At 40.7% G+C, this 127,624-nt stretch overlaps 1 protein-coding gene and 1 long non-coding RNA gene across 2 annotated transcripts; one reads left to right on the top strand and one right to left on the bottom strand.

The window, feature by feature from the left end:
• Positions 1-37,509: 37,509 nt before the first annotated feature.
• On the bottom strand, positions 37,510-94,935 carry LOC137046778 (5-hydroxytryptamine receptor 3A-like). The gene is made up of 9 exons (XM_067424179.1): positions 94,692-94,935; positions 74,796-74,995; positions 71,708-71,752; positions 71,500-71,609; positions 66,350-66,522; positions 66,074-66,234; positions 58,852-59,062; positions 39,486-39,617; positions 37,510-38,034 (listed from the first exon to the last, which is right to left on the bottom strand). Exons 1-9 carry the CDS (start codon positions 94,729-94,731, stop codon positions 37,817-37,819), a joined length of 1,290 nt encoding a protein of 429 aa, XP_067280280.1. The 5' UTR covers positions 94,732-94,935; the 3' UTR covers positions 37,510-37,816.
• A 25,975-nt stretch (positions 94,936-120,910) lies between these two features.
• LOC137055377 (uncharacterized) lies at positions 120,911-122,548 on the top strand. Its single transcript, XR_010899995.1, has 3 exons — positions 120,911-121,528; positions 121,660-121,814; positions 121,924-122,548. It is a non-coding gene; the product is annotated as an uncharacterized lncRNA (long non-coding RNA).
• Positions 122,549-127,624: the final 5,076 nt, after the last annotated feature.

Here is a 127,624-nt window from a genome sequence, read left to right as displayed (position 1 = left end):
GATAACAAGATAATGTGGAAGAACTGTTGCTGCATAAGCTACCTTTGAATCCTAATATTACGATTTTTTTTATATGTAGGCTAATAGTAGTCCTGGGGCTGTGTGTTTTCCAGACGGGCAACCAAAACATAGAAACAATATTTTTTTGATCTGGCTGTGTGTGTGTTTACGCTTATATCCACAGATTATGTGCGGGCCACAGAAATAATATTCCAATCAATCGCGGGTGGATGAGAAATAAATAATTGTGGTTGTTCGATACAGACGTTTAAAGGGGGGGGTGAAACACTCAGTTTCAGTCAATCTCATGTCAATCTTGAATACCTATAGAGTAGTATTGCATCCTTCATATCTCCGAAAAGTCTTTCGTTTTATCATATTTCTAAAAGAAATATGGGCTGTACCGAGTCTTTCCGGGAAAAAACGAGCGCCTGGAGGCGTATCGTGTGGGCGGAGCTAAAGAATGACTAGTGCGCAAAACCCATGGCTATCTCAGCTAATAGATATATGAATCATTCGGAGGCTGAAATAAATTGAACAGGAGAAACAACAACAGCAGGACGTCCGTCTCTGTGGTATGGACTGTATTTAGTGGCCTGTCAACATTTGTGTGTCTTTACTCGCAGTTTATGAGGACATGATTCGGTTTATGGACTATTGTATGCGACTAAACCTTAGCAGTAGCAAGCAAAACGGTTTTGCACGTCAGACTAGTGTAACGTTATACAAACAATGGAGTCCGTTAGCGCATTTGAATGACGAAGCACGCGATCGTGTCGTTTACTGATGTTTACTCACGCGACGAGCCAACAGTATAGGCACTTGAAGCAGTTTTACTTACCGGCTGCTTCCAAAGCAGGACCGAACCTTTATCACTGGGACCGCTCTGTCAAAAACACACTTCTTTGGTATGATTTGGTGAAGTCCTATGACAGCAGTGAACGGTGGAGATCCACTTTTGCAACGTGACTGAAGCGATGTTGTGAAGCTTCCCGTCATTGCTGCGTTCAAATCGGTTCAAATGCAGCGCTGCCTTCCCGGAATGCTGTGCTGAAGCGTTGAAGTCACCCATAGGAATAAAGTGGAGCGCGGTGCCTGGATTGACTGGATCTGCACCTGAGAGAGTGTTTATGGGGGTGCATTTCCTCTCTCGCTCTAGTCACGCGCACGCGCATCCTACCAGGAGAAGAGCCCGTACGGCCCATACAAGGACCTTCCGCTCTATTAATGTCAATCCGAGCCATACTCAAAAAAAACTCTCCGAAACTTGTGAGAAACCGGAAGGAGTATTTTTAACACAGAAATACTCTATCAAACGTCCAACATTAGTTTTTGAAACTTTGTCTATGTTTAGGATGGGAATCCAAGTCTTTAACAGTGTAAAAAGCTCAGTATGCATGAAACAGCATTTCACCCCCCCTTTACGAGTCCTGTGGTTGAGAGAATCAGTCTGGTTGCCGCTTTCAAATCAATCCCTCCCTCATGTAAACTGACAGGGGCATAGATATGACAGGACCTGAAGCTCATTAAATATGCAAATCTTCTCCAATCCTAGCCGTGGGCGTTTACTTTCAAGTCTCCAGTGCGTCATGCCCATCAAAACCCAGCGTTTTGAAGAGAGCCTCAAAACCAGTGTAGAAAATGAATAAATGTCCTAAGCCAGGCATCACAGTCCTCGAATGCCCTAATACAAGAAACTAAATGTAAGCTAAAATATCAATGTGAAAAACGATACTTCAGAGTATTTGATGTCATGTATGGATTAGGCTACCTTTGAATTGATTATGTAATTGGCATTATATTTTTACCTGACTGTTAATAAATTGCTACACTTTGATTGACTTTGACTTGCTCTGGAATGATTCAGGTTATGAACAGGTATAATTTCAACAAAGGGTTAAACAGAATAATTAAATTTGTGTTTAAACTATTAAATATAAATTACCAAATAACCAATTGGCATTCTTACCTAAATTCGAAATTATGATTTAATGGAGTGAGATAAAGAGGGATTGGAATAAAATCCCTTTTCCATCTTAAAAGATCGAAGCCGTTCACCTCCATTGGGACGATTTGGCCTTTAATTAAAAATTAACCATTACTTTTGTCCTTGCTTTCCAAAAGATTTAAACATCAAGATTTTGGCATCACTGCTAATGCACAGATTTTAAATATTTACTCTTAATTTTAGTCTTAGTCTAACTGTCACACAACTCACAGAATAACCAAGACAAGATAAAAAAAAATGTTACATGCGTGTAAAAAAAAATGTTTCACTGTAACTCATGTTCCTTCAGCCACACTGGCGATCTACATGCTACACATTCATTCTATAGAATTAAATGTTGTTTCTGCAAGTTCTCGCTCTGAGTACACTCTAAAAAGAGATGTAATGAGTGTGCTCAGGGACAACACATGTTGTGTCAAACTTAACACAGTAAATGTGTCATTTAACACAGAAATTGTGTCAGGTGATTACATACTCAGATGTAACTTTAAACATAAAGTGAAACTAAATTCTTAAGCAGTTAATCAGTAGTTGAGTACAGAACGCATGTGCACACAAAAAACAATGTTTAAAACTCTATGACTCTATCAAGTCAATTGTTCACAATTTAACACCTCATCAATGATGCTGCTTTTGAGAGAAGTTCATGAAGAGATAACAGTTAACAGAGTTTGCACTTTGAATTAAATTAAAACTTAACAACTGATAAAACAATGTAAAACTTTTATTAACACAGCCCTAAATGTTTGAGAACATAAACACTGCATACACTTCACAATGATGGTGTGTGTCGAGCGCTTTATAACATGATGTGTTGAAAACAACACAACGAGATGTGTTAAAAATGACACATTGTGTATAGATTTTAACACATGTAGTGTGCTCAGGGACAACACATGTTGTGTCATGTTGACACAGATTTGTGTTACCTGTAACTCAACTAATGTTATTACTCTTATACAGATGTGTGTTGAAACCCTTTACACACTAATATGTTTATAATTACACATAGATGTTAGATGTGTGTTACATGTGACTGTAGGTGTGTATTTTGCCAGAGATCAGTGCATCCAATTGCCAGTGTATCCAAGCATAGATTTACTTCCTGTGTTTGGATGAACACTGAAAGTATTGTTAACTTGTGTTTAGTCCAGTGACGTTTAATAAAGAGTTTGTTTGAACATTTTATTACTGGCAGTTTAAAACATCATGAATCTACACACACACACAAGCTCTTATTGAGATTATCAGAGGTTTAGATTTTGTTTTATTGAATGTTTGATTTGAAGTCACCAGTAATGTCTTCTTTATTTGAGCTCTTGACCTTTAACTTATCTTTTAATTCATCTCTGGTTGCTTTACCTGTATTGTAATCAAGTACATTTGTTATGGCAAGAGAAAATATGATCAGATGTTTATTGATGATCTCATTGTCATCAAGAGCTGGTCAAGTTTATGAGAATATGGCTGGTGTTTGTTTATTTCATGTATGTGCTGTTAGTTATAAGAGTCCTGTGAAACTACATCATGATATCCATCAGCACAGAATGATTTTGTTAAAATTATATGATATATATATATATATATATATATATATATATATATATATATATATATATATATATATATATATATATATATATATATATAATGTTTAAAGCTGCAGCAAGCATGCATTGAGGCATGAAGCTTTTGGTTTGTCACCATTGTTGAGATTCATGAACTGATTTTTGTGTATGTGTTTGACAAGGTTTTGCTGCAGCTTTGAACGTATATATAATTTAACAAAATCATTCAGCACTGCATGAAAATAGCCTGACAAGCCAGACCCACATCAAGATGTTTGTTCTGGAAACTCACCAGAGACAGGGCTCAATCCGAGGGGCGGGATAAATGGTTGTCTTTCAAACTCCCTCTGCACGCGATAGGATAGCGCTACACCAACCAGAACAACGAAGGTGAAGCAGAGCTTGTTGATAGATTAAACATTCTCCGTATCTGGTCGGCTAAACTCCGAACACATCTTCCCTTTTTAAGAATGACTTCAGTGCCGTTTTTTGTTCTTTTCTCAGAGAAAAGCTTAACAAGTTTTCCAGAATCGCAGTCAAAGCTGATTCGAAAGACCGCCGCGATTCGCCAGTTTCTGTGGTTACTAGACAACAGAAGCACGCAAACGCAACTCGGCCGTCGACATTATGGCCCCGCCCACCAACTCTATACACGATGTGATTGGCCTGTCCAGATTGAGAGGAATACAGCTCAGAAGGGTGTTGAGAGTTCCTAGACGACACTTGCGGGCAGATTAAATTTGCTGCCGCTAGGGTGCGTCTAGAGTTCTAGGCTAGCGTGAAACCGTACACTATAACATTCTGTACACACTGAGTATCTAAAATCAAAATTTGCAAATAATGACAACATTATAAAAGTATTAATATTTTAAAGTAAAGTCTAAATATTTTTATAGTAATCACTCTAATATCAAACACTTGACAAGCTCAACAAATGTATGTGATAACATTATCATCTGTTCATATTTTTCTCCTGGTTATTTCTGCTAGCCTAGAAATCAAGACGCACCCTAGCGGCAGCAAATTTAATCTGCCCGCAAGTGTTGTCTAGCAACTCTCAATACCCTTCTGAGCTGTATACCCCTAACTCTTGCCGGACCAATCACATTGTGTATAGAGTCGGTGGGCGGGGCCATAATGACGACGGCCGAGTTGTGTTTGCGTGCTTCTAGTAAACACAGAAACTGGCGAACGGTGGTCTTTCGAATCGGCTTTGACTGCGATTCTGGAAGACTTGGAGTTAAGCTTTTCTCCGAGAAAAGAACAAAGAACGGCACTGAAGTCATTCTTAAAAAGGGAAGATGTGTTCGGAGTTTAGCCGACCTGATACAGCAAATGTTTAATCTATCAACAAGCTCTGTTTCACCTTCGTTGCTCTGGTTGGTTGTAGCGCTATCCTATCGCATGCAGAGGGAGTTTGAAAGACAACCGTTTATCCGCCCCTCGGATTGAGCCCTGTCTATGGTGAGTTTCCAGACCAAACATCTTGATGTCGGTCTGGCTTGTCAGGCTATAGTTCTGCTGCTTCAAATGTGATGAATAAACACAGTCACAGCAAACAGAGAAAAGCTGAAGTGAAAGAGTCAAGAGCTCAAATAAAGGAGCCACTAATCCCGATTCTGGTGACTTCAAATCAAACATTCAATAAATCATCAGCATCTAAACCTCTGATAATCTCAATAAGAGCTTCTGTCTGACAGAACTTAAAGCCAGTCTGGTCAGTAATAAGTGAAGAGCGATGAAAGCGTTTGAAAAAGACATGATGTGATTGGCTGCCAAAACACCCTCTGCTGTTCTATCCAGAGTAACATTTTAACACGTGTGTTATATCTACACAACATGTGTCAAAATACCATCAACACACTCCGTGTGTTGTTTTTTAACACATCTCTTTTTGCAGTGTAGTAACAGGGCCTATAAAGTGAGTTGGAAAGCATTCCATTTCTTCTCATCACAAAGGTTTTCTTTCCGATTCAATGTTCAGGGATGGTGAGAATTTGGAAACTCCCTTCCTCGCATGCAACAGTTGTTTCGCTTTCACCTGATGGCAGAGGTGGAAAGTCTGGGTCTGCATTCCAATCCACTTTTAGACAGGCACTAGCAAACTTCCCTAAGCACTTTCTCTCGGGGGAATCTATACCACTATTTTGAAGTGCTTTTCACTTTGTGAAGTGGCCCACTAACCAAAGTTATGTCCAAAAGACGTCTTTTCAGCGTCTTTGCCATTAGAGGCAGACGTTAAAAAGACGTCCACTGAGGAGCCAGAATGAAAGTTTTTATGACGTCTGTTTTGGATGTGATCTGCACGTCTGATATAGACGCTCGTGGACTCAAGGTTAAACACTGTTTCAAATCTGCTCATTGTGGACATATGTTCTATCTGTAATTGGAAAGCAACTCACAGACAGTGTGTGTTTATCCAAAAATCATAAAAACAAAATTAACAGATATTTAGATGTTGATGAGTTATGGTTAATTTGACGGCACCATTGTGGAGGGAAGCGTTTGCTTTAGTTGGGCTCTTGGTCCCCGTACGTGTGTTAGTGTTTCTTAGGCTGCTGTAACTGTGTGTGTGAAACACGATAGTTGTGACTGAGAAAGCAAAGCTAAAGTGACATCAGGTGTTGTCAGTTGATGATAACTAAATCATCAGAAAGTGAGGGTCTTATATTGTGTTCTTGTTTGGCACAATAGTAATTTATTTATAGCCTCTATAATCTTGTGACTCTGCAGTATTGGCACCAATAGCCTTATCCTGAAGGATGATAAAGTACATGCACCCACAGTTTTGAGATCATATTTCCCATGGTCACACACAGACATCAAGATTTGGTCTAGGATTCACAACACTATTGGTGCCAATACCTCAGGTTCACAAGATTATAGAGGCTATAAACAAATTACGATTGTGCTAAACAAGAACTCAAAAAACAACATCAGATGCTCACTTTCTGATGATCTACTTATTATCAACAAGGAGCTGACAACAACTGAAATCACTTTAGCTTTGCTTTCTCAGCCACAACTATTGTGTTTCACACCCAGAGTTACAGCAACCTAAGAAACACTAACACACATACCAAGAGCCCAACTAAAGCAAACGCTTCCCTCCACAATGGTGACTTCAAATGAACCATAAATCCTCAACATCTAAACCTCTGTTAATTCTCAGTAAGAGCTTCTGTAGACGTCTGACTCTGACAGAAATAGTCAAAGTGTGTCTTATATCTGTGATTAAGGGCAGCACAGTGTCTCAGTGGGAAACACTGGCTCCTCACAACAAGAAGATCCTGGATTGAATCCTGAGCCAGATAGTCTTTCCTTCAGGTCTGGTTTCTCTTACCATCCAAAGATGTGTGAATTACAGATGATGAGTTGTCTAAAGTGTCTAAAGGTGTGAGTGAAGTTTATTTTATTTTCATGATTTTTGGATAAACATTTGGTGATTCTGCTTGTTAACTAAGGTATCTTCAATAATCGTCAATCATCACTCAATTAATCAGTTAATTATCGTATTGACTTTAACTCTGCTTCAGTGTAACACTTTATTTTAAAGGGGGGGGGGGGGTGAAACACTCAGTTTCAGTCAATCTCATGTCAATCTTGAGTACCTATAGAGTAGTATTGCATCCTTCATATCTCCGAAAAGTCTTTAGTTTTATTATGTTTATAAAAGAAATATGGGCTGTACCGACTCTTTCCGGAAAAAACCGAGCACCTGGAGGCGTATCGTGTGGGCGGGGCTAAAGAATGACGAGTGCGCACAAAGCGGTGACGTCCTCAAGCGTGGAGATTGAGAAACTCATGGCTATCAATCAGATTCAGCTAATACAGATAATGATCCAGAATCAGATCCGGTGGCTGAAATAAATTGAACAGGAGAAACAGCAACAGCAGGACGTCCGTCTCTGTGGTATGTACTGTATTTAGTGGCCTGTCAACATTTGTGTGTCTTTACTCGCAGTTTATGAGGACATGATTCGGTTTATGGACTATTGTATGCGACTAAACCTTAGCAGTAGCAAGCAAAACGGTTTTGCACGTCAGACTAGTGTAACGTTATACATAGAACAGCAATGGAGTAACGTAAGCGCATTTGAATGACGAAGCACGCGATCGTGTAGTTTACTGATGTTTAATCACGTGACAACAGCATAGACATTTGAAGCAGTTTTACTCACCGGCTGCTTCCAAAGCAGGACCGAACCTTTATCGCTGGGACCGCTCTGTCAAAACACACTTCTTTGGTATGATTTGGTGAAGTCCTGTGACAGCAGTGGCCGTGGAAATCCACTTTGCGACGCGACTGAAGCGATGATGTTGAGCTTCCTGTCATTTCTGCGTTCAAATCGGTTCAAATGCAGTGCTGCCTTCCCGGAATGCTGTGCTGAAGCGTTGAAGTCGCTTGATGTCACCCATAGGAATAAAGTGGAGCGCGGCGCGGAGTGTTTATGGGCGTGCATTTGCTCTCTCGCTCTAGTCACGCGCGCACGCACCCTATCGGGAGAACAGCCCAAACGGCCCATACAAGGACCTTCCGCTCTATTAACGTTAAGCTGAGCCATACTCGAAAAAAACTCTCCGAAACTTGTGAGAAACCGGAAGGAGTATTTTTGACACAGAAATACTTAATCAAACGTCCAACATTAGTTTTTGAAACTTTGTCTATGTTTAGGATGGGAATCCAAGTCTTTAATAGTGTAAAAAGCTCAGTATGCATGAAACAGCATTTCACCCCCCCTTTAATGATGTCCACAAAACTCTACTGGGCATGCGTATCTGAAGTCATCGAATTGTGACTGAAACCTGGATGAAACTGGATCTGATCCAGTACGTCATCGTGCTACATGTAGGCTGCAGCGAGGACTTCTTGATCTTATTAACTCTAACACTGCTTCAGTGTTACTTTAACTTGTGGTTCCCATATGAACACTGAGCAGTGTTAATTTAACCCCGGGGAGTTTACTGTGCAAGGTTAATTTAACACTAGAGTTTTTGCTGTGCACCATTCCCTGATAATAACAGGTAAAACCTGATAATACAGGCTTGTCCAGATAACTGTCACTGAAGATGGCGCTTAATGCTTCAGGGCTTGTTATGTCTTTGTAAAGATGCACGCAACACACAGGTAACATTCTTCGCTGAATTCAACAAGTGCCCTAGCCTGGATGCCAACCGGACTTAGCCCCAACCACAACATTTTTAGGTCGGGCGGTTCGGTCTGGCCTGGATCCATCGAGGAGTAATTATCCCCAAAGAGAAACTGTCCGGACCAATGAAATCAATAGGTTGTAGGTCTATCCAATTGAGGTCTTTCCTAGTTCTGATGAAACACGCCCATAATCACAGCCCAATGGAGACTCATATTCTGACTAGAACAGTAATATGTTAGACTGAACGACATGAAGGTCAATAATAACGGCTTTATTCGTCAACGTTCACACAGTATATCCTCCACTATTAGTGCCCTCACCCGGTAAGGCACCACACATATAACATCACCCTTTTTCACTTTTACTGAAACATGCTTGGTTGTGTGTTTGATTTCATTTTAATAGGACACATTCAAACACATGAAATATTGTTTGTACTTTGTTAGCTTAAGCACATTGTGCTTATACAGTGGATATCAAAATTAGAGAACAATTTAGATACATTAGATTTTTTTCAGAAATGTTGTTGATATTCATTGCTTGACGTTTGAAGGAAGATTAGCTGTGGGTATACCATTGTTCTGCTAGCATGTTGTACAAAATACCAAGGTACTTCAAGAAAAAACTGTATTTTGTCAAAAACACTGTGATCAAAATTAGAGACCAATAACCAAGTTTGGCAAGGCAAGTTTATTTGTATAGCACATTTCATACCCAATGGCAATTCAAAGTGCTTTACATAGAAATTAATTAAAACAGTGGTAACAAATGCATGAGAAAAAGGAAAACCATATGGACGAATAAAAAATTAAAAGCAAACATAGTTAAAACAGTTGTAAAGATAATAATAATAAAATAAAATAAATAAATAATAATAATAATAATAATAGAAAAAAATAAAAAATAAGATAACATAAAATAAAATGGTCAGATCCACAATAATGGTCTGATTTCTTCAGTGAACATTCTTCAGTTTACAGCCTACATACATGTACTATTTTTATTAGAACACCTCTCCTTCATTTCTTTCTCAAACACGTTCATAACCTCCATTTTAATCACTTTTCCCTGATTTTTACTCAGGAACCTTCTTGTTAAACCCATTCTCACTCATCATACCCTCCACAGATTTACACATACTCAAACCTTATTGTCAAACTTACTATTTCCATCAAACCCAGTTTTCACTCATCATATTTAACTCAAATGAACATATAAAATAACAATAACCAAAGATAAGAACAAAGGTAAACTAAAACAATTATAAAAAGAATAAAGAGATAAGATAGGGTGCAATCAGTCGGACATACAGTGCTCAGAGCTCATTCAGTAAATGCACAGCTAAACAGATGTGTTTTGAGTCTGGATTTGAATGTGGCTACTGTTGGAGCACATCTGATCTGTTCAGGAAGCTGGTTCCATCTGCGGCTGGCATAATAGCTAAAGGCAGACTCTCCTTGCTTTGAGTGAACTCTTGGTATTTCTAACTGACTTGATCCTGCTGATCTGAGTGATCTGTTGTGTTTGTATTTAATCAGCATATCTGCGATGTATTGAGGTCCTAGGTCATTGAGAGATTTATAAACAAGTAGTAGAACTTTAAAATCGATCCTAGATGTAACTGGAAGCCAGTGTAAAGACCTGAGGACTGGTGTGATATGGTCATATTTTCTGGTTTTGCTCAGAATCCTGGCAGCAGCATTTTGTATGAGCTGGAGCCTTCTAATGGTCTTTTTGGGAAGGCCGGTGAGAAGGCCATTACAATAGTCCACCCTACTGGTGATGAAAGCATGAACGAGTTTCTCTAAGTCTTGCCTGGAGACAAAACATCTAATTCTTGCAATATTTTTCAGATGATAGTATGCTGATTTAGTTATTGCTTTGACATGACTACTGAAACTCAGGTCTGACTCCAAAATCATTCCAAGATTCCTGACTTGATTTTTTGTTATCAGACCTTTAGCCTCAAGATATGCGTTCACCTTGAGAATTTCATCTATGTTTCCAAATGTAGTGATTTCAGTTTTGTCTTTGTTTAACTGAAGATAGTTTTGGCACATCCAGTTGTTAACTTCATCAATGCATTTGCACAGGGAGTCAATGGGGCTGTAGTCATTAGGTGATAGTGCTAAGTAGAGCTGGGTGTCGTCAGCATAGCTGTGGTAAGCAATTTAGTTATTTTTCATTATTTGGCTCAGTGGCAGCATATACAGGTTAAACATGAGTGGTGCAAGAATTGACTCTTGTGGGACTCCGCATGTCATGGACATCCACTCAGACTTATGGTCTCCTATACTCACATAATAACCTCTCCCTTCTAAGTATGACCTGAACCATTTGCAGACCATCCCAGAAAGCCCAACCCAGTTTTCCAGCCTGTCTAGAAGTACACAGCAAAAACTCCAGTGTTAAATTAACTCTCCTCAGAGTTTATTTGGCTCCACACACAAGAGTGTTAAAAGTAACTCTGAAGAAGTGTTAAAGGTAATGAGATAATTAAGAGATTAATTAATCGATGATTGACCATTAGTGAAGACACCTGATGATAACAAGCAGAATCACTGAAGGACAGAGTCACCATTTTTAAGTCACCATTATGGAGATCAGTGTTTGCTTTAGTTGGGCTCTTGACTCTTGGCTTTCTAACATTAGTTATTTTTTCTTGCTGCTTTGACTGTGTGTTTGGAATGTACATTTTGGCAAAGAAAGCACAGAGAAAATATGTTCAGGAGTTAGTGATGTTTTGATTAACATAATCATCATTTAGTGACTGGATCAACTAATATCATTCTGAGACAAATTTCCAGCTATATGGTGCATGTGTTGATTTTACATTATTGATTACAACAGCTCCGTGAAGTTAATAAGGTGAGATTCTGCACACAAAAAAATCAAACTACTTTGTTGCATTAGACACTCACAGACATCAAGAATCAGTGTATGAATCTCAACAATGGTGACAAACAGCATCTCAGATACACAGATCAAATCTGAACATCACAAAACAAGCTACTAAAAAGTCACATAAAACAGCAAAAATAAAATGGTGAGAATAGAAAGAAATCACTAATTCAGTTCATCTTATAATTTATGCTTGCTGCAATGCATGCTGGGAGCCATGGGTGATTTTTGATTGGTGCACCCAGAATGCACTGCAAAAGCCTTTTGATGGCCACCATTGCTGAGATTCATATGCTGATTATTGTTGTCTGTGTGGCTGAATGACAGAGATTCAAAACTTATTTTTAAGAACGGAATAATGTTAAAAAATCCCTCTGATTATATTGTAAACACCAGATCAGAATCACAGAGTTGTTGTAATCAATAAAGTAAACCTAACTCAAAGATTGGGCTCTAAATGGCACCAGGGAGTCAGCTCATGATGATTATGTCAAAACATAACCATCAACACTTGGTCACATTTTCTCTGCGCTTGTATGGCTAGGCAAAGACGAATGTTGTTAAGTCAAGAGCCCAACTAAAGCAAACACTGATCTCCATAATGGTGACTTAAAAATGGTGACTCTTTCCTTCAGTGATTCTGCTTGTTATCATCAGGTGTCTTCACTAATGGTCAATCATCACTTAATTGATCTCTTAATTATCTCATTACCTTTAACACTTCTTCAGAGTTACTTTTAACACTCTTGAGTGTGAAGCCAAATAAACTCTGAGGAGAGTTAATTTAACACTGGAGTTTTTGCTGTTTATGGTGTGGTCAACAGTGCAGTCTCTGTACTGTGATGTGGACGGAAACCAAATGGAAAATTGTCAAAGTATCCATTCGAGCGTAAGAATTTGTTCAGCTGATTGAAAACAACTTTTTCAATGATCTTGCCAATGAAGGTGAGATTTGAGATTGGTCTGTAGTTGCTCAGTATGGAGTTATCCAGATTCCTCTTTTTCAGAAGAGGCTTAACTATTGCAGTTTTAAGGCAGCACAATAATAATAATAATAAAAAATAAAAAACAATGCAGCACAATAAAAAAAAAAGCATAACTAAAATGTGATGCTTACAGCAGTCAAAAATTAGTAGGAAGTATAGAGGCCAGGGATGGAAATTTACTTTTTTGTCCACCGGCCACTGTGGCTGGTGGATTTCAAAATCTAGAAGAACACAAGAAGTATGTCAGCATGTCCATCTTGATGAGTATCCAAGCAGACATGGTCTGAATATGCCTTAAGAGGACTTTATACAGCCGAGAAAGACGACGCAGAGCCTTCCATTAGGTCTTAAAGGGGCAGTAGCATTTACTGCTGTCTGTTTAATGTCAAACAAAAGATAAGGAATCACTCACTGCTCTTGATTGAATAGCTTTTGTAAGGATTAGTCTTTAATTTAAACAGTTAAATATGCTGCTATTTTACATTTCATTAGCCTACTTTATTCAATTTCTCTACCTAAAAACTAATGTTAGACCTATAAAAACCTGAAAAGCATTGTTAATTACACTTCAGTCAAATTACACTTCAAATATTTTTTCCCCAAAGTTAATTTATGTCATTGTAGGCAGTTATCATCACGATGATTTCATTTCAAGTGTTTGTTTTTTAAATAAGTTTAGTTTTAGTTAGTTATTTGATGCTATAAAAACTGCTGTGTGATGTCATGATTGAGAGCTGAGATCAACGTCTTCTCTGAGTGAAGTTGTCACTGAGGCACTAACAGATTTTTTCGGGATTTTTGGAAAAAGATTATTTAATTTAATTTCCATAACTGTTTATTTCGCACCAACATAATTAATTGTTCTGCATCTATGAGAGTATGGGTGTGCTTTTGATATCGCCATTGTACTTCCTGCTCTGCGCAACTCCGGTCCCGGACTTTTCTATATTTACTGTAGCACTAAAATCCAAAAGTGAAGAAGTTTCTGAGAATTTTTTTCGAGTATAGCTCGACTTGTCGTTAATAAGAGCGGAAGGTCCTTGTATGGGCCATATGGGCTCTTCTCCCGGTAGGGTGCGCGCGCGAGTGACTAGAGCGAGAGAGGAAATGCACGCCCGTAAACACTCTCTCAGGTGCAGATCCAGTCGTCCGTGAACACTTATGTCGCACGCCGAGCTCCACTTTATTCCTATGAGTGACATCAAGCAACTTCAACGCTTCAGCACAGCATTCCGGGAAGGCAGCGCTGCATTTGAACCGATTTGAACGCAGAAATTATGGGAAGCTTCACAACATCGCTTCAGTCTCAAAGTGGATTTCCACGGTCACTGCTGTCACAGGACTTCACCAAATTATACCAAAGAAGTGTGTTTTTGACGGAGCGGTCCCAGCGATAAAGGGTTCGGTCCTGCTTTGGAAGCAGCTGGTGAGTAAAACTGCTTCAAATGTCTGTGCTGTTGGCTATCCTCGCGTAAGTAAACTACAGTTCCTCAGAACTGTAATACAAATGCACCTGCACTTCAGCACGAGCGTAGGAAACCGCTGAGCGTGCTTCTAATTCATGAACTGAAGCTTCAGACCCAGCGGGTAAGGGCAGAGGTAGGGGATCACCCGTCTCTAACCCCACACAACAAAAACTCCAGTGTTATATTAACTCTCCTCAAGGTACGTTCACACCAAACGCGAATAGAGCGTCTTGAGCGAATGATTTCCATGTTAAGTCAATGGAAAGGCGCGTTGACACGCGTCTGGAGGTCCTGCGGCGCAATAGACGCGTTTCGTGCGGCACGATGGACGCGATTCCGCCTCATCCGTGCGTCCAGTTCGCGCGAATTTGAAGCGAATTGAGCGTCTTGCGCGTTACACGCGAGTGGTGCTTTTAGTGCATTCACGTGTTTGAAGCGAATTTGCGTCCACGCCCGAGTTGAAAAAATTTAACTTTGGCGTCAATTCACGCCGTGTTAACCAATGAGGAGCCTGCTTGCTGCCACGTGATGAGAAACCCTGCATATAATTAAAAAAATACTGATATTTTGTCACTAAATGTAGTTTTAATGCTTTTCTGTTGATAATGTAGTTGTTTAAAGCTAAAATATGTGGTTTACCTAGGATGTTTTACTCATAGACAGAGCCTATTTAAAAAAAACACTCTTGCGTTTTTGGAGTTGTGAGATCCAGGCGATCTCCAGGCGCTCAGCGTTCGTTAACCCCAGCGAGAGCAGCCTTTCCTCTGCCAGTCCTTCTGGCGTTTGCCGCTGGCTCGGATGTCTCTGTAGAGGTTAACATGACATATACTTCGTCTTGTGTACATCTAATGGGTGATCTTTGGTCCAATTAATTTATTGTTGCCTACCAAAATCATTTAATCCAGGTAGTGCGTTGCTTGAACCACGTGTGGCTGTTAATGCTTAATATATTTCACCTGGAGCGCCTTTAACGCGCGTCTATTTAGCTTCAAATGCTTGATTTCTACACGAGTCCAATTAGCTGCGAATGGATTCAAAATGTTCACGCGTCAAACTAGACGTGGTAGACGCGATTTTGACACTCAATTTGCGTTTGGTGTGAACGTAGCGTCAGAGTTTATCTAGCCCCACACTCAACACTCTTGAGTAGTAACTCTGAAGAAGTGTTAAAGATAATTAAATAATGAAGAGATTAATTAAGTGATGATTGGCCATTAGTCAAGACACCTGATGATAAGCAGAACCACTGAAGGAAAGAGTCACCATTTTTAAGTAACCATGATGGTGATCAGGTGAACTATCAAAAATGTTTTCTGTGATGCTCAAATTGCATAGAAAAGCTCATATTTCAGGTTGCTCAAGCACGTGTCATGTTTCTATGGCAACCTGAGCTTCCGCAGTGACTGTAATGACTTTAAAAATCATATGAATGAACTGTCTTGTTAAATCTTAAAGTTTTGGTGGTCTGACATCAGTGGCCATGGCACCCATTAGTCCTACTGGGCAATCATTAGTCCAAATAGGCAAGTTATTATGCAAGTTAACTCAAGTTGAAATGTAAATCTGCAAAGATGCATAAATCCGTCACCGTGACATAAAGTTGACTTTTACAGCTGAAATGATGAAAGAAATTAAGCATGCCTGGAACAAGCGTCAACCTGCCGCGATCTCTCTTTAAGCCAATACGGAAGTAATGTAAACTGAAATTCCTCAACTGGCCACTAGGGACAGGCTCCAGAAGGGAGAAGAATCTCACTGAGCCCCATGTTAAAGGTCCCGTTCTTCGCATGTTTTCGAAGCTTTGATTATGTTTACAGTGTGCAATATAACATGAGTTCATGTTTCATGTGTAAAAAAACACAGTATACTTATCTCTATACCGCTGTTTCCTCTGTCCTAAAAACGGCCTGATGATTTCCTTGTTCTATGAAGTCCCTCCTTCAGAAACACATAAAAAGTTCTGATTAGGCCAGCGCTTCCCGCGCTGTGATTGGACAGCAGCTTACCGCACGTTGCCTGGAAAGGTCCTGCCTCTTACCATAACGGGTAGATACGCACGCTCAATGTTATTGCAAAAATGTCTATATTGCCTTATCAGTTTGAGCCAGAATCAGACTCTGAGAATATCGAAGAGGATCGATTATAACCTGCTCAGGAAAGACTTTTGCTGGATGTTTCAGAATGGTAAGCTGTCTATTCAGTAGTTTAAACTGATCATTACAAACACCAACAATCGATGGTGTCTGAATGAATTACTACACTTTTGTATGCTAAGTTTTTCGGATTAGTTTCAATTACCATCTAACGTTAGTTAACAAAGCTAAACAGCGTTGCACTTTGTGTCATGAGTTACATAAACTGTTAAACGGACCGACTTAAATAATAAAATACACTTACCGGTTGTGGTCCATAAACAACGCCTTCTCCAGACAAAGAGGGAACTGCGTCATCTTTTAAGAATAATCTTTCTGCGAATCCGGCATTAAACCGATTGAGATTGAGGAAGCAGTCCTCAGCAAAATGTGCTGCACATAGTTTTAAATTGTGATTATAATTTTCCGGAACCGAGTTAACCATGAACTGTAGCCACGATCTCTACGTACAGCATCCGTGGGAAGGCCAAACAAAGGTGATTTGACTCCAGGATGAAAATAACAGCGTTTCAATGGCATGGCGACAAACACACTCTACAAAAACAACGCTTCCTATTCTTGACCTGCGAGAGCAAAAGGACAACGCCCCCGAATTTGCATGTTCTTGTGGGCGGAGGGTTCATCAACAAACGGTTTTAGTTGCGTCATTAAACCTGGACGTGCAGGGCTGTAGTCCAAACCGGCCGTTCGCAGTAGGCTTTGAAAGGGAACTTCTGTTAAATAAAATATCTCGCTTGGCATTGAACTTTGAGCTTTATAATTTTACAGGTATTATTTAGGCTCTAACAGCAACATTACACACTAACTAAAGTTTGAAAGATGGAATCCCAAAAAATGAGACCTTTAAAATTCTCAACTTTACAGCAGAAAAAAACATAGCCTGACAAGCCAGACCCACATCAAGATGTTTGGTCTGGAAACTCCCCATTGACTTGTTTGATTATATAGTTATTAGTTAAAAAATAAATGTAAATTAAATTTGTTTCTTGGTTATGTCTGCAACAAATTAATAATATGCTCACACTTTAAACCTGTTTAAAAGTACGTTTTATTTGTGTTCAAGATTATGCATTTATGCCAGGCAGAATTAATCAACTTGAGGAATTAGTTCTTGACTTTAGACTAACAATTTAATAATTATAGAAACCTTTGAAATGTTTATTTGAAAGTTATTTTTGTATTATTATTTTTTTATACCAGGCATTGAAAATGCTGTTTATTATGCCAGGCTGTTCGTTTTTGGGGAAAAAAAGAAAAGAAAAAAAGTATTAGAAATATTATTATAAGTAATATAAGTGTTCATGACAGCATTGCTTTATATCAGTAAAGGAGCCTGAAGGCCTCTGGGCAACAGCAGATGCAAAAAATAACAGCAGGAGCAACAATAATCAATAGATAGATAGTAATAATAGTTTTAGGACAGAATTAAGATTTAAAAATCAAATGTATGCCCTGATAACAATGTAGTGAAACTGCGCATATGCGGACAAAACTGCTTTAGTGAAACTGCGCATGTGCGGACAAAACTGCTTTAGTGAAACTGCGCATGTGTTGGCAAAACTGTGAAACTGCACATGTGTGGGCAAAACCGCTTTAGTGAAACTGTGCATGTGTGGGCAAAACCGCTTTAGTGAAACTGCGCATGCGCGGGGCAAAACCGCTTTAGTGAAACTGCGCATGTGTGGGCAAAATGGCTTTAGTGAAACTGCGTGTTATGAATGTGTTACCTGCATCAGGCCTGGAACGCCTGAATGGGTAAGTTGAATGAATCACTGTAGAAAAATAAGAGTAACGCTGTGAGACAGTAGTACTGGCTGCAAGCTCTGGCAAAGTTTTATTAACTCTGACGCACCCGGTGCAATACCTTAATTCAACAGCGTTAAATGCCCTCTACAGTAGACAATAATAATAGCAACATTTTCTTTACCATTAAAAGAAGGTAACAATGAATTTAACCATCAATAAATGAATGCTCATATATTTTTGAACCATACCAAATTTTAAAGGGGGGGGGGTCCTTTTTCTCTCTCCTTTGCTTAAACATACATGCATATATCTTTCAACCTACTACACTCTCCCCTATTTTTTTTTTTAGATGGCTCCTGACATCTGAATAACTTTTGAACATTATTTTTTTTCCTTTTAATCTCTTCTTTGTACCACTGACTCAATACACATTCTGTCACCAATGACAACAAGGGTGAGTGGGCATATACTGAAAGTAATGTGTCCCATTTCGAGCTATATAGGGCTGATTGAGTTGTACTGAGTTTAGCTCTGCTCTCCAGGGTTGATAAGATGGAATACCCAGAGTGTCGTAAGTGAACATTTCCTTGGGTCTTCCAGTTCTCTGAGATCTCCTTACTTCTCTGTCTCTCGTCTCCTCTATCTCTCTTTCTATGCCATGTTCAACCACATGTTCTTCCACATCATCTATTCCCCTTCTGTCTCCATCCGAAACCTGTAACTCTAAGTCTGGGCTGGGTAACTGATCCTCTGGACCTGACTCCTGATCTTGGCTCTCTGGTAGATCCTATCCCCTCGCTGGTTGAAACTCACAGGCAGTTGGACGAAGGTCAGACGAATCTTTAGGTAACACTGGTACCGTATCAGGGCCCCTTTGTTGAAGCTTTACCAGTTTGTAACATGGGATTCTCCGCAAGTCATTTTGGTGAGTATGCTCTTCCTCGTCCGAGGTATCTGTCACTTGAGCATTCTACTGACTGAGTCGTTAACTGTCTTTCCTGTCTTCTCTTTGTCTCTTTAGCAATGGGCAAGAGTTGTTCCACCTGTAAATCATTCACAGCCATCAAAAGGTTGTGGTGAAGCACACGTAAGGTTTTGTAACCCATCTCCGACTGCACCTTGTACACTGGACCATCTCCGATGCGTTCTACAACCCTGTGCACATTTTTCTCCCAATAGGCATGTAGTTTACCTGGCCCACCTCGCTCTGACAGGTTCCATACCTCGGTCACCGGGATGAAGAATGGTGCCTCTCACTTTGCGATCCTAATATTTATTGCCCTTAGCAGAAGACTTTTGACTGTCCTTTGAAGCTATCTGGTAAGCTTGTCTCATCCTGTCTGTCCACTTCTGTACAAAGACTTGATGGGTTTCTTTCTCTGTTTCCTCCTTCAGGTCGAACAACAAATCGACTGGCAACCTTGGAGGCCTACCATACAAGAGGAAAAATGGTGAGTATCCTGTTGCCTCATGCCTTGTGCAATTATAGGCATGCACAATGTGAGGTAAGTACTCTTTCCATTCACTCTTCTTTTCCATCTCCTATGTGCGCAACATCTAAAGGATCGTCCGGTTCAGTCTTTCCACTGGGTTGCACTGAGGGTGATATGGGGTGGTGCGGGAGTGTTCAATACCTGACAACTGTTGTAGTCTTTGAAACAGCTTGTTCTCAAATTCTTTTCCCTGGTCGTGGTGGAGTTTCTCAGGGTATCCAAAGCAAGGAAAAAAGTCTTGAAAAATATTTTCGGCTGTAGTCGTACCAGACTTATTCTTCGTGGGATATGCCTGAGCAAACCTGGTGAAGTGGTCTACCAAGACAAGAATATATTCAAACCCACCTTTACTTGGCTCAAGGTGTAGGTAATCTACACTCACCAATTCAAATGGTGCACTTGATGAAATAGAACCCATTGGTGCTCTCTGATGCACATGAGGGTGCTTCTGTTTGATGCAGGCAAATTTTGTCGTCACATAGTCGTCAATCTCTTGCTTCATTGAAGGCCAATAAAACCGCTCACGAGCCAATTGAAGAACCTTCTCAAAGCCAACATGCCCCATCTCGTCATGTAACTTCTTCATCACCAAACTCTTAAACTTCTGAGGGAGTACCAACTGCTTGAACTGTCCAGTCTTCCGGTACAGGATTCCCCTCACCAGTTCCAGTTTATTCAACTCATAGAATAATCGTCGCTTTTCTTTTGTTAGTTGCTGTCCAGTGATTCCCTTTGGGGTCAAACCTCTTTCCTTCAGTGAGATGATTTCGCTAATCGCCAAATCCTCACGCTGCGCAGCTTGAATGTTTTCCGGCTTCACACTAAGGAAACCAATCTCTCCATTTGCAGGTTCTTCACTAAATGTTTGTAGTTGTAAAGCGGCTACCCAGGGAACGTCATCATCCATCACTGCTCTATTACCCTGCCACACCGCGGCAACAGTTTCTGGTGACACTGTCATACTGTACTCGCTCATGTGATCTTGTAGACTGAGGGGATACCTTGACAAGGTGTCAGCGTCAATGTTGGACTTCCCAGGCTGATATCTAATATCAAAATGGAAGTCGGCCAACTCACCCACCCAGCGATGTCCTACAGCATTTAGTCTGGCCGTGTTGAGAATGTAGGTCAATGGGTTGTTGTCCGTGAACACTGTGAAGGTTGGTGCATAATAGAGGTAGTCCCGGAATTTGTCACAAATAGACCACTTAAGCGCCAAAAACTCAAGCTTACCGGAGTGGAGGTGATAGTTCTTTTCCGCAGGTGTTAATGTACGGGACCCATAACCAACAACTCTGAGTTGATTGCCCTGCTGCTGGTAAAGGACTGCTCCCAACCCTTCATTTGAAGCGTCCGTGTGCAATACAAATGGCAAATCAAAATCTGGGTAAGCTAATATGGGTGGATTGGTCAATCAGTAAATGAATGTGGACACAACACTCCGATGCTTATCAGTCCAGGTCACAGGTGTCCTTGAATGAAGTTGTCCTTTTTCTTGTTTCCTGTTTTTACCTCCTCCCTGACGAAACGGTACGGTGACAACTCCCCTGGCTTCAGATGAGCATTGGAGAAGCTCGAACAGAGGCTTTGCAAGATGAGAAAAATCCTGGATAAATGATCGGTAATAACTAAAGAATCCAAGCAGTGTTCGTACCTCTCCCACTGTTTGAGGTTCCTTGTTTTGCAGCGTTCTTACAGCTTCCAGATCCCGAGGGTCAATTTCAATCCCTTCTCCTGACACCAAACGTCCAATGTATCTAACTTGTCTTTTGAAGAGCTCACACTTCTTTGGACGAAGTTTGATTCCATGCTTTCTCATTTGACGCAGTACTTTCCTGAGATTTTCCACATGATCACTGAATGACTTAGAGAAACACAGTACATCATCTAAATACGGTGTGCAGCACTCATCACGGATACTCTCTAACACTACCTCCACACATCTCTGAAATGCTGCAGGGGCATTGGTCAGACCAAATGGAATGCGTACCCATTCGTACAGACCCCAAGGAGTGCTGAAAGCAGTCACATGTCTAGATTTTTCACTAACAAACCCTTGATGGTAAGCGCTACCCTGATCTAGAATTGAGAACCATCAATTACCACCAAGGCTGTCTAGGAGGTCTTGAATCCTGGGAAGGGGATGACGATCGGGGATGGTCTTACGGTTTAGATCTCGGAAATCGACACACAAGCGCAAACTGTTGTCTTTTTTTCTAACGCATACCACTGGTGACGAGTATGAGGATGCCGACTTCTTAATCCAACCTCTGTTCAACAGGTTTTGCACAACAGTGGGTTAAAGGGGTTTTGGAATGGCGTTATAACACTTCTGGACTGGTGTGTTATCTGATAGGTGGATTTTCAGCTGAAGGTCAGGAATACATCCAATATCTCCCTCATCCTGAGCAAACACATCTGATTCTTCAAACAGCATTTTTCTCACAATGTCTTGTTCCGGTTTGTTAAGGTGTTCAAGATCAACAGGTGGGTGCCATTTTTCTCCCACTCTCCTCTCATGCTATTCTTCTTTTTTATCGACATCATCTGTTGCCGTGAGCTGGGCTGAACACATTAACATGCTGTCGTTCTGCTTATCTGAATGCTGAACATTGAAGGATGTGCATATCGGTCGCATATCACTGATAGGTTCGATATTACCCAATACTAGTCTCTGAGGTTGGTAAATGTTATGGCTGGTGGAATTTTGAATGGGTCTTTGAGGCACCAGAAGGTACATTTACAATAGCAGGAAATAACTCCAACCCTTCTGGGATTATACTTTCTGACGCTGGTTCAAACATCATGGTTCCACCCTTGTGCCATGCTTTTACTCGGCATCTTACCTCCAGGACTTGACCACTAGGGATGGTGACTCCTTGTTTCCCCGTCTTTACTTTACAGTTTGCAGTACATTCTTGGGTGGAGCTCACTGTAGATACCAAAGTTTCAGCGGCACCTCTTTGTCAATTAGGTCAATTAGACTGAGGTTATTTGCACAACCATTATTCTCTCTTATGATCTCCTCAATTACATTGAAACCAAGCAGTGGAAAATCGAGGCACTTTCGACTCACCAACAGGGGCACTTGGATGGCGATTTTGTTTACCGCTTGTGATTTCTAATAAAACCTCAACCCATCCATCAAATGGTACGACTGTCCCATTAGCTGCTGTGACATGAAGCTGGCTATCCGCTAGTAGAGATTCTAGTGGTCGGATGTTGATGTTGGCTAAGCATTTCTTTAGCCACACTCGTCCAACAATACTGACCTGAGCTCCACTGTTCAAAAGCATTTGGGTCTGGACACCATTCAATTCTCAAGTTATCATGCAGCGACTACCAATTAGCTGTGCAACACGTTTCTCTCCAATCTCATTTCCTCTGTTGGATGTATTCTGTGTTACAGGTTGCTCACCTCTGGGTGCACAGGAAGAAGGTTGGGACACAGTATCTTCTGCAGTCACTGGTGGTCCCTCCCCAGTGACCTCCTCTCTTTTAACGCTTGACTTTTCATTAGACAGCCCACAGCTCTGTGCCCTGCTTGACCACACAAGAAAAAGTGAGTACACACTTCAACATTTTGGGAGATACAGTGTTTGCATTTACCCTTCGTTTCTCGTTTTAATGGCTGTTGTGCACTTGCTGCAACTATTTTGGTTTGCTGTTGAACAACCGGGCCCATGGACATGACCACTTTCTCCAGATTCTTGGTCAACACAGATACTTGAGCAGAAAGTTTATGAATTTTCTCCAGAAAATGGAAGACAGTAAATAAAAGAAAATAGTTCACACCATGTCTACAATAGTTTAATTAATCCAAACAGCACATAAAGCTGCATTTTACTCATTTATTGTTGAGTAAACAATACATTTATAGTTTACATTTACAGTTTTAGTTATAGTTCTTAGAGCACTGCTCTTTGAATTCCGGCGGGAAGCCTTGACAAAAACTTTTGAGTGTGCGTCCTTATATGACGTACACAGCGCGCGCCTTCACCACTGAAGAGCGCGCACAGCGCTCACATGCACCAAGCAAGGGGGTAATCTAGCGCTCGGAAAGCGTTCCCCAAAGACATAAGCTACTTATACAGATAGTGTGTTGTTATACGTCACATTTTCCAGGAATGTTTTATAGTTCTATTCTATAATGTTCGATTGTTTTAGACTGTTCCACAACAGTTGGCCGGCTCTATTGACAGTAGGATCTTCATGTTAATGGTAAGAAAAATAAGGGAAAGGTAAAACTTTTTTTAAATACAAGCTTCCCTTCATTAGGATAAAAAACATGAGGGCTTTTCACACTTGAAATAGTAAACTCCGGGTATACAGAATCCTGGGTTATTTTGCTTTATGTTTCACACTGATCATCATTTACCCACGATGAACAATTAATCCTGGGTATTCATACACTGCCGTTCCACGCTGTACTTTAATAAACCATGGGATAACATATGTGCAGTATCAGGGTCACTGACAGACACTGCACTTCACACAATATGTTTTCATAAATGTTCAAGCTTTGCATGTCCTTGTATTACAAGTTTATCCTGAATGGACATTTCAGACTATACAATAATTTAAATGGTCTCTTCTTCGCTACAATTGCGTTTTCTGTTTGCATATGATGATTTTCCTCTTCAATGCTGACCTTATTATTTATATAGAGTGCACAGTGTTTCAGTGACTGTCCAAAGCACGTAAATGTAGCGACTCAGGCGAATCAAACACACAATCGCCAGTTACATTTAACAAATATGTTTTGAAAGTTGTGCTCACTAGCATACCTTCCCCCCCAACACAACAGAGGGAGATTCTTCAGTCACCCTGGAAACCATCTGATAAGATCTTTTTATGGCCGGAAAGAATGTGGCCACAGAGCTTTTGACACAGAGACACAGAGCTTTTGCCTCAAATTATAGACAAACCATCTATAAATGAACATGCACCCCAGGACATTATATGTAAACACATAATTGTTTTGTAAAATGTTTCTTCTGTATGGTATTTTGCATCTTTTTGTCTGTGTCTTAACAAAGTACTAGTTCAGATAACCTCATATATGTCATGTCTCCTATCAAATTAATGCTCACTTCACGACTTACACTTCCAGGTATATCACTTATTCAGAAAATGCAGTGTGTGTTTGTTGCATTAATTATAGTATGAAGACTCAGAGACCCACTGAGTCGAACCTTCAAACAAAGAGCAATAAAGTCTGCTGAGGAATTTCCCGCCGGGAAATCCCAACACTCTCATTGGTTAAGTCTAACCCTGGAGGGTGGGACTACGGCCAGACCATAAAAGGAGGACCTCGGATGCCCTCCTTCTCTCTTACACTCCCCACTCTCTCTTCTCTCTCTGGCTGAACCAACACGTCTTTGTGGCTGGCCCTTGAGCCAGGCCACCAATGCAGGCCCTCCAAGCAGGCCTCAGCTCTTCCAAAAATCTTCTCTTCTACAATCCGATCTTCAAGAACACGAAGCATCGCTAAAGCAAACAGCCGCTTCCCTCCCAACCTCGGAAAGGACCGCCGGACCGCCGGACATGCAGGACATTTGAACACGCAGAGACACATACGCACACAAGCGAGAAGCCAAAGCGAAACCAAAAAGAATGCAAGTATTCTATTTCTTACTGCTGTAAAGAGGGTGTGTTATGTCCCCGTTGGGATAAATTAACTCCGTGAAGGTCGTATTTGGTTGAACTGAAGGAAAGCATGCCTTGCTTACCCCCCCCCCCACTCTCTTTGTCTCTCTCTCCCCCTCACTCTCTTTGTCTCTCTCTCTCTCTTTTATCTCTCTCTAACTTCAGTCTATTCATTATTCTCTTTTATGTATTCTTTCGTTAATATCTATACTTCTACTCTCTTGATGCATATTTAGTATGTACTTTCTGTGTGAATTGTAGTGTTATTTTTAGTCTGTGTTTATTAAACCTCCGAAAGACATTTAATGAGTTGAATCTGTTATTCTGCCACATACACAAAGTCAATGAAACTTGCGATCTAAACGTTACCTAACTGCTTATGCTACTATGTTAGTAAAGTAAACTGTATGACCATTTGAAATATTGAACTTATCCTGATCAGTAAAGTTAATGTTTCTCATGCGCTCGTAAAGCAGTAATCCCTTTATTGAGAATTGATTTGAAAAGTCTATAACTAATTTGCAGGACAAACTTAGTAGGATAATTTCAAGCAATTTCATAAAGGGTTACTTGTATTTAATTAAACAATTTTCCCTATCGGAAAATTTTAATACGTAATGAACAACTGGCAAATTATATTCATAAATTCATGAATATTGAATATTAAATCCCTTTTGAGTTAATTATTCCCCGAGACATTAAACTCATTAGTCGTTGTTGTTACATGTATTTGGTGGAGAATGCGGGCAAGTTTCAAACGTTTGTGTATGTGTGAATGATATTCATATTCTATTCATTGTGTATTTTTGGAGTATTAATAACCTGCACGCGCGTTTTTGTTTCGTTTTGTTTTGGTGTTGTTTTGTGAATTGAACGGTACGCGCAAGGCGAACCCAAGCATAAACAGATGCTGAGAAATGTTGAAGTAGCCGGATTATATTAATAAAAATATTGAACGGTACGAAAATCTCCGCGTGATCTCCGAAAAACCCTGCAGCCGTAGGCGCAATAGGTTTTATCCGCGTGATTTCCAAACAAATGTATTGTAGGAAACCCATACATTTGACTCGAGCAATATATTATGTGTTCCATCAAAATAATGAGATTTTGATGAAGTCTGTAGACACGTACGTTGCGTTATCCCGCTTGATCTGAACTACGGAAAGTTTCTATCATTGCGGAAGATTGGGACAGGGCGAGACTCTCCTGTACAATATAAGGGGCCTCAGAATAATTATTATATCGTTAAGATAAACGATAACTCCTGGTTTAAGTCTGGCTTAGCTAACCAAAGACTTGAGACCTAAAACATTTGAATCAGAGATGCTGAAAACCGTCAGCCATATTGATAAATGTCTATTGGAGTCCATGTAAAATGCGTGAATAGGCAGAAGATAAATTCCTGTTTTTCACCCGTTTCGTTGAGTCATTTGTAAATGATTTGCAAGAGCCAGTAAAGCGCAGAACGCCAGGGCGACCCAGAAATTGCAACGCCGCTTGCAAACCGCCAGAGGGCGACTCAAGAATTGCAACGCCGCTTGCAAAACGCGAAGGCGACTCAGAAATTGCAACGCCGCTTGCAAACCGCCAGAGGGCGACTCTAGAACCAGACAAAGCCATCTGGTGAGCATTTCCGCCTAACTAACTCTAGTCTAGGGCGGGCGCAATAGCGCCATCGTGTGGATAAATTCGGATAGTTTCACTCTCCGTCATTTGATTCGGCCCTAACAAAATAAGTTTGAGCCTATAAATTGTTTATTGCTTACTGTTGTACACAGTTTCATTTATACAATTTTTCTAGCAACAACCAAATCTCCTTTCTCGCTGATTAAACACCCTTATTCGAATTTGAAGTTTAAAAAGAAACATAACTTCCTCTAACCCAAAGTGAAATTAGGTTTAAGTCACAGACAGTCCAATTGGAAGGAAGGACGCCACCGTGTGGTTATACCCTGTTAAGTCAGCGCAACACTAAATCACTACTCCCTTTCTGATTAATTCTTTTATTTGGATAACTCCCACTTAGAGATTAATCGTTATAGGATAAGATTTTTGATTGGCTTTCTTTTATTTGATTTTCCTTACAGGCTTATTTAAATTTCATTTAAACTTGCTTTGAATTTAATTTGAATTAAGTTGAGCTTCTAATTCTTTTATTTTATTTTATTTATAATTTTATTTTAATTTTTAATTTTAATTTTTAATTTTAATTAATTTTTTTTTTATTTATTAAAATTTTTATTTTTATTTTTATTTTTATTTTTCTCTGCAAAAGTTTTTCTGTTCCCCTCCCATTGGGAATAAAGCTCAGTCTGGTAAGTACAAACGGTATCAAAAGTGCTTTTTGTTTTATCATTACTTGACAGAAACTTTTGCCTTTTTCTAAATTGCTCTTGATATTTAATCTTCCACGTAAGCGACCTCAATTCACCCCAGGATGAGCTAAATGGGATAACCCATAGTACAAGCCGAATTTTAGTATATCTTGAGCATTTAGCCAATTAATTTCCCTAACACTCCCGGCGCGCACGCTGACATTCCTTTCATTACAGACCAATTCATCTTGTGTTTGTTTCCACTGTGCTCTTTCCTATCCTCACTGTTGGACTATCACGATTGTGTTTCTTTCAGTTCACCAAGAGACCCCAAGGAGAATTAAATAGTCCCGGGACGACCGAGCAGCAGTTCACCAAGTGACCCCCCAGGGCTACCGCCCACCTAATTGTCTGAATTGTCTAATTATCTAACTGTCTAGATCAGTTAGCCAAAATTCCCAGCTATCCGTACGATAGCTCGTTAGCTTAGAACAAGCTTGCATTGGCTCTCTCTCTCTGTGTGTGTGTGTGTGTGCTGTGTTTCTCTCGTCCGCAGTAATGTTCCGTGCCCCCAGCCCTGCCGTCCCGTGGGACCGCCTAACGACATGGCTGGAAGCGCTAACGGCCACCAGTCAAGGAAGTCTGGGGCAGCCGAACCAGGGACAACTGGACACAGAGCTAGACCAGCTGATGACACACGACCCCACGCAGAGCTACTCCAACAAGGAAGTGGCCAAGATCCTCGGAAGCCTCGCCCACGTCCTCATCGCACAGGCACGTCTAAGCGAAGGGAGCTACGACAACCTGGAACAGGAGGCAGCAACGCTAAAGCTTCAAGCCAAGGAGGCCCGGAGAGACCAAGCCCTCACCCAGCTTCGTCTAGATCAGCTTCTAGACACAGAGAAAGACGACGAAACAGACAAAGAACAAAGACAAGAAATAGAAAGGCTTCAAAAGACCCTGAAGGAGCTCCGTCGTGACACCGACCGACGAGTACAGTCAGAGAAAGACGCCAGAAAAAACCTCGACGAAAAGCTTCGGCGTGGCGAATCCCTCCTGGAAAGAGCCCATGATGAACTTAAAGACAGAGACATTAAAGCTAAAGTCTATGCAAAACATTTGCAGTCGGCACGAGCCGAGATCGACGAGCTCATCCAGCAAAGACACGAGCTCAAAAATGAACTTGACATGGTGCAAAGAGAACTGAGACAATCATTTATAGTGCAACGTTACCGGAAGGGGGAAACACACAACACACAGTTTCCCCTGACCAGTTACTCCGCACATTTTAGCCACGAAGCAAGAGCTACAAAGGGGGACGACAGCCCCCTGTTTAAAAGATCACCTGCCAGTCTCCACGAATCCCCGTCAGCAGCAAAGGAAAGGACGCCCTTCCAGGAAGTCAAGGTCAACAGCCACGAAGCTTCAAAGAACCTTGACAAGCTGGCCAGAAATATTCCTACCTTCAGCCCAGACCCGGCAGGAGGACACGACGTCCACGCATACTTAAAAGACATAGACTTTTACTTGCAAACTGTCGCTCACGCGAACAACTGGGACAGACTGTACCTGCTCAGGGCCACGTCTAATCGTGACGTACGCAGCTTTCTGGATCGACAACCAGAGGCCATCAAAGCGGACTACTGGCATCTACGACAAGCTCTAATTCGTGAGTACTCCGACCCCGAGTCAGACCAGGGGTTCATCACTGCCATGGACCTCAAGCAAGCTCGACGTGAGACCTCACAGAACTTTTATAACAGACTGCGACGTGCCTACTTCGGGGCACGTAACGACCCAGGCATGGAGGAGGACATCAACTTCAAAACTCTTTTCCTCCGAAACCTGCACCCTACCATCAGTTACCACCTGGGGGTGCTGGCGTGCCCGCGCAGCATGGGCACACAACAGTTAAGAGACTTGGCTCACAAAGCTTACGTCAAACAGAAAACCATTTCTGAGAAGACTGTAAAACAGCCCACCATCTGCCCTGTCTCTGAGCACCACCCAGAGCTAACCCTAGAGGGCGCCAAACAGAACCACAGTTACCGACCCGTCAACAGAGAGTCCAAACCACTCCAAGCCAGCAGAGGGCAGCGTGGTCATAATGGCAACCGTCCACGGTACCAGAGCGATCGCTCTGAAGGATCCTGGGACCCGCCTCGCCCAAAAAGCCAGCGAAGAGGCCACTCTCGACGGGACAATGGTAGGCCCAGACCTGAACCCACGTCTGGCAAAGAAAGTGTAGCTGCTTCTGAAGTTACAGAGCTCATAAAGATCCTGAAAGAGCTCCTCCGACAGAAACCTCACAAGGACGACAAGAAGGACGGACCAGGTACAGCACGACTAGACATGATACCTGAAATCAACCTTCCCGCCCTTCCTGCAACTGAATCATCCACCCTGAACACTGTTCCCCAACCACGGACTAGTGTACTAACTGTTGCACCCCCACACGTCAGCAGCACACACTCACTACAGCTGACAGCAACAGCCTCTAATCAAGACAGCATCATGGGACAGCCCAGCGTACCAGAAAGCGCTGCTTTGATTGTTTGCACGCATAATGAGACACTTGACACATATCCAGACGGCTTATCAAGCAACACACAGGTCCCCACACCAAGACTCCTGGGAAACCTAATCGAGAAGGGGATGGCTCGAAAACTCTATCTGACTATCACTATGGAAAGGGAATTTAAGCTCGAAGCCCTAGTTGACACTGGCTCCGACCTCACGCTTATATCCGCCCAACTGTTTGAAAGACTCAGATTTGAAGCACAGAGGAAAAATCGCACCCTTAACCTTCACACTTGTAAGCTAAATGTGCAGTCGTATAGCCAAAACGACATCCAGCTCAAGCACGTAGCTTCCATCCACCTGACAATTGGACCTATGAGGCTGATACACCCAGTCTATATCTCCCCTATGAACACTTATCCGTTTCTCATCGGAAAAGACCTGCTGGACCGCTTCGAACCCGTACTGGACTTCAAACAGCTGAAAGTCTGGGCTCAAGTGCGTGACCCTCTGCCCCTTCAGACACACACATCGTCTGAGCAAGACTGTCAAGTCACAGAGGTCACGGAAACTCCCACAGAGCCAGACTGCCATGTCACAAAGGCCACGGGACCCCCTGCAGCACACTGTGACAACACAGCCTCAGCCCCAAAGCCAAGTTCAAGTTCGCTACTTTGCACATTTCAGCTATCCAAAGACTCTGATGCCGTCTGCCCCCAGGTCATGAATGACCTACAGCTGAATGACATTATCACAACGAACAGTATCCCTGCACTGTGGGCAGACAACTCAACCAAAAGTCTACCACTGTGCAATGCAATCAGTAAAAACACAACACACGGCGACATGTGGGCACCCCCGAACCCCACATCCAGCCCCATTGTTGCAGTACTAACCCACAGCAAGCGATCGACACCGGCTACAATGCCGGCCTTGCAGCTGCTATCGCTAACTCCGCAGTTTTCACACAACGATATTGCGGATACGCAAGCCTCTGACACTGCAATAAAGACAATTCTTGACCACCTCTCAGACCCCTCCAACCACCCTATCACTGACTCTGAGCTCATTGATGACTCTAGCCACAAGCATCTGCATAACTCCAGACACATGATGCGTATTATGGACAACATTCTCTGGTTTGCACCCGATGGCAACACAGCGCCACAGCTTGTAATGCCACGGTCGCAAAGGGGGGTGATGCTAATGTACGCCCACAACACACCATGTGCTGGACACCACGGCACCAGAGCCACGCATGATACACTGAAACAGGTGGCATATTGGCCTGGGATGCATCAAGAGACGGCAGAGTATGTTAGAGAATGGCTAGTTCGCTGCCGGTTCCAACCAGCAAACCCGAACCACAGAGCCCCACTGCAACACAGAGGGACCACGTTCCCATGGTCAAACCTACAAATCGACCGAGTAGAACCCCTGCCCAGGTCCACAAAAGGCAAAAAGTACTTTCTCACAGTGGTGTGCCAGTTTACCAAGTGGGTGGAGTGTCAACCAGCACCCAACGACACCGCCCAGACCACGGCATACCACCTGATGAATCACATCTTTTTCCTGTCAAGATTGCCACTGAGAATCAACTCAGACAGAGGCATCCACTTCACTACTGAGGCCATGCAACAGATCTGGAAATGCCTAAGAAACGCGGCCGTGATCATGCTCCTGTGCCTCCAGACAATCAGAGGCCAGCCATCACCAGACATCATCACGCCGGGTCCAGCCTCGGGCATCGTACTGAGAGAGCAACCTGGACTGCTGATCACCAACTGCAAATGAATCCTCAAAAGAAAGACGTACTCTCCTGAACTTCACATCAGCAGCGCAAGCTCCTCCAGCCCTGCACACAAACGCAGAAGGGGGGAGGAGCCCAAGCCCTCTGCCCAACCTTATACCAGCTTCAAGAACCTTCTCCTCCAACACCAGGTAGCCACCTTGTAGGCAATACTGCCAAGCCCCACACTATGTCATGCATGTGATTTGAGAAAGAAGGCCTTTAACGAACACAAGGCCGCCTCTGAAGGGATTCTCAAAACCCCAATGACTTTGAACTTTGAAACAGAGAAACCAAAGTGGATCACCAGAAGGCACCCAGCCTGGCCACAATGCGAGGCACCCTCTGGAAAAGTTCCTAGTCAGCATAGGACATAAAAGTGTCAAGATGCACAGTCCATCTTCCTAGGCAGGAGACCTAAATGACTGACTGGCCATTGCGAGGAACATGGTTCCACCCAGGGCTGCAGAAAGCCCACAGCACACCTGCACCACACAAACAGACTTCTGGATGACAGGTGACGCACCGTCAGGGCACCTGCTGCCTCGACACCTGCTGCACAAGCACAGAGACCTGAACTGGGCTACTGTCTGCCTTATCTGCCGTGGAACGACCATAACTTCCGGAGACACAAACAACTGGAGCCTAACATGGCTATGGTGTGTCTGATCTTCCTGAATCTTTGATATCGCTCGTTGTTGTCCATAGGAGGGACAACAACTAGCGAAAGGGGGGATTATGTAGCGACTCAGGCGAATCAAACACACAATCGCCAGTTACATTTAACAAATATGTTTTGAAAGTTGTGCTCACTAGCATACCTTCCCCCCCAACACAACAGAGGGAGATTCTTCAGTCACCCTGGAAACCATCTGATAAGATCTTTTTATGGCCGGAAAGAATGTGGCCACAGAGCTTTTGACACAGAGACACAGAGCTTTTGCCTCAAATTATAGACAAACCATCTATAAATGAACATGCACCCCAGGACATTATATGTAAACACATAATTGTTTTGTAAAATGTTTCTTCTGTATGGTATTTTGCATCTTTTTGTCTGTGTCTTAACAAAGTACTAGTTCAGATAACCTCATATATGTCATGTCTCCTATCAAATTAATGCTCACTTCACGACTTACACTTCCAGGTATATCACTTATTCAGAAAATGCAGTGTGTGTTTGTTGCATTAATTATAGTATGAAGACTCAGAGACCCACTGAGTCGAACCTTCAAACAAAGAGCAATAAAGTCTGCTGAGGAATTTCCCGCCGGGAAATCCCAACACTCTCATTGGTTAAGTCTAACCCTGGAGGGTGGGACTACGGCCAGACCATAAAAGGAGGACCTCGGATGCCCTCCTTCTCTCTTACACTCCCCACTCTCTCTTCTCTCTCTGGCTGAACCAACACGTCTTTGTGGCTGGCCCTTGAGCCAGGCCACCAATGCAGGCCCTCCAAGCAGGCCTCAGCTCTTCCAAAAATCTTCTCTTCTACAATCCGATCTTCAAGAACACGAAGCATCGCTAAAGCAAACAGCCGCTTCCCTCCCAACCTCGGAAAGGACCGCCGGACCGCCGGACATGCAGGACATTTGAACACGCAGAGACACATACGCACACAAGCGAGAAGCCAAAGCGAAACCAAAAAGAATGCAAGTATTCTATTTCTTACTGCTGTAAAGAGGGTGTGTTATGTCCCCGTTGGGATAAATTAACTCCGTGAAGGTCGTATTTGGTTGAACTGAAGGAAAGCATGCCTTGCTTACCCCCCCCCCCACTCTCTTTGTCTCTCTCTCCCCCTCACTCTCTTTGTCTCTCTCTCTCTCTTTTATCTCTCTCTAACTTCAGTCTATTCATTATTCTCTTTTATGTATTCTTTCGTTAATATCTATACTTCTACTCTCTTGATGCATATTTAGTATGTACTTTCTGTGTGAATTGTAGTGTTATTTTTAGTCTGTGTTTATTAAACCTCCGAAAGACATTTAATGAGTTGAATCTGTTATTCTGCCACATACACAAAGTCAATGAAACTTGCGATCTAAACGTTACCTAACTGCTTATGCTACTATGTTAGTAAAGTAAACTGTATGACCATTTGAAATATTGAACTTATCCTGATCAGTAAAGTTAATGTTTCTCATGCGCTCGTAAAGCAGTAATCCCTTTATTGAGAATTGATTTGAAAAGTCTATAACTAATTTGCAGGACAAACTTAGTAGGATAATTTCAAGCAATTTCATAAAGGGTTACTTGTATTTAATTAAACAATTTTCCCTATCGGAAAATTTTAATACGTAATGAACAACTGGCAAATTATATTCATAAATTCATGAATATTGAATATTAAATCCCTTTTGAGTTAATTATTCCCCGAGACATTAAACTCATTAGTCGTTGTTGTTACATAAATATAAAAGTGTGAAATGTTACTTTACCCAAGGTTAAAAGTGTGTTTAGAATGACTGTACAATTACGTAACAATGGCGTTTGGGGGGTAAAATGTGTGTTATTTTGGCAAGGTTGCCTGCTAAAATTCGCACTCATATATCACTGTATGAGTCACTCTTTGTTCTTTTCTCAGAGAAAAGCTTAACTCCAAGTCTTCCAGAATCGTAGTCAAAGCTGATTTGAAAGACCGCCGCCGTTCATCAGTTTCTGTGTTTACTAGAAGCACGCAAACGCAACTCGGCCGTCGTCATTATGGCCCCGCCCGCTGACTCGATACACGATGTGTTTGGCCCGTCCAGATTCTGAGGAATACAGCTCAGAAGGGTATTGAGAGTTCCTAGACGACACTTGCGGGCAGATTAAATATGCTGCCGCTAGGGTGCGTCTAGATTTCTAGGCTACCTTTTGACAATATGTGAAAAAAGTTTCTGATGTCCACAGAGTGTGTATGTGAAGGTTTAGCTCAAAATACCAAGAAGTCCTCGCTGCAGCCTGTAGCACAATGACGTTCTGGATCAGGTCCAACATGTACTGGACGCGCATGCGTGGTCGTTTAATTCCCATTTTGATGACATCATATACGCATGCGCAGTAGAGTTTTGGGGACATCATTGAATGCACAGGAGAGTTTTGCTGGATAGATAAATACTCAAACCGCTCGCGCAAAAATAACGATTAATAACATGCTCACTCCATCAGGACACACGTTTTGCATTTTCCCTTGAATGTGTAGGCTACTGGTATTTTAAGTTCTTTACAGATCGTGTTGCATTGTACCTTGAGGATTAAAATTACAGAGACAATTACTTGACTCATTTTTCCTTCCACTCAACAGCAGGTAAGATCAGAATATAAAATTGTAACTGTTTTGCATGCATGTACAGCGAAACTAGGATAATTTAAGCATCACATTTATGAAAAGATGATTTATTCATCAATTAATTACTTAATATTTTTTAACAGTACTACAGCTACACAGTTTAGAACATCATCTATATACAATAATGACCATACATTAAGACTAGCGCATACGCATTATAAATTAACCCAGAGATCGGTATGAATGACGTCGCCATAACGATCCACCATCCAGTACGTATTGGATCTGATCCAGCTATGTCATCGTGCTACAGACTGCAGTGAGGGTTGTCTCCAAAATAATAAAAATATAAAAATTTAATAGCATGTTACATTGTCACTATTTGAGGGTGAGCAAAAACGCTTTTGTGTGTGTCCCTTTGAATGCAAATGAGCACTCTTTGCCCCCTTTCTAGAAGAGGACGGAGCTTCAAGAGCTTGTGCATTATTCAGCTCCGGTGTTGTGCTAAATTCCGACCAGCTGTTTGTTGTATTACTTAAAGGGTAAGTTCACCCAAAAATGAAAATTATTTCATTAATTAACTTGCCGGATAAAGTCATTATTTAGATTTTTTTTTTGCCGCACAAAAACTATTTTCGTCGCATTGAAAAATTATAGTAAAGCCACTGTAGTGAGATGGACTTTGTATCGATGTGTTTAGTGCCTTTATGGGTCTTGTGAGTGGGAATGTACTGAATGCCAATGGAGACCTTTCTGAAGCCTTTCTCAGCCATCAGCTTTCAACAAAAATATCTTCATTTGTATTCCAAAGATGAACAAAGGTCTTACGGGTGTTCAATGACATGAGGGTGTAAAAAAAACAGCTTTTCTCAGTCGCTTTGGTACAATTTGCAAAACAGTAAGTGCATTTCTCAAAACAATTTTTACAAATAGCAAAAATTGGATAACACCCTGGATAACCTGCAAAAGCCACTCTCTTCCTCAAGATCCTTAGTTCATCTCTCAAAAGTAAATATCTGTGTCAATGAACATGTTAGTGTCATCAGAATGACAAGTCCTTGTGTCATTGTGCACGGATAAGACAGTTAAATTGTTTAGTCAGGTTTTCAATATAACAGTTTACTCTGGAGGGATGTTCTGATGAAAACTATGGCTGAAGTTTTGATGACAATTATTGTCAATTGTAAGTTACATCTTAGTGTATGTGTGAGTGCAATTGGAAGAGAATAGAAATGATTCAAAGTTACACTCTTAGTGTTTGTACTGTATTTTATTCACAGATGTCATTGAGATACAGAAATGAAAAGACAGCACTGAATAGCATATATATATACATATATATATATATATATATATATATATATATATATATATATATATATATATATATATATATATATATATATATATATATATATATATTAGGGGTGACCCCTAATAGTCGAAGACTCGATGCATCGATATGCAGGACCGGATTCGACCACTGATCTCATGGTTGAATCTTCGCGGGTGTTATGAAACGAGGATCATACCATTTTGGCAATATGGGGGTGCTCAATATTAGTGTTATAAAGTCGTGTCGTGGCGCTGAGAGATCGCCCCTTTAAGGGCACTGACTGAGCTTCGCACCGAATGCGCCGCGCCTTTAAAATTCGAGCACATACACCGACGGCGGCAGTCGGCACCTGTCCACGGCAATTTAATGTATATTTCCCTCAAATCATGAATGCACATACTGATTTCACCCTGTGCTACAAGATACACTCATCGTGCAGCTCTTCTGTCAGAAGTCGATTCAAAATTGAGCTCGCGCGTATAAAATGTTCACGTCTGCCTGAAGTGAGATAACGTTACCTGAGACACGGTGCTGAGCTTCAGTCTGGTGTGCGACCCCCATATAAACGCACTCAAAGTGTTCTTTTCCTCACTAGGCAGGTTTTTTAAGGTTTATTTATCAAAATGTTCTTTTATATATTCGTGTGATGTTCTATGTTTCGATCGCGGCTTTTAAATGTTATGAGAGAACGGTTAGTTTACGAATGTGTAGTGTAGCCTAGTTTTGATCACTTTATTAAAAGTGGTGGCTGTGTGCCGCATAGATATGTATACATATCTGTGGTGTGCCGTGTGTAAAGTAAAATAAAATAGTCTTAGCCTCCTGCTGACTAGTGTCCTGCCCTTCCCAACCCGTTTATACCGTTTATTTTTTTACGGTCTATGGTTTACACACACACAGATGATTCGACTATCGGTCGACCATAGAGAGATTCGAAAATTCTGAATCGAATGTGTAAATCCTTAGTCGGGGACACCCCTAATATATATATATATATATAAATTCTGAATCGAATGTGTAAATACTTAGTCGAAACATTTAACTCTTTAACTTTAATATATATATATATATATATATATATATATATATATATATATATATATATATATATATATATATATATATATAAACTTTAACTTTAATATATATATATATACACATATATGCTATTCAGTGAGTTGATGCACCTTCGTTAGAGAAAGTGGAGATTCACAATTTACCAACTCAGGACAGATTTAGAAAAAAGTATAATGGATAGAAATATAGAAAGTATGGAAATATGCTTGACATATTATGATATATATTATGAAATTCTTGTTTCTTAGTTTCTTAGTAGTTGTTTAACCCATATCTCCATCTTTGTGTTTCACCCATGTATTCTTGTGTGTTAAACTCTATAAACTAAACATAAACTCTGAATAAAGGTTAATATTGTATTGTATCTCATCTATATTAGACATCACTATGGAATCCAATTCGACCCAAGCACAGACAGAAACACAATAACAGTGATTATGTAAAGAACCAAGAAGATGTTATCTATGATTCTTGCCACTCTGGTCCAGGTCAGACATGTCTTCTCTTGTTGGTTTCCTTGAGTTGCAGCCCGACACTCAGTGAGGATCTGCTTCAGATGGTTGAGGCTAAAAGACTGCACTCCATTCTGATCTCTAACTGAGTCTGGAGGGGAAGAAAGCAAAGCATGGCTTTGGATAAACACTGTTTGGCCTGCATGATGTTATACAGTGGTGAAAAAAAGTATTTAGTCAGCAAACAATTTTGCAAGTTCTCCCACTTAAAAAAAAAATGAGAAAGGCCTGTCATTTTAATAATAGGTACACGTCAACTATGAGAGACAGAATAAGAAAAAGAATACATACAATCACATTTTCAGATTTTTAAAGAATTTATTTGCAAATTATGGTGGAAAATAAGTATTTGGCCAATAACAAAAGTTCATCTCAATACTTTGTTATATACCCTTTTTTTGGCAATGACAAAAGTCTCTGAGACTTTTCTGTAAGTCTCCACAAGGTTTTTACACACTGTTGCTGGTAGTTTGGCCCATTCCTCCGTACAGATCTCCTCTAGAACAGTGATGTTTTGGGGCTGTCGCTGGGAAACACATATTTTCAACTCATTCCAAAGATTTTCAATGGGATTGAGATCTGGAGACCGGGAAATGCTTCTTACGAAGGCACTCCTTTGTTGCCTGGGCGGTTTGTTTGGGATCATTGTGATGCTGAAAGACCCAGCCACGTTTTATCATCAATGCCCTTGTGGATGGAAGGAGGTTTTTACTCAAAATCTTACGATACATGGCCCAATTCATTCTTTTCTTTACACGGATCAGTCATCCTGGTCCCTTTGCAGAAAAACAGCCCCAAAGCATGATGTTTCCACCCCTATGCTTCACAGTAGGTATGGTGTAACCCAGCATTCTTTCTCCTCCAAACACGACAAGTTTTCACCAAAAAGTTCTATTTTGGTTTCATCTGACCATATGACTTTCTCCCAATCCTCTTCTGGATCATCCAAATGCTCTCAAGCAAACTTTAGACAGGCCCAGACATATACTGGCTTAAGCAGAGGGACACGTCTGGCACTGCAGGATGTGAGTCCCTGGCAGCATGTTACTGATGATAGCCTTTGTTACTTTGGTCCAAGCTCTCTGTAGGTCATTCACTAGGTCCCCCCATGTGGTTCTCGGATTTTGTAGGTGACCAAATACTTTTTTTCCACCATAATTTTCTGCATTTTCTTTATCATTCTGTCTCTCATAGCTGAAGTGTACCTATGATGAAAATAACAGGCCTTTCCAATCTGTTTAAGTGGGAGAACTTGCACAACTGGTGGCTGACTAAATATGTGTTTGCCCCACTGTATATACTGTATATACACAGGTTTTTGATGGGGGTTCTTTGTTGATGCTCCATTGTAGAACAACAAATTAATTTCATATATGGCTTTAAATTGGTTTGTTTCATGCACAATTTGTTTTACATGTGCTAATTTTAGACTTCAAATGCTATTTTAGGGGCACAAGCCTTAATTTGTAAATTTGTGTAATTTGTTCAAAATACAGAAGAAGAAAAAAAATCCTCATAATCAGATGCTGTGTCAGCTCTTACCTTCTTGGCCACTGACAGTAGCTGTTGTTTCCACTGATCTCTTCTCAGCTCCTTTAGCCATCAGATAATTCACAAAGACGGTCTCCACAATGCTGATGCTCATTAGACAGAAAACCGCACCGCAGTATACCCCTGTTAATACAGAAAACGTTGACTGCAACAGCTTACCTGTGCTATAATGCCTTTACATAACACCTCTGTGATATGTGTTGTTGTTGTTTAAACTAAACAATGCATGATTTCAAGTGTTTTTTGTTTGTTTTGATCTTGACCCAAATGTGGCCTCAAGCTCGCTCTGCTGGCCTCCTGTCCCACGTAGCAACATTGTGTCGGCCCAGATCCAGCTCACATCTGGTACATGTGGAATACTGAGCTGCCCTAGCCTAGAAATCTAGACGCACCCTAGCGGCAGCAAATCTAATCTGCCCGTGAGTGTCGTCTAGTAATTCTCAATACAGTTCTGAGCTGTAAACACCAAATTCTGGTCGGGCCAATCACATCGTGTATAGAGTCGGTGGGCATAACATAATAATGACGTTTCACCTTCATTGCTCTGGTTGGTTGTAGCTCTATCCTATCGCGTGCAGAGGGAGTTTGGGTAACACTTTATAATAATGTTCAGTTGTAAGTCATTTATAAGTGGTTAGTTAATGATGAACTAATCATTTACAGAACATTCATAAATGATTATCAAGTGATATGCTAACATTTTATAAATGTTTTGTAAATTCCGTTACAAGTCATTTACAAGTGATTAGTAAATAATTAACTAATGATTTATGAAACATGACTACGTGTTCATTAATGATTAATGAGTGATTTGTTAATTATTTTACTTATATTTAGTAGATTCAGGTATATGTGATTTACAAAATGATTAGTTAATAATGAACTAATGATTTACAAAACATGACAATGCATTTCATAAATGTTCCTTTTTTGTATCTTTTGGAGATTCAGTTATACATTATTTACAAGTTATTAGATAATGATAAACGAATAATTTACAAATCATATCTCATATCTACTATTATCTCAATAAATTGTTAATCATGAACAAATGATGATCAAACCATTAGTAAATGATGAGTAGCCCATATACTGTATTGTTGCATATCCCTGCATCAGATCAAGACGCATTTAATTCTTTACATTTATAAAAGTAGACATGATTTTATAAATATAAATAGGCTACTTTTTAATTGCAAAAACTGACCAAAAACTGTATAAAAGTATTAGCTCATGTTGTATTCAACGTTTTCTTAAGTCATACGATATCTTTATGTGAAGAACAGAGTTGATCTTAATGTTTTAATCATTAAAATGATCCCTTTATGAACGCATATTTATCATATTTATCATTCAAATAATACTCCTGTCCTGACTCTTTAGCAGGACGCAATCGGTCACATGACACACGAGAGCCAATGGCATTTTACAATCAAAGCTGACGTAATGACGCAATTGGTCACGAGACACACGACAGCTAATGCTGTCAAAACTGACGTGACGTTTCTTTCGGAAGTTCTGGGCGGCAAATTTTGAAATGTGTTAATCATTAATCATCGGTCGGTTGATGGACTCGATGCTGCTGATCGCTTCTGGGGATATACTTCACACAAACCAATCGTTTGGCCTCGGGACACTTGGAATATTTGTACTTTTTGAATAAATTGTTCCTGCAGTCATATCTGCCTGTTTTTTTTTTATTTATTTTAAAACACAAACGGGTAGGTTTAGGGAAGGGATTGGTTGTGACGAATTTGAGTTAAATGCTTCCAGTATTTAGATGAATTACCTATTCACACATTTCTATTGCAACAGGTGAGGAATAGCATAATTTAATTTTCACATTTAATGTTACATTTGTTGTAACAACCAATGGACGCATTTGTAACAGGTGATAAATATCTACAGTGTAAAACATTTACAAGTAATGAATAGTCTACACTTTAGATTAGGGGACGCTAAAAGCATTGTAAATGCCTTGTATACCTGTGCAGATCATTTGTAACGGGTAAGAAATTTCTACAAATGATGTGTAAAACATTTACAAGTGATGAATAGTCCACACTTTAGATTAGGGGACGCAGAAAGCGTTGTAAATGCCTTGTATACGTGTGCAGATCATTTGTAACGGGTGATAAAGATTTATAAATTATTTATTCATGCGTTTACAACATCATCTCTAAGAGGTGATGAACACTTTGTAGTGTGTACTTTAATGTAAATGCTGACTGGTGAGGGTATAGACAGCTGTCTTCTCTGACACGTGAACCTGATGCTTCACTGGAGGGTAAAACCAGTTCACATTATCACTAGACCCCTCAAAGAACACAAGTCTGCACCACTGAGTAAAAGGATTTAACTTAACGCACTGCAATCCCCTGACTTTAAGTCATTCTAAAATGTGTATTAATTTGACAACTAGTAATTTATCATTCTTTAAAAAAAAGATTGCTTTAGCATAAATGCATTTTGTGGGTTTTAACAGACCAGCTTAAAAATGTAATGATGCATCAATAAATTATATATATTCATTATCTACTAATGGTTTGATCATCATTTGTTCATGGTTAACAATTGTTTATTGAGATAATGGTACACTGACATTTCAGTGATTAATAATCTATTAACTAGTAACTTAACCATTTACTATGGATCTGTTTGGTTATTTTATATGCTATTTTTTAAAGATAACTTACAGATTTGCAAATTGTTAGAATATTATACTTAATCATTTATGAATGTATACTCATGATTTGTAAATGATTAGTTTGTCATTATCTAATAACTTATAAATAATGTATAACTGAATCTACAAAATATACAAAAATAACAATTTAGTAACATGAATGCATTGTCATGTTTTGTAAATCATTAGTTCATTATTAACTATTAAACTGTAAATTACTTATTACTTAATCTACTAAATATATGTAAAATAATTAACAAATCACTCATTAATCATTAATGAATACGTAGTCATGTTTCATAAATCATTAGTTAATTATTTACTAATCACTTGTAAATGACTTGTAACAGAATTTACATAACATTTATAAAATGTTAGCATATCACTTGATAATCATTTATGTATGTTTTGTAAATGATTAGTTCATCATTAACTAACCACTTATAAATGACTTACAACTGAACGTTATTATAAAGTGTAACCGGAGTTTGAAAGACAATCGTTTATATCCTGCCCCTCGGATTGAGCCCTGTCTATGGTGAGTTCCCTTTCGAAAGGGAATTCGAGCTGCGTCAGCTTGACGCTACGGGGGGAACGCCTCCAGCGTGACCGGTGTCTGAGCTACTATCAAATCACAGCAATCCTATTGACCGGCGACAGCCTATGATGTCATCAAGGTGCGACCAGGAAGTATATAAGGGCGCCTTGCAAACATGACACCAGCTTCTTCGTTTTCAGGGACTGTTTTTGTCTGAATGCTTCAAGTCAAAGGGAATCCAAATTCATTTATTTTCTGCCTGGGATTAAGAGCATCCACAGTCAAGCTCTTGTGGAGTCATTTGTTCGATTGTGTGTAATGTGAGCGAGATTTTCAATCCGAGATCGCTCCGTTTTTGCATCTGAGAGGAAGTATATAAGGGCGCCTTGCAAACATGACACCAGCTTCTTCGTCTTCAGGGACTGTTTTTGTCTGAATGCTTCAAGTCAAAGGGAATCCAAATTCATTTATTTTCTGCCTGGGATTAAGAGCATGCACAGTCAAGCTCTTGTGGAGTCATTTGTTCGATTGTGTGTAATGTGAGCAAGATTTTCAATCCGAGATCGCTCCGTTTTTGCATCTGAGAGGAGTGATGTGGTCCCCGCTTACGCCGAGGCTGAGCGCGGATGCGCATCACGGTCCCTCGGATGGGACGTTTCCCTCCGGCGATCTAGCGACTGACGAGCTTAATCACGAATGCTCTTAGGGATAGCTGGTGAGAAGGGACATCCTGACGTGTATGCTGAGCCGATGGCTGTTATGAGCGCGCTGCATGCAGGCTGCAGCGGTCATGCGGGCGCATTAAAGGAGAGATCGCTCGTTTATAACCATCAGCTCAGTTGAGCTTTTCCATTCCTTCCTGATCTCCTGACTGAGATTGTGAGGGTATGGAAGAACCCATATTCAGTGTATTCACAGACATCAGAGGATGGGTGGATATGGGTATGTGTTCTCACCCCGGATTGTCGTCAAGAATAATCTAGAAAGATCCGGCTAGGCGGGGACACTAAGAGCTCCAACCCTGCCATCTGAGCTTCTTTCAACTATGTTTCAAGAAGTTTAGATGGCGGGGCATACACGGCAGCGGGTCGGCCTGGTGCTACTTTTACGCCATGTCGGTGTTGCAAGTGTACTGGGAAGACCTGCTGAGCGATCTCAATCAGGGAAAATACCCTGACGCGCTGCGCAGCCGAGCGCCATATCAGCGATAGCAGGGCCTGAGGGCCAGTGTCGCAGAAGCGCGGGTGGTGGTGTCCGAGGACCCGCACACCGCTGAGATCCGGGTCCCAGGCAGGTGGGAGGCCTCACGGTCTACGGACCAGTGACGGGGCCTAGGGGCCAACATTGCCTCTCGTGCTCCCGCGGTTAAGGGCGGGGCGCAAAGAGGCAGCCTCCCAGAGAAGAGGAATAGTATCACAACGCTGTTGGCATGGATGAAATATACCTCCCTTAGGTGGGTGAGTTAAGAATTACATCTAATTTACTGCTCTTCTTCATTGTCTCCCCAGGCGCTTCTTACATCCGCCCCTGAGTGGGACCGTGATGATGATACTCTAGATCCTGCCTTGCTGGGCTGTGAGAAGCGCACCCTCAAGCAGTTGCGCTTCTAAGCATGCATACTGTGAGTAAAACTTATGCGTGGATATCGTCGCACGCAGGAGGTGAACTGGTAAGTCCCCCTTGTGAGGGAAACATTTATTCTTTTTTTTTGACAAATATTTTTATTGGAGGATCAAAGAAGTAACACTTTACAGGAGGTAAAACAGTTCTCCAGTTTCATTTTATCTTAAACAACAAGAACACCCCCCCCCCACACACACACACACACCCACACATACAAACACAAAAATAAATAATAAAATAAAAAATGTGTTAATTAAATAAAAATATATATAAATTATATTTAACCACATTCTAGGATAACAACTTTTCTCTTTCTTTTCTCTTCTACCCCTTACAAAAGAGTTCTATACAAAATTTCTACAAAAGAGTTGACTAAAAAGCAGTTGGTTGGTCAGGCTCTAAATGTACATTTTCACAATTGTTAAACATGCTACTCAGTTCCCACCTCATGAAGGTAGTTGATCACTGATTTGATTAAACCCATAAAAATAATACTAATGATAATAATAATAGTAATAATAATAATAATAATAATAATAATAATAATAATAATAATAATGAAGAAGAAAAGAAAGAAAAGAGAGGGGGGAAAAAGAAGGAAAAAAGGACGAAAAAAAATAGAATATAGAATAAAAAGTCTCATACTTCAGGCAGTACTTTAAGATTCTCAAAATATGTCACAAAGGGCTGCCATTTTAAGTAAAATTTCTGGACTGACCCTTTCAACGTAAATTTAACCTTTTCTAGTTTAAGAAAAGACAAAACATCCCTTAACCATTAGGCCGCTGCTGGTGGGGTAGCGGATGTCCAAAATAATAGGATTCTACGACGAGCAAGAAGTGATGTAAAAGCGACGATGTCTGATTGGTCTCGGGTTAGCTCTCATTTGAGATACCAAATATTGCAATCAGGGGACAGGGCTTAATCTGAATGTGTATGACTTCAGACAAAGTTTGAAAAACAGATGACCAGTATTCTGCCCTACAAAGGCAAAAAACCTTAACTCACTGGAGTGTGGAACTGAGAAAAATGACTTTAAAGATTTGTTGTTGTCCAGCCAAATTAGTTATAGGTAGGACACTGGAAGTCTGGCATTTAGATGTTTTAGTAATGACAATTATCTACATACACTTTTTTTTTTTTACTCAAACTTGACTTTTGACCCCTATTTTGAAGTTATGGCACTCTGCCTTTGTATTGTCTGCAAAAAATGTGGAGTCATGCCAAGGCAAAAGGCAGTAACTTCCATATTATCAATATTTGGTTGCTGATCACCATTTGCAAAATCAATATAGTAACACCTTTATAAAATCTAATGATCATGGCATTTATTTTGGATGATTTACAATTAATTATAGCCATCTTCTTATTATTAAGGACACAATACCTCTAGTAAAGAGTATCTTCATTGGTGTGCAGCAAAACTTACAGGTTGATAGGTGACACTGAATTATATGAACAAGATAAGATTATTTCTAATGAGTAAACATTTGCATATATAATGCAAAGATATAAAAAATAGAACAAATAAAAAATCTTGTAAAAATGCATGGGATTGGAATAAGATAAATAGCAAATAGTGCCGCTGGTCAATCAAGGGTTAAGTTTGGCTATCATGCTCTAATGACAGCGCTGACTGGATCGGATTGCCCATTCATAGGCTAAACAGAGTAATTATTTATTGCAATATGTTTTTAATGTGTTTATCTAGTAAAAAAAAAGATACAATAGGCTACATACACTGTAAAAAAAAGGCAAATTTTGAACTTTTGCAGTACAATCGACTTGGATGTTTAAGTTATTTCAACTTAAACGATGTTAAACTGACTTTAAAAAATGAGTTACATCTTGTATAACTAATAAAAACAAGTTTAACATTGCTTAACTTATTTTGATAAAACAATGTAAAAACATATGTTGTCATAACTTATTGAACATATAATTTTTTACAGTGTAGCTTATACTTTTACATCTTTGAATGAAAATCGCCTAGCCTAAAAGGACAACTTTTAGATTGATGTGAACGACAATTAGGAATAATTCTCAGAATGCTTGTGGATTAAACATCACCGATGACGTTCATTGCCATGGATTTTATCGGGTTTACAAGAAAAGGTAGGATATATGGATATAATTGCGAACTGTTACTACTGATTGTATGCGTGATCGCACGCTGTCACTGCATTCGAGTAGCCTACACACACTCGTGCAGTGGGCAGCCCCAGACTGCCTGACAGGGCGCTGAGAGAATATTCTGCATTATGAAAACATGTATGACAGTACACAGGCTACACTGTAACTTAAACGCGGCAAACTTTAATAGACAGTAAAACAAAGGCGGGACACCATAACTGCATGTCGGTACCGTAACTTAATTTAGACGCATGGCTAAACAAAGGCAGAGTACCGTAACTCAGTTTGAGCGTTCTAAAACAAAGGCAAAGAGCGGTAACTGCTGTTACGGTGTTCTGCCTTGGTTTCTCCTGGGCTTTTGGAAGTTACTGTTAAGACAATCCATAATTTTCTCGAAAACACAACATAATTGACTAACGATATTTATCCACATGATAAAGGAGGTCTTGAATGTCCCAAAAATGTCAATAACTCATTTTCGACCAAAAACGAAGTTACAGCCTTTTGCCTTTGCACGGCAGTATTGATTTAGACGGGGGCACAACCAGAAAGTATGTGTTAAATCAGCTGGAGAAAGGGAGCATCTTTTACAACTCCCGTCCATTCCTGGATATATATCTGCTAACCTGGCTCTACTGAAATGAGCCCTATGCACTACTTTAAACTGAATAAGCCCCAAGCGTGCACAGGATGAAGATGAGTTAATCCTTTGTAGTGCATCCTCCCAGTGTCTGTCTGACAACTCAACCATCAACTCGTCTTCCCAACTGTTCTTAATTTTTGAAAGGTCATGATTTTCAAGAGACATTCGTTGAGAATATAACCGTGATATCAGTCCTTTTTTCGGACAGAGGAGGGTCATTTCCTCCCATGCTGCCTCAATAGGGAGGGCCGGGAAAGATGGGAAAAGTGCTTTAACACAATGGCGTATTTGGAGGTATCTAAAAAAGTTACTGCGTGAAAGATCATATTTCTGGCATATATTTTCAAAACTATCAAACCCTTCTTTACCGTACAAGCTTTTAAAACAGGAAATCTGCTTCCTGTCCCACTGAGTGAATGTTAAGTCAAGAGAGGAGGCTAGAAATAAATGATTCTTACAAATAGGGCCTAGGGGGAGGGAGAGGTGAATTTGTAATGATTTCGAAACTGGGCCCAGATTTTAAGGCTGGACAGTACTATGGGATTAGAGGTAAACCTGGACCACTTTGTGGGCAGGGAGGAGTATACCAAAGCAGGGAGGGATGATGAGTGGCAGGAATGCGCCTCAAGCGTACACCATTCGGTGTCTGGCATATGGAGCCGGAATAAAATTTTCTGCAGGTTAGCTGCCCAATAAAACTTGGGAGAGCTAGTCCCCCCACATCACGACCCCTCTGAAGTAGGCCTTTCTTCACTCTTGGAACTTTATTCTTCCAGATGAAGGAGGTAATGGATGAATTAACTGAATGGAAAAATGATTTTGTCAGGAATAACGGTAGACATTGAAACAAATACAGATACTTTGGGAGTACGTTCATCTTCACCGATTGTACCCTCCCTGCAATAGTCAGAGGCAGATTGCTCCACCTTTAAAAGTCAGCTTTCATTTGGTTAACTAGAGGTGTAAAATTAGCCCCCAGAAGAGAGGTAAAGGAATGCGTAATGTTTATTCCGAGATATCTAAACCCAGAGTGTGTTAAGTGGAAGGGGACTGCTTCTTGTTTAATTTGCATTGCCGAATCATTAATGGGGAAGCATTCACTTTTCTGATAATTAAGTTTGTAGCCAGAAAAAGAACCAAAATTGTTCGATAGTAATACAATTACGGGGATGTTGGTTTCTAGATTGCTTATATATATCAGGAGATCGTCTGCATACAGAGAGACGCGATGTTTCTCAGTTCCACGCCTGACCCCCCGTAACACAAACAACGACTTCAGTGCAAGTGAAAGAGGCTCAATTGCCACTGCAAATAGGAGAGGGGATAAAGGACATCCTTGACGTATCCCACGTGACAAGGGAAAAAATTTGGAATGGGATTGATTAGTTTGAATACATGCCTGTGGGGACGAATAGAGCAGACGAATCCATGCCAGAAATGTGTCACCGAACCCAAACCTTTCCAATACGGAGAACAAGTATTTCCACTCCACCCGGTCAAAGGCCTTCTCCGCGTCCAGAGAAATTACAGCTTCTGCAGTTGAAGAGGGACCGGGGGAGTAGATCACGTTAGCAAGCCGGCGAATATTTGAAAAAGAGTGACGACCCTTTAAAAAGCCAGTCTGGTCTTCAGAGATTACTTTAGGGAGAACGGATTCTAAACGGTGTGCCATCACCTTGGCTAAAATTTTGATATCAACATTTAGGAGGGAAATAGGGCGATACGAGCCACAGTTGGCAGGGTCCTTGTCCTTTTTGAGGAGTAGTGTAATCTTGGCTTGTGTGAGGGTTGGGGGCAAGTAACCGTTTCCCAATGATTCGTTAAATACTTCTAGCATAATAGGTGCAAGTTTATCTTTAAATTTCTTTAAAAATTCAGGGGGATACCTGTCAGGCCCTGGAGATTTCCCAGTTCGTATGTCTCCCATGGCTGCCATGATCTCTAACTGTGTGAGAGGCCGGTCTAACTCTCCCCTTTCTCTAGGCTCAATAGTAGGTAATTCTAAATTATCTAAGAAACTATTCATATTCGTAACATCTGATGGGAATTCAGACATGTAAAGTGTGGAGTAAAATGTAGCAAAAGTATTATTAATTTCCTTTGGGTTGGTGACTATGTTTTGATCCTGATCTCTCACTTGGGATATGACCCATGAAGCAGCCTGACGTTTCAGCTGGTGAGCCAGCAATCAACTAGCTTTTTCACCTTACTCATAGTAAGTGCTCCGGGTCCGCAATAATAAGTATTCAGCCTGGTTGGTAGATATAAGATTAAGCTTAGACTGTAAGACAGTCCGTTCTTTATATAATTCTGGGGAGGGGCTTTCAGAATATTTGCAGTCTAACTTAAAAACTAAATCCGTCAGGTCTTCTATTTGTTTGCGGCGTTCCCTATTGACATGTGCTACATAGGAGATAATTTGTCCTCTCAAGTACGCTTTTAAGGTTTCCCAAAGTAGGGAATATGATATACCTTCCTTCTTGTTTACTTCCAGAAAGGTATCTATATTAGTAGACACATGTTCGCAAAATTTCGCATTCGAAAGCAGAAGGGAATTAAGTCTCCAGAAGGATTGTTCTCTAACTTTCAAAGTGAAAGAAAGGTCTAAGATGAGTGGTGCATGATCTGAAATGATGATGGCCAAATATTCAACCGATTTCACTGCTGGGATGAAAGAGCTATCTATAAAAAAATAGTCTATTCTTGAGAAAGAATGGTGTACATGAGAAAAGAAAGAGAATTGTTTGGAGGTTGGATTTTGAAACCGCCATGGGTCTAGGCAGCCAATACGTCTCATAAAGTCTGAGAAGACTCTTGACATTGCAGATGGTGAGGTAGATTTAGGGCTAGATTTATCAAGCACTGGGTCAATTGTGCAATTAAGATCTCCTGCAAGGATCAATCTATGTGTATCTAAATTAGGGAGAGACGACAGAAGCTTGTTGGCAAATTCACTATCGTCCCAGTTAGGGGCATACACATTTACCAAAAGAACTGGTGTTTGAAATAGGAGGCCCGAGACGATGACATATCGACCATTGGGGTCTGCAAATTTTTGCATTAAGTGAGAATTAAATTCGTTTATTAATCAAAATTGCCACCCCTCGTGATCTACTATTGAATTTGGAATGGAAGATATGATTAACCCATGCTTTACGTAGTCTGGTGTGATCTTCTAACCGTAAATGCGTCTCCTGCAAAAACAAAACATCAGTTTTCAATTGTTTGAGATATGAAAAAATCCTAGTACGTTTCACAGGACCATTTAACCCCTTAACATTCCAGGACAGAAACCTAACAGCAGCTCCCCCTACTGGACGTGTACTGCCTGCATTATTTATCATAGAATACATCTAAAATGTATATGATTAGCCAGAACCACATAATGGAAGTGCATTTGTGATCATAAGTGATGTCGCCGCACACTGTGTGGGGTTGTGTGGGGGAAAAGTAAAACGGTAATACTAACAAACTAAAAATATGGTTTAACATAGCGGTGTGCATCATTAAAAGATAGTGTTGTGATGTAAATAAAATGTTCCCCAGTTCTCATTGAACTTAAGTTGGGATGGGAAGGGAAGAGAGAAAAAGAGAAGAAAAAAAGAGAGAGAACAAAGAAGGAGAGAACAACGAGCCAAAAACAAAAACAAAACAAAAAACACCCCAAACCTAGATTTTCTTCCCCAAACGAAGAAAATCGCAGGAATTCCTAGATGAAAAACTTCCAAGATATCCAGTATTATCTATAACTCCTATCCTAACCTGAGAGTGGCTCCTCTCTCAGTAAGTGATTTGTGTTCTACCTATATACAATTATCTATTTGGCTCACCTTGAGAAAACCGAAAACAGGGACCAAACTAAGTCAACAAATAAAATTGAAAATATAAAATATCCCTGGTTTGCATCTGAAAACCATATTAACGCAAGTATTACCATGTAGGCTTGAAGTTTACTAGAGAAAGAAAAGAGAGAGAAAAAGAAAAAGTATATCTAAAAATTATATATGCCTTATTTCTCATCTATGTTAGTCAAGCAAACAAAATAGTCCCAAAATCAATGTGTCTAAGCCGAAAGCCAGGCTCACTTTCACCTTCTCATAGGTAATCAACATTCCAGCAACCGGTAATTTAGTCTCTCCAATGAAGATCGTAAAACTCTCTGGCCTTCTCCGGAGTCTCGTGGAACAGCGTCTGTCCGTCATGGAGAACGCGGAGCCGGGTGGGATAGATAAAGGGGAAACTTGACATTTTTCTTGTACAGGAGGGATTTCACTTCTTTAAAGGTGGCTTGTTTCTTGCCAAGTTCCGCGCTGACATCCTCGTGGAAAAATACATTATGGCCCCTGAAGAACAGTTGCTCTCGTTTCCTCGTTATTATGCGGTGTTTGTTTTGGAAGGCGTGGAAGAGAACGAGAAATATCCTCGCCGTTTGGAGCTAGCGCCGGTGTCAGCGGTCGGCTTGGGTTCCACTCGGTGCGCGTGGGAGATAATGAGGGGGTGCGGAAAGAAATCTTTACCCAGGACTTTCTCGAAAAATTCAGTCATGAATTTGACTGTGTCCGGCCCTTCCATATGCTCCGGGATACCGACGACTCGCAGATTGGACCTACGGGAGCGATTTTCCAAATCCTCCACTTTGTTTTTCAGCCTCTCTTTCTCAGCTAGAAGTGCGGTGCATGTTGTTTCGATAGCCTCGATCCTGTCACTGTGGTCGTTTAGCCCTTCCTCCATGTCATGAATACGTTCTTCGTGGGAGTCAATAGACGATTTGACCAGCTCTAGGGATGCCGAAATTGGTGCCAGAGCCTCGCCGAGTACTTTTTTCAGGAGGGAGTCCGTTTGCTGTGCGAGATCGGACAGAAGCACCGTGTGTAACTTAGCAAGATCAGCAGGTAACTCCGAGCTTGGGGTAACGTTAGCTTGTGTAACGGTAACGCTAGCCATGTTGTCTTCATCATACCACATAATGGCAATTACTTGTGGTATCTTCGTCGATTTCAGTCGTTTTTTGCCCTCGGTCACGTCTTTTTGGTCTCATTTAGTTTTGCAAAGTTAAGATTTAATGTACAGGTAATAAATTCAAGGGGTGCCAAACTTTGTGTCGAAAAAGTAAGGTAGAAAATAAAAAGTTATTCAGGAGCCACTTCACACACGTCTGCTCGCTACATATTCGAACCGGAAGTCAAACATTTATTCTTGATGTTGAGTGAGACTTCATGCTCCCCGCCGAGGGTTTGGGGATCACGGTATCGTGGAGGACACCATAGGGCCCTGTAGTTCCCCTGGCCGGTGGCTAGAACGATTTTCTAAGTTGCCATTATGTGGTATGATTAGAGCTACCTTTGCTAGGAGAGAATAGCCGCCGTTGTATGTACAGCTGTGCGAACAGTTTTTGCATCTTCTCTATGTGATGAAGCAGTAATTGAGGCAACCGCTCATTCTTGCGGGAATGTGCTGTTGTTTTAGGCGAGTGTGCTCTCCTAGTCAAACAGGAAGCTCTTAGCCACCCCAGGGTAAAGCGGTTAGCGTTGCCCCTCGTGGAATTTCATAGATGGGAGAGTGAGTTCAGGCTGACGCACGAACTACAGATTTATGTCTAGCCTCGCAGTATTATTGAGGTTTTTTCGCTCCCCCGAGCCACGGATAATACTCTTATGCAGGCTGGCCCTCTCCAGGCCACCGCATCTGTTGGCCTAGGGTTTTTTGGGATGGGGGGCATTTGTTTCCAAAGAAGGAAAGTAGTTATGGCCCGAGGCCCTCTGTTTGAAATTTGCAGGGCTTTTTCTTTCGCTCTTACATTAGAATCGTCCGGCCAAGGCCCGCCCCTTCTCTGCATTTTGGGGTTTTTAGTAATGCAGGTTGGTGTGAAGCAGAATGAACAGCGACTTAGCCAGTGGTCGTGGGGCGGGGTTTGGCGTTCCACGCTTGTATGCGGATGGGCTAGTTTTGCGAAAACCCCGCTTTCCAGAGCTTGTTGTGGCCGCCACCTTCTGGCGGCCCCTGGCCCCATCCTGGAGGATGTTGGGCCAGTGGGTAGCATATTTGTGAATATTTTTTGGTCTGCTTGGGGCAGTCCTGGCAGTGGACTCTGAGCAGGAGGCCTCAGCAGGCCTCCTTGAGGATGAGTCGCGACATCGGGCCAATGTGCGCCTGGGAGGAATATCCCCGGCAATGTCAGCTTCAGCAGTGCCTCATCGACAAGCAGGCCCATCATGGCCTCCCTGGGGATGAGTCCCCAGGTGGTAACTGGATGTCTAGTTTCCAGAGGCTCTGTGTTTTAACAGACAGGGCTGGCCGACGGAAGCGCCCCGCATAGTGACGCCAGGTCAGACCTCCCTGGTGGCATTCGGTGAAGTTCTTCCTGAATAGTGACTGGCTGGGGCGACCTCGGGTCCCCTAGCCACATTCCCTTAAAGGAACCCTTTCTGTCGAACAGGTTGGTTAAAGGCCTTTGACCAGGCCTTTGAAGGTGCCCCAAGGCCATGGCTCGGGCTATGACCGGAATGCTGTCACTGACAGCCTAATGTGACCAGAGGGGGAGTGGATCAGGCATTTCAGTTGAATTTGCTTGTCCTGACAGTTGTCACTGCCAGTAGGCATGCACTCCCCTCGGCATGGCGGCGTGGGTATATCGTTCCCCGTAGCGTCAAGCTGACGCAACTCGAGTTCCCTTTCGAAAGGGAACGTCCCCGGTTACGACTGTAACCGTAGTTCCCTGAGAACAGGGAACGAGACGCTGCGTCACTTTGCCATGCCTCGGGGCCTGCCTGCGAACAGTCCCTTCAGACGAAGAAGCTGGTGTCATGTTTGCAATCTTGTTTGTCAAAATCACCACGGAAAAACAGGCTATTTTCAACATAACAGGAACTGTGAGGCAAACGTTGAGATCCTTAATATGTACGCCCCTAACATTTGCATGTCAGCCCATGTTCATTTTCAGGCGGAACTGCGCAGTGCGCAGCCGTCGAGAGTTTAGCAGATTAGCAAGCATCATGCGATGATAGCGAAAACGGCAGATCATCACAGATGTCATGTTGCTGTGCAGGACTTTTCATAGCCTTCACACAGATAAACAATGTAAACAGTCATGGTTGATGTTTATTTACAGTCGGCTACTGCAACAATTTAATTCAAAGTTGTTTGTTTGCTCGGCCCATTTCACCACACAGAGTTTTTCAAACCTGGGGCAATATAAGCAGGATTCGCTCAGCGTTTGATACTGAAGAAAGAGCCAATTTCAACCGTATTCCTGCAAGCAGTAAGTAGTGATTTTATCCACTTCTTGACTGGCGAACCCATTTCGGATTAAATTGAAAGTTTCTTAGTAAAATAACATTACGATAATATCCCCTTTGTTGTCTAGATTCAACGCAAGATGCTAGTATTGGAAACTCCAAGTAGCACACATAACCCTTACGAAACAAAAATATATTGCATAATATCATGTAATACATTAGGCAATATATTCACATATATGGGATTTAATATTTATATTCGCCAATATATTGCAATATATGAAATCGGCAATCATTTGTATATTTTGCAATATATTACAGGAATATATAATATATTGTATAATACCATCAATATAATATTCCATGTATTTACAATATATTATAATATATTTTGAAGTATGTATTGGTAAATATATTTTCCTTTCATAAGGGAACAGTCAATTGATTAAATAAATATACATTTTTGAGAAGTGAAGTATGATTTTTTTGCAGCGGATGAGTAGTAATCATGACACTGACTATTGTGGCTTCTACATTACTTTATTTGGCTAAATAAATCGACTTTTAAATCAGTACTCTACTGTCAAACTATAACGTTACTGTACAAACAACATATTTACGCGCTACCCAGTTCGTGATTCAAAGTTGAGAAGCTATCATTGTAAAATCATTGCCATGACGGATGGTATAGATGTGTTAGCTGTCATTGAGCAGCAGTGCAGTGAAAAAGCCAATCAGAGCAGAACTCTGCATTAATATTCATGACTCTTCCAAATAAGGCAAAATCATAGGGACAATGTATAGTGTTGTAAATCGACCTGTAAAACTGTATCTGGACAATTTTTGCCCTTAAATAAGCCACATACCCTCTATTTAGATATTAGAGAACAATTTAACATATTGTTTCAAATCATTCTAGGGCACCTTTAAAGGTCCACTGAAGTGCCTTGAAACGCGCCGCATTATTCAATGTGTTGACGTGATTTCCCTTGAAACGGCTCCAGCTGTTAGCAGCTCCTCCCCTTTTTTGAAACAGCCAATAGCGTTTCGTTAATATACAGTTTGACTAGCGCGCAAGAGCGGACCTTCCTGTTTGGTAAAGCCAGTTTCCTTTAACACATCATAATCTCCTCCATATCGCTTTGAAATGCAGCATTCTGTGCAGAATTCAAATGGTCGATATGTTTGTTGTCTGCGGACTCGCGCATTTAATCCACGCTCGTGTCTGTAGTCTAACTTTAGACCAGAGCCGTTGGAGTGAGTGCGCTGCTGCTGCGGTGTGTGAAACTAATGTGAAAACAGACTTCATTCAAATGAAAGCATATTTACACTGAATGGTTTCCTATTACATATGTAGTGTCCTGTGTGCCTTTCACCACGTAGAAATTAGTGTTTAGTGTGTTAACAACTAACCAATTTCAGCTGCAGCTTCAGCAGTGTAAGGGGGCGGGCTTTAGATTCTAGAGAGCATTTTGATTGGACAGAAGATTTGACGAGAAAGACTGAACCTCTTCTGCTGCTTGAGGTGAGAACATAACTTATCATTTTCTGGGTCTTAAAGTCTGCGCTTGTGATATGTACTTATTTCATGTAAAAGCTAGCTCGCTCCGTCTGGGTGTATTTAAATCTGCTCTAAGTATGCGTTTGTCACGTATCTCACATGCGCACTTCAATAAGCCGACAGAAATGGGTAATGCGTTACATGCCATGCGAAATCGGGATAAAGAGAAAACTACCTGTCCCGACTAGGTAATGCTTAAGCCGTCTATGACCTTACTCCGATAAAAGGAAACCGGTAGCACGTTTAGATGACCATGTTCAATGTCGGCTAAGAACGTGCATGTAAGCACACCCATTGATCACAAGCCGCCCAATTTGGAGTTAACATCACTATGTCTCGTCATGGAATCGCTGAAGTTAGCCTAATAAGGTATGTGACTGACTCAAAAACAATTTCAAATGAGATCTGCACTCGTCACATGAAGGACATCAATCACGAGTTACAGCTGGCAACTCACTCTCCATCATATATAATTGTCTTTACTAAGTCTTTTTAACATTTTCTAAGCATCAGGCCATTGGCAACGTAATGACATCGCATCCACGTTGCTTCAGCGTCTAGTCATTTCAATTAAATTATAGGCTTATTATCTGTTCTTAAGCTATAGGTAAGGCACCCGTTTTAAAACTATAGGCGCAACCCGCAAAAATCAAACACATTTGAGTCTTGGAATGCTTGTCTTAGAGCTATAGTAGGCTACTATAACTATAGTATGCCTCATCTGCTAACCTTACTTGTGCTTCTGCTTTAGTGACACTTGCCTATGGATGTGCTAACAGCAGCTCATTTTCACAGGAGGTTGCTGTTTGTTTGGGGGGAATGGTTCAGCTCTTTAGTCAAAATCATGTGAGCATCCCCTAATGCTGTTGCTGTACCCTTACTCTCTGCTAAATTCATGGTCCTCGTGAATGCAGGAGACTCATCTATTAGAACCATACTAATTTAAGTATTTAATTGCCCCAACCCCCCCCCCTCTTGTTTTACCTCAAGAGGGTTGCCAGGTATTGTTTGTTTAGGGGGAATAGTTCAGCTCTCACAGCCGTAAACTGTGCGAGCTGTCCCTAATGCTGCTGTCCTCTGACTCTCTGCTATTTCATGGTGCTCATGAAAGTTCAGAGGACTCCCTGAACAGAGCCATACTGCCAAAACATTCATTCAGAATAATCAACTTGAATTGCAATTTATTAAAAAATTCCTAAATCATTCTTATTTGTTCTTGACTTAATAGACCTGACAGAAATTGAGCGTAACCGTCAGTTCTAGCAGGCTAGGTAGGCAAGACGCTGCTAACGTTATTTGGTCTCATCAGCTGAATCTGCTCAGCTGAGATGCATCAGTGCATCAGCTGTTCACACTCCAATCACTGCTAATGGCTATGATATAAACAGCGCGCATCTTCAAACAGATTCAGTTCGCTCCTAAACTGCTGTTGCTAGCTCTTTGCTGCCCACCACCTCCCCAGCTCCTCCATGTCGTCTATAACGTGGCATTTTACTTTGTCATCATTGCTGCTCTGTTCATAGGGGGAATAGTTCAGCTCTCACAGGCTAAACTGTGCGAGCGTTCCCTAATGCTGCTGCTGTCCTCTGACTCTCTGCTATTTCATGGTGCTCATGAAAGGTCAGAGGACTCCCTGAACAGAGCCATACCGCCAAAACATATATTCAGAATTATCAACTTGAATTGCAATTTATTCAAAAATTCTTAAATTATTCTTATTTGTTCTTGACTCAATAGACTTAACAGAAAAATCTTCAAAAAAGATCTTCAATATGACCATGAAAAAAGAAAATGATTTTTGAATAATAATAGAAAACTGGTTGCTTGATATTAGTAGGTTTGATTGGGCTGTCAAAATGAATGTGTTAATAGGATGTATGATTTTTTTTTTTTTTTTTACAAATCTGCATCAAGTTAAAATTAAAAATTAACTCAATAGCTAATCACAACATCGAATTAAAAATATAAAGGCTCTAAAAATACTACAAAATTGTGAACATAAATAATTCATAATCATGTAAATTATCTAAGTAATCTTAGATAATTTAATCCAGATATTTTAATCCATTCCGCAAGTTTGCTTGAAGAACCAAATTTGCCAGATATCAAACCGTTCTCATGAACAACTCGATAGTACACTAGCACACAGTCCAGCTAACGACATATTACAATTATGACAAGATTAGAGTCATAGCGATCACAAAATCACAAACTGTTCTCATGAACAACTCTATAGCACGAGCCGACAGTCCAGCTAAAGAAATATTACAATTATGACAAGATAGCGATCAAATTGTTCTCATGAACAACTCTATAGCACGAGCCGACAGTCCAACTAACGACATATTACAATTATGACTGGATAAGGGTTATATAGATCATGAAAAGAGTAAGCAAACATATTTTAGGAGTATAGTATCTTACTTGTCGGAGACATTGTGTGAGCTGATGCTTGAAGCACACAGTGAGGAGATTTAGATGCTCCATACGGTGTGGAAATGAACGGGTCTTTATCATCGCTGAAGTGAGCCACAATACGATCGCAACTGGACTAACAAGCGAACATGACACATGAGCATATTCAAGCAGCATATATTAGGCTAGTTCCCAGCTAATGTCCGTCATGTTTGACTCATGTGTTATGAATGATGACGTGCACAGAGCGAGAGCGAGAGCGAGCGCTCTTCGCACCATCAATAGTAGACCCTTACCTGCTGATTGGCTACAAGTTTGTTATTCCACTAGGCCCGTGTCCTTTTTCTAAAACGGCTTTGAAATAAGACTTACCCCACCTTTAAATCCTTAAATATTAAACTATAATTAATTTTCAGAGAATACTCTAGGTTTAAAGCTTGATTATTGTTTCATTGTGACTTCATTTAAGATGACGTAATTGAGATGAATTAATATTAAATAATCATGTCAGTGTTAGACTCACCAATCAAAGGTATTTTATCAGCAGTAGAGGGCAGTGTGTCATTAACAAGCAGCAGCATCACAGAAATAGACAGGAGCAAAGTCACTTTAAAGCTCAGCTTGTCTGATCCATTTGTGTCAATGAAGAAGGAGGTCAAATCCAGAACAAGGAAGAGAAATACCGGTACTATAATGTTGATGACATACAGTAGAGGTCTCCTTTTTATGGTGATCTGAGAGAGAGAGAGAGAGAGAGAGAGAGAGAGAGAGAGAGAGAGAGAGAGAGAGAGAGAGAGAGAGAGAGAGAGAGAGAGAGAGAGAGAGAGAGAGAGAAAGAGAGAATTGAATTTGAAAACACATTTTATTACAAACAAATCCAAAACATTAGTCTATTACATCATTTCTATATTTAAAACAAAAACATAAAAAAACACTCTTTATACTGCTATTCATAAATGACACCATAAAATACTTCTTTACTGCAACCAAATAGCAAAAATAAATTAATGTCCCTTCATGGACAGAACATAATACCTCTCCACTACATCATTTCATTTCAAACAATGACAAATCATTCATAGCTTTAAAAAAAAAATTTAAAATCTGTAATTATGCTCGACTTGATTACATTGGAAAACACCATCAAAACATCTTGTCCAGAAATGTTTTCAATCTTGTTTTTCCTACTCACAAAAATTGCCATTTTTGATTGGCCCAAAACAAAAATTAACAACTGACACACAAAAGCCTTTCTCTTTGCATATTTAAAACCACAAATAAACACTTGCATTGAGAATGTTTAATTAAAATCCTTAAAAAAACTCTACAACAATAAATAAATTTAAGTCATTTGGGAGTTTTGGTGCACCCTGCAACCAATGCCCGACCAAAATCGCTTCACTTTTGGCCCAATTAACCTTAGCTGAAGATATTTCTTCAAATTCATTTAAAATATTTACCACCGTATTAATGTCCGTTTGGTCACTTATTAAAACCACTACATCATCAGCATAAGCTGATATTGATACAGTTTTACCAGAAAAGGGTAAACTTAAACCTTTTATGTTTTCTCTAACCTTGCATAAAAGAGGTTCTATTGCAATTGAGTATAACATATCAGACAGAGGACAACCCTGTCTTATAACTCTTTCCACTTTAAAAGGAGCACATAAGCCACCGTTAACCTTAAGAATGCTTTCAATATCATTATATAAAACCTTATTTTTTCCCACAAAATCTTTAAAACCAAAAGCCTCTAGAGTTTTTAAGAGATATTGGTGTTCAACCCTATCGAAAGCCTTCTCCTGATCTAAGGAGATTAGGCCAACATCAAACTTTTTCATTTTTGTCAATTCAAAAATATCGCGGATAAACTATATATTATCATAAATAGACCTCTCCGGGATACAATATGTTTGGTTCGAGTGAATCACCTGCTCTAAAACCCCTGCAAGTCTAGCAAGGGCTTTAGAAAGTATCTTATAATCACCACACAACACTGACCCTGGTCTCCAGCAGTTCATTTCTGTGAGGTCTCCTTTTTTTGGTAGAAGGGTAAGGACAACTATTTTTAAAACTATCATTTAAAACCTCCAGCAAGTCTTCCCCCACCACAGACCAGAAAGCTTTAAAAAACTCAACCGGAAGACCATCTATACCAGGGGACTTCCCAAGTCCCATACTCTGGAGCTTGTTTTTCTAGCTCTTCCAAACATAACTCACCACTAAGGTCACCATTAGACTCAATAGAAACTTGAGGTAGTTTTCTAAAAAAAGATTTACTTATGGGTTTGTTCTTCTTTTAGCTCACTTTTATATAACTCTTTATAAAAACTAGAAATTATTTTCCGAATTCCATTAACATCACTCAACATTCTCCCAGAGTCAGATCGCAATGAATGGAAAAAAACTTTTTTGACCATTCTTTTTCTCCAGGCCAAAAAAAAAACTTAATAAACCTAATAAAACCTAATCAAAGCCCCTTTTGCTTTCGTCTCCAATAAATCATCCAGTTTGGACTTTTTCTCTGAAATACCTCTCATAATAGTCCATTGGCCATTAGATTCTAACTGCTTTTGCAATTGTACGATTTCCATTTCTAAAATTGTCATGGATCTTTCTATATTTGCAGTAACATTTTTTGTATACTGTTGACTTAACTGTTTGATTTGCGCTTTTTCATAATCCCACCACTGTTGAGCTAAAAGTTGACTCTGAGTCTCTAAAATCCTCCCAAAAATTTTATTTTTAAAAATATCTTTATCATTTAAAAGAGCATTATTAAAGTGCCAGTATGCACTCTTTGGTTTTACAAAGCTCAAAAAAAAAAAAAAAAAAAAAAACAGAACATTGAACCATTCAGTGGTCAGAGAAAGAAACTGGAAAAATACAGCAACTTCTAAAAACATTACTCTGATGACTATAACAATATAATCTGTCTAACCTTGCCAAAGACACAATCTTAACTCGAACGTGAGTCCATGTATATTGTCTACAATCCCAGTGAAAACTCCTCCATTAATCACTAAGTTCATGTGTGTTAAGTTGTATAAGCATTTTACGTGACAACATGTAAGGTTCAAGGTGATTTCTATCTATGTTTTTTTTTCAGTACAATTGAAATCACCACCAAGAATTAAAATATCATCACTATTACATTTTCGTAAAGCCAAGCATAAGGAGTCTAAAAAAACTATTCTATCTGTAGTTGCAGTATAGGAGCATATACACACATAAAAACAAACACTTGATTCTCAACAACAGTTCTAATTTTAAAATCCTCGCCTTTATAATCTCATCTACTTTGTGAGAAACAGGGATGAATTTTTTAGAGAAAAGAACAGCAACTCCGGCGCTAAGCGAGATATTATGACTAAAAACGAAAAGCCCATCCCATTCCATGGCCCAATTTACTTCATTTTGTACGTCACTATGGATCTCTTGAATTAGCACCACATCAAAATGTTTTTGTTTAACCAAATCGTAAATCTCTGCACTTTTTTTGCTACCCCTTGCACCATTCACATTTAGAGATGCAATATTGATGTTACTCATGCTTGATAATATAAACGACAAAAATAAGCCCCATACAAGCAGTACAGCAGGGACCATGGCATCCAAAATTTTAAACACCGTCATTACTGCCTACTTCCATACTAACTTTCCTCACATTTTTTTTCAATCGGTACAACTCCCTATCAGAAAAACCCCACATAGCAACATTGTGTCGGCCCATATCTGGCCCTCATCTGGCACACGTGGAATACGGATCTGGCCCACATGCTGTGATGAATGATGGCTCCTGTTTGCCAGATCTGGGCCACAAGCAGGCCATAACAATGCCACATGCCAGCCAAGAGCAAGGAAATAAACCAGAACTGGACCTTATCTGAGTCACAAAATCTGTGTATAATAAATATGGAGTCATTTCAGACTTAATAAGCCTGTTAACAAGCAGAATAACTGAAGGAAAGATGAGAACAGAAAAAGAGATGAGCAGAAACACAAAAACTACAACTGACTTCAGCCACAGCTTTAGATGAAATCAACTGAAGATAAGATAAGACATTAAATCTCTGAAGATCTCATCAGAGGATTAAACAACTCCACAAACAGCATTACCAGCTTCACACATTACTAACCAGACTGACTTTATTTCTGTCAGAGGACTACAGAAGCTCTTATTGAGAATTAACAGGGGTTTAACTCTAATGTGTTTCATTTGAAGTCACCATAACGGTGATCAGTGTTTCCATTAGTTGGGCTCTTTACTCTTATTATACATTTGTCTGTTTCTGGCTGCTGTGAAAGTGTGTTGGTAAAACACATCCACAGCAGCAAAAGAACCTTAAACAAACTGACATCTTGTGTCAATTAAACAAACAGATTTACTTGTATGTGGGCCAGATCTGGGCCGACACAATGTTGCTATGTGGGACACCCCTCGCTCCTTAAACTCCACGATCTTTCCACAAATAACTGCGCATTCGGGAAGTGATTTTCAGTGTTTACATTCCGCTTATTTTTTGTAGTTCTCAAAACCCATTTAATGTTTTGAACATCATAACCCTGAATACAACAATCTGACTGGGAATAAACACTACTGCAATCAGGTTAATCTTCATCACTTTCATCTTACTCTCCATTTGACAACTCACTTATACCTGCCTTTTTCACCATCTTTAAGCTACCATCACTTTTCATCTTTCTTTTCAAGGGCACTTTAAAAGACTGTGAATCCACTATTTCTGTGAGAGCTACATCAGAAACCACTTCAGATGATTTTATATCACATTCAGTCCTACTATTCTGCATTTTGTCTTCCACCACTACAGCCATGTCTTCCATTGGTTCTTCACACCCAGAAGGTCTAGACTCTACAGTTTCAGACACAGACACACTTATCACCAGCCACATCTACATCTGGCTCTTTTTCAGCAACCGTTGAATCATTCAAAGAGGCCCTAGGACCCTCCATTTCCACCAATGTTGCAGATGTCTGTGGTCTAACTCTTCATCTTTTTCACCATTATCTGGACATGTCCGCACCAAATGTCCTACCACACCCAAAACATCTCATTTTATCAGTAGTTGCATAAATCAAGTAATCAAAATCATCCATTTGAAAATTAAATGACACTTCAAGTTCAGCGTTATTCTTCAGTACCATTTATACATATCTCCTAAAGGAAACAACATGCTTCAGGAGTGGATTAATATTTCCAAGTGGAATCTTTTTTATTGGTGAAACCATTTTTCCATAACGAGACAGCATATTTACTAAAAACTTGTCCTTTACAAAAGGTGGCACATTTGACAAAGTCACTCTTTTAGACGGCATGGAAAGCGGAAGTACGACCGTAAAAGCACCATTTATCACTAAACCACGCTCCACTAATTCATTGGCTTTTTCCACAGAGATCATAAACATTACTATGGCATTATTCATTCTAGAAGCCGACAACACCGAATCATAACCTACCACTTCTCCTGCCGCTAAACAACACTCTTCTATACTCATCGTGGACGCAACTTTCACTCCATTGCGCCACGTGAGAGACTCTAAAACTCCTGAAACGCCGCCCGCCATATTTCCGCACCCCTGAAAACGGCACGCCGAACAAACACCTTTACTTTAAAAACTAAACTATATTAACTATTTTATTGTGAAGAAAAGAGATAGAAAAGTTTGAAAAACGCACTCACACTCGCTCTCACAGCCACACTCAACTCGCTCAACCACACCCACACATCCGCACGCGCAGAGAGAGAAAGAGAGAGAGAGAGAGAGAGAGAGAGAGAGAGAGAGAGAGAGAGAGAGAGAGAGAGAATTAAAACACTTCTATTTTATCCCAAGTTATGTATCATATATTCACAATAATCAAATGACTAAAAAACAAAAACTTTGTTTTGATGCAATCAAAAACCAGTTAATTTCAAATCTTATCCAAATAATTCCCCAAAAGCCTGATAAAACTCCACAGGTATACCAACTACCAATTTCCAGTAGATAATTGTATTCTGCAAGCTAAGGGCATCCTACATAGCAACATTGTGTCGGCCCAGATCTGGCCCTCATCTGGCACATGTGGAAAACTGATCTGGACCATATGCTGGGATGAATGATGGCCCTTGTTTGGCTCACTTCTGTTTGCCAGATCTGGGCCACAAGCAGGCCATATAGCAATCCCACATATCAGCCAAGAGCTGAGAAATAAACTAGAACTAGACTTTATCTGAGCCACAAAATCTGTGTCGATTACACATATGGGGTCTAGCCTAGAAATCTAGACGCACCCTAGCACCAGCAAATCTAATTTGCAGTGAGTGTCGTCTAACAATTCCTTTCTGTGGGACTGTGAACTGGAAATCCAAACTCTGGTTAGGCCAATCACATTGTGTATAGAGGCGGTGGGTGGGCTTAACATAATGATGGTTGAGTTGTTTGCTACTTTGAAAAACAAAGAAGCTGGCGAACAGTAGCCTGACAAGCCAGACCCACATCAAGATGTTTGGTCTGGAAACTCACCATTGACAGGGCTCAATCCGAGGAGCGGGATAAACGGTTGTCTTTAAAAACTCCCTCTGCACACGATAGGATAGCACTACAACCAACCAAAGCTTCACTCGTTGATAGATTAAACATTCCGCCGTATCCGGTCGGCAAAACTCCAAACACATCTTCCCTTTTTAAGAATTACTTTAGTGCCGTTCTTTGTTCTTTTCTCTGAGAAAAGCTTAACTCAAGTCTTCCAGAGTCGCGGTCAAAGCTGATTCGAAAGACCGCCGTTCGCCAGTTTCTGTGTTTACTAGAAGCACGCAAGCGCAACTCTGGCGTCATTATGTTAAGCCCCACCCACCGACTCTATACACAATGTGATAGGCCTGTCAAGAGCTTGGCGTTTACAGCTCAGAAGGGTATTGAGAGTTGCTAGACGACACTCACGGGCAGATTAGATTTGCTGCCGCTAGGGTGCGTCATTATGTTAGATTTCTAGGCTAGGCGAACAGCAGACTTTCGAAGGTGACGCACAGACTAGGGTGCGTCATTATGTTAGATTTCTAGGCTAGGCGAACAGCAGACTTTCGAATTGGCTTTTTCCACGAATCTGGAAGACTTGGAGTAAAGCTTTTCTTTGAGAAAAGGACAAAGAACGGCACTGAAGCCTTAAGAAGGGAAGATTTGGTCAGAGTTTTGCCGACCGGATACAACGAAAGTTTAATCTGTCAACTATCTCCGCTTCACCTTCTTCTTTGCTCTGGTTGGTTGTAGAGTGAATACAACCGTTTATCCTGCCCCCGGATTGAACCCTGTCAATGGTGAGTTTCCAGACCAAACATCTTGATGTGGGTCTGGCTTGTCAGGCTATATTGAGTCATTTCAGGCTTAATAAGACTTTTAACAAGCAGAATCACTGAAGAAAAGAAGAGAACTGAAAAAAAGACGAGCAGAAACACAAGAACTACAACTGACTTCAGGCACAGCTTTAGATGAAATCAACTGAAGATAAAAGAAGACATTAAATCTCTGAAGATCTCAGCAGAGGATTAAACAACTCCACAAACAGCATTATCAGCTTCACACATTACTAACCAGACTGACTTTATTTCTGTCAGACGACTACAGAAGCTCTTATTGAGAATTAACAGAGGTTTAGAAGTTATATAACTTATTATACATTTGTCTGTTGTGAAAGTGTGTTTGTAAAACACATTTGCAGTAGCAAAGAATGCATGCTCTGTACCTGATATATCAGTTGATCCATTTGAACCAAAATTAAAGGCAAAGTAGCTTTAGTGTAACTTATATTGAGGAGCTCCCACTCTCCCTGGACCTGATAGTTCTGCTTTGACATATAAATGATGTCACCTTGATCTGTCATTATGTCAATTTTAAGCTCCTGATCTGTGGGACATTACAGACATTACAATTATTTCATATTAAAATTCAAATAGTTTAGAAGATAAAAACATTCATTTCTGTCTGTTTGTCAAAATTGAGTCATTTGTTTCAGATTTACTTGTATATGTTGTAGACAGAAATGTTATATTGCAGTTTTGGGTGTCGAAGGGAAACTTGTAGAGATCCATCTTACAGGCCGTGGTCAGAGCAAAGAAGTCAGATGAAGCTGTAGAGCCGTTACTGAGCAACAGCACATTTGGAGACTCCTTTGTTCCAAACTCTGTCTTGATGCTAAATGGATAAAATACAAATGAACAATGATTACCAAAGCTAACAGATTTTTGATATAAGAAAGTTCTCCAACTATTCAGTGTTGATTCTGGAAAAGTAAAACATGTAACAAACATTGCACTTTTAATGGCATCAGCTGTGATTTAACACATGCCGCGATTGCAGTGCGTAACTGATCCACGGTTGTTTACAACAAACGCAACATCTGTTCATTATTTTTTTTTTTTTTCAAATCCATTATTTTTTTTTTGTTACTGAAGCATTGCAATACACACTTTCATTAGCCTAACTCTCAATACACTTCTGAGTTGTAAACACCAAACTCTGATCGAGCCAATCACATCGTGTATAGAGTTGGTGGGCGGGGCTTAACATAATGATGGCAGAGTTGCGCTTATGTGCTTCTAGTAAACACAGAAACTGGCGAACGGCGGCGGTCTTTCAAATCAGCTTTGACTGCGACTCTGGAAGACTTGGAGTTAAGCTTTTCTCTGAGAAAAGAACAAAGAACAAAGAAGAAAGCTTCACCTTCGTTGCTCTGGTTGGTTGTAGCGTATCCAATTACGTGCACACCGTGCAGAGGGAGTTTGAAAGACAACCATTTATCCCGTATGATGCTTGTTAATGCATTGTATTTATAACATTTTATAACATTATAACTATTACTTCTGTAGGATATCTGAATAGGCTAAATAAAATCAATGCCATAAAAATCACGATTGCTTGGGCAGGATCTCGCAGGAAAGTGAGTCGTTGTGTGAGGAAAGGGATTCGCCCTACGAGGAAAGTGATTCGCTGTATGAGGAAAGCGAGTCGCCTGCTGTGTGAGGAGAGTCAGTCGACCTTTGTGGAAGGTGATTCGCTGTGTGAGGAAAGTGAGTCGTCCGGTGAGGAAAGTGAGTTGCCTGCTGTGTGAGGAAAGTGAGTCCCCCTGTGAGAAAAGTGATTCGCTATGTGAGGAGAGTGAGTCGCCCTGTGTGGAAAGTGAGTCGCTGTGTGAGGAAAGTGAGTCGCCTGCTGTGTGAGGAGAGTGAGTCGCTGTGTGAGGAAAATGATTCGCTGTGTGAGGAAAATGATTCACCTGCTGCGTGAGGAGAGTCAGTCCCCCTGTGAGGAAAGTGATTCGCTATGTGAGGAGAGTGAGTCGCCCTGTGAGGAAAGTGATTCGCTGTGTGAGGAAAGCGAGTCGCCTGCTGTGTGAGGAGAGTGAGTCCCCCTGTGAGAAAAGTGAGTCGCTGTGTGAGGAAAGTGATTCCCTGTGTGAGGAAAATGATTCGCTGTGTGAGGAAAGTGATTCGCCTGCTGCATGAGGAGAGTCAGTCCCCCTGTGAGGAAAGTGATTCGCTATGTGAGGAGAGTGAGTCGCCCTGTGAGGAAAGTGATTCGCTGTGTGAGGAAAGCGAGTTGCCTGCTGTGTGAGGAGAGTGAGTCCCCCTGTGAGAAAAGTGAGTCGCTGTGTGAGGAAAGTGATTCCCTGTGTGAGGAAAATGATTCGCTGTGTGAGGAAAGTGATTCGCCTGCTGCATGAGGAGAGTCAGTCGACTTGTGTGGAAGGTGATTCGCTGTGTGAGGAAAGTGAGTCGCCTTCTGTGTGAGGAGAGCGAGTCGCCTTGTGAGGAAAGTGAGTCACTGTGTGAGGAAAGTGATTCGCCTGCTGCATCAGCAGAGTAAGTCGACCTGTGTGGAAGGTGATTCGCTGTGTGATGAAAGTGATTCGCCTGCTGCATGAGGAGAGTCAGTCGACCTGTGAGGAAAGTGATTCGCTGTGTGAGGAGAGTCAGTCGCCCTGTGAGGAAAGTGATTCGCTGTGTGAGGAAAGCGAGTCACCTGCTGTGTGCAAGATGTCCTCGCTGCAGCCTGTAGCACGATGACATACTGGATCAGATCTATTACGTACTGGACGCGCATGCGTGGTGGTTTCATTCACCTTTCGTTGACGTCATATACGCATGCGCAGTAGAGTTTTGGGGACATCACTGAATGGAGTTTTGCTGGATAGATAAATACTCAAACCGCTCGCGCAAAAATAATGATTAATAACATGCTCACGCCATCAGGACACACGTTTTGCATTTTCCCTTGAATGTGTAGGCTACTGCTATTTTATATTTATTTACAGGTCATGTTGCATTGTACCCTGAGGATTAAAATTACTTGACTCATTTTTCCTTCCACTCAACAGCAAGTATGATCAGAATATATTAAAATTTTAACTGTTTTGCATACATGTACAGGCTGGCTTGTCAGGCTACTCTTTCATCAATGTCATGTTTAAACGCACGACATTTAAACATTTTATTAAATTAATTACTTTATACAGTATTTGTATATCCTAGTACTTTATTAAGTGACAAAACATTTAAACATAGACCTATGATAAAAATCAAAAACATTTTACATTAAAATTTGCAATAGACTTTTTTTTTTTATCTTCAGTTGATTTTTTTCTAAGGATGTGGCTGTAGATGTTGTTTCTGTTCTTGTTGTTTCTTTGTCCTTCTGTGATTTAGCTTGTGATCTTCAGCTATCTTTAGTAATGCTCAGGTCATCACAATTAATAACTTAAAGGTGCACTATGTAGTATTTTTGCAGTAAAAATATCCAAAAATCACTAGGCTGGTGTTTTATATTTGGTTCAGTTGAGTACCTACAATATCCCAAATTTTCCCAACTTTTTGTAAATTGTGATAAAATTGCTATTTTAACTAAGGACTGGGATGTTTCAGCATAGCGTTTGAGGGAGTCGCCTGTCAATTGTGTCATATCTGCGCTACCCTTGGTTTCGGGTTTTACTTGGCAGGGGCGCTTTACTCTTAGCAGTGTAAACAAGTGAACGCACGGAGTAACGTCATAACATCATTTTAAACACACTTAAATGTATCTAATATGATAAACAAAGCTAGCCTGACAAGCCAGACCCACATCAAGATGTTTGGTCTGGAAACTCACCATTGACAGCTCAATCCGAGGGGCGGGATAAACGGTTGTCTTTCAAACTCCCTCTGCTCGCGATAGGATAGCGCTACACCAACCAGAGCAACGAAGGTGAAGCAGAGCTCGCTGACTGATTAAACATTCGCCGTATCCGGTCGGCTAAACTCCGAACACATCTTCCCTTTTTAAGAATGACTTCAGTGCCGTTCTTTGTTCTTTTCTCAGAGAAAAGCTGATTCGAAAGACCGCCGCCGTTCGCCAGTTTCTGTGTTTACTAGAAGCACGCAAACGCAACTCGGCCATCGTCATTATAGCCCCGCCTGTCGACTCTATACATGATGTGATTGGCCCAGATTGTGAGGAATACAGCTCAGAAGGGTATCAGCTCAGAAGGGAGAGTTGCTAGACGACACTCGCGGGCAGATTAAATTTGCTGCCACTAGGGTGCGTCTAGATTTCTAGGCTAAAACAGAGCTGCATTACCTCATAATCATAACCGGAAGAGCGGATCAGTGCAGGTGCCCGGCGAATGTGTCCGTCCCATCATAATAAAAGTCCCGGTGTTTGCGAGGCGGGTATGTGTTTAACAATCGCTCTAGCAGCCGTGCTCAGCTCCACAACACTCTGTACTGTTTTGCTTTACACTACAGTAACGTTAATAATCGCATGCATTAACCTGATTTCTGCCTGAGTCCTATTTTCCTGCGCTCAAACTTTGCGTCATCAAACTGCACATTTGTTTTGAATAGGCGCCCTCCAGTGGATGGAAAGGTGCATAGAGCACCTTTAAAGGTGGGGTAAGTGCTATCTGGTAACCATTGTTGATATTTCAGATTGAGTGTGTGTGAAACAGCCATTGCCAGAAGATATTACTAATCAGATTGACTTTAATTATGTCAGATGTTTTCAACATTTCTTTTAGAGAATTAACAGAGGTTTACTTTATTGATTATATTAGCTCTGTGATTCTACAGCATAAGATCTGGTGTTTACAATGTACTCAGAGGGATTTTTTTAAATTATTCTTTTCTAAACAAAAAGGTTTGAATTTCTCTGTCATTCAGCCACACAAAGACATCAATAATGGTGGCCATCAAAAGGCTTTCGCAGTGGATTCTGGGTACACCAATCAAAACTCACCCATGACTCCCAGCATGCATTGCAGCATGCATAAATTATAAGATGAACTGATTTAGTGAGTTCTTTCTATTCTCACCATTTTCTTTTTGCTGTTTTATGGACTTTTTGGGAACTTATGTTAATCAAAACCTCACTAACTCCTGAACAGATTTCCTCTGTGCTTTCTTTGGCAAAATGTGTTTTCCAAACACACAGGTAAAGCAGCCAGAAAAAATAACTAATGTTATTTAAAGCCAAGGGTCAAGAGCCCAACTAAAGCAAGCACTGATCTCCATTATGGTGATTTAAAAATGGTGACTCTTTCCTTCAGTGGTTCTGCTTGTTATCATCACTTCTTCAGAGTTACTTTTAACACTCTTGAGTGTGGAGCCAAATAAACTCTGATGACTTTTAAATTTAACACTGGAGTTGTTGCTGTGTAGTGTCTGTTCTCTAACTGAACTGATTTTATGAAAATGAATGCAGTCATGGTGGGAAAGTAAAGGTGATTTAGTAATCTAGTAGCGGTGGCTTTGGGAATGGCCTAGTAGAGCAGCAAAGCATTCTGGGAATTGTTGTCTTTCATCCCCATGAGACAAAAATACATTTTCTGTCTTTTCTCAGTCTAGAAAGCACCAAATTAAAAAAAAATAATTTCACATTTCTACTACATTAATGACCCAGTTTAAATGCAGATTCGTCTTTCCAGCACTGAAGTACTCCTTTAACAGCCTGTAATGTGCACACTGAGCAGTGTTCATTTCATCTGAGCTAACCTCTATGGATACTGAGAACAAAACTGACTGGGCCACAGTTAGATTGAGACCATTACCCTTATTCTATCCATCATTTTACAACCTTACTCATATATGAAAAAAGCAAAAACAGCCAAAAGAAAAGGTTCTGACAGAAGTAATTTTATACCTTTCCATTATACCAATGTCTGGAGTCCAAAACATATTTTTAGGGGCTGAAAATGTTTTTATTCCACAAAAAAGTGTTTCATCCCACCGCCAATTCCAGTTTTGCCAGGCCTGGAAAATGTACATAGAGATCAAATCAAATTAAATAAAACCTCTGAACATTTTACAAAATACTGCCAATTGAAATAAGAAATGTGAAAAAAACTTACAGTTATCATTTTGACCTGTGTTGTCAGACTCTGGTCTTTTTCATTCTGTAGATGAAAAGAAGCGTTGAGACATGACACTACATTGTAAACCCGAATATGTTGGCAAAACTAAAAATAAGTGAGTCAATCAGTTGCCTCCATTTTTTAAGTCAAGAAATAAAGTTTAAAGGTATGTTCACACCAAACATGAATAGAGCGTCTGGGGCGAATGATTTCCATGTTAAGTCAATGGAAAGGCGCGTTGGCGCGCGTCTGGAGGTCCTGCGGCGCGATGGACGCAATTCCGCCTCATTCATGCATCCAATTTGCGTGAATAACGCAAATTTGAATCAAATTGAGCATCTTGCGCGAGTGGTCCTTTTCGTGCATTCACGCGTTTGAAGTGAATTCGCGTCTACGCCCGAGTTGAAAAATTTGAACTTTGGCGTCAATTCGCCCCGCATTAACCAATCTGGTAAAGTGACGTGATAAACCCTGCATATAATTAAAAAAATTAAAAGTTAAATAATTAAATAATTAAAAGCAGCCTTTCCTCTGCCAGTCCTTCTGGCGTTTGCCGCTGGCTCGGATGTCTCTGTAGAGGTTAACATGACATATACTTCGTCTTGTGTACATCTGATGGGCGATCTTTGGTCCAATTAATCTATTGTTGCCTACCAAATCATTTTGACTGAGGGCAAAGTGAAGTTTCATAACTTTATATTTTATTTCAATATACATGCAGTGAAGATAATCCAGGTAGTGCATTGGCTGAACCACGTGTGGCTGTTAATGCTGATATATTTCACCTGGAGCGCCTTTAACGCGTCTATTTTGCTTCAAATGCTCAATTTCTACGTGCGTCCAATTAGCTGCGGACGTGCAAATGGATTCAAAATGTTCACGCGTCAAACTAGACGCGATTTTGACGCTCAATTCACGTTTGGTGTGAACATAGTGTAAGGAAGCAGAACTTGCTGAATTTTATTTTGTAATCATACATTTTAACTGCTCTGAACGTGAAATATTTGATTCAACTAATTCATACATTTATCTGAAAAATCTTGTAATCTCAAATGTTTAGTAGTGGAAATTTGACTAGCATTAACTACACAGCAAAAACTCCAGTGTTAAATTAACTCTCCTCAGAGTTTATTTGGCTCCACACTCAAGAGTGTTAAAAGTAACTCTGAAGAAGTGTTAAAGGTAATGAGATAATTAAGAGATTAATTAAGTGATGATTGACCATTAGTGAAGACACCTGATGATAACAAGCAGAATCACTGAAGGACAGAGTCACCATTTTTAAGTCACCATTATGGAGATCAGTGTTTGCTTTAGTTGGGCTCTTGACTTGACTTTCTAACATTAGTTATTTTTTCTTGCTGCTATAACTGTGTGTTTGGAACATACATTTTGGCAAAGAAAGCACAGAGAAAATATGTTCAGGAGTTAGTGATGTTTTGATTAATATAATCGTCATTTAGTGACGGGATCAACTGATATCATTCTGAGACAAATTTCTAGCTATATGGGGCATGTGTTGATTTTACATTATTGATTACGACAGCTCTGTGTAGATAATAGGGTGAGATTTTGCACACAAAAAATTCAAACTACTTTGTTGCTTTACGCACTCACAGACATCAATGATCAGTGTATGAATCTCAACAATGGTGACAAACAGCATCTCAGATACACAGATCAACTCTGAACATCACAAAACAAGCTACTAAAAAGTCACATAAACAGCAAAAATAAAATGGTGAGAATAGAAAGAAATCACTAATTCAGTTCATCTTATAATTTATGCATACTGGGAGCCATGGGTGAGTTTTGATTGGTGCACCCAGAATGCACTGCAAAAGCCTTTTGATGGCCACCATTGCTGAGATTCATACGCTGATTATTGATGTCTGTGTGGCTAAATGACAGAGACTCAAACCTTTTTTTTACAGAACAGAATAATTTACGAAAAATCCCTCTGATTAAATTGTAAACACCAGATCTTATGACGTAGAATCACAGAGCTGTAGTAATCAATAAAGTAAACCTAACTTAAAGATTGGGCTCTAAATGGCACCAGTGATTCAGCTCATGATGATTATGTCAAAACATAACCATCAACACTTGGTCACATTTTCTCTGCACTTGTATGGCAGCTTTAAAGCAGCCAGGCAAAGACTAATGTTATAAAGTCAAGAGCCCAACTAAAGCAAACCCTGATCTCCATAATGTTGACTTAAAAATGGTGACTCTTTCCTTCAGTGATTCTGCTTGTTATCATCAGGTGTCTTCACTAATGGCCAATCATCACTTAATTAATCTCTTAATTATTTCATTGCCTTTAACACTTCTTCAGAGTTACTTTTAACACTCTTGAGTGTGGAGCCAAATAAACTCTGAGGAGAGTTAATTTAACACTGGAGTTTTTGCTGTGTAGCTAAATTAGGATTCTGAAGTTTCTACAATATATATATTTTTTTCCAGGTCTGGCGTATTACGACAAAATGGGTGAGTTCCTATTTCAGGAAGAACTCAAGAGCACGCCATAAGTGAGCTTTGTTCAAGTTATGGGAGCCATTGGCAGCACTGTCATTTTGTTTTTAGACCACAAAATCAACAATGTTAATAAAGAAGCGTGTTTCTGGTTGTGAGGGAAAGATAACCTTGTTCAGCTTCACAAATAGCATTAAGGAAACAGTGGATGCAGTTTTTTTGGTTTGTTTTTTTGGAGCACCAACAGAGATCTGCAAGTATGTTTGATACCGGTCATGGTTGAAAACAGCAGGAGGTGCATGAAATGTCTGTTGTTGTTTTTTTGCAATCGGCACGCAGGTGCATACATTATAAACAACACAAAGATACAGTAAATCGAAAGTTATCTAGGGAGAGATTTGTTGCATGAAATTGTGTGTGTGTGTGTGTGTGTGTGTGTGTGTGTGTGTGTGTGTGTGTGTGTGTGTGTGTGTGTGTGTGTGTCTCACAGCCCAGCCAGCACAGCAGAGGTTTGAGCAAACCAATTAACATTTTTGAGTGTTATGGTTTACAGTGTGCTTAGCATCCATTAATGACCAGAATGAGAAGCTAAATCATGCTGAACTCATACCACATTTATGATGGAGGTCACATACAGGTTCACATATATTGTGATTGGGTGGTCAGCGAAGTAGTTATACTTGTTGAATATCAAGGGCCACATTCTGTTATTCTCAGAGCTATTATTGTCCAAGCCCAGATGTGCAAAAAGATTCTGTTTAGCTTTAAATTTTAGTGCAGCACTGCAGTTTTGAGCTTCAGACACCCATCCTGTGGATAGAAGACATTTGTTAAACACAGCAGAATATATTCTCCAAGAACACAGTGAAAGAGATTTTCATGTTTAAACATTCATCCTTCTACATTTCGTACTCTTGTCACACACACACACACACACACACACACACACACACACACACACACACACACACACACACACACACACACACACACACACACACACACACACACACAAACAAAGTATACTATAGCTCTTAGGATGTCATCAAAATTGTATTTTTGTATGTTACTCTAGAAGTCTAGTTACTCAAGGTTCAAGTTTCAACTAACCAGTTTAAAATATAAACTATTATTTTCTACTCTTCAGAAACTCCCAGATTTGAGATTGGGAGAAACACGGCGACATGATTATCCTTGACTCACCCTTTAACTATCACCACAAAATCCTCAGTGTTAAATGAACACTGCTGGTGTCTACATGAGTCCACACTCAGAGTGTTAAAAGTAACACCAAATAAGTGTTGAAGTTAATTAGATAATTAAGTGATGATTGAGGATCAATGATGCACACCTGCTTTTGATAAGCTGTTACCTGATGATAACAAGCAAAATGACTAATTCAGTTCTAATCATTTTATAATGTATTAATGCTGCAATACATGCTGGGAGTCATGGGTGAGTTTTGATTGGTGCACCCAGACCGCACTGTAAAACTTTTTGATGGCCACCATTGTTGAGATCCATATGCCGATTATTGATGTCTCTGTGTCCAAATTGTGTGGAGATACAAACCTTTTATTTTATTTCTACAACAAAGTGTCATTTTTTAAAAATCCTTTGATTATATAGAAAACATCAGATCTCATTTTGTAGAATTAGTGCTGCTGTAACCAATAGAATTAACCTAGGCTCTAAATGATACCATTGATTCAGCCCATGATGCTTATGTCAAAACATAACCATAAACATATGATCACAATGTCTCTATACAGGTCCTTCACAAAAAAAATAGCATATGTGATAAAAGTTTATTATTTTCCATAATGTAATGATAAAAATTAAACTTTCATATATATTTAGATTCATTGCACACCAACTGAAATATTTCAGGTCTTTTATTGTTTTAATACTGATGATTTTGAGTCTGAGATACTGATGAGTAGAAACATCCAGAGCCACCGTGCACAGGCGTGTGCAGGAAATGGGCTACAGGTGCCGCATTCCCCAGGTCAAGACACTTTTGGGCTACAGAGAAGCAACACTGGACTGTTGCTCAGTGGTCCAAAGTACTTTTTTTGGATGAAAGCAAATTTTGCATGTCATTCGGAAATCAAGGTGCCAGAGTATGGAGGAAGACTGGGGAGAAGGAATTTCCAAAATGCCTGAAGTCCAGTGTCAAGTACCCACAGTCAGTGATGGTCTGGGGTGCCATGTCAGCTGCTGGTGTTGGTCCACTGTGTTTTATCAAGGGCACGGTCAATGCAGCTAGCTATCACAAGATTTTGGAGCACTGCATGCTTCCATCTGCTGAAAAGCTTTAAGGAGATGAAGATTTGTTTTTTCAGCACGACCTGGCAACTGCTCACAGTGCCAAAACCACTGGTAAATGGTTTACTGACCATGGTATTACTGTGCTCAATTGGCCTGCCAACTCTCCTGACCTGAACCCCATAGAGAATCTGTGGGATATTGTGAAGAGAACGTTGAGAGACGCAAGACCCAACACTCTGGATGAGCTTAAGGCCGCTATCGAAGCATCCTGGGCCTCCATAACAAAACGTACACATACAAGGCACACCTAGACATAATACATCTGATACATCGATACTCAAAACCATGATCAGCAATGCAGCGATTGGCTGGCGTCAAGACAACGTAATGACATCATATAATTAAAAAAGCCACCTGGCAAAAAACTTGTCAAAGAAAAAAAAAGAACCATTATAAGGAAACAAATGAACAAACCAACATAAAAGTTAGATAAATTAAATGTGCACTGTTTTGATGAACGTGATTCCTAATTATTTATATTCACAATTGTATAATATTTGTACACACTTTACATTTTTATTTTAATGTTGTAATTTCATTTTTAATTCAATTTGAAGCAGATTTGTTATGTGACAATATTAATTACATTTTCTTAACAGTCTCTTGCGCTGCATTAAGCCACTCCCATAATATCCGTCATCACTCACATTAATGCACGACAAAGATTAACTGCACAGTTGGAATAATATATGAATTCAATATAAAAATATTCTCTTCTATAATAATTGGTATGAAAACAACATTGTGTTAGTTAAACAACTTTTAAATTCAAACTGTATTTTATTATCTTATAGTGAATTTTTTGGATAAATTTGGGTTTCCAGTTACACCAAAAGAGTGTGCTGTTGTATTTGGTGCCATATCCCCAACAAGTTTACAATTTGTAAGAGCGTGTGGAAGTGATTCTTCTGAGGCAGTATGTTCAAGACAGCATGTTTTTACAAGAAGTCCTCACTGCAGCCTGTAGCACGATGAAATACCGGATCAGATCCATTACGTACTGGACGCGCATGCGTGGTGGTTTCATTCACAATTCGATGACGTCATATACGCATGCGCAGTAGAGTTTTGGGGACATCATTGAATGCACAGGAGAGTTTTGCTGGATAGATAAATACTCAAACCGCTCGCTCAAAAATAATGATTAATAACATGCTCACGCCATCAGGACACACGTTTTGCATTTTCCCTTGAATGTGTAGGCTACTGGTATATTAAAGTTCTTTACAGATTGTGTTGCATTGTACCTTGAGGATTAAAATTACAGAGACAATTACTTGACTCATTTTTCCTTCCACTCAACAGTAAGTATTATCAGAAAATATTAAAATTTTAACTGTTGTGCATGCATGTAGAGAGAAACTATGATAATTAAGGCATCACATTTATGAAGATGATTTATTCATCAATTAGTAGGCCTACTACAACTACACAGTTTAGAACATCATCTATACAATATTATTATACTATCATACATGTCACTTAAGACTATAGCGGCGCATACGCATTATAAATTAACCCAGAGACCGGTATGACGTCGCCATAACAATCCACCATCCAGTACGTATTGGATCTGATCCAGCTATGTCATCGTGCTACAGGCTGCAGTGAGGGGTGTCTCTGTTTTTAGAAAACATTGATATTCTGAAACACAGTTGAACTAATAAACATATTAGGGAAATTATAACAGGTGAAACAGCTACTCATAAAAGTTTATTGTGGAACAGTGTATTTAGAAATATAAACTGGAATAAAGCTTGGTGTATTTGTGAAGCATACTGCTTAAATAATAAAGTAAAAGAAGTTACATTTAAAATTTTACATCCAGCTAAAAATGTATTAGAGAGCTTTAATTTAGATATTGATTATTCCTGTGATTTTTGTTCAATAGAAAAATAATCTATTATTCATCTATTTTGTGATTGTATACACAAATATTTTTTGGGTGGACATTGAAAATTTCATTAGAAGGAAAACAAATGTTATATTTAAATTAAATAATTTTGATATATGTATACATTATTCCAATGAAAGTGATAATAAAGACAATTTCACCTTTATTGTAGAACTTTTTATTATTTTGGGAAAATTTCATATACACAAGAAGAAATGGTCAGGATCCAAGTCACATTTTCTTCATTTTCTTCAAGAGACTAAGGACTATTGCACCAGATTAAAGAATATTATGAATAAAAAAAGCAAGAAAGACTTGTAATATTCTTAAAGAATATAATTCTTTTGATTAATTTATGAAGGTTGGAATACTCTGGCATTTTTTTTGGTTTCATTGTTTGTTTGTTTTTTCTTTTTTTTCTTCTTTTTTTTATATGTGTATTAATACATTTTCTTTGCTGTATTTTACATGTTTTTCTCTGGCAATAAAAAAAATAATACTTTATATGTATATATATGAACTGCACAATGTGTGTAAACCTCCAATACATCTATAAAGTAATCATTCCATCACAATTCACAAATAAATCTCTCAATCAAGTGACTGTGTCTATAATATTATACAAACATTTTACACAACATTAAAAGATTATTTTCAAATAAACGTTTATATTTATTATTATTTTAAATGATAATTGCAATCTAATCCTGTTTACATGAAATAAGCTCCTGAGCAGGTTTAAGCTGCCGGACCTGTTGCTATGACAGCACCAGGATGAGTCCAGGAAGTCCAGGATGAGCTTCGAAGAACCAAACAATCCGAGATCAAGCCTAATCGTCAACAATCAAATCCAGCTAACTGAGTTAGCGATGTACGAAGAACAGGCCCCAGAAGTGTATTGAGAGTTGCTAGATGACACTCACGGGCAGATTAGATTTGCTGCGTGCGTCTACACTGTTAACCCTAATGTTGTCTTTACTTAAACAAATCAAGTAATTTTGACTTAATATTACTAGTTAAACCAAAAAACTCAAAAATATAACAAAATACATAAACTTAAGATTTCAAGTTGAATGAACTTAAAATCTTAATTAAAATAGCTCATCTGGTCTTGCTTTGATGTGATTGGCCATTCAAGGAGTTCTGTCTGGCAACAAGAACTAATTCACTGAGTGGAGGACATTTACAACATACTGACTGTATGATATTATAATATAATATTTCTCTGGCTGTTTTGAGTTTGTGAAACACATTTGTGAAGGAACACAAAATCAAGAGAAAATATTATGAAGTAATGTTATTTAATCATTGATGATGATAACATCATCATGTAGTGGCAGAATCCCTGATCTCATGCAGAGTCTAATGCTCTGATTGTCAAAGCAGTTATTAATAGTTTTGAAATATTAACAAAAATATCCATGAGATTCTTTACTCTTGTGGTAATTGAACAATTTATTATTTTATTTTTTGTGCACAAAATGTTTAAATCTATGGCATTAGCTAGACATGCACAGACATCAAGAATCCGTGTATGAATCTCTACAATGATGACAATTAAATGTTTTTTTTTTATTTTATTTTATTTGATGAACAGATCAACTCTGAACATAAAACAAGTTACAAAAACATCAGAACAAAAGAGCAAAAGTAAAAGCAAATAGTAAGAACGTCTCAGGTTACGTATGTAACCATGGTTCCCTGAGAGGGAACGAGACGCTGCGTCGAAACGCTAGAGGGGACGCCTCTGCGGACCGTGTCATGAAGCACTTGTGTAATCACTCCAATAGCGGGAAGATACGTCACGGGCGGGTGACGTCATCGACCAGGAAGCTATAAAGCACACCTGGACCAAACAGTCACTAGCTTCTGGAAAAGCCAAACAAATCGATCACAGGCATGCCGGGAGTATGGCTTCGCGACGCGTTCCCTATCTCGAGGGAACTTCGAGCTGTGTCGAAACGCTAGGGGACCTCAATACCCACGCCGCCAGAGTCCCAAATGTCTGTATGTGTGAATCAACCCAGAAACACCCGGGACCCCGGTGTAGAGGCTACGTCTAGATTGTAAAACCTCACAAATGTATGCGGAGAGGACCACCCAGCCGCATCAAATACCTCTGACAATGAAACTCCCGAAATAAGAGGCAGCCATACTCCTAGTGGAGTGGGCGCGGACCCTTATAGGTGAAGGATGTCCGGCCGACTCATAAGCAAGCGAAATAGCCTCGACTATCTACTTGCTAAGCGTCTGCTTTGAAGCCGGTTTTACCTTGTTTGGGGACCCAAAACACACAAACAACTGTTCTGACTTTCGCCACAGGGCAGCTCTGTGGACATATGCATCTAGGGCCCTGACCGGACATAGCTGGTTTAGCTTCTCTTGGTCTTGACTAGTGAACGGAGGCGGACAGAAAGCCTGCAACATTACTGGTCCTGGCACGTTAGTCGGGACCTTGGGAACATATCCTTCCCTCGGGAAGAGAAATGCTTTCACCATTCCTGGTGCAAACTCAAGGCAAGAGGGTGCCACTGATAGAGCCTGTAGGTCTCCTACTCTTTTCAGTGATGAAATCGCTAGAAGAAACACTGTTTTTAGTGTGAGGAACTTTTCTGACACTTCCTCTAATGGCTCGAAGGGAGCCAACATAAGGCCTTCCAAAACTATGGCCAGGTCCCAAGTAGGCACCCTCGAGCGTGCCGCAGGTCTAAGCCTCAAGGTACCACGGAGGAAACGCGTGACCCACGGGTGTCTCCCTAATGATGCGTTATCTAATGGATTATGATATGCAGATATCGCCGACACATATACTTTCAGAGTCGACGGGGATAACCCTGCGGATAATTTTTCTTGTAGGAACTCAAGAACTGAACCAACTGGGCAGTTAACTGGGTCCAAAGCCTGGTGCGTACACCAGGCGAAAAAAACTCTCCATTTGAGTGCGTAAAGTCTCCTTGTGGATGGTGCTCTGGAGTGCAACATGGTCTCTATTATCTCAGTAGATAGACCCGTGTTTATGAGCTGGGCCCCCTCAGGGGCCAAGCCCACAGTTTCCACAGTTCCGGGCGCGGGTGCAGTACTGACCCCCCGGCCTGCGAAAGAAGATCTCTCCTGACTGGGATTTCCCAGGGAGGACCTTCTAGGAGAGACGTAATGTCGGCGAGCTATACTCGGCCCGGCCAGAACGGGGCTACCAATAAAAGCTGAACCCCGTCCCGGAGGACTCTCTCCAGCACTCCTGGGAGCAACGTCAGAGGGGGAAAGGTGTACAGACGCAGCCTCGGCCACGTCTGTACCATTGCGTACAGCCCCAGCGGGGCTGGATGTGTGAGGGAGAAATATGCTGGACAGTGTGTCGTCTCTCGAGACGCCATCTGGGCTCGCCCAAAGCGGATCCACAGCTCCTCCACCACCTCGGGGTGGAGCCACCATTCTCCCGGCACCACTTCCTGCCTCGACAGGAAGTCTGCCGCTACATTCAGGACCCTTGGGACGTACATCGCCATCTTGCCTTGGGCCCATATTAGCATGTGATGCGTCAGCTTCCATAACCGACGCAATCTCAATCCCCCCTGGTGATTCATATACGAGACCACCGAAGTGTTGTCTGACCGAATTAACACATGGCGGCCCCGCAGGTCTGGGAGGAAGTGCTTGAGTGTTTGAAGAACAGCCATCAGCTCCAACTGGTTTATGTGCCAGGAGAGCTGATGGCCGCTCCACAGACCTTGGGCTGAGCGGCCACTCATGACCGCTCCCCAGCCAGTTAGGGAGGCATCTGTCGTTAGCATTACACAACGACAAGGAGCCCCCAGAACTGGACCTTGGGAAAGGAACCAAGGATCTTTCCATTTCACCAAGGCACGTATGCAGCGCCGCGTGACCTTGATCAAGCGAAAAGGGTTTCCCCTCGGGGAGAACCCCTTGGTCCTGAGCCACCACTGTAAGGGTCTCATGTACAGCAGGTCAAAAGGTATCACGTTGGACGCTGCTGCCATCAAACCCAACACTCTTTGAAAGTGTTTGACAGTGAGTGACTGGCCTAGCTTTATCTGGTTGACAGTATTCAGGATCGTTTTTATCCTGGGCAGAGATAGCCGAGCCGACATCGTTCTCGTGTCCCAAACTACCCCCAGAAAAGTAATGCTCTGCTGTGGTGCCAACATACTTTTCTTTTCGTTCAACCTTAGCCCCAACACTCTCATGTGGGCGAGAACAGCATCTCGATGCTGAACCGCCAGTTGTTTCGACTGCGCTAACACAAGCCAATCGTCGATGTAATTTAGCACGCGGATGCCCTGGAGTCACAACGGAGCCAGAGCTGCATCCACGCACTTCGTGAAAGTGCGGGACAATAAAGCTAGACCGAATGGCAGCACTCGATATTGGTACGCTTTTCCCCCAAAAGCGAACCTGAGGAACTATCTGTGCTGCGGAAGGATGGAGATGTGGAAGTATGCATCTTTTAAGTCTATCGGCAGAAGTTTCCACGCTGCCAGAAAATCTACTAAGGGAACCAGCTTCTCAAGGCTGGTCTCTGGATTTTCCTGTGTGGTCAGCCCGGTGTCCTGTAATGGATAACCGGCAGGTAGCAACCCGGCAGGTAGCAACCCGGCAAGTAGCAACCCTGTAATGGATAACCGGCAGGTAGCAACCCCCCGCCCAGCAGCCCCTGGGGGATATGATTTGCGGGGGAGAAACTTTTGAAACGCCGCCGCCTGCTTCCTGGCCTCCTGGTAACGGTCGACCACCGTTGTTACAGCGTCACCAAAGAGGCCAGTAGGCGAGACGGGCGTATCCATAAGAAACTTTTTATCTTTTTCTTTTATGCCTGAAAGATTTAACCACAGATGTCTCTCCGTGGCTGCCATAGAGCGGCTGATGGATCTGGCCGTCTCCCTGGTGGCGCGAAGAGACAAATCAGTGTACACACAGTGTACCCAGTTTGGTGAACTTAACAATTTAAGTACAGTGAACATGAGCAAGTTAAGTGAACTTAAATATACAAGTTTTGGGAGACTTCATTACTCAATTAAATTGAGGGAACGAGTTTACTCAAATCAATTGAGTTCAATCAACTTATTTTCAGTGTAGTTTCTAGGCTAGAATTGTTTGGTTCTTTGAAGCTCATATTAGACTTGCTGTCATATCAACAGGTCTGGAAGCTCAATACTGCTTGGGGGCTTATTTCATGTAAACAGGATTAGATTACATCTTGAGGTGATATTTAAAATCTGTCCCAGCCACTATTTTATTACAAGAGTTCCTTACTGAACCAGGGGCAAGAATAATTTAAAGTAATAATATAAAAGTTTATTTGAAAATATTAAAATGTTGTGTAAAAGGTGTATAATACTACAGACATAGTCACTTGAGATCAACTTGAGATTTATTTGTGATGGAATAATTACTTAATAATTTTATTGGAGTCTTGCGCACATGCTGTAACATTACTCTGAGCCGTGTATTAATTTGAGTGTTGATGGATATTATAGAATGGCTTGATGAAGCGCAGGAGAAGCAGATAACTTGATCTTGACCCTTAAGAAACTTTAATTAGTGCTGTCACGTAACATCTGCTTCCAATTGACTTAAAAATGTAATGAATTGCTAATTACAACATTGAAATAAAAATGTAGAGGGTGTACAAAAACTATAAAATCGTGAATATGAATAATTTTATAATATACATCTTTTGTAGAATCAAATTAGCCAGAGATCAGTTATCATGATTACAAAATCTGGGATCTGTCAAATCTGACTCTTGGCTTCTGAGGTCAGTTTGACAGAATTGTGACAAATTTTCTTTCTAAAATGTCTTACTTATTGGTAACTTAGATTCTTATAATTCAAACAATGATTCCCATCATAGAGACTTAAAATGAAACTATTAATAACAATAAAACAGAAATTACAGACATAAAGTTATAGGGCCCTATCTTGCACCCAGCGCAATTGACTTTGTACACCGACGCATGTGTCATTCCTATTTTGCACCCGCGCAAAGCGCGATTTTCCCTCCACAGAAGCACGTCGCTAAACTAGTGAATGAACTTGCGCTCCCTGGGCGGTTCAGCGCAAAAAAAGGAGGCGTGTTCTGGCGCAAACAATCCCTGGTGCTGTTCCATTTTGCTGTTCCATTAAACAGTTGCGCCACTGACCAGAAAAAACCTGGTCTAAAGTCAGTGGCGCGTTGCGCGTTGTTCATTATGCTATTTTAAGGGCGCATGCTTGACCATAATGTATAGCGTGTACAACGCGCGTACACTTTGCTCATGAAATCTACACAGATGCAACAGTTATTTTTGCAAATCATAAATTGTTAAACTTAAAAAAATATTAACACATTGTGGTGTGCCACGAAGATGTGAAAAAATAGGCATAAATCTAGCTTACAAATTATTCAGGCTTATTGTAGTAATTAAGGATTAGACCTGTTTGCCCAATAGTGGCAAGACATATATCTATATAAGGACATCTGACAAATTGGTTTGTCCGTCAAGAACCAAAAAAAAAAAAAAAAAAAAAGACTGAGAACTAAAAAACTGTTTAACTGACGCCTGTTTAACCGACGCTATTTTGGGTGGGTTTCTCCCATCCCCATACAACACAACTTCTCTGTCTTTCACTCCCTTACGAAAGGAAAATATATTTACCAATATATTACTTGAAATATATTTTAATATATTGTAAATATATGGAATAATATATTGATGGTATTATAAAATATATTATATATTCATGTAATATATTGCAAAATATACAAATGATTGCCGCTTTCAATATATTGCAATATATTGAAAGATATAAATATTAATTCCCATATATGTGAATATATTGCCTAATGTATTGCATGAAATTTTCAAATATTCTGCAATATATTTTTGTTTCGTAAGGGCTGCTCTTACAAGAATGTGCGCCTGGTAAATGCGTCATAATAATAGCAATCCATAATGGAACTTGCGCACCTGCTTTTAAAGGGAATGTTGGATGCCGCTCTGATTGGTTTATTCACGTTACGCCCAAACCACACCTATGAATAATGAAGCTACTTCAGACCAACCCATTTTAGATTTGCGCCGGGCGCAAAAGCCATTTATCCCGCCGGGAAAAAAGCAACAGCGCCGAGACCCGCCCACAAAGTTACTTGTGCTTCACGCTTTGACACTTGCGTTTCAGATCGTCAAAATAGGGCCCAAAATGTGTGGTTTATTAAAGGTCCATTCTTCGCGATTCCATCTTTCAAACTTTAGTTAGTGTGTAATGTTGCTGTTAGAGCATAAATAATACCTGTAAAATTATAAAGCTCAAAGTTCACTGCCAAGCGAGATATTTTATTTAACAGAAGTTCCCTTTCAAAGCCTACAGCGAACGGCCGGTTTGGACTACAGCCCTGCACTTCCTGCTTTAATGACGCAACTAAAACCGTTTGTTAACTAACCCTCCGCCCACAAGAACACGCAAAATAGGGGCCGTGCTCTTGTTGCTCTCCTGCGTGGAGAAGAGCGCGCATTCAGCGCTTGCATCTCCCCGTTATGGTAAGAGGCAGGACATTTCTGGGCAAAGTGCGCTAAGCTGCTGGCCCAATCAGAACTCGTTACGCATTTCTGAAGGAGGGACTTAGAGCAAGGAAATCATCAGGCCGTTTTTAGGACAGAGAAAACAGCGGTGTACAGATAAGTAAATTGTGTGAGAAATACTTGTGTTTTTTTTACACGCGAAACACAGTAAACATAATCAAAGCTTCGAAAACACGCGAAGAATGGGACCTTTAATCTGTGAAGCTGGTAATGCTGTTTGTGGAGTTGTTTAATCCTCTGCTGAGATCTTCAGAGATTTAATGTCTTCTTTTTTCTTTACTTGATTTTATCTAAGGCCCTGTGTACACAAACACAGGTATTATCAAAACCGCAGCTCTTTCTGTGCGATTTGGCTGTTTGTCCACATGCAAACGCTCTATCCGGTTACTGAAACTGGACTTTTTTGAAAACTCTGGCCAGGGTGAATATTTTTAAAAACTCTGGTTGCAGCTTGGTTGTGTAGATGGTGAAACCAGAGATTTTGTCTTGTGAAGTCGAAAGTGTGCGCATTTCTCATCTTTGTTTGAAGTCAGATTGTGCATGTTATCTCTTTTGTTTGCATGAGTCAAGTCTATGCAATGACAGCTGTCGTAGCGTTTAATAACTCTGCTAACAGCGCTTATCACATGCACAGTTATCTCATTGTATTGCAGAACAGGTTGTCATGAAGCAATAATAATACTAAATAGTAAGACGTGTGTGAAGCTACAGTCCACTTGAGCCCTGTAGTGCGTTCAAGGCTGTTGGATATAGCGTTGTATTTGAGGTAAAAAATTATATAAATACAGCTTGATTTCTCACACAAACTGATCGTATTGTGTCTTAAGATGTCAATGTGTCATCATGAGCCACAGGACTGTGCATGTAAGCACGTTTTGTGTTTTTTGTTTTTTGTTTTGCTCTCATAGAATTGTTACCCATTCACATGATTATATGACCTATACACATCAACGGTTGGAGTTTAAAATCTTTATTTGTGTTTTACTGAAGAAACAAAGACACCTACATGTTGGATACACTGGGGTAAGCATAGCCTGGATGCCAGCCGAACTTAGCCCCGTCCACAAATTTTTAGGACGGGCAGTTCGGTCTGGCCTTGCTTGATGATGATCATGTTGGGTAAGTACTCTGTGTATCAATAAATTATTTTATTTTTTTACAACACTGGCAAAGATCGTGTATTCCAGCCTGATTTCAGCGCACGTGCAGACAGGGTTGCCAAGTTTTATATAAAAAAATATATACAGTGGTGCGGGGCGGGCCAAATAACTTCATAAAAGCGGCCCTGCGGGTTGGTGCAGCACTAACAGTTACCCTGAACACTGCAGGAGTTCACATGCAAGTCTTTCTTACTTGTCTGTGCTGCTTCGGACATGACTATATTAGCCGACGAAAAGTTGGGCTCGCACGTCCGAATGTAAGGAAGTGTGTGTGTTGGTGGAAGTGACGTATATGCCGTAAAGCAGTCGAATTTTGTAGTTCTTTTTGTTCTCGGGTTACTACCCGAAACCCGAAGTTTAAAAGTACGATTAAAAACGATACAGACCCCATCAGGCTATGGCAGACTTATCATTCAACCTATTGTAAGTCGATGTATCATCACAAGAGTCTTGAAAATATATTATAAAGGTTGAAAAGTTACCTAGTGCCGATTTAAAGTAATTTAAAGTATAATTGTAATAATATTTCTCAATATTTTTAATTTTTAATATTTTTAATATGTTTTCTGTATTTTTAATCAAATGCATGCAGGCTTGATTAGCATAAGCAATTTTCAAAAATATACAACATAGTAATGTGTCCAATCTTTTGACTAGTACTGTATGTGTGTGTGTATGTGTATATATATATACATATGTATATATATATATATACATATATATATATATATATATATATATACATATATATATAGCACTGTGGTCCTGTGTGGCACAACATTAAGTTCCTCCACATAGTCAAATTAAAGAAACAAAAACAACAACAACATGATCTTCAAATCTCCTCACAATCTTTGTCCAGGCTGCCTCACAGCATTCCTTTATGGCCCATTAGCCATGGATGGGAGTGTATTTTGTCTCACCTGGTGTAGATTCCTAGCCTGGATGCCAGCCGATCTAAGCCCCGCCCACAACATTTGAGCTCGGGCAGTTCGGTCTGACCTGGATCCATAGAGGAGTGATTACGGCAGGCGAGAAGGTCCAAAAATAAGACTAATAACTTGTCTTGGGAAATCACTATAGCCAGACTTGCCCACTGCCCACATAGCAACATTGTGTCGGCCCAGATCTGGCCCTCATCTGGCACATGTGGAATACGGATCTGGCCCACATGCTGCGATGAATGACGGCCCTTGAATGACGAATTTTGTAACTCTTTTTGTTCTCAGGTTACTACCCGAAACCCGAAGTTTAAAAGTACGATTAAAAACGATACAGACCCCATCAGGCTATGGCAGACTTATCATTCAACCTATTGTAAGTCGATGTATCATCACAAGAGTCTTGAAAATATATTATAAATGTTGAAAAGTTACCTAGTGCTGATTTAAAGTAATTTAAAGTATAATTGTAATAATATTTCTCAATATTTTTAATTTTTAATATTTTTTCTGTATTTTTAATCAAATGCATGCAGGCTTGATTAGCATAAGCAATTTCAAAAATATACAACATAGTAATGTGTCCAATCTTTTGACTAGTACTGTATGTGTGTGTGTGTATATATATATATATATATATATATATATATATATATATATATATATATATATATATATATATATAGCACTGTGGTCCTGTGTGGCACAACATTTAGTTCCTCCACATAGTCAAATTAAAGAAACAAAAACAACAACAACATGATCTTCAAATCTCCTCACAATCTTTGTCCAGGCTGCCTCACAGCATTCCTTTATGGCCCATTAGCCATGGATGGGAGTGTATTTTGTCTCACCTGGTGTAGATTCCTAGCCTGGATGCCAGCCGATCTAAGCCCCGCCCACAACATTTGAGCTCGGGCAGTTCGGTCTGACCTGGATCCATAGAGGAGTGATTACGGCAGGCGAGAAGGTCCAAAAATAAGACTAATAACTTGTCTTGGGAAATCACTATAGCCAGACTTGCCCACTGCCCACATAGCAACATTGTGTCGGCCCAGATCTGGCCCTCATCTGGCACATGTGGAATACGGATCTGGCCCACATGCTGCGATGAATGATGGCCCTTGAGTGGCCCACTCCTGTTTGCCAGATCTGGGCCACAAGCAGGCCATAGCAATGCCACATGTCAGCCAAGAGCAAAGCAATAAACCAGAACTGGACCTTATCTGAGTCACAAAATCTGTGGATAATAAATATGGAGTCATCACAGCCTTAATAATCCTTTTAACAAGCAGAATAACTGAAGGAAAGACGAGAACAGGAAAAGAGACGAGCAGAAACACAAGAACTACAACTGACTTCAGCCACAGCTTTAGATGAAATCAACTGAAGTTAAAAGAAGACATTAAATCTCTGAAGATCTCAGCAGAGGATTAAACAACTCCACAAACAGCATTTCCAGCTTCACACATTACTAACCAGACTGACTTTATTTCTGTCAGACGACTACAGAAGCTCTTATTGAGAATTAACAGAGGTTTAGCTCTAATGTGTTTCATTTGAAGTCACCATAACGGTGATCAGTGTTTCCATTAGTTGGGCTCTTTACTCTTATTATACATTTGTCTGTGTTTGGCTGCTGTGAAATTGTGTTTGTAAAACGCAAACAGGAGTGGGCCACTCAAGGGCCGTCATTCATCGCAGCATGTGGGCCAGATCCGTATTCCACATGTGCCAGATGAGGGCCAGATCTGGGCCGACACAATGTTGCTATGTGGGTGAGAAGCCGGCAGTGGATCTGTATAAATACTTTCCTCACATGGCTGACGACTGACTCTCCTCACGCAGCAGGTGACTCACTTTCCTCACATAGCGGCTCACTTTCCTCACACAGTGTGTGTGTGTGTTCAAAATGGATGAAATCTCTGCAGCTTGCCAAAAAAATGGTGCGTCTTTCAGACAAATTAAAAGACTGTTGGATTTTCTAATAAAGTCATAGTAATAAAGTCAAGTGACACAAAATAAAAATACACCAAATGTTACTTCTGTAACAAAATAAATGCCATAAAATCACGATTGTTTGGGCAGGATCTGGCTATACCTGTCAAGTGAAAATCCCAAACATGACGCTTGTTATTAATGCATTGTATTTATAACATTATTTTATTATGGAGGAAAATTATACAATAATTTTCATTCAACAAATTAAAAAGTCAGTTGATTCCAAGAAGCTCTAAACGAATTTTAGAATTGTTAAGAGGGCAAATAGACCATTTTAAAAAGTTAAACAGGCTACAAAAATAAAACGTTTACAGCTATCTGTCTCTGATTTGAAAAAAATATATATATATGTTGCAGCGATCTGATGCTTTTGATCGATTAGATGTTATTGAGCTCTGAAACCAGAACAAATAACTTCTATTTTTTGTTTGAGTGATCTAAATTCATACGTTTTTAGCCTCATCAAACCACAGCTGGCTTGAATGCATGTTTAAGGCTAACGTTAAAGATTGTTTCAAAATGACTGAACATTTTATTGTAGGCTACTAATCTTTTTTTTTTTTTTGAATAGGCTACTAAAATGTTGCACACAGGAAAATTGAGCGGTCCTTTGTCCAAACCCATGGGTTTCATCAGTCCTGTCAGACAAACTGTCCCACTTCAGCATGATCTTCTGATTAAAATGTCAACACCCACAGGTGAAGCTGTAGACAAGTTTCCTATCCACCTTTTCCACATGGAAGCTCGTTTCCGCCACTAAATAAAAAAATATATATGATCTCAGAATTCTGACTTTATAACTCATAATTGTGAGAAAAAAGCAACAATTCTGACTTTTTTTAATCATAATTGTTAGTTATAAAGTCAGAATTCTGAGATATAAATTCATGTCTACTGTAACTTTACCTGCGGGTGTTGAAATATTAATCAGAAGATCATGCTGAAGTGGGACAGTTTGTCTGACAGGACTGCTTAACTTCCTTTATGACGGGTTTGGACAAAGGACCGCTCAGTTTTCCTGTGTGCAACATTTTAGTAGCTTATCCATAAAAAAGTTAGGCTAGCCTATAATAAAATGTTCAGTCAAATTGAAACAATCTTTAATGTTAGCCTTAAACATGCATTCAAGCCAGCTGCGGTTTGATGAGGCTAAAAACGTATGAATTTAGATTACTCAAACAAAAAAGTTATTTGTTCTGGTTTCAGAGCTCAATAACATCTAATCGATCAAAAGCATCAGATCGCTGCAACATTTTTTTTTTTTTTTAAATCAGAGACAGATGCAGCTGTAACCTAAACGTTTTATTTTTGTAGCCTGTTTAACTTTTTAAAATGGTCTATTTGCCCTCTTAACAATTCTAAAATTTGTTTAGAGCTTTTTGGATTCGACTGACTTTTTAATTTGTTTGAGTGAAAATTATTGTAGGCCTACATAATAAAATAATGTATAAATACAATGCATTAATAACAAGCATCATGTTTGGGATTTTCACTTGACAGTAGCCAGATCCTGCCCAAACAATCGTGATTTTTATGGCATTTATTTTATTTAGCCTATTCAGATATCCTACAGAAGTAACATTTTGTGTATTTTTTACTTTTTGTCAGTATTGGAAACTCCAACAGTCTTTGAATTTGTTTGAAAGTTTGTTTTATTGACAAGCTGCAGAGATTTCATCCGTTTTGCAGATTCGCTGTGTGAGGAAAGTGAGTCGCCTGTGAGGAGAGTCAGTTGTCAGCCTTGTGAGGAAAGTACTTTTACAGATCCACCGCCGGCCTCTCAGTGGGTAAGTCAGTAGTTACTGGCTATAGTATAGTGATTTCCCAAGACAAGTTATTAGTCTTATTTTTGGACCTTCCCGCCTGCCATAATACTCAGCCATAAGGTCTGTGAATTATGCCACTATACAATGATTATATTCTTGTAGTGGACAGCACATTCCAGGGCCCAGTTTATGGCCGGGCCCCTCTTTGCCCGTAACAGTGGACAAAGGTTTGCTACATTTTGATTGGATCTTGTTGGCCTAGCACAAACAAGATGTCCAACGCCATCAGATAAAGATGCTTGGACAACAGCCAGACACCGCTTTGAGGGCAAGAAGAAGACCTCTAGTACCAAGCCCAGGAAGGACAGGACTTCTCATTGGTCCACATGCAGTTTCTGCCCTTCACCCACCTAGAGACTGATCCCAAATTTCCTGGTTTGTGACGGCCATAAACATTCCTCAGGACCTCTAGCCTGGATACCAGCCGAACTTAGCCCCGCCCACAACATTTTTAGGACGGGCAGTTCGGTCTGGCATTGCTCCATAGAGGAGTAATTATCTCCGAACAGAAACTGTTCGGACCAATGAAATCATCAGGGCGGGCTTTAGGCGATGACGGACAGATGATAAACAGTAACGCAATCATCACGTCATCAAAAGGGCTTGGATTATATTTACTTGAATCCTAAACGGAGAGCTTGTTTGTATATGCATTCACCTTCATAATTTCTCTCATAGATGATTATCACGTTGGGTAAGTACTCTGTGTATCAATAAATTCTTTTATTCTTTTACAACACCGGCAAAGATCGTTTATTCCAGCGCGTGTGCAGACAGGGTTGCCAAGTTTTTACAACAAAATCCGCCAACTACTAGCCCTAAACAATAGCTTCTCGGGGGGTTCTCCGGGGGAAAAATGCCGTTTGGGGGTTAAAATGTGTGTGTTATTTTGGCAAGGTTGCCTGCTAAAATTCACACTCATGGGTCTATATATCACATAATAGTCGCTTCAACCCTTGGACATAGAAAACAACCGCAGAAAAAAACGTGGACTTGGCAGCACAGTGCAGTTGAGCTCTGTCTGTTGACATTTGACAATGCGTCGCTTCGTTGCTCTGATTGGTTTGCTCCATTGGGCTGTGATTATGAGGCGTTTTCAACTGAACCAGGAAAGACATCAATTGGATAGACCTACAAAGGTCTATTCAATTGATGTCTTTCCTGTGACTCATATTCTGACTAGAATTGAGTATGACCATGTCAGGCTACAGGACCTCAGCAGTAGTGGGTGAATCAAAGAAAGACCAAAACTGATCCATCCAAATCCATTCACAACTCACAAGATAACGTAACTCTTCTATAGCCACACTTAACTTACTCACATGTATTTTATCATTCATTGTATTCATTTAGTAGTTGTGTTAATTGTTCTGTTTATCTTTTGTTAATAAAATCTATTTTATTACAATTGTGTCTTCCTTGTGCTGATAAAGCAGAAAAGGCTCTACAAGTTAGAAATCTCACCAATCTTTCAGATAAATCAGCTGGGCAGCCTCCTGTTCGCAGTGTTCTCATACAGCCAAAGTAAAAGACCTTGACTAGTGTCCCAAACTAAAAGGAGGGAAGGTGGTCATCGGATGTACTCATAACCACACCTTAAGTGATGTGTGATCCAAAAATCACAACGTCAGCGGTGATGTGAGTACCAATCACTACCTTACTTAGTGTCCTTGGGTGGACAAATGTAAAAATCACTATATTTTGATCATCAAGCAGCTGACAGCATCTGATTGTGTTTTCGCTGCTTTGCTTGCCATAGCAAACTCAGTCACAACAAGCAAGGAAACACTAACATTTAAAAGTTGTCAAAAACTGCCCAACTAAAGAAAACAGTGATCGCCATAATGGTGACAATAAAAACTCAATTAATTCTCAATAATAAGAGCTTATGTAGATGTATAACAGAAATTAAGTCAGTCTAGTTATTAATGTGTGAAGCTGGTAAAGCTGTTTGTGGAGTTGTTTAATCCTCTGCTGAGATCTTCAGAGATTTAATGTCTTCTTTAATCTTCAGTTGATTTCATCTAAAGCTGTGCCTGAAGTCAGTTGTAGTTCTTGTGTTTGTCTTTCCTTCAGTGATTCTGCTTGTTATCATCGGGTTACAGCTTATTAACAGCAGGTGTGCATCATTAATGCTCAATCATCACTTAATTATCTCATTAGCTTCAACACTGATTTGGTGTTACTTTTTACACTCAGTGGACTCATATGAACACCAGCAGTGTTCATTTAATGATTTTTTTTTTCTTTTAAACTACAAATCATTTTTTTGTGTGAGCACTGCTATGGGAGGGTTTTATGGATTCCATACAACCCTCCCATAGCAGTGCTCATACAAAAAAAAATGATCTGTAGTAAAAAATACTAGTGCTCAATGTTGATAACTCAAAAGTCTTATCATAAATGTAAAAAGTCCCCCCACCCTCCAAAAGTAAGAAATCACACATAATCACTATTTTCTTTAAAAAAAAAAAAAAAAAAATTGCTAACATGTACAGCCAGCTTGCTTACATATTACTCTAGCAGAGTTTGTGCTTAATCTGGCAACTGTTCATTTATACATATACTAATTATACATTTGAAACATTTCAAATTGACAAAAACCAACAACACAAACACTTTGATTTATTATAAACAGACTAGAATGAACGATATCTATAAATTAACATTTGCAAATGTTGTAAAACTGTTATTTGTGAATCCTAATGCATTAACTAATGTTAACAAATTTAACCTTACAATAAAGTGGGATCATTAAACAATATTTACTTACCCATTGAGACAAGAACAAATATTAGCTGGTGCAGGTGCATGGTCAATTGTAGAAAAAACTGTCCTATGTGTCGGAGATACTTCTGCTGTAGATGAGGATTGAGTCTTGAACTGATGTCAGTCCTTTGGTCATATTTATACTCAACACATTAAGCAACACATTCTCACGTCAACCAGTGGCAGAGCAGGATAGTTTCACTTTTCACATCTTTTCACACCTTTTCCCTCTTATACATTTTCATTTCCTTTAAGAATTTGATAGCATCAGGTATTGTTCTTCAAGCATTCAACATGTTTCTATTATTTTATTACACAACAAAAACCCCAGTGGTAATTTAAATCTCCTCAGAGTTTATTTGGCTCCACACTCAAGAGTGTTAAAAGTAACTCTGAAGAAGTGTTAAAGGTAATGAGATAATTAAGAGATTAATTAAGTGATGATTGACCATTAGTGAAGACACCTGATGAAAACACGCAGAATAACACTGAAGAAAAGAGTCATCATTTCTAAGTCACCATTATGGAGATCAGTGTTTGCTTTAATTGGGCTCTTGACTCTTGGCTTTCTAACATTAGTTATTTTTTCTTGCTGCTTTAACTGTGTGTTTAGAAAACACATTTTACTATGGCAAGCAATACTGAGAAATGTTTTATGGAAATTATAAAGTTTGTAGTCACCATTATGGTGATCAGTGTTTGCTTTAGTTGAACTCTTGACTATTAAATGTTATTTATTTTTTTCTTCAACTTTTGAATTTTCTCTTATTTTTTTCTTGCCTTAACAAATATGCCTTATAAACACGCAGTTACATAGCCAGAAAAAGCAAATATTGTAAAGTCAAGGGTCAAGAACCCAACTAAAGCAAACACTGATCAGCATAACTGTGACTGCAAACATTATTATTTTCAGTAAAACATCAACATCTAAATCTCTGGTATTCTCATCAAGAAGTTTTGTACATGCACAGAATAAATAATATCAAAATGGTTTGTACACTGGTTTCACAGAAGTCAGTTGTAGTTCTTGAGTTTCTGCTTATCTCTTCTCTTTTCTGTTCTTGTTTCTCTGTCCTTTAGTGATTCTGCTTGTCAGGTGTTCACCAGAGTCTCAATTCACTGTTTCACTCACTAATTAATGTTATTGTAAGAAAGAATGTGTAGTTATTTTGGTATTGCTGTCCTGGGGCCTGTACCATGAAGCTGGTTTAGCAGGTTATCCAGATAAGTTTAAGCTTAGTTTGTGCTAATCCTGGGTTTTAGGTACCATTAAAGTGGTTTGGCTTTTAACTGTGTTCATCGCCATAGTAACTTACACTCCACGGCTAACCTGCTCCAGGGCAGGTTATGTTCTGGATAAGAGATCTCAATCTGAAATTGGGCCAATCAGCTGTGAGTAAATTGACACACCTCTGATGCAATAAAGTCACTCCCCCTGTTTCTACTTCAAATTAAAGGTCACTACATAGCAAATGTTTTTAAAGACTAAAGCGTCTGGCTTTTACCCATGCTTATTTATAAAAATAATATTTTTTTATGATTTAGATATAATTTATGTAATTATTATACCCTTACTTAATTACACATTGATTTTAGTTAATCAATCATTAATAGGCACTTTGTTAAAATTAATATAAATAGCCTACATAAAGTCATACAAATATGATTAAAATCAATAAATAAAGCTATTTAAAAAAAGAAGTTTACTGAGCTTAAATGTTCAATTTTCTTTATCAACTAAACTAACTTGTATTGACATATAATATTGTTTCTTTAGTTGTCCTCTTTCATAGACAGCTCTTTTCTTCTTGCTGTGTAATTTTTTTTTAAATTCTTAATATTTTTCAATCATGTAATAATCTGCAGAAGAGAGAAATGAATCTCAGTTTCGCTGATCCACAGCAAGTGATTGGCTGTTCACTGCTGATGTCACAGCTAAACTCCTGAACTCAGGATCAAAGCCTGACTTGACAGAGCGAGCTGATGATCAGCATCATGGGACCAACAAAGCCAGAATAGATTGGTTTGGTTTTATCAACTCAAAACTAATCCTGTAACCCTGAGTTTGTTAAACTACCATCATGGTACAGGCCCCTGTTTTATACATTTTTCTATTTATGTAAATATTTTTGTTGTTGTTGCAACCTTACCATCTTGGAGGACATAGTAAAGATGGTAAGGTTGCAACAAAAAAAAAAAATATATATATTCCATTAAAAAGCCTTTGACATGACTACATCATGCTACATTCGTTTAACAGGTCTGAATTCTTTCTACTAAGAAAGTCTTCTTTTTTATTTGCTCAGTACTGCAGGGAAATAATAAGCATCACAACATCACACTTTAATTGTGTCGCAAAAATCTCCACGGTCACTGCTATCACAGGACTTCACAAAATCAACAATGTTAACAAAGAAGTGTGTTTTTGATGGAGCGGTGACGATAAAGGACCACGGGCTTGCTTTGGAAGCAGGCGGTCAGTAAAACTGCTTCAAATGTCTATGTTGTTGGCTATGGTCACGAAAGAAAACATCAGTAAACAACAGTAAACGACACAATCATATATAGTTAATTTATCAATGAAGCATGCGATCTACACAGCAAAAACTCCTCAGAGTTTATTTGGCTCCACACTGGAGTGTTAAAAGTAACCCTGAAGAAGTGTTAAAGTTAATGAGATAAATAAGTGATTAATTAAGTAATGATTGACCATTAGTGATGAACACCTGATGATAATGAGCAGAATCACTGAAGGAAAGAGAAACACAAGAACTACAACTGACTTCAGCCACAGCTTTAGATGACATCAACTGAAGATAAAAGAAGACATTAAATCTCTAAAGATCTCAGCAGAGGATTAAACAGCTCCACAAACAGCATTACCAGCTTCACACATTACTAACCAGCCTAATGTTATTTCTGACAGACATCTACAGAAGCTCTTATTGAGAATTAACAGAGCTTTATATGTTGATGATTTATTGAAAATAATAGTTTAGTTTGAATTCACCATTATGGTGATCAATGTTTATATTTAGTTAAACTCTTGACCCTTGACAGCAATATATTTCTGTCTGCTGTTACTGTTTGTTAGGGGAAAACAGCAAAAGAAAACTGATGATGACAAATTGTTGACAGATGATGTTGGCTCGTTGTGGATGGTACAGTTATTATCATATTGTGGCCTAGTTTGCCGAACTCTTAAGTCATTGATTACAGTTATCTTGTGACTCTACAGCAGGAGATCTAGCAGGGTTTTAATCAGATAAGTGTACATAAGTTCTATTCTCCATTTTAATAACAATTCTCACAGTAAGCACTTCTAACTCCCTCAAGCTATTCTCAGACACAGACGTCAACAATTAGCGTATGAATCTCAACAATGCATTCTGGGTGCATAAGGCAAAACTGACCCGTGGCTCCCAGAATGCATTGCAGCATGAAGAATGTCACCATTGTTGAGATTCATTGGGTGATTCTTGATATCTGTGTGTGAGTAACTGATGCAGGAGTATAAAGTGCTTCGTGTACAGTCTGTTTTAAAATTAATTCAAGTGTTCTCTTTAAAACTGTGTTGGCTCTTTTGTAGAATATCAATAAAACAAAGTTAATGGTATATTGCTTACATTAAAATCAGTCATAGGATTAAGGAATAATGCCACTAGACAATGGTTATATTCTGATCATCAAGTGGCTGACAGCTAGCCTGACAAGCCAGACCCATATCAAGATGTTTGGTCTGGAAACTCACCATTGACATGGCTCAATCCAAAGGGCGAGATAAACGGTTGTCTTTTAAACTCCCTCTGCACGGCATGCACGGACTTGGATATCGCTACAACCAACCAGAGCTAACGTTAGTTGAAAGATTAAACTTTTTCCAGTCGGCAAAACTCAGAACACATCTTCCCTTTTTAAGAATGACTTCAGTGCTGTTCTTTGTTCTTTTCTCAGAGAAAAGCCTAACTCCAAGTCTTCCAGATTCACGGTCAAAGCTGATTCGAAAGATCACCGTTCGCCAGTTTCTGTGTTTACTAGAAGCACTACTCGGCCGTCATTATGTTAAGCCCCGCCCACCGACTCTATACACGATGTGGTTGGCCCGACCAGAGTTTGGTGTTTACAGCTCAGAAAGGTATTGAGAGTTGCTAGAGGACACTCACGGGCAAGATTAGATTTGCTGCCGCTAGGGTGCGTCTAGATTTCTAGGCTAGCTGACAGCATCTGATTGTGTGTTCTCTGCTTTTCTGGCCATAGCAAACTGAGTTACAACAGCCAGAAAAACAAGGACATTTGAAAATTAAATTGTCAAACTGTCCAAATAAAGATAACACTGATCACCATGATGCTGACAAAACGAAAAGAAAAAGTTGTTTAATCCTCTGCTGAGATCTTTAGAGATGTAATGTCTTATTTTATCGATTTCATCTAGTCAGTTGTAGTTCTTGTGCTTCTCTTTCCTTCAGTAATGCTGCTCATTGTCATCAGGTGTTCATCACTAATGGTGAATCATTACTTAATTCATCTCTTAATTATCTCATTAACTTTAACACTGCTTCAGTGTTACTTTTAAGACTCTGTAGTGTGGACACATATGTACACTGAGCAGTGTTAATTTAAAACTGGGGATTTTGCTGTGTAGCCTATTTAAAATGGCATAAATGCATGAGTTATAATCTCAATTTAATTTACAGAGCAATCCCTGCAAAGATTTTAGGTTAATTATAGAAGAGACTAATATAGGATGAGTGTGTAACACACTGGCCAGAACAGGGCACTTGGCATCAGAATGGTTGCGCTCCATCGTTCAGCCTTCACGGCACAACCCTACTGAACATTACGATGAACTTGAATGCACATGAAGTGAAAGGTATTTAGGAGATTATCAACACATTTTCCCCCAGACTGGCCTCTATTTGTTTGTGCTGATTCTGATTGATCAGTTAATCCATTTCCTGATAATAACAGGTAAAACCTGATATAATACAGGCTCATCCAGGTAACTGTCACTGAAGACGGCGCTTTATGCTTCAGTGATTGTCTTTGTAAAGACGCACGCAACACACAGGTAACATTCAAGTGTCAAGCCAATTCAAGTCACTTTTTTATTTATATAGTTAAATATGTAGTATCCCCAACTGAGCAAAGCAAAAGCCAAAGGCAACAGGGTGATGGTGGCAAGGAACCCAGATTCCATCAAGTGACATAATAGAGAAAAAAACAAAGCATAACGTTCTTCAGAGAAACCAGGCTCAGTAGGGCTGCCAGTTCTCCTCTGAGCAATAAACAAACAGTGTATGATTATGCTTCAAGCAACAATACAACATTACAAATCAGAAGTATTAGATCAGAACATTCAGAATAGCTGTCCAGTTTAACCCATTGAAGATCAGAGTCATTACACAGGACAGGAGACAGGTTTGTTGATGTTGATGAGGCCGTCACATGAAGAGTCTTGACACGATCTCTGCAGACACTTCAGGGCAGTGTTTGTCTCATCTAGGTGCAGGTTCACCATTGGATATATGCGGCTGATTGTTGAAAACTCTGGGATAAACAGAGAGACTGACATTAGCGTAGATGTCATTCTTCTTGTGATCAGAGGTGTTAAGGGGTCAGAAAATAAAAATCCTGCCGAATTTTTATTCCACTCATGATCTCAGTCAGCTGATTTCACTAATTAATTCTACACTGTAAAAAATTGTATCGTTCAATCTTTGCAGTTCATTGCAATAATAACCAACTGCAGAACCGAGATACCCCTCACTGCAGCCTGTAGCACGATGACGTAGCTGGATCAGATCCATGTACACGATGGTGGATCGTTATGGCAATGTCATAGCCTACTAGCCTGAAAAGCCAGACCCACATCAAGATGTTTGGTCTGGAAACTCACCATAGACAGGACTCAATCCGAGGGGCGGGATAAACGGTTGTCTTTCAAACTCCCTCTGCACGCGATAGGATAGCGCTACACCAACCAGAGCAACGAAGGTGAAACAGAGCTTGTTGATAGATTAAACATTTACCGTATCCGGTCGGCTAAACTCAGAACACAACTTCCCTTTTTAAGAATGACTTCAGTGCCTTTCTTTGTTCTTTTCTCAGAGAAAAGCTTAACTCAAAGTCTTCCAGAATCGCAGTCAAAGCTGATTCGAAAGACCGCCACCAGTCGCCAGAAGCACGCAAACGCAACTCGGCCGTCGTCATTATTGCCCCGCCCGCCAACTCTGTACACGATGTGATTGGCCCGTCCAGACTGTGAGGAATACAGCTCAGAAGGGTATTGAGAGTTCCTAGACGACACTTGCGGGCAGATATGTAACCATTTGATGTAACCCCAGACTATGATTTTTCCGCCACTAAACTTCACTGTTTTCTGGGTGAATCTCGGATCCATTCTGGCTCCAGTAGGTCTCCTGCAATATTTGCGGCGACTGTGGTGTAATTCAACAGAAGATTCATCTGAAAAATCCACCTTCTTCCACTTTTCCAGCGTCCATCCTTTCAGTAGGCTGTGGGCCTTGGCAAATGCCATACGGTTTTTCAATTGTCTTTTGTTTAGTGCTGGCTTCTGGGCACTGATTAGACCATGGAGGCCATTTCGAGACAGAATCCGACAAACTGTTCTGGTTGACACATGGACTTCAAGTGACCAGGTCTTGTGGAGCTCTGCTTCAGTGGAAAGGCCTTGAGCCTCAAGTGGCTGGCCTTGGATTTTCGAGCCAACAAACAGTCCTCTCGAGCAGTTGTCTTGCGGGGTCTGCCTGACCTGGGCTTGTCAAAAACGTCTCCAGTCTCTTCAAATCTTTTTTTTTTCCTCTGTACTTGACGCTGAGACACATTGAAGGTGTCTGCCACATCAGCAGTGGATCTGGTCTTCAGCCTCTTGATAATCAAAATTTTAGTCTCAGGGTGAATCTTGGGCATGTTTGCAGAGGTCTAGTTGCAGTTGATGTGAAGGTCTAGTGTACTGGGGTTCTTTTTATACACACTTGAGACCTAATTGATCCATTATTAGTCACAGGTGACGCTCATATGACAAGGTGACAACACTTATGTCTTTGCAAAAATTGCCTCAATGGGCTTTACCAAGCTGTGAATATTAGAATACTTTTTGAAAGTTTAGTTCCCTTTCGAAAGGGAACTCGCGCTGCGTCAGCTGACGCTACGGGGAACGCCTTCAGCGTGACAGGTGTCTGAAACGCCTGAGGACACACACACCCTTTGTGTGCTCTGCCTGGGGGAAGAGCACGCGCGGGAGGTTCTCGAGGGGGCTTCCTGCGCAAACTGCGAGCGTTTTCCGTTGAGGACGCTCCGCTCTCGCTTGGCCTTCTTCTCGAGGGAGGAAGAGCCAGCATCTGGGAGAGGTCCCGCTCAAGCTGAGGCTGAGCGGCACCGTCTGTCCTGGGGCTCCCAGATGGACCTGGCTCATCGTCTGGAGAGTACAGCCGCCCAGCTCCCGGGAGCCTTCCATTCCTCCCCGACCTTCACGAGCAGGTCGTGGGGGCATGGAAGAAACCCTACTCGGCGCGAATCCATGAAGTTAAAACGCTGATGTCGAGGGATTGGCCGAGGCAGGGTATGTGTCGATGCCGCCCATCGACGAGACGTTCGCGAACTATCTCGCGTCTGGGCGGCCATTGACACTAAGAGCTCCAGCCCTGCCGTCTAAACCATTGAAGACGACCTCGCGTCTTAACGGCAGTGCATACACGTCGGCAGGTCAGGCGGCGGCGGCCTTGCACACAATGGCGGTGTTGCAGGCCTATCAGGCCGATCTGCTGAGGGACCTAGATCAGGGGGAGGGCCTACCCCCTGATGCGATGGCTGAATTGCGCCGCACCACGGATCTCTCTCTCCGGGCGGCCAAACACACAGCAGTCGCCATCGGACGATCGATGGCGGCTATGGTCGCCACGGAGAGGCATCTGTGGCTGAACCTGGCGGACATCGGGGGGAAAGAAAAGGCCTTTCTCCTTGATGCCCCGGTCTCGCCCTCTGAACTTTTCGGCACCTCCGTCGAGGCGGTGGTGGGAAAGTTCAGAGAGGCGAGGGAGCGCTCAGCGGCGTATAGAACATGTATTCCGCTGAGGTCCGGGGTGGCGCCCAGGCAGGAGGGTGTCCCTGGCTCTTCGGGATTCGAGGATCACCGACTGGGCCAACGCAGCAGCGTGGCCTCTTGTGCGCCCCCTCCGTGGAGGAGTAGGACGCAGAAGAGGCGGGACACCCGCAACAGGAGGAGGGACATCGGGGAGAAGAACCGCTTCCAGCGCCGGAAGCGAGGTGGTGAGTCTCCGCCCCCGAGGGCGCGGAAGTGAGTTTAGTGTCCCCTCCTTTGTTTTTCTGTTGTTTTTCTTTTCTCTCCCCGGGCGCGCTTTACACCAGGCCGCGCGGGCCGATGATGAGCGGATGTGAGACTCTGACGGCCTGCCAGGCCGGTGTGTGAGAGCGCCCCACCCTCAGGTTAGTGCGACGAAGCATGCATGTTACATGAAGCGATGAGGCACTGAAGACAGCGGGTGAGTCCCCTTTTAGGGCAAACATTCTTCTTTTCAATGCCGTATGTTTGGACTCTATGTTTCCCTGAGGGATATTTTGTCGAAGGAAAGTATTAACAGATGGAAATGTGGGCCTGTAGTTCCCCGGTAAAGGTGGCTAGAACGATGTTTGTATAAACACAGTGTGTGTTTGTAGGCTGATGTTTGCTAGTGTAGCAACAGTAGTTTATAAGGCTGTTTCTCTTCTGGATATGTGTAATATGAGCGGTTGAGGCCGCCGCACATGCCGCGGGCGTGTAGCGGCGATATAAACTGATGTATGTTCTCCTGGCGAACCTTTTTAGCTGTAGCCACCTCTGGATAGCGGTGGCACCTCTGCTAGTGAAATATCTAGATGAATATGTGAGGTTAGGCTAACGCATGAACTGCAGTAAGGTCTGTCCCAGCCCTGTTTAGGGCCGTTGTGTGTGGGATTATCAGACCGATGCTAGTGCATCAGGTTGGCCTAGGCTGTTGATGGGATGACGGTGGCGTCTCGCGGTGGCATATCGCCCTGGCTGTTGCCCCGGGCTCCTGTCGGTAGCCCCGCAGGAGTTTTATATCCCTACCCGGCAGGGATGGAAATTAGCACCTGCCACCAGCCAAATGCGGGTGATTTTGAGTTGTGGCGGGTAAACTCGCTTCACCTAACGGCCACTGTGGCGGGTAAATAAAAATAGCATACTGTTTCACCTCTTTGTAAACTTTGTTCAATGCATGCGAGTGCGGCTGTATGTCCGAATATGGCCAGTCGTTTTCACCGTCATTACCCGGATGTATTGCCAGAAGACGCGAAAAAGAACTTGCGCGCGCTGAGAGAAGATCCGTCTCTGTGCATCATCCGAGAGCGCGCACACGTCTCACAGCGCACAAATGAGTTGTGGCGGGTAAACTCGCTTCACCTACCGGCCACTGTGGCGGGTAAATAAAAATAGCATACTGTTTCACCTCTTTGTAAACTTTGTTCAATGCATGCGAGTGCGGCTGTATGTCCGAATATGGCCAGTCATTTTCGCCGTCATTACCCGGATGTAGTGCCAGAAGACGCGAAAAAGAACTTGCGCGCGCTGAGAGAAGATCAGTCTCTGTGCATCATCCGAGAGCGCGCACACGTCTCACAGCGCACAAATATTGAGTTCTCTTTCAAGTCTTGCGCTTAAACAGACAAACTCCCACAAAAAGTATGTCAACATGTCCATCTTGATTATCCAAGCAGACATAGTCTGAATATGCCTTAAGTGAACTGTATACAGTCGAGAAAGTCTCGAAAGATGACGCATATCCTGCACAAGGTCTTAAAGGGGCAGTAGCCTTTAATGCTGTCTGTTTAATGCCAAACAAAATAAAAGTACATCACTCAATGCTCTTGATTGAATAGCTTTTGTAAGTTTAATAAGGATTCATATTTCATTTAAACAGTTAAATATGCAGTTATTTAACATTTGATTACTTTATTTATTGATTACCAATTTCTGTACCTTTCTGCAGGCCAGTACACCTATTATTATTATTATTTAATGTACACATGAGTGAGGTCAAGTTAAACATTTTAGTTTTTATTTTACTTCATACTGTGGGTTATTGCAATGTGCTAAATAAATATTTGCATAATTTGTAATTGATTTTTGATTTGAAACTTTAATATTAATTAATGCAAATCCAATGCCTTGATCTTTAGTAAAGTTAAAGTCATAGCATTAGGCTAGACATAAATGCAATGGATAATTGGCATAATTTCTTTTAGTCTTTCGGTTTTGGAAAAACCTAAAACTGGAAGCCATAAAAGACCACAAATCTTCCAAATGCCACATCCAGGTAAAAAATAAAAAATAAAAAAATAAGCGCACAGAGCCCTACTCATTTAATGAAATGTATATCAGTTCATGGTTAGTGTGTGTATAAGAGAGATAGAGAAAATGTCAGTATTTCATTGAGACTTGAGATTAAATAAACTGTTTAAGTATTGTAGAGCTTGTAGTATTGATTTTTCACATGCAGTTACACATTGTCGGTTAAAAACAAGAAAGTGGCTGGTAAAAACATTGAGTGGCTGGTAGATTTTGAAATCCACCAGCCACAGTGGCCGGTGGACAAAAAAGTTAATTTCCATCCCTGCTACCCGGCCTCCCCGCAGTAGGGTCGTCCGGCCAATGCCCACCCCCCTTCTGCATTTGGGTGTTATTATTAATGCATAAAGGTGTTTAGCAGAATGAATCGCGACTCAGCCAGTGGTCATAGGGACGGGGTAGGCGTCTCTTCGCGGTGCGCAGTCAGACTGGTTTTGCTAGCCCCGCCCCCCAGAGCTAGTGAGGCCGCCACTTCTGGGCGGCCCCCCGGCTTGGTTCAGGAAATGGCCGGTTGTGTGTGTTCAATATCTTTCACTTTTTGCTCTGTGTCTTCTGCTTCACCTTTTTAGGCTCGGGTCGAGCGGTACTTCGCAACCATCTGAAAGCATCGGTTGGTAGGATGCTCCCCTGGAGTCGAAACACTGTCACGGCTGACGCCCTTGCGCGGACGGCGGACCGCTGGACGACCAGACGGCCGCCCTGGAGGCAGGTGGCGTAAGTTGTACTCCCTTTGCTTTAGAGGGTTCAAGGCGTTTTATGCTGAGTGCACTGCTGTGGGCATTGTGTTTTATGTCCACGCTGGTAGGCGCTGCCTGAGAGACTGCGCCGTCGCAGAAGGCTACTATGGGCCGCTGGGGCGGACTGACTATGGAAGGCTGGCTGGTGGGATACACCAGCCGAGGCAGTCCGGGCAGTTAACTCTGGGTCAGGTGGTAGGCCTCAGTAGGCCTCCCTGCGGGTGAGTTCCCATGTGAGCGGGGAGGGTTCTCCCCAACGATGTCGGCTGCAGCAGAAACCTCGTCATAAGTAGGCCCCTAACGGCCTCCCTGTGGATGAGTCCCCAGGTAGTGACTGGATACCCAGTCCTCATCAGCCAGCAGACAGCCACTGTCAGCCCGACTTTAAGGGCTCGCTGAGTTTCAGCACGCCTCACATGGCGTCCCCTGAGGGGGTGACCTAGGGTTCCGACCATTGGTTGACAGGATCTAGGCCGCTTTAGGCCTCCTGTAGGGTGAGCCCCGGTTCCCAGGTCTTGCAACTGTGTGCGTGGGTGCTAGCCAGGTGGCTAGCATAGTCTGCTATCAGGGGCGGGCCGCTTCAGGCCGTCCTATGATCGTTTCCCGGCCCTGCGGGGTGTCCGGTGGGATTTGCCATCGGATAGCACCGTCTGTCACCAATCTAATAGGGAACTGCCATTCGGCAATAGGCCTCTCCGGGCCGCCCTAAAAAAGACCGGACTGTACGTAGGCATCAAACAGGCCTCCCTGGAGGCGAGCCCCGGGAACACAACAGCTCCCAACAGTTTGCACGTTGGCTGGCAGGAAGTAGGCCGCTCTAGGCCGCCTGAGGGTGAGCCCCCGAGCTGGGACGCTCGGTAGGCCAGTGTATCGGGTTGTCAGGCCTCTTCTGGCCTTTTTGGGAGGGGATTCCCGGACCAGGTCTCGGTAACAAGCTAGCCATTAGCATAGGTGGCTTCTGGCATTATAGCCTCATGAGCCCCTGAGGAACCAGTAAAGCCACCTTCCTGCGGCTCTTAACAGCTAGCACTAACGGTGCCAGGCAGAGGCGCCTCCTGGCCTCCCTGGAGGGGAAACGGTTCCCCTAAGCGGGAACGTAGAACTGGCTTTGGGCTGACAGCTAGTGGCTGCCTGCCGTTGGGTCCCGGCCTGGGCCGGTATAACTCAGTGGCGGGCTTGTGCCCTAGCACAACGAGACTCCGTTTCTGCTGCGCAGTCCCTTCAGGACAGGGACTGGCTAGCCTACAGCATGGTTTACCTACCAAGCTGGCTTAAGAGCTCCCCTCATTGAGGGTCGTCTGCGAGCTTACGGCCGCTTGAGTCTGATCAGACGGGCAGGCCCCCCTCGGGGCCTCCCGGGTAGATCAGTCCATAGGCCTTTTTTAGGCCTCCTGAGCACCCCTGTAATAAATGTGTTCAGTAGATCCTAGGATCGAGCAGAAGAGACTCCCCTCGATGGCAAGGGTAAGAAACACTAAGCTGAGTACTGCTCTCCAGGATTCCCGTCTACGAGTTCCGGTCTGAGGAGGACATTGCCAGTTTGCAGTCCCTCAGTCTGGATGCTCATAAGTAAGAGCGATGTCCGGAGGCTCTGTTTTGACAGACAGGGTTGGCCAAGCTGGGGTGTCCCACAGAAGTGATGCCAGGTGAGGCCTCCCTGGTGGCATTCGGTGAAGGTTTTTCACGAATTAGTGACGGCTGGTGGCGCCCTCGGGTCCCCTAGCCACATTCCCTTAAGGGACTCCTTCCTTCGAAAGTAGTAGGTCCCAGGCCCTCGAGCAAGCCGAGAGTAGGAAACCTCAGTTAAAACTTGTTTAGTTTCTCTCTTAGGCATATAGCTTGGGCTATGACCGTAGGGAATGATGTCACTGGCAGCCTGTGTGGCTAGAGGGGGAGTGGTTCAGACTTTCCGCAAACACTCGTCCAGGCAGTTCTCACTGCCAGTAAGGGGCGTGCACTCCCCTCAGCATGGCGGCGTGGGTATATCGTTCCCCGTAGCGTCAGCTGACGCAGCGCGAGTTCCCTTTCGAAAGGGAACGTCCCCAGTTACGTATGTAACCTTAGTTCCCTGAGAACAGGGAACGAGACACTGCGTCACATGGCCATGCTTCAAGGTGTGCCTGCCCACAGTCCCTTCAGACGAAGTGGATGTTGTCATGTTGGCACGGTGCCTTTTTATACTTCCTGGTAGCACGGTGATGACATCACCAGATGCCGACGGTCAGTAGGATTGTAATTTGATAGCGATTTCAGACACCTGTCACGCTGAAGGCGTTCCCCGTAGCGTCAGCTGACGCAGCGTCTCGTTCCCTGTTCTCAGGGAACTAAGGTTACATACGTAACCGGGGACGTTTTTCACTGAAACATTATCACAAAAGCTGGTGGGATTAAAATGAGCCATTTCTTGTAAAAATATCTTGATTAGAAATATATTTCAGTGGCACTTTAGGTCAATTTGTACACAAGCGACAAGACTTTTGTCAGGGACTGTACTTTGCTGTAGACCTATACTGAAAGGCAGAATACGTTAAAGCCTACCTTATCACTGTAGCCTGACGGATGAACAAATACAATTAAAACCTTATGAATAAATAGGATATCTTGTAGGATACTGCATGATCCAAATATAGTATTATTTGATACATTTTTTAAGTTTTCATCACATTTTGCGCATGAAATCCTCGCTGAATCCACCCTTCTGATGGGATCAGTTTAATCCATATTTTCGGGATCAAAGTGATCCAAATCCTACAAAAAAGTTCTGAAAAAACTTAAAACGCAAGGTTTGATGATAACAAGCAGAATCACCAAATGAGAACATCACAATTCACAAGTGGACATATTTTCCATTTGTAATTGCAAAGCAACTCACAGACAAAGTGTGTTTATCCAAAAATCATAAAAACAAAATTAACAGATAATTAGATGTTGATGATTTATGGTTCATTTGAAGTCACCATTGTGGAGGGAAGCGTTTGCTTTAGTTGGGCTCTTGGTCCCCGTATGTGTGTTAGCGTTTCTTAGGCTGCTGTAACTGTGTGTGTGTGTGTGTGAGAAACACAAGAGTTGTGGCTGAGAAAGCAAAGCTAAAGTGACGGCAGGTGTTGTCAGCTCCTTGTTGGTGATAACTAAATCATCAGAAAGAGCGGAACTGATATTATGTTTTTATTTGGTACAATAGTAATTTGTTTATAGTCTCTGCAGTATTGGCACCAATAGCCTTATCCTGAAGGATGATAAAGTACATACACCCAATGTTTTGAGAAAATATTTCCCATGATCACACACAGACATCAAGGTTTGGCCTATGTTTCACAACAACGGTGACAAAAAAAACGCTTCCTGCTGCAATGCATGATGGGTGGCTTCGTAGTACAAAACTGATGCTTGCACTGCATGAAAAGTGGGATTTTCGTCAGTAAGCGGCACTGTAGATTGTCGTGGAAGATCAGGTTTACGACTGTACACGGCAGTTTGCAGGCGACACCGAAAACTGCCGTGAATTGTCAGAAATTGACGTAGGCCTTGCTTGGCAGTTGTCCCCCCCAAGACCCCCCTTCCCTTAACTCCAGGGGAGGCTTTAACATGTAAATGAACATGCTGTGAGCTATACAAATGCAAATCAGGGTAGCAGGAGTTTTAACCCATGTGACATTTTTCTAAAAGGTATGAACTTCCTTCTAAGAAAATCTCTTAGATAGATCAGGCTCAGTATAGCCTAATTGTAAAATCTTAAACTTAAGCTTGAATTTATATATTTGATGAAAGTATTCTAGATTATTTATTGTGTGTCATTTGCAATCAGTCCCCGTGAATTCAGTGCGACTCGCAATTTTGACCAATCACCGCAACTTTTACCAATCATTGCGGTCTCCTGCTAATAAGCGGCGTCATACATCAGCAAACTTTATATATCATATATCATTGCCTGTCAAAATTAATGTGTTAACGCAAATTAATTTTAACGGCACTACACACACATATATATATGTGTGTGTGTGTGTGTGTGTGTGTGTGTGTGTGTGTGTGTGTGTGTGTGTGTGTGTGTGTGTGTGTGTGTTTGTGTGTGTGTATATATATATATATACAGGGGTTGACATTAACTTTTTTGCTCACCGGCCACCGTGGCTAGTGGTTTTCCAAAGTTACTAGCCACTCAGCATTTTCACTGGCCACAATTTTGCTGTTTGGAAATTACATTGTATATGTTTAAAGTTGACTTTGGCATATATAAATTACTTGATTTTGAATCATTTTACTTTATTTAGAAGATTTAAAACCCTTTCAAACTTTCAAATGCAGAATGACTCCCCAAATCTTGTATATCAGCTGGGATGTGCAGGTGGGCAAGGGGCAATATAATAGATTATAATAGAATATAATAGGCTAATATGAGAAAGGTAATATGACAGGCTATGAGTTATTTTAGTTAGGATATATGTAGTGGGTTTTCTTCTGCGTTGTGTTTAATTGTTTTTTTATTTTTAGACGAATAATAATAAGAGCCCACACGATGATGCAGTTGAAATGGTTCTCTTATTTGTACGATTGAGGGTTTCTCTGTGTCAAAACAAAACAGACACCATCAGACACAATCCATCAACATCTCTGGTCTAGCTGTGCCTCTCTCCACGACATCCAGCGAAAGAGAGCATAACATACAGTAAGAATTAGAGAAACAATTACAATAATAAGAGAAAAAAAAATAATAATAATAAAAAGTACAGAAGAATACAAGAAGAATACAAGAAAGATACTAATGATCCATTTACATACCTGTGTCAAAACAAAACAGACACCATCAGACACAATCCATCAACATCTCTGGTCTAGCTGTGCCTGTCAATCATCACATAATGTCTCAATGTAAATACATATGCAAGAAAATGCATTTAACTTATGGATCATTAGAGATAAACAAATACAACACATTCACAAATGTACTCAACTCAAGTACTCAAGTAACATGAATGGAAATTCAACTTCATAAAATGCATAGTTCTATAACAAACCGCGATCAGCATATCGCACGTGCAACAGCGGCCATTACTAAACTTCATAAATCGATTAAATGTACTCTTAACATTCTCACTTCAAATTAACAACCTCTGATTAAAGAAAGGTTATTAAATAAACTCATTTTCCACAGATAATCGCTAAACAACAACTACTAAACACAATTGAAGCACATTTGCGAGGAGCTAGTAAAAACGTACCTCTCTCCACGACATCCAGCGAAAGAGAGCGCGCGCACGGAAATTACATCAGTTTTCACCTCACACTTGCGCATGACATCACTTACGTATAGTACGTTTTTAACTTTTTACAATTGCACAAATAAATCCGTAAAACAAAAACCCAAAATACAAATATAAAGAAACGAAAACACTTTGTAAATTACAAGCATATTATGCTTATAATCACATGACTATGGTTCAGACTTTTCTTCCAAAACGAATTTCAAAATAAAAGTTAATCCAAAATTAATAGTAAAGTACTACTTATTTCAATAATCTAGTGTAACAACATTCACTCGTTACATCCACCCCCACTGTTTTACACTAGATTATTGGACAGGTCAACCACTTGATATTTTAGTGATGTCATTTCACTTAAACCACTCTAGGTTAAACAGCTTTAAAGCTATCTCGTTAAAGATTCAGATAAATCAAGGGTAGCTAATCCCCAATCTACCATTAGACAAACCATGCCATATACATAGTCTCAATTATGACATACACTAATAATCACTCTCTATGCTTATTATCCTAAGCAAACTCATGTATCTTAAGAGATCTTTCCACCTATAACTAATTGACAGGTGTACATTCAGTTAAATACACTCAGAAAAAAACAAAAAAAAAAACAAACAAAAAAAACAACCAAATTCAAACTTCCAACACTGGATACACTCTTTGAGTTGACATTGTCTGTATCAATCTACTCACAGGTTTAATAAATCTACCAAATCTCGAACGTATTCTCTGCTGCTCATCAGATTCTTTTACAGCAGGAGAAGAACCTGCATCATGTTGTAACGAACCCACAGGTATTTCCTGCACTACTGTTGAAACATTACAATCCTGATCAGCAACAGGCATGCCAATTTGAGATGCAGAGTCTTCATTCTGAATATCTGATACAAGAGATACCTCAGCATTTGATGTAGGACACAAGGACCCCGAAGGATTAGACATTCTTTCAGAGATGTCTTGACACTCATTCTCTTCAATCTGTTCGGTTTGTTGACCCGCCTCATGATCATACATCTCATGCTCACTACATTCAATCACATCATTATTCAATTCATCATTACCCATACCTGACACTTCATCTAAATCAACAATCCATTGAGAGGTTCGGTCTGCAGCATCACTTCTTTGACAGTCAGTAAGTGAAGAATCACAGTTTGAACTCCAATCACACTCTGACGTCACAGAATCATCCCAATCAGGCAACGGTAGAAAGTTTACAGGCATTAACAGATTTCGATGAACAGTTTTGACACGACCATTTACAGGGTGGCGGATCTTGTATGTGTTCAAAGAAGAGTTCTTGCTGACCACAATATATACTGTGCTTTCCCAACGATCAGCTAACTTCCTTTTTCCTTTCTCCGCTTTGTTTGCAAGTAGAACTCTATCGCCCAACTCCAATGAATGACCCTTGCATTTGCGATTGTAATGTTCAGCCTGTTTGTTCTGCTGCTGACGTGCATTTTGCTGTGCAAGTGACATTGCCTCCCTTAACTCCTTTCCAAGAGACTGGACATATTTACTTACATCAACAGTCCCCCCATCCAAAATGACACTCTCAAATAAAACATCAACTGGCAATCTCGGGGTACGGCCAAACATTAAAAAGAATGGTGGATAGCCCGTTGTCTCATGCCTAGTGCAGTTGTATGAGAAAGTCAGTATGTTCAGCATCTGAGGCCAATTAGCTTTAGACCTCGGAGGCAAAGACCTTATCATGTCACCGAGCGTACGATTAAATCTTTCTGTTTGACCATTACCCATAGGGTGATAGGGTGTGGTACGAGATTTAGCAACACTTGTCAATTTCAACATTTCCGCAATCAAAGAACTTTCAAAATTTGCACCCTTGTCTGAATGAATCCGTTCTGGGAATCCATATATACAAAAGAAATTGTTCCACAGAACACGGGCAACAGACTTTGCAGTTTGATTCGGACAAACATACGCACACGCAAGTTTTGTGAAGTGGTCGGTAACTACCAACACATCAACTGACTTGTTATTGACATCCTCAGCCGACCAGAAATCTATACAAACTAACTCGAGCGGTGCGGTTGTGGTTATTGATACAAGTGGTGCTCTGGCCTCAGGCTCAGGAGTCTTACTCAACACACATCTCTTACATTGCGTCACATAGAGTTTTGTGTCTTTCTCCATAGAATTCCAGTAAAACCTTTGCCTTGCCAGCCAAAGGGTACGGTGCTGGCCCTGATGACCTGCGTCATCATGCACCCCTTTCAGGACCAAGCCTCTTAAAGCTGCCGGCACAACATACTGAAAAGTCTTTTTCTTAGTCGTTGAATTCTTAGACACGCGATAAAGTATACCTAGCCTGATTGTGAATTTGCCCCATTGTCTAAGTGTCTGTACGGTTTCTTTTAACTCGTTACTTTTTTCTCTTCTCGAAGGCCGTCTACCTCGCTCTACAAAGAACCTCACCCTATTAATGATTGGGTCATGACATTGCTTGTCAAGCAATTCTGCTTGGGTAAGTTTACTGAGTGGACACTGCACCGCATCCTCCAAACACCTCAAATGCTGTACATAAGCAACCGCTCGAACAGCTGCACCTTCCTCCCAATGACAGTGTGAACGAAGCACAGCTGACTTCTCCTCACCGGATACTCGACACCCAGCAGACCTCTGAACTAGGTGAGTGACCTCATGACACGTCTGTGCCCCAGATATATCCTCTACAGCCTCTCTCTCTGTAACATCACAGGACAAGTGAAACATTCCCTGTACCTGCTCAACCTCAAGTGCCTCTGCTTCATGCTTCAGGATGTCATATGGTGTTCTGGTAAGTCTGTGAAAGATTTTGGAAGTAGAAAAAGGTTCACGGCTCAAGGCATCAGCCACCACGTTTTTCGGGCCAGGTATGTATTGGATATCAAAGTCAAAAGGAGCCAACTTTGCAACCCACCTCTGCTCGCAGGCATCAAGCTTCGGTTTGGTCAAAATATACTTGAGGGGGTTGTTATCTGTCCAAACCGTAAACCTGTGCCCACGGAGCCAGTGACTGAATTTATCGCATATTGCCCACTTCATCGCTAAAAATTCAAGTCTGTGAGCTGGATACTTAGATTGCGCATGATTAAGAGACTTTGATGCAAAAACGATTGGCCTTGCAACCGCATAACCCTCCTGAACTTGAGAGAGCACAGCCCCAAGCCCGCTCGTTGAAGCATCAACAGACAATATAAATGGTTTTGAAAAGTCGGGGTGGGCAAGCAAAACTTGCTTTACCAGAGCAGCTTTCAAGTTCTTAAATGCTCCTAGACATTCCTCTGTCCAATCATCAGGAGTAAGCTTTCGGCCAACCAACTTCTTTCCTACACCTCTCACCTTCCTAGGTCTCTTCTGACCAGTCATCAGTTGAAAAAGAGGCCTTGCCATCATAGAGCAGTTCTCAATGAAGTGTTGATAATATACCACCATGCCCAAAAATGATCTAATCTTACTCACAGATGGAGTAACACCATCAGCCTCCATCAGATCTTTCTCCGACACATTCACAATCGCCTCTACCTTCATTGGATCACTAGCCACACCCTCCTGTGAAACAATGTGGCCCAAGAATTTTACTGACCTCCGTAAAAACATACACTTGGAAGGTGACAATTTCAAATTGTGATCCCTGAGACGTTGAAACACCATCTCTAGCCTCTGCAAGCTTTCTTCCTCTGTTTTACCAAAAACTAACAGATCATCTAAGTAACAGAGCAGACTCATGAAGTTTTGATCACCGAAAATAGTTAGCATCATTCTCATGAACGTAGCAGGACTGTTGCAAAGACCCTGCGGTAAGCGGTTGTACTCGTGCAACCCAAGAGGGGAACTGAAGGCTGTAAATCTCTTATCCTCCTCATATAAAGGAATGTTGTAGTAACCGGATGTTAAGTCCATGGTACTAAACAAAGCATTCCCCCCCAAAGCTGCCAAAACATCTGCCTGGTGAGGAAGAGGATGTGCGTCCTTCACCGTGCGAGCATTCAGCCACCGAAAGTCAGTGCACAACCGCAAATCACCATTTTTCTTCCAAACTAGTACTAACGGTGATGCAAATTCACTGTACGATTTCCTGATGATCTCCTTCTGTTCCATTTCATCAAGCGTCTCCCTTAACTTGTGATAGTGCACTGGAGAAAGTCTACGGTAGGGTAAACGAAATGGTCTGTCATCCGTTAGACGGATGCGATGACAGAACCCCTTTGCCTCACCACAATCCAATGAGTGCCTAGAGAAAACACACTCATATTTTTGTATGAGCTCAACAAGCTTGTTTCTCCAAAAAGGCGACACCTCACAGTCCGTTACATTCAAATCTTTGAGACCTAGTTCGTCCAACCGCTTGTCACAGACGTCCCTGACACCAGACACTGAGCTCTTTGCTGATAAGCTACCGCAACTGTCACTGCTCATGGCTACATTCTGGTAAACTCTTTGCTCTGGTATATGGTCAAAATCTTCTAAAGCAATGCATGGGTAGACATCTGCCAGTTTTGAATTCCTGCGCAACACAATCTCAGAGTTAGTAGGGTTTATCATTTTCACCGGGAGCCAACCATCACCCCACAAAGGTGAAATCACTCTACCGACAAGGACATTCCGGTGAACACAACGAGAGGTACTTGGCTCAATCACAACTGTGCTACCCACTGAAAGCTTCAACCCTGGTGGCAGCCGCCCCCAAACTAGATGCTCACTCATAGGCTGCAAGACAACCGCAGATTTTGACTTTAAAGTGCCAACTTTGTCAGGAATCGCACTACCTCTCCACCTCTCAATGCTTGAAAGCATACGTAGAAACTGACAATCCTCACTTTGAATTGATTGGTCTGGCTTATCCAGAACTCTCCAGAATCCCTCATTCGACTTCATTTCTCTGATCAGAGGTTTCAACACATTTGTTCCGATAATAAGCTGATCCACTTGTCCACTGACAACAAGGACTGGAACACTAAAACTGAACCCATATACCTCAATTTTCAGGTCACACATACCTTCGGGACAAGTCTGTTTCCCACCACATCCAACCAAAATTATGTCTGATGGGGAAAATAACTGCTCCAGAACTCCAGCTTCTATCAGTTGAGGTACCACATCAGCACTCAAGGTAGTTGCCATGGAGCCACTGTCCAGCATCCCCCTCAGACGAACTTTGTCCTGTACCAAAACACTAGTATAAAACAGACTGTCATTTTGTGCTGACCGAACAGTATTTTGAAAAATCACAGTTTTGTCTTTGCTTGCACTCTCACAATAAAATGAATAGACAGACTCAACGTCAGTATCCCAGGAGGAACTTTCAATTTGCCCCACATTGCCCTCCCCCCAATGGAGGCTTTCTAGTTTCCCTGAGTCGCTTCATCCACCCGTCTGCCAGAGTTCTCCCTGGGCACAGTCATCTCGCAATTGAAACTCCTATGCCCAGACGAAAAACACTTAAAGCAGAGATTGTACATCTTACAATGGGCAGTAGTGCTGTGATCTTTGCTTTTACACTCTACATTCACGGCTCTGTTTGTTGGAGTTCTTGGACCAACCACCACGCACAGATTGGGCATTGCACACAAGAGCCTTTTCCAACATGGTCAAGACTTTGTCCAAAGTGCCACTATCTGTTGCCGGTGTGGTCGTATCTGACCTATGAGCAGACAAAGAAGGTGAATCACTAAGAGGCTCAAGAACTGTGGCTGTTTGTTGACACGTAATTCGCTTTGTTGCTTTCTGTTCTCTTAACATCTCATCCAACCTCTCTTGGACCTCGGGAGCTGTCCATGACTGTGCAGATTTGCTTTTGAACACTAAAGACAGTTCCTTATCAGGACAGTGTCGAATAAACATTACAGCTAGTTCTCTACTCCGATTTTCCAAGGTTCTGCCCTCCTCTCTAAGGCTCTGCTCAGCCATTTCTGCAGCTTTGTTCAACCTTATCCAATAATCCAAAGAACTTTCATTAGGGTAAGGTTTCACGGAGTAGAAGTCGGCTAAAGGCATTCCTGAGCTACTGGAGTCACTGAAATGATGTCTCAATACTGTGAACACAGCATCTACAGTTGGGGTTACGGTTCTGTTACTCAGCCAAACCTTTATGATGTCCCTAGCCCTCCCCATTAGTCTGTTCATCACCTCCTCAACCCTTTCAGCGTCTGCTACTTCTTTTTTGTTAAGGTACACTCGCATCAGTTCCTCCCACTCCATCATGGAGCACTTATCTGTACCATCTCCACGATAATACGGTGGAGCGGTTACCTCAGATTTCAGTACCAAATTTAACTTGGAAGCATCTATAATGGTTGCATTCGAAGCTTTAGTGTCAGAAATTTTTGTGGATTCCCCAAAATACCCACTAGATGGCGTACTTGAATGCAACAGACTGTCTCTGATAGCTTCGCCTATTTCAGATCCAATTTGTCTAACGAGACTGCTCATTTCATGTGAAAGTCCTGATTCAACTCTGGTGTACTCTGGGTTGCTAGGTTTTGAAACTGGACTAGAGAACATGTCAGTTCTAGAATCAACAGATGACTTATTTGCTCCTCCCCTTCCGGTGCTTGCATAGTCAGGACCCAGAAACTGAAACCCTTTGTCAGGTGTGGCTAGTAATATACCCCTCCCTCTACCAGCCATCATCACACTGTGTTCGAATGCTAATCTTTCTTCTTTATCTGCCATTCTGAATTCTCCAAATTTCTTATATTCTAACAATTGAGTTTGAGGAAAAAAAAAAAAAAAAGAAAACCAAACAAACAAACAAAACAAAAAAACTAACGCCGAAACATTGCTATGATGAAATGTCCAATAAATCTATTATAGAAAGAACTGTCCCCTCAAACAAAATAATCAAGAAGTCCAAACCAATAACTGGCGAATCACTCGTCAAGTGGACCATCCAACGACGATGTTGACAGTTCCAGCGGAGATGTTCACACTTGCAGTGTCCCAGGTGATTAATAACCAACAGGCAGATCGACGACGATGACACAGTTCCAGCAACGATGTTCACGCACTTGCAGTGTCCCAGGTGATTAATAACCAACAGGCAGATCAACGACGACGACACAGTTCCAGCAACGATGTTCACACACACATCCCTCCCAATCGCTCAGCGACCATCATGCAGATTCGCGACGACACGGTCCCACAACGACGTTCTCACTTGCAGCATTTCCCGGAGGTCAGCAACCAGCAAACCAAACGACGAGTCACGGCACCAATTTGTAGTGGGTTTTCTTCTGCGTTGTGTTTAATTGTTTTTTTATTTTTAGACGAATAATAATAAGAGCCCACACGATGATGCAGTTGAAATGGTTCTCTTATTTGTACGATTGAGGGTTTCTCTGTGTCAAAACAAAACAGACACCATCAGACACAATCCATCAACATCTCTGGTCTAGCTGTGCCTCTCTCCACGACATCCAGCGAAAGAGAGCATAACATACAGTAAGAATTAGAGAAACAATTACAATAATAAGAGAAAAAAAAAAAAAAATAATAAAAAGTACAGAAGAATACAAGAAGAATACAAGAAAGATACTAATGATCCATTTACATACCTGTGTCAAAACAAAACAGACACCATCAGACACAATCCATCAACATCTCTGGTCTAGCTGTGCCTGTCAATCATCACATAATGTCTCAATGTAAATACATATGCAAGAAAATGCATTTAACTTATGGATCATTAGAGATAAACAAATACAACACATTCACAAATGTACTCAACTCAAGTACTCAAGTAACATGAATGGAAATTCAACTTCATAAAATGCATAGTTCTATAACAAACCGCGATCAGCATATCGCACGTGCAACAGCGGCCATTACTAAACTTCATAAATCGATTAAATGTACTCTTAACATTCTCACTTCAAATTAACAACCTCTGATTAAAGAAAGGTTATTAAATAAACTCATTTTCCACAGATAATCGCTAAACAACAACTACTAAACACAATTGAAGCACATTTGCGAGGAGCTAGTAAAAACGTACCTCTCTCCACGACATCCAGCGAAAGAGAGCGCGCGCACGGAAATTACATCAGTTTTCACCTCACACTTGCGCATGACATCACTTACGTATAGTACGTTTTTAACTTTTTACAATTGCACAAATAAATCCGTAAAACAAAAACCCAAAATACAAATATAAAGAAACGAAAACACTTTGTAAATTACAAGCATATTATGCTTATAATCACATGACTACCCACTAAGCAAAGTTATGTCCAAAATTCGTCTTTTCAACGTCTTTGCCACTAGAGGCAGACGTTGAAAAGACGTCCACTGAGGAGCCAGAATGAAAGTTTTTATGACGTCTGTTTTGGACGTGATCTGCACGTCTGATATAGACCCTCATGGACCTCAAGGTTAAACACTAGTTCAAATCTGCTCATTGTGGACATATGTTTTATCTGTAATTGCAAAGTAACTCACAGACAAAGTGTGTTTATCCAAAAATCATGAAAACAAAATTAACAGATATTTAGATGTTGAGGATTTATGGTTTATTTGAAGTCACCATTGTGGAGGGAAGCGTTTGCTTTAGTTGGGCTCTTGGTCCCCGTACGTGTGTTAGTGTTTCTTAGCCTGCTGTTACTGTGTGTGTGAAACACAAAAGTTGTGGCTGATAAAGTAAAGCTAAAGTGACATCAGGTGTTGTCAGTTGATGATTACTAAATCATCAGAAAGTGAGCATCTGGTTTTGTGTTTTTGTTTGGCATAAAAGAAATTTGTTCATGTCCTCTGTAATCTTGTGGATCTGCATTATTGGCACCAATAGCAATAAAATGACCATCTATCGTGAAGGATTTGAAAAAAATGTTTTACATGGTCACACACAGATATCAAGATTTGGCCTAAGATTCACAACAACGGTGACAATCAAATCAAGCATCAGTGTTGTACTATGAAGCCACCCATCATGCATTGCAGCATGAAGTTTTTTTTTTGTGTCACCGTTGTTGTGAATCATAGGCCAAATATTGATGTCTGTGTGTGACCATGGGAAAAATTTTCTCAAAACTTTGGGTGCATGTACTTTATCATCCTTCAGGATAAGGCTATTGGTGCCAATACTGCCGATTCACAAGATTATATAGGCTATAAACAAATTACTATTGTGCCAAACAAGAATACAAAATCAGATGCTCACTTTCTGATGATTTAGTAATCATCAACTGACAACACCTGATGTCACTTTAGCTTTGCTTTCTCAGCCACAACTCTTGTGTTTCACACACACAGTTACAGCAGCCTCAGAAATGCTAACACACGTACGGGGACCAAGAGCCTAACTAAAGCAAACGCTTCCCTCCACAATGGTGACTTCAAATAAACCATAAATCCTTAACATCTAAAAATATCTGTTAATTTTGTTTTCATGATTTTTGGTTAAACACACTGTCTGTGAGTTGATTTGCAATTACAGATAAAACATATGTCCACAATGAGCAGATTTGAACTAGTGTTTTACCTTGAGGTCCATGAGGGTCTATATCAGACGTGCAGATCACGTCCAAAACAGACGTCATAAAAACTTTCATTCTGGCTCCTCAGTGGACGTCTTTTCAACGTCTGCCTCTAGTGGCAAAGACGTTGAAAAGACGTATTTTGGACATAACTTTGCTTAGTGGGTATGGTTCAGACTTTTCTTCCAAAACGAATTTCAAAATAAAAGTTAATCCAAAATTAATAGTAAAGTACTACTTATTTCAATAATCTAGTGTAACAACATTCACTCGTTACATATATATATATATATATATATATATATATATATATATATATATATATATATATATATATATATATATATATATATATATATATATAATTTAAAAAATACCCTAAGCAAATTACAAAAACAATAGTTATTAAAAATAAAATAAAAATTCCGATACTAATACGACACAATGTAATTTATTGAATGTAATTGTCATTGGATACGACTTTCATCGAAAAGAATGTAACAAAATGTGGGCGTGGTCTGTGTTGTGAAATGAAACCACATTAAAATTTCCCTTAAACTGCGTTTGAAACATACAGCAAAGCAGCGACAGAGGAAAACACAGAGCCTGATATTATGCAAACATTTACCAATAATGTGGAAAGCGTTTTAAATCTGTTCAGTGGAAAATCCGCTGTGACGAATCTGTCCTCGTCTAACATCTGCTGTAAATCCAGGTAAAACTAGCTGCGTGCACGCGCCCGTCCCCAGATAACATGATCCCCAGTTGATCCGTAACACCAGCGGGAAGAAACAGCTGAATGCAATCAGTGGGCTATCTCGTCAGCTTGCTGCCGATTTTAACGAGCAGTTAACTTTAGTAATCTTCAGGTTGCTGTCCATAGATGATAAGTTGCTTGCTTTGGAGTCGAAAAACTGTGTGGAAGATACTAACTTTAAGAAGAGAAGATGAGTGCCTAAGAGAAGACCAGTCCTAAGATTGCGGTAAGACTGTTATCTAAGCTAAAGTAACCTAAAGCAAAGCTTTTTAAGTAGCACAAGCTGAAATTAGCCTTGTAAAAGAACAAATGTAAGTTGCTTTATAAAAGTGTTTTCTTTTTCTGGTTATTTTACAGGAAGCAGTACGCCGTCTTCACAACTTCGTCATAACACTCATTTAATTGTTTTCCAGCTGCATGTAAGACATAGAGACAGTACGCAGGAGGTACAAACATCCAGTTCTTGAAAAGCTGTGAAGAGTTCAACTCGGAGTCGATTGAGAAGAAAGGGGGTAAGATTTATTAGATTAGATCTGTTTTTGGTCAGTGTGACTATTTTTCAGGTGCATTTTACGCAGTACATCGCGCAATACTGATTGTCTTTATTGTTTGTTTTTACAGCTGCTACAAGCAAGAAAGAGTGTGTTAGCTGAGGATGAGGTGGGTCTTTGGAAGTGCGCTACCATAGACCTGATGTCTGATGATGAAGACGGCATCGTTCGCGCGGTGTCTGGGGTGGACTGTTCGCCGAGCTCTGTGCCACGCTGCAATCGAGATTAGAGGCGATTCCAAAGAACAGGCCAACGCACGACAGACAATGGACTTAAAACGGACAGAATGGCGCTAGTTACCTACAGCTCTGAAGCGGAAAACAGAGACTTCATGGTGCTGTAGGATTTTGGGCTTCTCGTGAGCTTCCTATTGTTGTGTGGGCAGATCTCAAACGTTTTGCATTTGGTTGTGTGTTTGTGTTTGTTCTAATAAAGCTCTTTCTTTGAATAAACTGCACGTCCCTGGCATATTTTCCTTTCCTCAATAAATGAATGTCCTTGATGGTTATAATAGCGTAGTCCATAGGATAACAATGACATGAATATAAAACATAATAGCATATCACATGAATATGAATATATACAATTAAAAATTAATATGCAAATCATAATTTTATATATATGTGTGTAAAATTATTATAATTTGGGGGTTTAAATTTATTAATTTATTACCCAGGTTGACCAATAGTAACAGATCTGCCAACCAATCACGAGTGATATTTCTTGTTTCAATGTAGTAGTTTCAACCAATACTGAGTGAGGAAATTCAAGCCATTCCGGCAAGGCGCCGCCCAGAGCTGCAATTCATATGCTAATTAGAGCCATTAGCGCCGGCGCCAGCATGCCTCCGCGAGCTCCACATACGTCATGGTTCGTTTCCGTCAATATGTGGCACAGACGAACGCGACGTTCACAGGCTGTAAACTGACGTTAATTGTCGAAAATCAGGGAGATTTCCGGCCGTTTACGGGGACGAAAATCCCACTTTTCATGCAGTGTTGATTGTCACCATTGTTGTGAATCACAGGCCAAATCTTGATATCTGTGTGTGACCATGGGAAATATTTTCTCAAAACATTGGGTACACATACTTTTTTTCTCATCCGTCAGGATAGGTGGTCCTTTTATTGCTATTGGTGCCACTAATGCAGATTCACAAGATTATAGAGGCTATAAACAAATAACTATTGTACCAAACAGGAACACAAAAAACGACATCAGATGCTCACTTTCTGATGATTTAGTTATCATCAACAAGGAGCTGACAACATCTGATGTCACGTTAGCTTTGCTTTCTCAGCCACAACTCTTGTGTTTCACACACACAGTTACAGCAGCCTAAGAAACGCTAACACACATACGGGGACCAAGAGCCCAACTAAAGCAAACGCTTCCCTCCACAATGGTGACTTCAAATGAACCATAAATCCTCAACATCTAAACCTCTTTTAATTCTCAGTAAGAGCTTCTGTAGACGTCTGACTCTGACAGAAATAGTCAAAGTGTGTCTTATATCTGTGATTAAGGGCAGCACAGTGTCTCAGTGGGAAACACTGGCTCCTCACAACAAGAAGATCCTGGATTGAATCCTGAGCCAGAGAGTCTTTCCTTCAGGTCTGGTTTCTCTCGTGATCCAAAAATGTGTGAATTACAGATGATAAGTTGTCTAAAGTGTCTAAAGGTGTGAGTGACGTTTCTTTTATTTTTATGATTTTCGGACAAACACACACTGTCTGAGTTGCTTTGCAATTACAAATGGAAAATATGTCCACTTGTGAATTGTGATGTTCTCATTTGGTGATTCTGCTTGTTATCATCAGGTATCTTCAATAATTGCCAATAATCAGTTAATTATCTTATTAACTTTAACACTGCTTCAGTGTTACTTTAACACTCTTATTTTAACACTTTAACACTCTTGAGTGTGGTCTCACATGTACTCTCAGGAGAGTTAATTTAACACTGGAGTTTTTGCTGTGCAGATTGGATTACGAGGATTACGTGACAGATCGGATTATGTAATCCGTTTTTTCTTTTGAAAAACACATTTTCAAGATTTGATCCAATCCGTTATCCAAAATCCTAGTGGATTACTTTTGAAAAACTGGGCCCAGGTGATTAAAAAAAACACACCAAATAATTAAAAACTATAATTTCAAATGAAAACATAAAATAAAAAAAACATGACATTTCAGTATATTTGATCTGTTACAAGGTATTGTTTGTGCATATTATCAGTTAACAACAAACAGTATGTTTTGATTAATGAGAAGTTTAGTGAAACATTTTACTTAATTATCTGTCCTTCGGAGGAGGGGCTGAGTTCGGCTGGCATCCAGCCTACTGTATCGTTGCACTTTGCTGTAATTCATAGCGGAGTAATTATCCCCGAACAGAAACTGTCCGGACCAATGAAATCATCAGGGCGGGCTGATAGAAAAGACAGAAATAAAGTCACAAGATGTGTTGACTGTTCAGTTGATTTCATCTAAGGCTGAGGCTGAAGTCAGTTGTAGTTCTTGTGTTTTTCTGTCCTTTAGTGATTTTGCTCATTATCATCAGGCGTCTACAATAATCACATACAATAAAATGATTTCAGACTCGGCCCAGATGAGGGCGCACGGGTAAATATGACACCCTCATCCCAAACAATGGGCGCTACAGAGCCCCCCAAGGGGAGCTCAGGGACCTCCCCAAGAAGTCCTCGCTGCAGCCTGTAGCACGATGACGTACACTGTAAAAAATTGTGTCGTAAAATAACGGTAATCTACTGGCAGCTGTGGTTGCCAGCAATATACCTTTAATTTACAGCCCTCTACTGTTTATATACAGCTCTCCTTTTTTACAGTATTTTACCGTAATAATACCATGAAAGGTAACTTTTCATTTGGAAAACTGATTGCTTCAAACAGTTCTCATTTTAAAACTAGTATCTATGGGTGTTTGTATTGTAAAACTTCATTTGAGTCCTTTCACATGTGTAAGGTGTAGTAGTGAAAGAATTTAGAAACATGACTTTAACTTCACTTTTTGCGGTTCATTGTGAGCAATAGCACACACATATGTGATAAATTACTCAACAAACAGCTCATAACTGCATCAGCAAACACAGTCACTGCCGTTAAATAAAGCATCAGGCAGCATATCATCAATGTTTCTCTGCTCATCCTGGACTGAAGCACAGGCTCTACTCTTCACCGCAATGGTAACCCACAAAACTAATGAACTCAACTAAAAGATCTCTTCTATATCATCTTGTGCAACAACACATAAACACAGGTCATTTTAATATTTACTCTCCTTATCAGTTACTGACTTTGCACAACTTTTTTCTATTAACTTTCACTAATATTTTAGTGAAAATATCTTGATTCATCTGATAAATTTGACTGTTACGTTTTACAGTATATTACTGTTTTTCCTTGATTTAACGGTAATCTACTGGCAGCTCTGGTTCCAGTAAAGTGCCGTTTTTTTACAGTACTTTTCCGTAAATGAATTTACAGTTTCTTACTGTTAATTTACGGTTCCCTCTGTGGGTTTTTTCATCTAACCCATTTAACCCTTTTAACCCCACAGCAAAATCTTCAGTTTTAAATGAACACTGAAGAGTGTACACACTACAGAGTGTTAGAGTAATTGAAGCATTGATGAAGTTCATGAGATAATTAAGAGATTAATTAAGTGATAACTGAGAACACCTGTTAACAAGAATCACTGAAGGACAGAGAAACACAAGAACTACAACTGACTTCAGCCACAGCTTTAGATGAAATCAACTGAAGATAAAAGAAGACATTAAATCTCTGAAGATCTCAGCAGAGGATTAAACAACTCCACAAACAGCATTACCAGCTTCACACATTACTAACCAGACTGACTTTATTTCTGTCAGACGTCTACAGAAGCTCTCATTGAGAATTATCAGATCTTTAGGTGTTGATGTTTAATTGAAAATATTTGGTCACCCTTATCGTGATCCGTGTTTGCTTCAGTTGGGCTCTTGGCCCTTGACTCTGTAATGATAGTCTTTCTTTGTCTGCTATAACTGTGTGTTTCTTAGACACATTTATTGTAGCAAAAAAGGCAAGTAAAAAACATGGTCAACTTCCGGTGACGTCATGGTCAGAGCAACAGGTTAGAGACGAGGCTCCGTCAGAAAACAGTGACAAATTCAGATTAATAAAGCTTTCAGGGTGAAAAATAGCCAGTGAACAAGATGAGTACCACAACGAAAACGAGGGGACAAGGAAAACCAGGACATTTGAAAGAAACCGACAATAAACCACCGAGCACGAATAGCGCTAGCACAGATGCGACTAGCCGCGAAGAACAGATAACACGAGAGGACGAAATGTCTTTGATACACGAAATGAGAAAACTTCGCGAAGAAAATAGCCAGGGACATAAAAGAACAACAAAGACCCTTGAACGCTTGGAAAAGACTGTAACAGATATTAAGGAGCAGCTCGGTGATCACCAACAGAGGATAGGTGAGCTGGAGGGGAGAGTGAGTGATGTGGAAGAAGCAGGGGCAAGACAGCACCGTGTGATACGGTACCTGTTTCAACGCGAAAAACAACTCACAGGCGTTTGTGATGATTTACAAAACAGGCTGAGGAGAAACAACCTTCGAATATTTCAAATTCCAGAGGAGATTGAGCGTGGAGATGCGGCTGCGTTTGTGAAATCCCTACTTCCCAAAGTACTGACGTTACCACCTAATTTGGACATTAAAATTGAAAGAGCACACCGATCACTTCAGTCCAAACCGACAGACCCAGCAGCCCCCCCTAGATCAATCATTGTGCGATTTCTCGACGCAGCGGTGAAAGATATTGTTTTGCAGCAAGCATGGAGCCAAGGAACGGTGTTGTTTCAAGACAAGAGGATCTTCTTCGATCAAGATTACTCTCCGGATCTACAAAAGAAGCGAGCTAAGGTTCACGCGGTCGTCAAGCAGCTAAAGCAGAGGGGCTTTCAGGCAAAGTGCCTGTATCCAGCACGACTAAAAGTTAAAACAGACTCCGGGGAAAAAACCTTTCCCTCACTGACAAACGCCGTGGGTACTTTGAGAGAAATGGGTGTAGAAGTGAAATGCGGGGAGAAAGAGCGGATTGAGGAGAAACTAACCGGAGGATGGAACATCAGCGCGAAGAAGAGGAAAAGTAACACACTGACGTTAGCGGACTTGAAGACTATGATTCAGGAGGAAGATGAGGATGAGTAGTCGGAGGTATATAACACCTAAAAACTAAGTCAGTTTGAGCTCAGACAAGGGCTGCTAAAGGTACACATAAGGTTGAAGGTGTATGAACAATGTATAACCTGAAAGCAAAAATAACATAATACAAAACAAAAAAGCTAAGATGTCACAAAAAAAAAAAAAAAAAAAAAAAAAAAAAAAAAAGTCTGACGGACTCTTGATGCTCACATGAGTGGTTCACACTCATTAAGACCTTTTTTACACGCTAGTGTAATACTGGTCACTATTGCACGTTGGGTGCTTTTCTCCACAGAGAGATTAGGTCACCACTCTCTGTCCCATTATCACCGGGGGTCAGACATGGTGGTCTACTTTTCATGTCTGACTGGAAATGTGGAAGTTCGGTTCAAGGTTCATAATGTTATTGTTTTGTTCTATCTGAGGCAAGTTGAAACATTTTTTTTGTTTAACTTTGTAAATTTGAGGTTTAACTTTTTTATTTGCTTGTGTCTAACAGATCCTAATGAGGGGTTTGAAATATGTTACATGATTCAGTACAAATACA

This window comes from Pseudorasbora parva, chromosome 2 (genome assembly GCF_024679245.1).
Source record: "Pseudorasbora parva isolate DD20220531a chromosome 2, ASM2467924v1, whole genome shotgun sequence".
Lineage (NCBI taxonomy): Eukaryota > Metazoa > Chordata > Actinopteri > Cypriniformes > Gobionidae > Pseudorasbora > Pseudorasbora parva.
The sequence above is the reverse complement of the archived record's forward strand: the minus strand, read 5'-3'. Positions and strand labels throughout refer to the sequence as shown.

Excerpts from the sequence above, each read along its gene's own strand:
- LOC137046778 (XM_067424179.1), bottom strand. The coding sequence starts at position 94,731 with ATGCACCTGCACCAGCTAATATTTGTTCTTGTCTCAATGG. Across the intron at positions 71,610-71,707 it reads CACAGGTCAAAATGATAACT|GCCTGGCAAAACTGGAATTG; the intron begins GTAAGTTTTTTT and ends TACATTTTCCAG. Across the intron at positions 39,618-58,851 it reads TGATAAAATACCTTTGATTG|GGGTATACTGCGGTGCGGTT; the intron begins GTGAGTCTAACA and ends CTGTATTAACAG.